The 144,091-nt window shown below is 40.8% G+C and overlaps 1 protein-coding gene and 1 long non-coding RNA gene across 3 annotated transcripts; one reads left to right on the top strand and one right to left on the bottom strand.

The window, feature by feature from the left end:
• Positions 1-22,688: 22,688 nt before the first annotated feature.
• On the bottom strand, positions 22,689-128,805 carry slc27a6 (solute carrier family 27 member 6). 2 transcript variants are annotated; one of them, XM_012854119.3, is made up of 10 exons: positions 128,191-128,805; positions 112,319-112,528; positions 108,839-108,997; positions 85,682-85,806; positions 71,025-71,219; positions 29,598-29,688; positions 29,305-29,503; positions 27,451-27,548; positions 26,011-26,141; positions 22,689-24,386 (listed from the first exon to the last, which is right to left on the bottom strand). In XM_012854119.3, the coding sequence occupies exons 1-10, from the start codon at positions 128,675-128,677 to the stop codon at positions 24,210-24,212; spliced, it is 1,872 nt and encodes a 623-aa protein (XP_012709573.2). In that variant the 5' UTR covers positions 128,678-128,805; the 3' UTR covers positions 22,689-24,209. The 2 variants fall into 2 exon arrangements, with proteins under 2 accessions (XP_012709573.2, XP_021167168.2); XM_021311493.2 differs by lacking the exon at positions 71,025-71,219.
• An 8,070-nt stretch (positions 128,806-136,875) lies between these two features.
• On the top strand, positions 136,876-137,939 carry LOC118558193. The gene is made up of 2 exons (XR_004928208.1): positions 136,876-137,191; positions 137,260-137,939. It is a non-coding gene; the product is annotated as an uncharacterized LOC118558193 (long non-coding RNA).
• Positions 137,940-144,091: the final 6,152 nt, after the last annotated feature.

Below are 144,091 nucleotides of genomic sequence, written 5' to 3'. Positions count from 1 at the left end.
CCCTCGGTCGCCGGCCCTCCTTTGTTCTCTCCCGTCTCCCGCATTCTAAGAGACCTCCCGGCCAAGGACGCTGAGGACGGTCCCACAGCGCGCAGCTGTCTTTTTCGTTGAAAATAAACAAAACAAAGCACCCTCTGTCTGGTTGAATTCTGGGTCCTTCTGCTCCGACGTGACAACACCATGTCACAATACACAGTTGTGACCAATGTTCCCCCTAATTTTTCATGTGTTTGACTCTGAGCATTCACTGAACCTCTGTGAGTGTAGCAGGTATTGGGTCGGTACAATCACTACTAGCAGTTTATAAATTTTGTTGGGAAAAATTAGTGTAGCTCCCATCTGTAATTAACCAAAAGTGAGACGGAGACACTTTACTGTTTGTGTCCTTCTTCATGTATTGAGGACTGACAAAGCAAGAGCTGCATCAATTTGTCTCACGGGGAGCACTGCTACGCTGTGGTGTAACTCTGTACAACACTTCAATTCAACATACTTTCAACCCCTTTTTCACTTCTGTTAGATTATTAGTAAAACAAAAAATTGTGATCACACTTTCGCATGTGTGTCACATGAGCAACATCACATTGTCATGGTTTTCAGATGTTTCGCCCACATGCAGATACGAACGGGACACGACAGTCAGTTTAAGATGTTTATTAAGAGTGTGCAAACAACAAGGACGATGGCGCAAGTAACGAGACGAGGCCTGAACATCGAGGCGGGGAGACTGCAGAGAGAGAGGGGAGAATATTACACGAGGGCAAGAACCAGGAAATAGCCAGAACGTGCGCCGCTTACCTTTAGCAGGATGGACCTAACCGGGGAAGGGTGTGCCAAGGTAGCTCTATGAGCCTACTCTAGTTGGTGGCTAGTGGCTGGAGGACGGCAGGTGTTTGCTGGCGAAGGATCCGGAGCAAACCTATGCGGAGCCGAGTGACAGATGGATTAACCAGAGAGAAGCGGGAACCATCAGAATCAGGAAGGGGGACCTCAAGCCTGGCTGGGTAACTTCCAGGAAGCAAGAGGGGGAGCGCCAGAGCAAAATCTGAGCCTTGTGATTCTGGAGGTGAATTCTTCGGACGGAGTGTCAAGGCAGGTAAGTGCTACAGCACCAAACTGTGACAAAACAGGAGATCCAAAATTAGTCCAAAATCCAAGAGTAAAGACTTACAAACAGGTTTCCGAGAACTTGGACAGATGCCACGTCGTACCACGACTGGTTTAAGGCTCTGGCGTCTTCCATCTGTCCGAGCTCTGCTTAAGAAGCCAGGGGAAGCCGCCTTCAACGTGCTGCAGTGGTGGGTAACGCCCCTTCAGCCAACTAGAACCACCTGAGGAACAGAGTTAGAGCAAGGCAACACAGAGAACCCTGACACACATGTGCACACTGAGGCTACACCACTAAGAGTTTAAATTTTATTTCAATTAAATTATTTTAATTGGCAACCTCTAAGATCTAGGGCAGTGGTCTTCAACCTTTTTTGGGTCAGCGGCTGCCTATTCGTTATCCAGGTCCCTTAATACCCCTCATCAAATAAGATGTAGGGTACTTGCACTTACAATAATTATTATTGCTATATTCATTACTGTTGCTGTTATGATTATTATTGTTGTTTCTGAAGTTATTGAAAATCTTAAAAAAAGCCCAACACTGCATAAAAAACAGATTCATTAGTTTCCCCAGGGAACATCTTTCCTGTTCCATGTTTTGTGCTTTCACATCATATTTTAGTCATAGATCAATTAAAGATAATGACTTCTATTAAGACTTTAAAGTTTATGACAACACCAGTATCAAAAGATAGGTTTACACCGAACGTGAAAGGCACCACAATGTGGCCACTATTGCAAGCCTAACATTCGCACAGCAGGCGACAGCAATAAGGCATTCCTCAAATTACGACAAATTACAAAATGTTGCAGCATGCGTTGCAGGCATCTTGTGGTCATACAAGCAGAGCTGAAACGCTTGAATAGTTTACTTGTATGAGTAGTGAATAAATCTATCCTGAATATCATCCCAACAGTCATAATATGGCAACAACAAAACACTGCTGCGTTGGTATCTGCCGGAGTGACTCTGAATATGATGATCGTGACCTTATGGAGCTTTTTCCATTGACTTAACCGCAAGGATTGCAGAGAAATGTCAGTGTTGGATAGGAGCTTGTAACCAAGAGGACTTTACTGTGGAATCTGACCAAAGACCCATTCCTATATGTGCCAACACTTGATTGTTCAGACCTGAAACCAGAGACTGCAGCATTAGGGCAGGTAAACAATGTTTTTTGGCTTTTTCTCAGTGGAATGAAAAATGAAAAATGTGTTTTATAGGTGACATTGGGCTTGTTTTTCCTCTAAAGTCACCTGTAACTTTTGTGAGTTGACTGAGTTTTTTCTGACAGAACGTCTTTTTCTGGTTAACACTTGTTGTGCAATTATACACTGTTTAAAGTTATTTAATGTTTCATAAATAACTCTCTGTCTGTTAAGTATTGTCTGGTGATGATCAGCTCTTAAGCTGATATCAAGACAATGGTTGAAAGGGATGAATTCGACCACTAGTGATCTTTTAACAGCAAAACCTGCACACACACAGAATAAAAGGAGTGACAACTTCTTTTCAAGTCCAAGAATTTAATAACAGAAATAAAATGAACATCCAGAGAACATCACTATGTAATGTTGTTTACCTGAATTAGCACAATATTTCAATTAATAAATCCTCTCTACTAGGCTAGTGAAACTTAACTAAACTACTAAGCAAAATGAAGATAAAAAGAAGCTAAGCTAAGGAACTATTTACAATTAACAAAAACAAACAAAAGACAAAACAAAAATGGTTGGTCATAATCAGAATACTTCAGTGAATCCTGGTTCACTGCAGATCTGATTAACAAAAACATGGAATGGAGTTAAAACATTTGCCATGTATTTCAATCAATTCACAATGCAAAGCCCAAGTTAAACAAAACATTTTTTGTTGAAATAATATTCTGAGGACCGTTTTGTCCTGTAAAATCATTTAAATCAGAATCGCTTGCCTTTGTTTATGCGATTCTACCTCCGGCCGCTAGGGGTCGCTGCAGCGATCTTCGCTAACCTGGTTAAAATCTATAGTTATCAAAATTACCTTGAAAACCAGCATTAATATAACATATTGATGCGGGAATAAGGCTCATAACACCATCGGAGGATGGCGGGGCAGAACAGTTACGCTTTATGCTTTAAAACAAACTCCTTTTGAAATGTCCGAGACCGGATGTTCGGAAGGCTAATATCCTGTTGGCTAGCGGACGCTTGGCGTTAACAAATGAAAGCTTTTGCTTTAATTTTAGTCATATTGAGTGGCTGGATAACATAAACATTAATGTCCCATCAATGTATGAAACCCTTGTAGAGGTAACCTTTCTGGTAAAACTTTAAAACGCACTCGACAGTGACATGGTACCAAATGCTAGCAATGCTATATTGCTAGCCTTTGTTCAAAACGCCAGGTATACACGGTTTACAAGACATTTCCCAATAAACCTTTTTAACTTCACCCTCAGACCGCTGCCCAAACCTCTGTCCTTTGTTTCGTGTCAGTCCTGCCCAGTTTTGGCCATTCACGGGTGGAGTGTTGAAGGAGGGAAGTTGTTGGCTAGTGCTAGCGGGCTAGCGCTTGGCTCTTGGCAGGCTAGCGTTAGCCTTGCAGCAGCATGTGGCTAACGGCGTGGTCGGGTCGGAGGCCTGTTGTGAGCACTTTCTCTGAACCGGCTGCAGTCCGATTTTTTTCTCAGAATTCCACAGCTTTCCGCCCTGTCCGGGTTAGCTTTCCTGTACAGGCTGAGGAAAAATACACAATGCTGTTTCGCATGCAGGATCTTTGCTCCTGCATCTGATGGTGGAGTTAAGACAACAACTTAGCTCTGTATTTGTGTGTTCATCCGGATTCAGTCAGGTCCTCTGCTGAAGCAGGCAGTCGAATCTAGCAGACCCTGGATCAAGCGTGGCTGGTCCAGGCAATCTCCCTCAGCTGCTGGCTTGTGTGTCGGTGAGGGCCGACCAGGCCCTCATGGTCTGGCTTTCTTTGTCTGTTCTCAGAGGGCTGGGGTGGTTTGCAGAAGAATGCTGAGGAGAAGAGACTGAAGCAGAGGGGCTGTGGCTTTTGTCTGTAAGGAGGTGGTCACAGCTGACCTCCTGCCGAGAAGGGCAGTCCCACTTGACTCCCTCTCATGTTTGCAGCAGGAGCAGAATTCAATCTAAGATCAATTATTTATCATGGTGTTATGGCATAACACACTTTACAGCTAACTACATCAATATGGCAGTGATTTTGTCGTGATGAGGTACTCATCCTGAATGTTTCCATGTATTGTGAAATTGTAAAAATGGCTGCCATGTCTTGACAAATTTAGCAGTTGAACCTGCTAATGTACATGTCATCTTTTCTAAATGCAAAACTTCATGAGCTCTGCAAGCCATTGTTCATGTGTAGGAGGGGCCTTCTTCTCGCCATCAGTATAGCAAAAGCTACTGTATTTGACTTATGTTTGGAATGTAAAACATCAGGAGGTATAACTTCAAAGATTGTAGTTAGAGCGGAAGGGCCAAATTTAACATTAACATACACCAAATTTAACATTAACATACACCAGTGACGTGCAGTCACGGGAGGCAAGTGAGGCCAGGCCTCACTTGTCATCATGGAAAGAAAAAAAATATATAACTGGGCGATCATAAACGGCAAAGAACTGGTTGTAGGTGAGGCCGACAGTTTCTTGGCCTCTAGGCAGGGGGCGCTCAAGGGTCACCGCTCATAATCCCCAAACTGTAGAGTGACAGCAAGTTATGGATGTATAATTAGCGAGTTATGCTAAACAAGGCCCCTTTGAGGGCGTAGACGTCGACGGTGCAGACCCTTTCGAGGGCAAAGGCGTCAACGGTGCAGGGCCCTTCGAGAGCGAAGGCGTCAACGGTGCAGGGCCCTTCGAGAGCGAAGGCGTCGATGGTGCAGGCCCCTTCGAGGGTGAAGGCGTTGACGGTGCAGGCCCCTTCGAGGGCGAAGGCGTCGACGGTGCAGGCCCCTTCGAGGGCGAAGGCGTCGACGGTGCAGGCCCCTCCTGATGACAAAACCTGAACTAGCAGGAGTTTAGCATCAGGGGTTGCCCAACTACAGAGTTCAGAGGGCACCGGGCTACAGGCTTCAGGAGGCCCCGGGCTACAGAGCTCAGAGAGCCAGGGGGAAACTGGTTTCAGGAGGCCCCGGGCTACAGGCTTTAGACGGCACCGAGCTATAGGATTCAGGAGGCGCCTGGATACCTAGGAGGAAAAGAATCTCCCGCACACCTGACTCCAATTGAGAAAAAGATCTCTCAACATCTGCCCACCACTGTTTGTCAGTCGATGGGTCCATGTTTGGGCCAGATCATTCTGTCATGAAACCAGAGACAGAGGGACCCAGTATTCAGGCCAGACAAGCAGATGAGCTTTAGAGGAGTTTATTACCATCATATATCAGAGCTCTGATTACCCCGTATGTTCCTAACAGAGCACTTCGCTCTCAGACTGCAGGTCTGCTGGTGATTCCTAGAGTCTCTAAAAGTAGAATGGGAGGCAGATCCTTTAGCTATCAGGCTCCTCTCCTGTGGGACCAACTCCCAGTTTTGGTCCGTGAGGCAGACACCCTGTCTACTTTTAAGACTAATCTTAAAACTTTCCTTTTTGACAAAACTTATAACTAGAGTGGCTCATGTTACTCTGAGCTACCTTTATAGTTTTACTGCTATAGGCTTAGGCTACTGGAGGATACCAGGATCTAATTTTCTCACTCTATAGAGTTCTACTGTTCTTCAATGATCCATTACGTGTTGTCATTTCTGCTTTAACTTTCTGTTCTCTCTCTTTTATCTTCATAGTAGGTACACCTGGTCTGGCGTTCTGTTAACTGTGACATCATCCAGAGAAGACGGCTCACCCGCTACTACCATCTAATGTAGAACAGATTACTGGATCAATGTGTGCTTCTTTTGTCTCTCTTGTTGTGTCTCTGCTCTGTCCTCTGTAACCCCCAGTCGGTCGAGGCAGATGACCGTTCATACTGAGCCCGGTTCTGCCAGAGGTTTTCCTTCCCGTTAATGGGGAGTTTTTCTTCCCACTGTCGCTTCATGCTTGCTCAGTATGAGGGATTGCAGCAAAGCCATGTACAATGTAGATGACTTTCCCTGTGGCTCTACGCTTCCCCAGGAGTGAATGCTGCTTGTCGGGACTTTGATGCAATCAACTGGTTTCCTTATATAGGACATTTTTGACCAATCTGTATAATCTGACCCAATCTGTATAATATGATTGAACTTGACTTTGGTGGTGATGTTACGTTATGTGCCGAGGTTTCGAGGCGTGTGTCGAGTAATGGAGGGGGCGTTTCCGTAAAGCACGTATCGAGGCTTGCTTCATTTAGGGGAGGAGCCGAAAACGATGACGGCCGAAGCCTCGCTGGCCGGCTGTACCACGTGACTGCTTCAGGAAGTGGTTCAGATTTCGGCGCGGCTTTGACAGCTTTAAAAACCCCACAGGCTCCATTCAAAATGTGGGTTGTTGTAGGCGAGTTGCAGTCAGTTGAGAGAGTGGATAGAGTTTGGATAGTTTGAATTGCAGAGTTTGGATAGTTTGAATAATTTGGATAGCAGAGTTTGGATAGTGGTTTGTTTGAAACAGTTAGTTTGATGTTTGGAGAGTTTAGGAGAGAGATATATATAGATAAGAGATTTAGGAGTGAACAGGATAGGAGTAGGATGGAGCCGGCGAGAAAGAGGAGGATTTCCCCTATGTGGGAACATTTTGATTTGATAAGCCCTAACAAGGTAAGGTGAACTGAACATTTGCACATGCATTAGGTTTTCTTATGAGGAACTGTATTTTTCACTGTTTCTTATTTTCTGTAAAGGTGAGGTGTTTACTGTGCTCCAAGGAGTTGGGGTACAATAATAACACCTCATCCATGCTAAGGCACTACCGCGCCTTGCATGAGAATAGGGAGGAAACTGGAGCTTCACCCAGCCAAGGTATTTCATTACTATATTACACACTATATATATAAACACACTATCACAATTTTTGCATGCTGATGTTTGCTTGTTGTGCAAATAAAGACAGGTAACAGACACTGTATTTATTCCCCTTTTAACCAGCCACCAGAAAACAAGAGCTGGATGAAGCTCTAGTCTCCATGATAGTGAAGGATACCCAGCCTTTCACTATTGTGAATGACGTAGGATTCAGGACATTTGTCCTATCTATCTATCTATCTATCTATCTATCTATCTATCTATCTATCTATCTATCTATCTATCTATCTATCTATCTATCTATCTATCTATCTATCTATCTATCTATCTATCTATCTATCTATCTATCTATCTATCTATCTATCTATCTATATATATATTTCTTCCTTTAGGCTCTGAAGGCCATGGTGGAGGCAAAATATGAGTCTGCTAAGGAGCACGCTAAGGCTAAAGTAGAGAAGCTGGCTGCTGTTAGCCTTACATCAGATATGTGGACATCCATCAACATGGATGCCTACCTGGCAGTGACATGCCATTTTGTAGAGGAGAACGAAAAGCTGAGCTCGGTTTTGTTGGGAGTGCAGGCATTCCCCCAGTCTCACACTGCTGAAAATATTGCTTGTGTGAAAGCCTCCATGATGGAGGAATGGGGAATCTCAGGCAAGGTGACATGCATGGTCACCGACGGTGCTCCTAATATGGTGGCATGCATGAAAGAGCTGAAGCTGTGCCACCACATTTGTGTTGCTCACACCCTCAATCTTGTTGTGAAGAGGGCGCTTGACCAGCACCCTGTGCTCTCTGGCCTCCGGGCCAAAGCAAGGAAGCTGGTTGGCTACTTTAGAAGCAGCACCACTGCTAAGGTATGCTCTTTTCTTTTATTCCAATATATAATGTTAATAGTTTGTCTGTACTCCTACTTAGTGACTTAATGGCCTACTCTTCTGTATCTTTAAAGGAGAAGCTTACACAAGTGCAGCTTCAGCTGGGCATGCAAGCAACCAAGCTGATCCAGGAGGTGGAAACCAGATGGAACAGCACCTACTTGATGCTGCAACGTCTGGTGGAGTTAAGAGAGCCAGTAGGAGGAGACTGTTCAGAATTCAATCTGAGATCAATTATTCATCATGCCGTTATTATAGCATAACACGAGGGTTTCATTCACAGGTACAATAAAAGGAACTTGGATAATATGTTAATTTTTTATAGAATTGACACGACCTCTTAACAATAGTAGCAAATTATTCCATCGTTAAAGGTCTGACTTAGTATTTTCAAGAAGTGGTAGAATTTTTTTTGAAGAGATCTTTATATTTATGAGTAACCTTGACACCCAGGTAAAGCACATAATCTAATTTAACTTTGAAAGGAAATTCTGTAAATTAAATCTTCCTGGCCGTAGAGTTCACACTAAGTAATTCACTCTTGTGTAAATTTAAATAGTACCAAATTGTTCAAAAATAGTAAGAGCATGGAGAAGAGAGCACAAATGATCTGGGACAAACAGCAGGAGGTCATCAGCATATAAAGATTCAATTCAATTTTATTTATATAGTGCCAATTCATGAAACATGTCATCTCAAGGCTTTCCAAGACTTTCCAAAGTCAAATTCAATCAGATTACACATCTTGGGTCAGGTTATACAGATTAGTCACACAAATGTCCTATCTAAGGGAACCCAGTTGATCGCATCAAAGTGTTGACAAGCAGGATTCACTCCTCCTGAAGAAGCGTAGAGCCACAGGGACAGTCTTCTGCATTGTCCATGGCTTTGCAGCAATCCCTCATACTGAGCAAGCATGAAACGATAGTGGAAAGAAAAATTCCCCTTTAACGGGAAAGAAAAACCTCCAGCACAACCAGACTCAGTATGAATGGTCATCTGCCTCGACCGACTGGGGGTTAGAGAAGACAGAGCAGAGACACAAGAAGAGAGACAAAAAAAGCTTAGAAGCACACATTGATCCAGGAATGTGTTCTACATTATATGGTAATAGTGGGTGATCTGTCTTCCCTGGATGATGTCACAGCTAACAGAACGCCAGACCAGGTGTACCTATGTTTTATGAAATCTTTATTCAGGTTTGGAAGAGATCGCCAACACACAAAAAAGGACTCAAACACTTTCTGCTAGAATATGTATGCCCTTTATTATTCCCCACAGGATACAGCAACACAAAACAGCAAGCACTTCTAAAACATTATTTCTGCTAGAATAAATATGTCCTTCATTATTACCCACAGAATATAGCAAAGTAGCAAGTATTAAGAAACACTATTTCTGCTAGAATAACTGTCCTTCATTATTCCCCACAGAATATAACGAACAAATAGCAAGAACTTCACACTTCACGCAAAGTAGCAAGCATCAAAGCCGACAAACTTTCAAACAGGCGTGATGTTCAACAGATTCTCAGAATCAGCTCTTACCCTTGGTATAGGACTGGGAAGCGAGGTCAGTCCAGGTTTAGAGAAAACATACACGCGGCCGGGCATCCACAAACCCACAGCAGACTTCACCGGACTTAGGGCAGTCTCCCCTTTATATACTTACAAACAAAGGGCCAGGTGTAGAGAAAGAATGGCCATTTTCTCTCCCCACAGTCGATCCATTTCCCAAAACATGTTTCCAAAACAGAGACCGTCAGAAATAAAATAACATCACAAACTCAGAGCGCAAATCAGTGTGTGAAGCACAATACAATTCTAGTTTCACATGAAACCAGTCTTTCCCACAACACATTGTCATAAGTTCCCACCACAAGTTAAAACAAGTTATAACAAAATAACACATGTTGTTCTTAGTTTTATGTGAGAAACAAAATAACAGGCAAAACTCAGAGCACGGGCATTTATATGTTGCTCTTAGTTTATGTGAACTCAAAAACAAGAACCAGTTCTTCCCATAATATAAGTGAAACAAGTTATATAAGCGATAAAAACACGCTAAACAAGTTATATAACTGACCAGTTTTTTCCAAATTACATTGTCAAAGAGCATCAATAATTATTTTATATATCAACCTACTATGAAGAAAAAAAGAGAGAACAAAAAGTTAAAAGCTGAAATGATGACAAGCAATGCAAATTGGAGAACAGTAGGAGAACTCGGCAGAGTGAGAAAAATAGACCCTGATGTCCTCCAGTAGCCTATGCCTATAGCAGCATAACTATAGAGATAGCTCAGGGTAACATAAGCCACTCTGACTGTAAGCTTTGTCAAAAAGAAAAGTTTTAAGCTTAATCTTGTAAGTAAACACGGTGTCTGCCTCAAGGACAAAAACCAGGAGTTGGTTCCACAGGAGAAAAGCCTGATAACTAAAGGATCTGCCTCCCATTCTACTTTGAGAAACTGTTGGAACAACCAGTAGACCTGTAGTCTGAGAGTGAAGTGCTCTGTTGGGAATATACAGGGTAATCAGATCTCTCATATATGATGGAGCTTGATTATTAAGAGCTTTATATGTGAGAAGGAAAATCTTAAATTCTATTCTTGATTTGACGATCAGCTCTGTAAATACCCTTAACATTATCTTCTGCTCTTAGCTTGATTGCTAATGGTTGAATTGCTAATGCAAATTGCTATTTTGACTGTGGCTTGATGGATTGAGTAGTCGTCTGGCAATCAGAAGGTTGTGGGTTCGATTCCAGCTTCCCCTTGCCACATGTCGATGTGCCCCTGGGAAAAGCTCTTAACCCCAAGTTGCCTACCGAGCTGCATCTTGGTGTATGAATGTGTGCACGTTAGTGAGAGCGATGGGTGAATGTGACTATAGTGTACAGCGGTGGTCAGCATGACTCGAAAAGCGCTATATAAGTTCAGTCCATTTACTGTGCAATAAGTTGAAAAACCTCACCCCTGTCCCACCCCATGCTGGGGATTTGTCCCCAGCATGGGGTGGATAGGGATTTAACAGGGGTAGCCCAGGAAGATACAAGGGTCTGGATGGATCCTGGGGTCTTACGCCCAAAAAAAACCTTCTGCAGGTTTATAGGAACTGAGTCTTGTGAAGACCACTGCCATTTGGGTTCATTGGTGAATCCTCCTAAATAGCAAAATGCCATCTGGGGTGATCCAGGAGCTTCTGCCTGGGTGAGAGGGACCAGGCAGGACCCTGGGTGTCTGGAGCTCCAGGCTGGAGGGTTGGTAGCACTGACTGGGTGAGAGGGACCAGGCAGGGCCCTGGGTGTCTGGAGCTCCGGGCTGGATGGTTAGTAGGCTGCAATGGCAAGCCCTTAACTACCTGCCATTTAGGAAACATCTGCAATGGCCAGCAGGGTATCATTGTCAATAGGATATGTGCCATATGGGGACACTTTGAAAACATACCAGGGGCACAGAGATCTTTCAGCCTTGCCAGGGGCATGAGGACTTTGCTGTTTGGTTTATTTGTTTATAACCGTGGAGGGGGGGGGGTGCTTAAGAGTTGGTACCATGGTTCGGATGGAAGTGCAGGTTATGGAGGTGTTCCAGCTGGGGGTCCAAGGTGGTGTGCATTTGGTTATTGGTAGCAGGGGTGGGTGGGCTGATGTGGAGGCCTCCATGGAGAGCTCCAGGGTGGGAGTGCTGAGGACCAGGCTGGGGTTATGGAGGACCTTTCTGGGCAGTGGTGGAGAGCTAAAGGGTGGGGTGTTCTGAGTACCAGGCTGGGGTTACGGAGGACAGGGATCATTAAACCTGATCCGTTGCACACAAAACTAGACCTACATAAAATGTGACCTTGTGCCACACTGGACCTCCAGAGAACCAGGGTGGCAGAACCAGGGGCCACATGGAGCTTCTCTACCCAGGAATGGAGCACCATAGGCCCGCATGGAGGTGGGCTGACAACCCCCTTGAACTTCTCCCCAAACTGTAAGGTCAAACTATTTTTCACAAAGGGGGCAGCCTTTTGTTGTCAATCATGTGGTTCTAGTAGTCCAATGGTGGGAACAGCAGAAGCTAAAACTGAAGAATAGAGCAGGACACTGATACTCCAGAGAAAAGGGGGCACATGGAGCTTCTGTGCCCAGGAATGGAGCACCCTAGGCCCACATGAAGCTTGCCTGACCACCCCTTTGGACCTCCATAGAACCAGGAGGGCCCATGAAGCTTCTTTACCTAGGAATGGAGCACCCTAGACCTGCACGGAGGTGGGCTGACACCCCCTATGGACCTCGAGAGGACCAGGAGGGCCGATGGACTGGGACTGGACCCTCACACTGGACCTCCAGAGAACCAGGGGGCCACATGGAGCTTATCTACCCAGGAATGGAGCACCCTAGGCCTGCATGGAGGTGGGCTGAGCACCCCATTGGACCTCCAGAGGACCCCTTTGATCTTTGACCTCCAAAGAACCAGGGGGCCACATGGAGCTTCTGTACCAAGGAATGGAGCACCCTAGGCCCGTATGGAGGTGGGCTCACCACCCCTTTGGACCTCCAAAGGACCAGGAGGGCCCATTGAGTTAGACTGGACCCCCCACACTGGACCTCCAGAGAACCAGGGGCACCCATGGAGCTTCTCTACCCAGGACTAGAGCACCCTAGGCCAGCAGGAACTTCCATGGAGCAGCCCCTGGTTCTCCAGAACCAACATCCATAACTGGGCCTGCCGCCCCTCCCCACACACACCCAAGGGACCACCAGTACTCAAACACTTGGAAAATATTATTAACATCCACATGATACCCCAATGGCACACATTGATCCCTCGTGGCAGGCCGCCCCTCCCCCACACACTCCCAACATTACTCAAACACTTAGAAAATACCATGAAGACCCATTGTCACTTAGGATCATCTAACCTATCATCCCTCGTGGCAGGCCGCCCCTCCCCCACCCAATTGTATGAAACCCTTGTGGAGATAATCTTTCTGTTAAAACCAAAGACAAACACACTCGAATGACATTGGCAATACCATGAAATGAAAGCTAGCGTGAGTTACTTCATCAGCCCTTTGTTCAAACACCACGTGTCCAACGGTTTACAAAACATTTCCCAATAAACCTTTTAGCTTCACCCTCAGCTCGCTGCCCAATCCTGTCCTTTGTCTCGTGTCAGTCCTGTCCAGGTTGGCCATTCATGGAAGGAGCGTTGAAGGAGGGAAGTTGTTGTTTGTTGTTGGCGGGCTAGCGGTGGCTCTGTAGCAGCATGTGGGCTAACCACAGCATGTGGAGGAAATGGAGGCCTGTAGGTCCCCAAGGCAACCTCTGACCCCGGTTGCAGTCACGATTTCAGTTTCAGAAAGCCTCATTCTCACTCAGCTCATGGCCTGTTCCCCCATGCATGGCTCCTGCAGGCTTCCAGTCACATGGCTGCTGAGGAAGGAGGCCCCTCCCCTCTCCTTGAGTGCTGGTCATCTGTTGATGGAGGAGTGTGGGTCTAAGAGTCTTGCTCTTAGAGAGTGTTGCTCTTAGAGACCGTTCAACTTCTGGACCAAAATAACCACAAACACTACTATTCCACAATGTATTATTTATTAAACTAATAATTCCCTGTTACAGCAATTATTCTACTTGATAAAACACTAGGAAACACTATGTGCTACTCAAAAGAACATGCAAAGGAAAATAAATGAAAATAAAACAAGTCAAAAATGGATTAAATGAGAAATTTAATAAATTCACAGTTCAAGAAGTTGGCGCTTTGACATAGCAGCAATGAACGATATGGGCTAAAATAGCTTTGAGATAGCACAACTGAAGTACCAAAACAGACCTGAATCCAGGAGGGGAACACCTCTGCACAACTAGTTGCTAGCAGTCATGCACGGTGACCTTCCTCTCCTCCTATTACCGATGACACGGCCAGTGACAACTAACTGATGTCACTCCACAACAAGCTAGGCTAACCATTTAGAGCTACCCTGCACCCTTCCAAGATGGCGACTATGACGACATATGACCTATGGCCTTGCGAGGTACGTAAGGGGGCGGCCCTTATGACGTATCTAACGCGCCCTGCCTAGTTTGGGCAGACTCAGTACGAGGTGGTCTCACTCCTGAACAAAGGACTTCAAAGAAAAATGCGGGAAACCAAGAGTAGACAAAAGAAGAAAGGACTAAGAAAAGGGGAAGAAAGAAAAGTCGGCTGTTGGGGCAGCCAGTTTATCATCAACAAACCCAAACACAGCAGAATCACTTAATTACATGCACAAATATCAGAAATATTTAGTACAGTTAAACAAACTCCCTTCCGGAGTAGTCAGGCATTAAATTAATTCCTAATAGGTCCTGCCCAGGCACAAAATATCACCTTATGGGTGAAAAATAAAAATAAAAGGGAAAGTCCTTTCTTTACTTGATATTGCCTCAGTAAGGATGTCCGGGCTCGTCCGTGGTTCAAGGCGGAGACTTCGGGCAGTGCGGGTCTGTGAGGGGATTTAGGAAAAAAAAAAAAGGGAAAAACCACAAAGGCTCTGGGCGCTCTCCGACGCTTTGTTTGGCCAAAACAAACAAGCGGAGCTTGTGATGATCGCTGGAAGATAGCTGCTTCCAGTAGGATTGAAAATAAATTTAAATATTTTAATTTGCCGACCTCCTGCGTAGAAATACAGGGAGAAGTTAATTTGGCAAACTCTCGGACCAGCGAGGAATCAAACCACGTGCCTCGTGGGGGAAAGCCCAACATGAGAACAGCTGTGTGTCTTAAGGTTACCATGGTGTTGGTCAGAGCGGCCGTGTTGCATGCTGGGAGCTGGAGTCTGTCACGTCATAAAATGGCATAGCCATGGGATTAATTTGCACTGTTATGCTGATGACACTCAGTTATATTTATCCATGAAAAACACACATGCAAACACACACACACCACCTCTACTGTGCTTTTTCCCTTACTCCGCTGCTTTCTGTTTTACCTGTAGTGTCAGAAAGGTCAGCTCAGAGACCTCAAGCTTTAGCTTTATAAATATAAATAATTTCTCTTAAAATTTTTAGTGATTAAGCCCGTTCTAGTGAAATTTTATTATGGATAGAAACACTTCTCCCATTTTAGCCGTGGTTTAGAAAGGTCAGATCAGATACCTTAAGTTGTAGCTTTGAGGACTGTATGAATAGAAAGAAATTAAGCTTTGAATTTTTAGTGATGAAACTCGTTGCAGTGAAACAATGAAACAAAAGGAATATTCTAGTTACAGCTTTGGACAAAATTACTTTAGATCAAATATTCCTAAGAATATTCCTGATGTCTTATTATTAATAGAAACAATTAAATATTTCTGTATGTTTGTTAATGTATGAAATAAGTCTAGAAAGAAAACCTGCCAAATATTTAATGCTGGTGAAACATGAAAACAAAGACAGACAGCTAAATAATGACCAGCAGCAAATTCCAAGAATGTGTCCATTTTCACTTTCGTAAGGATCTCAAATCCTTAGCGGTCACCAAATTAGATTTTGCTGACAGTTTTTACCACTTTGTTACAGGGTTTAGCAGATCCTGTGTTTAATTTGGCCCAAGTCTAAAATGTATGTTTAATACATTTGCTGCCATCTGCTGTTATAATGATGTATGACAGCTAAAAACAACCAGTTAAAAGTATAGCTCAGTCATTAACTGCTGCTTTGCTTGACTGTCCCAGCTCTGTATGCATGTGACACCGGCTCAGATTACAATGTATCTATATTTATTTTGATTTGTTAGGAGAGAGAGGATAAAATGGAAAGTAACTGATATTCTTAACTAACATTGCTTGTTTTTTGTTGTTTGAAGTTTTTAACATCAGATAGAGTATTGGTCTCTCAAAGTTCTACCTTATGATTCAAAAAAACTAATCCAGGTTGCTTAGGCAGTTCTCAGCATCATTACCTAAATCTGTAATTATCTGTAACAGGTGTAGGTAGAAACATGAGAGCAGTGAATCAAATTTGGATTTTCACCGGTTGAAGTAGTGCGCTGGTCCAAATAAGATTACAGAATTCATGCTTCCAGAGGAATCTGGAGGGGATGGAGCTCAAACAAGGATTGGGAACATTAAATGTTAAACAGTGACTATTGGAAACTGTGTTTGGTTTGGATGGAGGACATTGTTGGGCGGTTGAAGGAGCACTGTATCATCTTAATCTGGTTTCCATGTCCTTCACAAAGAGGCGCAGACTAAGGATTTGGAAAAGCTGACTCGATTACCATGGCAAAGGTCACCGAGGTAGTTAAAAAGAGACCCAACAGTTGGGAATCAGTGGTGGATGAGATTCTGGTATGCTGAAGGCTATGGACAATGTGGGCAGTCATGGTTGACATATTCAGTATTCATATTCAGTATTGCATGGCAGACTGGGACAATGTCGTTTGAGCGAGTTACTAATCTCAATCTTGAAGAAACCTGTAACCCGAGTACACATAGACATTATATATGTAGACGCCTCATTGGGTGGGGTCTGCCTATGCTGTGGATGAGTCAGAACGTCTGCAATGTTGAATGATGGCAAATCTGCTGTTAGACTTTGAGACTTAAACAGTATCAGAGGGACTTTAATCTCAGAATATACTTTATATTCGTAGTATTTTTATTTTTGTAATATTACAAGTTTATTTTCGTATCAGTTTGGCTTCTTTCTCCTGACTTTATTCTCGTAAAGAATAAAAATAATTAAAATGATCTAACCTGGCTCTATTACTCCAGGACTAAAATAGTTCGGCAAAGTGTGACTATTATGCCACATACAATATGGCGGTGACGTCGACGTGTAAACCTGTGCCCAATGAAGCGTCTACATATATATGTCTGTGCCTGTATATACTGTGCACCAATTCAAGGGTGTGCACAGTATGATATTGGTGTTCCATTCATCAAATTGGCGGAGAAGATTGTACTATAATGTAGACGAGTCCTAGTTGACACATCTTTCCCTAATCATTCTGTCCAATCTGTCAGGCTGTTTTCATGGTAACTGCCTTTCTCAGCCCAGTCTCTGTAATCTCATAATCCATAACAGAACCCAAGTTCCTTTTTTCATTAGAAACATTACAAGGTATATTCTGTGTTGCAGGGAAGGAGGCCCCTCAAACATTTAGAACCAGGCTGTACAACTGATGTTTTCCTCTTGCAGGTCTACAAAGGGGAATTTGGTAGGATGGTTGTCTGGCCAACGTGTTTTATGGGTCTGGAGAAGGCTAATAAGTGTGTCCCCTAAGGCGTTTTGTGAGGAGTGATACAGGAGTACAGGGAGCGGGGATACTTTTAAGGGCTATCTGACTTTGACTTTACTTTATTAGGTCCCCAAAGGGAAATTCATTTGCAGCAAGTAATAGTAGTAACGGTACTAACCATCGACAAAAGAGTTTTTCAGTCTGTTGGTTCGACACCTTGGTAGGGCATATCTCCTACCTGAAGGGAGGGGCCTAAACTCTTTGTACAAGGGGTGCGTGGGTCTGCAAACACTTTTCTGGCTTTGGCCAATGATCTGGACTTGAATAAGTCCATAATGTAATACAGTTGTGCTTAGGGCTGGACAATAATTGAATAACAATATATATCGGTCAACTAGACGTATATCGATGATAGAAAAGAAAAGTGTCAATAAAAAGTTCAATAGAATGAAAGTTTTCCTTCCTTATGCATTTTAGCCATGTAGGTTAATATTACAGTCATTACATCTTCCCAACCAATCACAAACACAGACCCAGGAACCAAGCTGCACCCCCTTCAATGAGATCAGAGAGCCTTTTTCTTTTCTAAAAACTTGCAGTTTTGGTAAAAAGTTGGTTGAATAAAGGGTTGAGTTTGAATTCAGTGTTTGTGTGTTCTGTATCTAAAAATAGGTCGCTAAGCAACAGCATAAAATGGCCAAGGCTGCACTTAAAATATATGTTTTGAATTTGTTGATAATTAGCTATATCGATCAATATGATTTCTATATTTTCTCAATATGCTTTTTTTCTATATCATCAAGCCCTTGTTGTGGTCCAATGATTTTTCCGCATTCTTTAACAATGCTCAGCAAGCTGTTACGGTTTTTCAGATTCAGTAAACCAAACCAGCAAAAAAAGGAAAAGGTGAGAATAGGTTCAACTAAACAACTACAAAACATTTTCATAAAAACACAATCAACATTAAAACTCCTCAATTTTCAAAGAATGTGCAACCTCTGGTGGGCTTTTCAGCACAGTGCATCAGCCTAGGACTCAGTTCATTGTCCATCACTGAGCCCAGGTATTGTACTCTGGCACAACCTCCATTGCCTGTCCCTTTACGGAGACAGGAGATAGAAAGGGAGTAGCCTTTCTAAAGTTTATGCATATTTTTTTTGTTTTGGATACATTAATGTGCAAAAAGGAAGACTGGCACCATTTGAGAAAATCCTGCAGGACCGAACTGTGGCCAGTAGGGGCATCACCATTCAACCAGGACTCAGTGACAGAATCATCAGCAAACTGAATATTATGATTGTTGTGCTGGCTTTGGCAAAAGTTTTTATTTAAAATGAACAACAGAGGTGATAATATGCAACCCTGAGGCACAGCAGTAAATGATGGCACAGTACCAGACAGAGAGTCATTTAGTTTGCCTCACTGTGTTCTATTTGTCATGAAGTCGATTAGCCACCAGGTCAAAGCAGTATCCACCTTGCTGGATTTGCGTCTTTCTGCCATAAGTAGGGTTGGATGGAGTTAAGCAACTCATAACTTTATGATGCTGTTAGTAGGAGAAAGTTTCGATCCACTGGACGTGCTCGTCGCCATTTTGCTCCTATGCTGCGCTGCTCTGATGGTGCCATTTTATGGGCAGAGAGGGCTAAGCCCTGAGTGGCAGCTCTTTACATAGATATACATGCACACGCGTCCGACCCGGCTATGGAAAAAAAGAGACTGGAGAACAACACAGAGAGATGGTGTGTGACATCATCCCACAGTCCATCTAAAAAAGATACCTTTAGTTCTTCACAAGACAATATTTTTGTTCTTTCCATCTAAAGTAATGAAATTTCGCTTATTGCTCCTTTAATATTATTGTTGTTGCTTCTACGTTTTTTCTGGACTTCCTCAAAGAAAACCTTTTTTCTCCTCGCCCTTGGCCAGTCAGTAAAAAGCAGTGTGTTCACGTCAAACCATTGCTGGATTCCACTCAGTTTGACCCAGTGTTACCTGATCATGTAATAGAAACAAGTAACCCGGGGCCTCATGTACGGAGCGTGTGTACGCACAGAAAACTTGTGGTGCAATGTTTAACGCCCAACTTTGCTGTACAAAAATGAATGTTGGGTGAAAGTGTATTGTAATCCATGCATAATTTTGACCTACTGAGAAAATATGCTGCAGCAACACAAACTTCTGCAAATTGTGTTAAATCTTAGGGGTTTTTCACAATTTTCAGGAAATCCTATTCTTAAATAATGACTTGGGGGTGGGAGGGGAGTTGTTGAGAAATATGAATGACTACCTTGTGAAATTTACATATCTAAATGTGACTGATTTAATTTAAAGGGATTTAACTTGTAATACAAGAAAAATAACAATGCCAATGTCACTTAGGCACTTCAATGAGGTTTATTGGAGAAATCAATAACCAAGTCATATAACATCCATTCCTTAATTTATGCAACAAAAATTAATAGTTTGACATATAAAGGTTAAAAGGTCTAATTCCCTCGTTTCAACCCTCCAACGCCTGCTTATGCACCTTTATTTCATAATTCAAATATTCCAAAAAAAGTAAACTTTAATATCATGAAAAACTGGGGAGATAATGTAGAATACATTAAAGATAGCCTTAGATTGACTGTTTTTTGTATTTAATCCTGAGCAGTCTGCAAATTGTGTAAATATTCTCTTAGAATTGTGTATCAGATTCCTTTGCAGAATCCTATTTCATTAATAAAAATTCTTAAGCTGGTGAACATTAATGAACTAACCTTATTTGAAAAGTTAAAGTGCTTTAAAGGTTTGATTCAAAAGCAACCTGCTGTGTAGTCATGTTCTTGTTGACACAATCCAAATCTCTTCTATGCTGATTAACCTGCATGGTCTTCACCACGGTCAGCATTTTGTTTTCCTGAAACATCATAAAACTGGCCCCCCAAATATAAGAAAACAATCAATCACAAAATATTGGGTACATTATATATTCACAATGCTTGCTTTGCAACTTAAAATGTTATCCTATTCAAATAATCTAATTATAAATGCAAGTAGAATTGTAAGGGGTCAAACAAATAGCTTAATGAAATTACCTATTTTGTAATCACCTCTAGATGTGATATGATATCAGTGTTTAATAAGGGAGTTCCCAGTGCGAGTCATCACCAAGCATGAAGAACATTGGGCACTCAGAAACAAAGTTCTGCAGGGGTACACATTACCACTGTGAATATATCCTTATCTTGTGATTTTCCTCAGAGCAGATTTTCCTTCTTTTAGCTTCCAAACAAACTCATCAAGAAAAGCAACTTTTAAACTTCTGAGACCAAAAGGGGAGAAATTCAGTCAGTGAGTTGAGTCTTATACAGTGGGATGTTTTTTAGACCTGCAAATATTTTAAAACGCTAAAGTGGTAGGCCAATTGTGGCTAACAAATACTACAAATTATTCAATTGGTTTTGCTCAAAATGTGCATAAACCAAAGCACTCTTGCCTACATACTTTAGACCTCGTGCTGATATGTGGCATTGATTGTGAATAATTAACAGTATTTCCTCACAACCCTGTCCTATCTGACCATTTTTTAATAACCTTTGAGTTCAATTTAACTGAGTTTTCCATCCACAAAAGAGGGTTTAATTATAGTAGATATTTATCAGATAATGCTGTATCAAACTTTAATTTAGAGCTGCATTCCTTAAAGCACAATGTTAGGAAATTGAAGAGAAAATGGCATTCCACACACCATGAGCAATCCTACCTTATCTGGAAAAAGAGTCTACTGTTGTATAACAAGACCCTTCGCAGAGTTAGAGCAGCATATTTTTCATCATTGATTGAGGAGAACAAAAATAATCCTAGATTTCTCTTCAGTACAGTTGCTAAACTTACCCAGAGTCATTGCTCCATTGATCCATCCATTCTCTTAGCTCACAGCAGTAATGACTTTATGGGACTCTTCATAAATAAAATTGATTCCATTAAAAATAAACTAATTGGCATCTTCCCAAACATGATTACCTTGTCCTCAGTAAGTGACGCAGCGTTGGAGGAATCTTTAGAACATGCGCGGTGTTTGAACTGTTTATAAGCAGTAGAGCTTTCTGAGCTGTCTAAAAATTTTAGCTTCATCTAAACCTTCTACTTGTATGTTAGACCCGGTCCCAACCAAGTTATTTAAGGAGGTATTCCCTTTGATCAAAGGCCCTATTTAAGACATGATTAATCTATCCTTAGAAAATGGATTTGTACCACAGGCTTTTAAAATAGCTGTTATTAAACCTTTACTTAAGAAACAGTAAACAGTTAGTAAATTACAGACCTATATCTAATCTTCTTTTCCTATCTAAAATTTTTGAGAAAGTAGTTGCTAATCAACTATGTGAACATTTACAAAGTAAAGAGTTTCAGGCAGGCTTCAGAGCTCATCATAGCACTGAAACCGCTCTGGTGAAGGTCACTAATGATATTCTCATGGCCTCAGATAATGGACTTGTGTCTATACTTGTCCTGTTAGATCTCAATGCTGCATTTGATACAGTTGATCAAGATATTATTCTACAAAGACTGGAACATACTGTAGGGATTAAGGGGAATGCATTTTGCTTGTTTAAATCTGATCTGACAGATTCCAGTTTGTTCATATTAATAATAAATCTTCAAACTCTAGGGTCACTTGTGCAGTATCACAGGGTTCAGTCCTTGGGTCAATTCTCTTTACTACTCTTTACTTTATTTCTCTTTACTATATATATATATATATATATATATATATATATATATATATATATATATATATATATATATATATATATATAAAAACTCCCAGTTTAAGTCCGTGAGGCAGACACTGTGTCTACTTTTAAGACTAAGCTTAAAACTTTCCTTTTTGACAAAGCTTATAGAGTGGCTTAGGTTACCCTGAGCTATCTCTATAGTTATACTGCTATAGGCTTAGGCTACTGGAGGACATCAGGGTCTATTTCTCTCACTCTGTTGAGTTCTCCTACTGCTCTCCAATTTGCATTGCTTATCGTCATTTCAGCTTTTAACTTTTTGTTCTCTCTTTTTTTCTTCATAGAAGGTACACCTGGTCTGGCGTTCTGTTAGCTGTGACATCATCCAGGGAAGACAGATCACCCGCTATTACCATATAATGTAGAACACATTCCTGGATCAATGTGTGCTTATGTGCTTTTTTGTCTCTCTTTTTGTGTCTCTGCTGTGTCTTTCTCTTATCCCCAGTCGGTCGAGGCAGATGACCGTTCATACTGAGCCTGGTTCTGCTGGAGGTTTTCCCTTCCCGTTAAAGGGGAGTTTTTCTTTCCACTGTTACTTCATGCTTGCTCAGTATGAAGGATTGCTGCAAAGCCACGGAAAATGCAGACGACTGTCCCTGTGGCTCTACATTTTTTCAGGAGGCGTGAATGCTGCTTGTCAAGACTTCATGCACTCAACTGGGTTCGTTTAGGAAATCATTTTGACCAATCTGTATAATCTGACTTAATCTGTATAATTTGATTGAATTTGACTTTGGAAAGTGCCTTGAGATTACATGTTTCATGAATTTGCGCTATATAAATAAAATTTAATTAAAAATTTAATGAACATATTGCCAGGGACACAAGACAGAAAAACAGAACGATGTCATAGTTCATTACGAAGAAAAGGTTAGCACAGAGATACACACTTTTGAGGAATGGTCTGATTTGGACTGCCTTTGGTATGGATGCAGATCATAGATGTATATGATCAGCTCTTTAAGAAGCTGATACTAGGAGAGAAGAAAAGGTGTTACAGGCAGTTCTGGAGCATCCAGTTATCTGTTAAAGATGTATTAGGCAGGCTGACCGAACATCAGGATTCATCTCATGCTATTTCCTAGCATACAGAGTTCCTGTTGTTGGAACCATTGGATCCTTGAAAGCTTCAGATGTATTATCACTTATCATCATGGGTAATGCTGCCTAATAGGTCTGTGAAGCTTTCTATGTGTCTTTTAAGCCTGAATGTGCCCTGCAGCCTGTCTCTAACACAATACTCAGCTCATAAGGCCAACTATTCTGCCTTCTGGTACCATACTACAACAGGCAGCTACTTGCAAATCAAATAATTTATGCACTCATTACTGGTCCGCATGTGGACTAAATTCCTTCCAAATGAGACCATTTCTTCTGGAAGTGAGTTTAAACTGATAAAACTTAATAAATTAATTAATTGTGGAGTAAATATGGGAAACAGCTTTTAAACAAGGATTTGTTTTGTGGATTGTCATATCCTAGAACAACTCAGAGATTAGTACAGGAACACATTTTTAAAGTCCCTCGCATATACAAAGCAGTGGGATCATATTTTTGTGGGCACACTTAAGAAGGCCACCTAAAATCTAAAATGTGTTTGTGCTCAGATCCCTCAGAGCCAATCACACTGAGGCTTGGAAGACTGAAGAGGGTTTTAGCAGAAATTCTTCACTCCATTGCAGAGGTGATGGATGTTAAAGAGCAGTCGAGGAGCAAGTCTAAACTTTGAATTCTGCTCCCTCTGCCGGTATCTTCCATTTTCTTCTCAACAGTGAAGGTAACAGCAGGTTTCCTTCACCGTCGGACAGACCCCTTCTCCAGTTTGCTTCCAAGAGGTCTGACACTGCATTAGATGCTGAGATGTAGCTTCCAACACAGCAACATCTTTACACAGCCTTCTTCAAAATCCTCAATCTTGTGTAACTTTAACCACAACCTGAACCCACAAACTCATGAAAACCCTGAAAATGTCTTTATGAAAAGATGCTTTGTGATTGTTTTGTTACATCTCTTTAAATAAACAATTAAACCTCTTCCGGCTATAAACATACTTTGTGAATTTTAAGGCTTAAATTCAAAATTCTATAATTTCACAGGTCTTCACAGTGATACATTCAAATTCAGATTTTTTTTGTCAGAGTAATTCATTAGACATAACTGTCCACAAGTATACAGCTCCTCATGTTCTCCTGTCTGCAATCTCTGTCAGTGATCCAGACATAAAATAACGAACAGAAACACATGGCTTGTTTTCATCTGCTGTGGACACTCAATTAAGTTTCTGTAGGGATTACATATGGCTTCTACAGCTTGCGTTCTCCACAGATGATGCTGTTGTATATCAGCTGTGTTAGAGGAATGTAGCTCTTCTGTTGGTAGTCCAACACATAGAGCGGGTCAGAGATAGTTGATGGGTTGAAGCCACTATGCACAAGTTGGAACTTCTGTTGTTTGAAGGTGCTTGTCATTTCCATCACCTCCTGTAGGTATAAACAAACAGAATGACATTTTATCAGAGCAAACAGTTCAATTTATGAAAAAGTTATAGCTGTGCAGTTTTTATATTTTTTGATTTGATGCAGAATATTCAGTTATACTCATGCATAGGACAGAGACACCATCTAAAATTGCTTGTGTGTTTATGTCCAAATTTGGACATAAATATATTGTAATTTTTTTAAACAATTTTTTTGAAAGTCAAGTAACATACATCAGCAACTAAAGTGAAGGAAATACTGTTTTAAAACATAGTTTTGGTAGGTAGCCTCCTGACTGTTGAAGCCAACACATTCATGTTGAGATCCAAAAGAGTAGATTTTCAAGATGCTAAAGGAAATTTCCAAAAGACATTATCATGAGATCTAAAGCAGGCTGTTGCTACTCTTAATATAAAAGTGCATGTCTGTAAAATCAGAAACTAAAATTTTACTCTTCACAAAAGCTTTGACTTGTTTTCCATAAACCAAATACAGCCTTCCAGGAAAAAACCCTAATACCAAGTGTCACGCATGGTGCTGGTTGGTTAGGGATTTTTTTCCTGCAGGGGGACTTGGAAACACACCAATTAAAGAATCCTCCATCCATCAAGCACCCTCTGAATCCATCAGGGGATGTGTGAGGAAAATTTGAGACCATATAGAAAAACATTTAAGCTGAAGCAGAACTGGACTGCGCATTGATGACCTAAAACATGCCAGTTAACCCAAAGAGAACTAGCAGGGGATAAAAATACAAAGAAATCCCTGGTTAGAGTCTTGATCTCATTGAGATGCAGTGGGGTGACTTGAAATGGGCTGAACATGTAAGAAAACATGTCACAGCGTAAGCTTCAATTTACACCGTGTGTGTTTATGTGTACCTTTGCTTTGAAATGGGTGAGTGTTTGTTTTACATATTTTAAACATGTCACTTCTATGTTTATGAAACTAAATTATTGAAGAAACTTTTACATAAATTAACAGGAGATAAACTTAGTGAACTGAAGTAACATGGAAAGCCTGATAAGTACAAACAGAAAATTATTACTAAGAATCATCAATGCTCAAGGTCATTCTTTGCCTTGCAAACTTTTTTTTACAGTGTTTATTAAAATGTACATTCTAGGGTGCTACTTGCTATCCTCTTGTGTACTGCTATATTCATACAATTTCAAAGCACCAAGCACTTCCACCAAAACAGCACTAGATGGTGAAATTCACCTATTCACCAAACATGGAGGGAACAGCTTGACCAGTGTGCAATGGAAGGCAGTGGATTGTCCAAAAATCCTTAAAGAGCAATCATTTTTAATTAGTATCGTTCCTACTTTCACAGCTATTCTGTTTAGATTAATGTCTGATTATGAAACTATTCTGGCAGTAAGGAATAACTTTGTTATGCACTGTTCTGTCCTGAGTTCATCTAAAGAGGTTTCCCAGCAATAATTACTAAATAGATATTCATTCATAAGGTGCTATCATAGTATCTTCTGTCTTTTCTGAGAAATTATGATCAACTGCTGACAGGCAAACTTTTTCACCACCCTTAGTGGTTCTACACAGTCTGGGTATAAACAGAGAGGATCAAGCAGTGATATAAAATTATGTTTAAATATTTTGTTGTTACCTGAAGCCTTACAAACAGTGGACAGGCATACGTTGGAAGATCCCTATTGGCGTGTTCAAATAGTTTCTTCCCATCAAATCTGAGTCCTGGTCTTAAGATCAAGGCAGCCATTCCTGCTCTGCCCTCATGTCCTGTGAATTAGATTGTCTGTTATCTCTTTCATTTTTCAAGAATGAAAGTAAAAGCTTCATGAGTTGACAGGGAGTTTGATCAAAAATACCACTTTTAACAAATTTACATTTTTACATTATGTTTTTTCTGTCACAACATAGCAAACTACAGATGTTCAGTCACCATTAGTCAAGATTTGGTGCGTAAGTTGATTTTCTACACAATTCAGAGGTAATTGCAGAAGTCAGGAAGAAGAACGGTCTGTAAATACTGCATCAAAGAGACATATTTACATTTACAAGGTTTCAAAATATATGAAATGGTTTGTTTTAACCTTCAGCATACATTAAAAAGATGTAAAAAAAATCTAAACATGTTTAAAGCTTTAAACACCTTAGTTATCACTTAGATATATTTTTTACAATTGCATCTATAAACTACTACTGAATTTCTCCTGGTTGGCACAAAATCCGCTTTATCCATATGTAACAGTTTCACAGTTATGGTTGACAATGCTACAGTTTCTCCCTCCCTTAAAGCGTAAAGTCTAGGTGTCATCCTTGATTGCACTTTATCCGTTGAATCTGATATCAGTAACATCACACAGTTTGCATATTGGCATCTTTGTAACATCAACCGTCTCCGTTCATTTCTGACTCACTACCACAGCCATCCTCATAAATACACTTCTCGATTAGACTATTATAATTTCCTCCTGTCAAGTCATTCATAAACTTCATCTTATCCAAAACACATCCGCTCAGCTCATCACTAGAACTGCCTCCATAGAACACACCACCCCTATCCTTAAACATATTCACTGGTTACCCATAAAATAGTGCACTGTCTATAAGGTTCTCCTCCTCAGCTTCAAAGCTTGGCTCCTCCTTACCTCTCAGATGTTTTCTGTTATTCCATACCTGGCTGAGGTATTCACTTTACCTCATTCCTTTTTCTCCTGCCCGTGTGACCACCATTGGGTCAAGTGCTTTCTCCTGCACAGCCCCTCATCTCTGAAACTCTCCCACAGTACATCTGTGATTGACATTCTTTGACTTCCTTTAAATCTTGTCTCAAAACTCACTTTTTCAAACTTGCTCATTTTGTTTAATGTCATTCTCTATTATTCTGACAATTTTATTTGAATTTCTGTTTTATTGTTTATCTCTTTTTGTTGGGTGACCTTGAGTGACTTGAAAGGCTCCTTCAAATAAATTTAATTCTTCTTCTTCTTATTATTATTATTACTACTTGAAAACTGTTACCTCTTATGGTAAGTATGCTCCTACGGGAAATGAAAGGAAAATAATAGCAGAGATGGAACATTACCTGGTACTTCTACTCCATACACATTGACTTCTTGAATAAAATCCACCAGTCCAAGAATTTCTGTCACCTCTGTAGTTGCAACATTTTCACCCTTCCACCTGGTGTTGGAAGAAATTCAATAAGGTCAATTAAAGTTTGAATAAATGATGGTTCATTCTAGAAACAGCTTTTGCATTCTTTTTTGCCGTCTCTAATGATAATTATTTTTTTTTTGAAATTAACTGATATGGAAACAGTTGTGCTCCAAGAAGAAAAAATTAATAAGGACAAAGTGTTTAGTATTTATCATTGTTGTGAGACATCTGTATGATGTGCCTGAAAAACGGGTCTGGCTAACTTCTTAAACCTAAAGGGTCACTGGAGTCGGACACGACACCAGAACTTCAGAATAACTGGAATGTATGGTTCCTTTGGACCAGACACTATCATCCATCCTACAGTAGATCTGACTGCAGTGGAACAGTGTTAAATAAAGGTGGATGTGCACACCGAATAGGGTGATGATGGGTTCATTCAGCCAGGGGCGGTGCTAGTTATTTGGGTGGCGTAAGCACAAATGCTTTGTTGTAACAATTAGGAGTATAATACAGAACTAGGACTTATCCTAAAATTAGCTTCTTTCAGGTGTTTTCATATGTATTTGTTTAATGCAAAACCCCAAAAGACATAAACAAGTCTGACTTTACAGAGGGAACTGACACAGATGATCATAACAAGTTTTGTTTTCCTCAGGAAGATTCATAGGCAGAAATTTATCAAAAACAAAAATTCTCAGTCTGCCATGCTTCTACATATTATTTTAGATTCACAGACTTTAACGCTGCTGTGAAGATAAATCATTTTTAATTAGGATAGATGGAACCGCCTTATTGCTTGAGAAATGAGCATATCAAAAACATTTTTCATGTTTTTGATGTGCTCCAAGAACGTTAGTCTTGATTCAGTAGTGAATACCTACATCATGTGATGCTTTGCTACATTATTTTTTTTATCTACAACCATAAAACCTCCTTTAGTTTTAGATTCCTTCTGTTTGTCACCTTGTCAGCCACTACTGAGAGGCACCATTGCCCACAGCTGCTGTCAGTGCTCCAATCAGGAGCTATTTTTTTTATCTCTAATTAAACCTCTTTTTGCTCAAAGAGGATTAATTTTGTCTCAGTAGTGAATACACTAACTGCACGTGAAATGGTGCTTTGCTGTGTTTTTTTGTCTACAACAGTAAAAAGCTCCAATGGTTCTTTCTGTTCTATTCTTTTCTGTTTCACTCCCTGTCACCCACTACTGAGGGGCATCCACAGCTCCTCTGATCATGCTGAGTAGGAGAGGTGAACAGGAAGTGGGACAGAGAGGAGATGTCTCCCTGACTGATTAAGAAACCAAAGAAACTACTGAAACAGAAAATGGATTAGGATTCAAATTACAGCACAGACAAGGTCCAAAAACCATGAATGTGTGAGGATAGTGCATTAAAATTTTTTTACGGTCGTTTTCCATTCATCAAATCATGACTATGTTTGTTGCCCCTCATACACACCACACACTGCCCTACGCGCAGTGCGTGGTGTGTAGGGTTATGTAGGTCCGTCACTGCATGCAGCTTAACAGCTCAGGACTTTTTGGTGCTTAAAATGATCCCCACTGAATGTTTGGTGGGTGGTTATCTGATCAACTTGGTCAACTATGAATGAATATGCACATACATTGGGTTTTTAAGGGATAATACATGAGGATGACAAATAAAGGCAAGCAAATATTTTTAAACAAAGCAACCACAAAATGTTTTAATTATATTAAATAATTAATTGTTGTTCCCAGTAAAATTAAATGTGTGTCAAACATCTTAAAGTATACCTGAAGGTGTCTCCCACTCTGTCTTTGAAACAGATAAAGCCATCCTTATCTTCGGCCATAAGGTCACCTGTATTAAAATAAGTGTCCCCCTTCACAAACACGTTCTTCATCAGCTTCTTCTCAGTCAGCTGCTTGCTTCCAGCATAGCCGAAGAAGGGGCTAAGGGTGCTGACCTTGGCCAGCAAAAGACCTGTCTCTCCTGAAAAGAACACAAAGTACAACAGAATAGGATATAAATTTAGGCTGACGTAGTTAGCAAAACTGAAGAAAATGGTTTTGAGTTAAAACCTTACCCTTTTTCACTCGCTGACAGAAACCATGCAGATCTTTCACTGTTTCCTCTTTAGTCATGTCATACTTAACAAGATCATACTTGAACAGGAGCTAAAAAGAACACATAAATAAAGACATTGGGTTAAAGCACAGAAATACAGTATTTTCTAAAAATGGCAAAATAACAATCAGCATAAACCAATGATGACTACATATCTCACTTTAAGACATCCGAGTGCACCCTGGTTCAACACAAACACAAAAAGGTGTTGCACCTGTAAGTGCTATGCTGTATGGGATAATTATGGATTTGTGCTTCCTATGATGATGGCAACACCAAAACTATGGCTGCAAATAATTTAAGTAACTAAATGCCACATACTTGTTAAGGTGACCTAAAACACAGCAATTGTGCCTAAGCAGGAACTGTGTCACCTCTAGCCCTCGATATAAATAGGACTTACTTGCATACAATCTGAAACCTTTGCCAGGGTCCAACATCAGTTCACAGACCACAAAGACATAATATTGCTCCTGGAATGTTTTATAGAGAACGAAAAAGACGTTTGTGAAAGTACAACTGATTTCTCTATTCTCACATTAAGTAATGTCTTTGATTATTTTACGTTGAAACACTAATGCTAATAAACCCCATAGGACATTTGGCAGCAGTGGTGAGGAGCAGTGTCCCTTGGAAAATAGCATATATTTTTTAAAAGAAACCATCTGATTGATCTCCCATGTGATAATGCTCGCTTCATCTAGAAATAGGTACTCCACTGGGATGCACCGCGATCCTTTTGGGGGGGGGGGTGGCTTACTTGAAGGTAAAGTTTACACACAGCGCTTTGGGTGGTCATCATGTCTGGAAAAGCGCTATATAAGTTCAGTCCATTTACCATATTACCATTTACACCAAAGATGCACAACAATATCAGTTTAAACTTTGAACTACTTGAGAAAAACTGTGGTCTGCAACATTAAAACATGCATGGCACTACAACTGCAACTTCTGTCAACTTCTTGTGGCACAGTTCCGTGCTGGCTTCAGGAGAAGTATCATCTGTAAAAATTCACCAACACATCATTTACTGTGTAAACCCTGGCAAATTAACGCTCTCCTTTGTACTATTACTCGTGGCAGATTTTTTTTTTCTAATTTCTCTGAGGGATACACCGTGAGTGCATCACTGCAGTGGTTACACATTTGTCAGACTTCCTCTGAAAGCATCCAGCATCCAGACATACATTAAAACACTTAATACAAGATGCTTTGTTGACATGACTGCAATGCAATGTTGCCAAAGTTTATGAACACAAACCTACAAAAAAAACCTTAAATATTCTAAAACCAGTCCCCTCTGGCCTGACAAGTGGATCACAGCCAGGGCCGGGATCCTTTGGGCACGCCCTCGCAAAGGAGTGAGCCGTAGGAGTGCACCCAGACTACTTGAGTCTCGTTTTGAATGTCTTTGTGAGTGGTTTAGTTCTTCGCACCAAACAAAATTAACAAATAAAAACACGTATATTTGTATGTTCTTGGTTACAGCAAAGGTGTCTTTTTCTTTCCTTAAAACCTGCAATGTTCTCCCTGTGTTTGTCGTTGTTCCATCATATCTGCCAAATCTAAACGGCGCTATAGAAATAAAAGTAAGCTTTTGACAATATATGTGCACTAAGATGGCTTACATTTGAAACCATTCTTTGAGGTAACCACTGTGATGGATATATAAAAAAAAAAAACACATTAAAAAAAAGGTTGATTTTTTTGGGGACGAGGGTGTCAGTTGAATTCTGAAAGGTCATCTTTGAAAAATTATAGCAGAGGTGGTCGTGTGCACGTTACAAAAGGTTTGCAAAACATTAGTCTTGCCTGCTTCAGGCTGGACTGGCAGGTGGTCAGTTTTTTTCAACTTCATAAAAATCCTTCGAGCGTAGCTGCAGCTGGCACAGTACGACGTCAGAGTAGTTCAGCCTGATATTTTCATATTAAGGGGGCCAAGGTCAATTCCAAGATGGTGACCTGAGTGGAGGTTGTGTGAGGAGCTCTGAGTCTATAAGTAGTACCACAATAGAGGCGACTAATCCAAATATTGCTGTCACTGTTGATGAACGCAAAAGTGAAGAGTTAATTTTGTTTTTCTTAAATCATTATTGAAAAAAAGGCTGTTAAAACAATACAGTTTTCAATTTAAGTGATATTCTGTAGCTTTTGTGTCTCTGCTCTTGTCTTCTCTAACCCCCAGTCGGTTGAGGCAGATGATCGTTAACACTGAGCCTGGTTCTGCTGGAGTTTTTACTCCCTGTTAAAGGGGAGTTTTTCAAAGCCATTGACAATGCAGATGACTGTCCACTGTGGCTCTACGCTCTTCATGAGGAGTGAATGCTACTTATCAAGACTCGATGCAATCTGCTGGGTTTTCTTAGATGGGGAACATTTTGTCTGTATGATTTGATTTAATTTGACTTTGTAAAGTGCCTTAAGATTACATGTGTTGTGAATTGGCGTTATAAAAATAAAATTTAATTGAATTCTTTCAACAGTGTCCCAGCCACACTAAAGAACTGGTGGAAGACCACTGAAAGTTACATATGCTCTCCCAGTCACTTCCTGATATGACTGAAGAGGAACTTTATAAGAAAAGCTTTTCGTGTTAAAAGAAATTACTTCAAGAGGTGAGACCAATAACTGTTGACTTCTATCCAACTTCACTAGCTAAACATTAATGCAACCTTGCACCAATATTGCAAAAAGAGGGTCAAGAAATGTTAGAGAATGAGCCTCTCTGCTGCAACTCATCTGAAGGCACTTCAAATGATGACATCCTCAAGGCTGTACTGGAACTATCTGGTCAAGTTGCAGCTTTAGTGCAACAGATATCTAAACACGACAGAGGGCATGTCTAATGTCTGTGATCAGCTGAAGGCAGTGGAAATACATGTACAAAACATTTAAAATAAAAAGCATCAAAGCAGATGGTTAAAATTCAGCAAGGAAGTAATGAGACCAAACGCTACACCAGGTGTTGAAACCTACGATTGTACGGCAAGAAGGAAAAATCCATGGAGAATATCAGAGCAGAAATAATTAAGCTCTTTCCTGCACTTGCACCTGAGGACAAAGAAAAGTTTAACTTTCTTATCAACACTGTATTAAAGGTAGGCGCACTCCGGGACAATTTCAATCAACCTGTCATCAGTTAGCCATGCAATATTTCAGAAACGAGATCTGGAAGCTTTCTCAAGACAATGAAATGTAATGCGTATAGTTAGATGAACCTGAAATTCCAACCAGACAGAGTTACAATTCTTTCTAAAATGTTTGAGGAAATGATGAATACTGGCAGCTGCAGGTTTAGGCAGAAGACCTGAAAGTACAGATGGTGACATGAACCGCGCTAGGACAGGAGGAACAGGCAGGATCAGACAGACTAGTAACTTGCAAGCAGTGGTAGACCAGAACCACGGATATGATGACAGGGGCTGACCAGAACAGGCTGAGGAAACACCATAACAGGTAGAGCAAGCAGCAAATTGACACTGGAAGCACACATCAGCAAAGGCTGAACACAAACAGGGAAATAAAGTCCAGCTGGCTGCACAAACAGGAACTGGTAGAAACACAGCAACAGTGCATATGAGGCAAGACAAGAAGTTCTGGCAGGGAAGAGTTGCTTGAGGCAGGTATATGTAGACAGGAAAACAGGTGAGCAGAGTTGACTCTAATTGCAACAGGTGCAGCTGAGAGCTGATTGGAAAATGACTAGTGGCTGAGAGATGTGGAGCATTGAATACAATCTGTAGAGTAGAATGTCCAAAACAAAACAAAAACCCAAACTCGTAACTCAAAACACTTAAAGATAAGAAGATGTTCTTAAAGAATATCTGATACATGCTGACCGGATGGAAAGAAATCGGTAATGGCCATTTGTAAATGCTGCCAGAAAACAAGGAATAAGAGCCAGTTTCAGGGGCCCTTATGCCTACTTTGCAACATTTAGCATTTTGCTAAATAAATTTAATGAAGATATTCTTGAGTCTAAGGTCACCACCCGATTTGGTCCATAATGCGTATGGACCAAATCTGGCAGCTCAAGCAAAATATGTTTTTCACAATCTCTCACTAAAGCTCAATGTTTCAAAGCAAAATACAAGGAATCTATTATCATAAGTGGAGATTTTAATGATGTTCCAGATGGTATTCTGGACTGACACCCTCCAAGATCTACAGCAACATCAAGTTTTAAACTATCTTTTTAAATTCAAATTATCTTCTTATCGATGTGTGAAAATACATGAACCCTGATGTCTCACAGTATACATGAGCTAGTTCTAGCAGGAGCTATCAGTCACACTAGACCTATGGTTAATGTAAACAAGGATTACAATATCTAACAGAAATCGCTCATTCTCATGCTACATTAACAGATCATAAATTTATATATTTGAAATTAAAAGGGACAAAAGGGCAACTAAGTATTAGAGGCTATAGGAAACTTAATAGTATTTTGTAAGATAAAAACAAGGAAAATGTCTCTGGACTGATTAATACCAACTTTAATTTAAAAAGAGATGCATCCAATATAAAAGTGAGAGTTTTTAAAATTAAAAATTCGGGAAACAGCAAAAGAAAAGAAAAGAAAGCAAGACTCTTAAAAGAATGAATTGTATCCAAATTAAATTGAAGCCCCTAATACCTAAAAAGAATTTATCTAAAAGTAAAAGGAAAATTTTAAACAAACTTAGTAGCTTGATATAATATATGTTAACTTGCTCCTCAGCATTCACAAGATCCAAAGCTAAATGATTGGAAGAAGGTGATAGAGACTTTTTGGCACTTATGCTAAGTGACTGAAAAAGAATTTGGGAGAGATAAGTGAAAGCCAAAATAGATTTATGCCCAACATATATTCTGTATTGCCGAGGGTCTGGTAGGTTTCCAGTATTGAGGGCTGTCCTATTTCTTTCTTTTTAATTTTTTATCGTTGTGAGCATTTATTTTTAAATATTTTGTCCAGCCCAGATATTCATGGTCTAACCATTTTTGATAAAGAAATTAAAATGTCTTAACTGGCAGATGACAGTGTGCCACACTGTGTCTCAGTGATAAACCCCAGATACCATATGCACTAAAACCAACTCTGAAATTTTCAGAAGCTTCAGGTCTTTAACTTAATGTTGTCAAAAGTGATATTCTAGTTTTATATGAAACTAATGAATGCCTTATTTTTCTAATATCTGTAGAATAAAACTATCAGCAGATATATATATATATATATATATATATATATATATATATATAGATAGATAGATAGAGATATATATATATATATATATATATATATATATATATATATATATATATATATATATATATATATATATATATATATATATATATATATATAAAGATTACCCATGTATGACATTAAGGGGTGTACTGGCACTCTTATTTTTTCCTCCTAAAACACTGAGTAGATCCAGACCAGTTTGTCTTCCTCACAGATCTAATCCAGACACTATGGTAAAAACTTAGGCCTTGTTTTCTGTCCCTCCAATGACAAATCCAAAGAAGAAAACGCTCTAGTGGTTCTCAACCTTTTTTGAGATGCACAGTGCACGAGAGGAACGATTTAGCACGGGTTGTGAGGACAACACAGGGGATTGTGGGATGCCATTAGAGGTGTCAAAAGTATTCACATCTATTACTCACGTTATAGTATAGATACTGGGGTTTAATAAGACTTCTGTAGATGTAGAAGTATCAACTGAAACTTTTTACTCATGTAAAAATAGAAAACAGCTTCAAAAGTAACCAATTACTTCAAAAGTAATTTAAGTTAAAAAAAAAGTTGCAGCTAAGGACAAAACTTAGACCTCCAACCATATTTCTAAAGGCCATTGCTATAACAGTATAGTATGATGTTAATATAAAAAAAATGGGATTTGCTGTTTCACCTACATATTTGTCCATTGAAAATAAAGCATTTAGAAAATGCATATAAGTTATTCAATACTGAGCATCAATATGGGTTTCATGAAGCAGAAAATCTAATGTCTGGTTGCCTATAAGCACTGGTACAAAAAGTTGAACTTCAGACATATTATCAATAACCTTTTACTTATTATTGGAATGTGAATGAACATTCAAGTATAGCTACATGAATTGATCAGGGCAACAGATGTAAAATAACAAAACTGGACATGAAAATTAGTGCATTACCCTCTAGCTTCACTTTTCTGTAACAGCCAGCTCAAATAAACATCTGAAATCTGCTTTATGTTGTTTGGTTATGGAAGACAAGAGGTTGTTTGGTTGATCAGGCGGATTTATTTCCTGTGTGATAACAAAAGTCCTGAATCACTGCAAACAGCTCACCATGTTTCTCATACAGCCTGGCAATGATCACTATAGCCAGAACTGTATAACTGACCGTGCAAAGAGAAGGGTGGGGGTGCTATTTCCCCATTACACTGATCCATAATGTAAGTGGAATCCTACAAATTAAAGCATGTTACATATGACCATTGAAACAAACCATTTAGACAATGCAAATATGTTAAAGCCTCAATATTGAGCATCAACCTGGGTTTCATGGAGCAGAAACTCTGATGTGTCGTTGCCTATAAGCATTGGTGCAAAAAGTCAAACGTCACAGATAGATTATCAATAACCTTTCACTTGTTATTACTGGAATGTGAATGAACATCCAAGTATAGCTACAGGAGTTGATGAGAGCAACAGATGTAAGATAACAAAACTGGACATGAAAATTAGTGCATCACCCTCTTATAACAATTACCCTTGTATGACTATCTGTATACAGTAAACAGTGATTAATCTAAGTGGTTAATAAAAATAAATAAATCAATATTCCTAAAAATGCTATGTTCTTGTAGGTTTTGTTCTTAGGTTTTTGTTGGGGCGTTTGACAAACAACTTGGTACAGTTGTTTAACTCCAACCACAATCAAAATCACTCTGTTTTGAGTAGCGCCATATATATGATTTTTTTTGACAAGCTAAAATTAAAACAACCTGAAATAAAATGTAAGAAATGAGACTATTTTCAAAATGAAAGGAGTAAAAAGTATAGATAATTGCATGGATATTACTCCACTAAAGTATAAATGACCAAAATTTCTACTTAAGTAAGGTAACAAAGTATTTGTAATTAATTACTTGACACCTCTGGATGCCATCTGCAGGATCTGGACTTGTGGTTTTTGCAGCACAAGTCCAGAGAAGGGCCAGATGCATTGCCACTGATCCCCACCCACCCATGCACTGTTTGCCCCACTACCTTCAGGTAAATGGTTCAGAAGCATCAAATCCAAAATCTCTGTTAATAAGTTTGTTGTCTGTTACATGTTACGATCACACTACTGGTAATGCCTATTTGCATACTTTTATTTATCAGGGAATGTGAAATTGCACATTTCTGTAGAAGGAGCCTTACATTACAGTAATTCACATCATTTGCAAAGAGACTTGTATCAGATAAAAAAACTCTCTGTAAATACTAAGTCTGTGTGTCTGTGTTTTATGTTATTTATGTACATCTTAAGCTGGTGTCTGTCTCAAAAGAAATTTCACCATCATAACACATGATGACAATAAAGATTTTTTTGATTGATAATATATAATGGGGCAGCCTCCCCTATATATTATCCAGCTCCCTTACCGCCCCCATCAAATAAGATGTAGGCTACTTGCACTGATTATTGTTGTTGTTATGATTATTATTGTTTTTGTATTTATCATCAAAAATCTTTTTTAAAAAGCACATAACTGAATGATTTTTAGTTTCACAGGGGGCATCTTTCGTGCTCCATGTTTTATGCATTAACATTGTCTTTTACTCAAAGACTAATTAAAGATGATGACTGATGTTAAAAGTTATAGCTATCACTTTTTCATCAAAATTATGAATTTCTTCAAAAATAATACATCCACATCTAGGATGGTGCAGAATAACAGTATTAACTGTACTGAAAAATAAAAATGCAGTATATAAATATTTGTTTTATAAATTTTGATGGCTCCAACATATATAATTATTTACCTCTAGTTACTATGCCAACGTCAACACAAAAAGATTCTTCACCACTAAGAATGGTAAGTTGAAATCATGTGAGAAGGACCTCAGGCACTGCCAGAAATGGCTTCTTCTCCGTGTTACATTTCTGAGATTCAAGCAGGCCAAAAAAGAAGCAAAATGAGGGTGAACATTGGTCAAGCCTTTGAGCGTTGGTCCCGACTTGAGGAAGCAAAGGGGCTCAGAAGCCATACGGAAGTTGCCGCTTTCCTAACCTGCCATGATAACAAACCGGGCAAATAGTAGCGGGAGTGCCACCTCCAGGGCAGGAGGAGTTAAACTTGTAGCTTTCTCCTTTAAGACTTCAAACTTCAAGACAACATAATTTTCTAAAGTTGCAGAGAAAATTGCTGCGGTGTCAGTTGACATCATGTCAGTGTAACACCGCCTGATGGTGTTGATGTGATCAGAGGCGGGTCGCTAATAATATTGGTAAATGGCTTGTACTTGTATAGCGCTTTAACTAGTCTGATGACCCGAAAGAGTTTTACACAATCAGTCATTCACCCATACACACACATTCACACCCTGACGGTGGTGAGCGCAGCTTCCTGGGGCAGATGGACAACACCAACAACAAAAAATGTCATAGAAATCACAGGGTTAGAACATAATCAGACGAAATACACAAATACAGTAAGTTAATTATTCAACGTATTTGTATTTGTTTCTTACAGAACAGGAAAATAGGATGTATATTTATTAGGGCTTTCAAAATAACGCGTTAATTTCGATTAATTAATAAAAAAAAAAAATAACGGATTAAAAAAAATAACGCATATTAATCAATGTCGTATAGGGTAGTTCACTGCTATTGTTTTCATCCGGGTTTTTCGCGCCTGCACGCCGGACTGGAAGGCAGAAGGCGAACACAGTGGCAGACGCAAACAGAGCAAACGACAAGTTCTCGACGTATTTTTCTTCTTTAAATAACGTATGACAAGATCGTTTTAAGAGTAAGTTGATGGCATCAGATTGCCAGATACCATCCAGATAGCGAGTCTGTGAATGCTGGCCAAACTATTTAGTCCGGCCCGGTGGCCAAATGCATTATCATTATTCAACGGCTGTATCTCCTCGCTGCATCGACCGATCTGCACTAGGTTGTTTGTGAGTCGTGGGCGAGCGCTGCCCAACGCGTTCGTGTGTATCGCCCGGTGGACGGGCGGGGAAAATGCGTGACAGCTTCTGCAGTGACTTGCGGCCGGCGGTGCGCGAAGGCACTTGGCTGCAGGGCCGATCGACGTCGCTTGCGGCTTTAATTATTTAGGCAGAACAATGACCACTGCAAAATTAAATTGTATTTACCGGAGATGAAGTGTAGACTGCAAATTCTGTCGGGGTATGATGGCTCCCACAGTCGATTGGGATTTGTCTGCCTGGGTTCTTTTTCATTGAAAATATCCATTTCTTTCGTCTTTCTTCGTCCTTCGGTAAACAAAACAAACGTACATCCAACAATTTGGGATGCCTCTATGTGCAACCGGGAGCACAACAAGTCGTAGGCATTGTTTACATTTTGAAAATAAACTAACTAAAAGCAGGCTCTAGTAATTTACCCGTTTTGTCACGGTGTTTGGCGAGAACAGTCCTGCTTTTGCCTACCGCCGTAACCCGGAAGTAGCGCGGACGTCACTTTACTGTTGTAAAGTGTTGATATTGAGGGGAGTGTTCATTTATTTTCATTGTGTCCCCTACGTTACTGTGTGCCACATATGCCACAACAACACATGTTAAAACGTCTGAAGGCATGAAATGTGAATAAAAGAGTTTTTGAACTTTAATGTATCTAATGCTGATTATTCATTGAATCATTTGAATTTAAATATTTAAAATACTTTCACAGCAAAAATTATATGCAATTAATTTAGATTAATTAATTACAGAGTATGTAATTAATTTGATTATTTTTTTAATTGATTGACAGCCCTAATATTTATTCAAATATAATATTTTTACTTTAAACACAGACTCTAATGAAATGTTTTCTTTAGCAATAAAGAAAGGTGTACCTTTTCTTGGTCAGCCAGTACAGATTGAAAATAATTTGATACAGCAGATTAATTATTTATACACATATGGTGTAACATGGCTAATAGGCTGCCATTAATTATCTGTGTACCCTGAATACATCCATAACACAACGTATTATATGCAAAGTCTGGGATGGGAAGATAGGGCCATGTATGGAGTGTTCAGTAACCTGCTGCAGCCATGCTGATGTGCAGTACAGTCACTGGCCTGGCTGACTCTAGTTGCACTGACCTAGGCCCCTCCAAAAAAGGTTGGTTAATTTTGTGGACTGGGTGAATCTTTTATAAACTTTCTTTACTCCGCCCATATTTCTCCTTTCTTTTGAGCATCTTTGCTAATTTTACCCTCTCTTGTTTCTTTATTTACTCCATTTTTCAAGTTGGGAGGGGCCCCTCTATTTTTTTTTCACCGCTTAATTTATCTTCTTTATTATAGACAAAGACAAATAAAACAGACTGACATCTGCACAAACACAAAGAATATTCCACAAAAGAGAATATAGCAAACACCATTACAGAATAACTAAGTTACATTATGGATCTTGCCATATAGGGTCAATCAATACTAGACTAAGATGCAGCAATGTGCATTCTGCCTTATGTTTGTAGTTAGTTTTAGATTATTTACATATCAATGAAACTCAACTAAGGATTTGTAAAAGTTAGAGGGGCCCAGACTTATGCATGGGAAATTTCCCTAACAGGAGCATTAGATGGATTATGAAGGAAAAACTTTTATCATTAGATTTAAACCTGACAATAACATCGTTAGGCCTAATTTTAATAGTGTGCTTCTATTCATTGACAAATTTCTACATGTCCCCCCAAACCCAGAAGAGAGAGGACAACTGAATAACAAATGCATTACAGTCTTAACAACAGAAAAGCTGCAGTTTTCATCCAAATCTCTAACGTCTTTTGTCAGGAGTTAGATCGGTTTGGGGTACACCTCCAAATGTGGGGAATAATCTTACAGTTGGTGTCACAACAATTAAAGAAGTTGGACTCAATCAAATGTAAAATGTGAATAGTCCTCTGTTTTTGTCACATGTACATGTAATGGCACATTGGTCCGTACACTGAGGATCATAAAATGCATGTAGAGCATCTAAAAAACTGGCCTAAAGGCAGGTGTGCTGATTTCTAAGGTGGAGCCAATCACACATCTCCTTAAATAGCTGGATAAAGTTTCACTTAATAGTATATTGGAATTTGAACTATGTGATGCCAGTGTTGACACTGCTGGAGGACATCACCCATGGAAGAATGTGTAAGGAGCGCATTTTCAGAGACCCTACTGACCAGCGGGCACATGATGATGAGTGGCTTATTAGCTGCTTTAGATTGCCCAGGGCAATTACTTTTGTTCTAGACCCAGTGTTACAGATGGCAACTAGGAGGAACAGTGCATTATCTGAGCTGTTTTAAGCTTTAATTCCACTGGAACCAGAGCTTTTCAGTAGGAGCTGACTGAAAAGCCTGCAGTATGGGTAGGCTGCATTCATGTTGTTCAGATAGCCTACATAAAATGTCCCTGAACAATGACTCATTTGCAGTGAGGAGCCAATTTCCAAATGTAATTAGAGCTAAGACCACATTCATATTGCCATAATGCTGTCCAACTCAGGATTGCGCTATACTATCATAATAATTATAATTATTCATATTGTGTTAGGAACCAAATATGAGCAGGCTTGGTGAGAGATGGCTGGGTTCTAGGGAATTTTTTATCCAAAATTGTAACTATCGATTATTTTTTCGTACACCTGGATTTATCAAGGTAACGTACACATCTAAGCAAAGTTTTATACATCTGAAGGTTTTTGGGTGCCGCTAGTTTCAAAAAATCTTGCCACTGCTTTTTAGTATGAAACTTTTAGTACGAAAACTGTGCCTCCGTGTATGCATGAGGCACATGGGCATTGCAGAAAAGAAAATACAAAAGGACTGGAAGAATAAAAAGGTATTAAAATATAATGGATTTTGGAAATATGTAATTCAAATTGGTTTCTATGGAGAGAATGTCTGCTTGTCAGACAAAACAACAGAATAGTTTTAAAAAACATTAAATACTTAAAATACATCACGTAGTGGCGTAGGAGGTATGGGCATTGTGTAGCAACCTGGGACTGCTGTGGACTTCCATGGCAGGTTACAAACTCGCACTCACATCAACACAAACATATTTCTTATGCTTGTTGTGCAATCGCCATCCGGGATAAAGACTGGGTTGAAAGCCACATAAAACATGATACTTTTACAGGCACTCAGGGACTGCCTCTCACAGCAGGTATGCAACCCCATGCCATGCTACAATCACTCTCTTTTGCCAGCTGCCCTAGCAGCATTGGGGAGAACACTCTCCACAGGCTAGATCGAAGCTCAATCTGCAGCCTATTTTCTGCTTAACCAGATAAAGAATCGGTCTGAGAAAAAACAAGCCTTGTGTTTTTTTCTCAGCTGTTGCAGGAAAGCTGAGTATGCTGCAGCCTCCAGAGAATGAACACAGCCACACCAGGAAAGGCCGTTTGGAGGTCTGACACTGGAAAAGCCGCACAGAAAGCCCATGCTGCGACCCCGCTTCACAGCCAGAACACACCTTTTCCCCGGAGCAGTGTACAACTCGCCCAGCCAGGCCTGGCTTCCCAGATGACGGCTGTTACCCCCTTTTGAGCTAGATGCCTGCTCGTTGCAGAGATAACCAGCTTTACCTTGGAGCAGGGATTCCCAAAGTGTGGTGCGCAAGCTGCCATTAGGGGGTGCGCGCTGCAGCTGAGACATCTATTGTTGTTGTAGATTTAACCTCCAACTAAAAATGACGAGGCGAGACGGTTATTTCCATTTTTGCTGAACTTTAGTGAATGACGGTGAAAATAAAAAGGGAAAAACATACAGCGTGAACCAGTGGGCTCGATTCGACCGCACGCACATACAACAGCACGTAAAGTTACGTTGTTCTTTTGTTTACTTCCTGCTCCCAGAGCATCATGGGTAATGAAGTCTACCTCAATGCAACTCCAAATCAAACTAGAATCGTTCAACTTCTGAAGAAGTTGAAGAAGGCGCCCGCCTGGTGGTGGGCGTGACCGTCAAAGGCAAAGCTTCCGAGTTCCTTGGTCGTAGGCTTTCATCGCTTGGGGATTTTAAATCAAACCTTCTGAGTGAAAAGGATTTGTCTTCATCAAAACCTGCCGACCAGGAAAACTTTGCGTCTGCAGAGCTGCAAACTGCGTACTTCGATCTGAGACGCAGCTAATGACCTAATTGGCGACAGCCGACAGTCAAAGTTTGCCATTCATTTTCTACGGTAGTCCTAAACCACTACTGACATAATACACTTCTTGGCCACAAGCGTCATTTTGGGGGCATTGTTTCCACTTCTTTTCGTAGAGCCGTTTTTAATAGAAAGAAGAAAAGGCAAAAACGGTCCAAACAAAAGGTCATAACGTTTACATTTGTAACCTCTGCCTTACATAAACACTAGAATTAAATCTTAATAAATAAAAGTATGGACAATTATTTCAGTAACTCAATTCAGTAAGTGAAATACACTATATACAGGAGTTGGACAATGAAACTGAAACACCTCTCATTTTAATGTGGGAGGTTTCATGGCTAAATTGGACCAGCCTGGTGGCCAATCATCATTAATTGCACATTTAACCAATAAGAGCAGAGTGTGAAGGTCCAATTAGCAGGGTAAGAGCACAGTTTTGCTCAAAATATTGCAATGCACACAACATTATGGGTGACATGGGTGAGTTCAAAGGAGGACAAATTGTTGGCGCACATCTTGCTGGATGTGTCAAAACTTTCTTCAATTGAATAAAAACAAAACTGAAGTAATAATATTTGGACCAATAGAGGAGAGATCAAAAGTTAGCACACAGCTTCAGTCGCTTCAGCTAGAAACCACTGATCAGGCTTGAAACCTTGGTGTAGTGATGGACTCAGACCTGAACCTCCAAAAGCATTTACAGACAGTGACAAGGTCGGCTTTCTATCACCTGAAGAATATTTCCAGGATTAAAGGACTGGTGTCTCAGCAGGATCTGGAAAAACTAATCCATGCGTTTATATTTAGTAGAATTGATTACTGCAACGGTGTTTTCACAGGTTTGTCTAAAAAGTGGATCAGACAGGTGCAGCTGATCCAGAACGCTGCTGCCCGCGTCCTCACTAAGACTAAAAAAAGTAGAGAACATGAACCCAGTTCTAAAGTCCTTACACTGGCTCCCTGTATCTCAGAGAATAGACTTTAAAATACTTCTGTTAGTCTATAAATCCCTAAATGGCTTAGCACCTAAATACATTACAGACTTGTTATCAGTGTATGAACCCTCCAGACCACTAAGGTCTTCTGGCTCCAGCCTACTCTGCATACCTAGAACCAGAACTAAACATGGAGAAGCAGCATTTAGTTCCTATGCTCCACTTATCTGGAACATACTTCCAGAAAACTGTAAAAGTGCGGAAAGCCTGAGTTCTTTTGAATCAAGATTAAAAACACATTTGTTTACAATTGCCTTTGACTGTTCTAGTTAAACTGTTTTACTGTTTTTAATGTTCTTCTTTGTTTCTACATTCTATCTGTACTTGCTTTTATTCTATTTTCTATCTACATTTTATTATTATTATTCCTACTTGCATTTATTTTGCTATATTTTAATCATGTAAAGCACTTTGTATTGTCTCTGTACTGAATTGTGCTATATAAATAAATTTCCCTTGCCTTGCCTTGCATCTGTGACCAAGACAGCAAGTGTTTGTGATGTATCAAGAGCCACGGTGTCCAGGGTAATGTCAGCATATCACCAAGAAGGATGAACCACATTCAACATGATTAACTGTGGACGCACGAGGAAGCTGTCTGAAAGGGATGTTCGGGTGCTAACCCGGATTGTATCCAAAAAACATAAAACCACATAACTCTACTTATAACTAACTTTCTGAAATATAAACTAAAGGTCACCAATCAGTTCTAAAACATCTTTAGATGAACTCTTGTTGAGCCCTGGAGTATGGAGGACCAAGTCTTCCATATTTAAAAATAAATACAGAAATAAATAAATAATTTAATGTTTTCTTAAAACTTCGAACCACATCCAACAGGATTAACTGTGGACACATGAGGAAGCTGTCTGAAAGGGATGTTCGGGTGCTAACCCGGATTGTATCCAAAAAACATAAAACCACATAACTCTACTTATAACTAACTTTATGAAATATAAACTAAAGGTCACCAATCAGTTCTAAAACATCTTTAGATGAACTCTTGTTGAGCCCTGGAGTATGGAGGACCAAGTTTTCCATATTTAAAAATAAATACAGAAATAAATAAAGAATTTAATGTTTTCTTAAAACTTCTGAATACAAAATTAAATAAATTAAACAAATTCTTTTCTCATCATTCATTTATATCAATTGTTCAAGTTATTTAATTGTTACTTGTAAAAAAAAAAAAAAAAAAAAAAAAAAAAAAATTTGAGGCCCCCCCATTACACCAGAGGGCCCAAGCGGCCCCTTAGCACGCCTATAGCTTTGACCGGCCCTGGCTGGCTCTCTGCTGCATGGAAAAATCCCAACAACTACAGCTCAATTTGGGGAGGGTTTGGGGTTGTTGCCGGTCTGAGGTGATTTGCAAAAAATCTATAAATCGTACACCAATGAGGGCTACATTTCCTGAATCCAGACAAAAAGACCTACATTTTGATGTATAATTTGTCTACGTAGAGTGAAAATTGAGCGAGTAGGCTGAAGTTGTTCGGTCTTTTTTACATAACTTTGACTTTGGGGTTGTTGCCGGTCTGAGGTGATTTGCGAAAAATCTATAAATCGTACACCAATGATGGTTACATTTTCCTGAATCCAGACAGAAATACCTACGTTTTGATGTATAATTTGTGCACGTAGATCGAAAATTGAGCGAGTATGCTAAAGTTGTTTGTTGTTTTTTAGACAATTTTGTCACCACGGTAGGTGAAAATGGCGTGATGAAAAAAATCTATAAGTCCTACACCAATGAGGTTTACATTTTCTGAATCCAGACAAAAAGACCTACGTTTTGATGTATAATTTGTCTACGTAGAGTGAAAATTGAGCGAGTAGGCTGAAGTTGTTCGGTCTTTTTCGCATAAGTTTCACTTTGGGGTTGTTGCCAGTCTGAGGTGATTTGAAAGAAATCTAAAAGACCTACACCAATGAGGGTTACATTTCCTGAATCCAGACAGAAATACCTACGTGTTGATGTATATTTTGTGCACGTAGAGTGAAAATTGAGCGAGTAGTTTGGTGTTTTTTGGAGAATTTTGTCACCATGGTAACTAAAAATGGAGTGATGAGAAAACGATAAAAGATATGCACATTCCGTTTTCACTTCTGAATAGTTCAAAGATATATCTACAAACTGGAAGCTAAACGATGTTCGTAGGTGAAAGCATGACGACACAGTAGAGGGTTGAAAAAGACAATTTTTCGGTGGTTTTTTGCGAATTTTGTTCCAACCGTAAGTCGAAATGGCAAAAAGCCCTGATCGCGGCGTCGAGACGAACGTTTCGATATATAGTATGTGGGGGTAGACCCTACGGTTCGGGCTGTATTAACGGTGACGGAATATTAATAAACAATAATAATAATAATAATAATAACTAGAAACGTTCAACTTCTGAAGAAGTTGAAGAAGGCGCCCGCCTGGTGGTGCGCGTAACCGTCAAAGGCAAAGCTTCCGAGTTCCTTGGTCGTAGGCTTTTATCGCTTGGGGATTTTAAATCAAATCTTCTGAGTGTGAAAAGGATTTGTCTTCGTCAAAACCAGCCGACAGGAGAAGGTCTGCATCCAAGCAGCATGGAAAATTGGTGTTATTAAAACATGATTAAATACTTCAATGTAGCATGAAAAAATGAAATATGTGAATAAAAATGATAAAGGCATTACAAACTACTAAAGGAAGTACAAACTCTGTGAAGCAGAAGTTGGTGAGACCTTCCTATAGCTACTTCCGGTTAGCAACATGTTAAGCGTTAGCTGCTAACATGGTTGTGTGCAGTATCACCGGGTGATTGTACTCTGTTAGTTTTGTCCAAATCCTGTACTGGGAAGTTCCTCAAAAAGGGTGCCAATACTTAATGTCACCAAAGCTCACCAAAGGCCATGTGTCAAATCGGCCTCCTTTAGCAACTAAGCCTCCCCAAAAAAAACAGTCGACAGGAGAAGGTCTGCATCCAAGCAGCATGGAAAATTGGTGTTATTAAAACATGATTAAATACTTCAATGTAACATGAAAAAATGAAATATGTGAATAAAAATGTTAAAGGCATTACAAACTACTAAAGGAAGTACAAACTCTGTGAAGCAGAAGTTGGTGAGACCTTCCTAGAGCTACTTCCGGTTAGCAACATGCTAAGCGTTAGCCGCTAACATGGTTGTGTCCATAGACATAATATAAGAGTAGACCCCGCATTGACTGTCGCTGCGCAGGAATTACGGGCGCCACCTTGGGGCGGTCGACTTGATACCTAATCCTGCTGATTCAAGCTGACACACTAATGATGCCTCAGCACTGTGCGGCTCAATTTTGTTTAAATCGAGGGATTATTTATGTCAGGGCTCGAGGGATAACTTTTCACAAGCAAGATGAAAAGACATTGTTTATATTTTTGATCAGAATGTAAGTTTTCTAATACTAGGAGATACAAAGTTGTTGTTAGACATTAGTGAATAAACAGCATATATATATATATATATATATATATATATATATATATATATATATATATATATATATATATATATATATATATATATATAGTGAACCCTCGCTATATTGCGGTTCACCTTTCACGGTCTTGTTGCTTCACGGATTTGCATTGATGAGCCGTTCATTACAGTTCTCATCAGGTGGCGTGTCGGTTTATAAGAATCTTTTTTGAAAAAAAGAGTGACAACTACCGATAAAAATGTCGTCTTCTCCCGAAAAAAAAAACTCACCTGCACCGCGGGCTTTAGAAGAAAAAAACGCTACAGACCGGAGTCACGGATGCAGCGCCTCAGTCAAAAGAGCAGTGAAATACACACGAGTCACTATTTGTCCTACTGTACTTTGTATTTTTTTATAATAATTTTTAATTTTCTCCCGTTCTAATCCAATGACTCGGGTCGCGGTGGGCCACGCTGATCTCCGCAATTTGAAGCCTTCAGTTCGTATTGATTAAAATTATTTCACATCTTATTTGTAAATAATAATTAAAAAAAAAACGTTTATGTAGTACTTTCATTTGTTAAACAAATGCTTGGGCCGGTAAAAAGGTTTTGTTCTATGGTTTCAATATACTATAGTGTATTTAATTGTATATAATAATTGTAAAAAAAATAAAGGTTACTACTTTACAGATTTCGCCCATCACGGGTTCTTTTTGGGAAGTATATGTACATATGTACATGTACAAATGTGTTTGTTTATATAGCAATAAAAAAATTATAAAAAATGTGTGCGTGGCTGTGTTTTGAAACATACATACATCATGTCAGAATATTCTATTACTTTTAACCCCACTAAGATTATTTAAACGCACTGGACCATTTGTTATAATAGCTATAGTTTTAAAGTTTTAAGCTAAACAAATGTGAAAATTAGTTCAACATTAAACGAGTTATAGTTGATTAAAATTGATTCTGCACCTGGTTAACACATTAGACTGAGCGGAGTTGTCGACTGCCCCAAGATGGCGCCCCTAAATCTCGTCAGCGCCTATAGGCGAGAGCGGTCGATGCGGGGTCTACTCTTTATATATGTCTATGGTTGTGTCCAGTATCACCGGGTGATTGTACTCTGTTAGTTTGTTCCAAATCCTGTACTGTGAAGTTCCTCAAAAAGGGTGCCAATACTTAATGTCACCAAAGCTCACCAAAGGCCATGTGTCAGATGCTGACACCCCACTCACAGAAAAAACTCAGTTAAATAGACGGAATGGTTAGTGCTTGGTTTGTGCACATTTGTGCCGTTAAAATTAGCGTTTGTGCTGTTTTGGTTTTGAAGATATTAAAGAATATTTGTTAAGTTCATCTAGAGTTCACCATCCCATCATTTTGCTTTGAATCCAACCAAGCTGGTCAACTTCTTTAGTGCTTCGTTTGTGCAGGTTTGTGCCGTTAAAATTAGCGTTTATGCTGCTTTGGTTTCGCAGATAATATAAGTTTTAATTCCGGCCGGTGACGTCACCACAGGTCGCCGCTGCAAAATGAGTGGTCAACTTCTTTAGTGCTGTGTTTGTGCATCTTTGTGCCGTTAAAATTAACGTTTGTGCTACTATGGTTTCGGAGATATTATGAATTTTAATGTTGTTATACTTTATAGGCTGACCAGTGTGATTTATTTTTTGCAGTTTTTCTGTTATTGATTTTAGTTTGGGTATGTTTTCTGCGTTATATAAGCCTGTATACTTTAATTGCCCTTTTGTTAGGTGCAGACACCCCCAAATCTCCCTATTGTAGAGCAATAAAGGTTTGCTATTCTAATTAATTCAGAGGAGTAATGAACTATGACTACTAAGATCAACTATAACCAAGTTATTGTTTGAAAATGTTATAAACATTATACTCTCAAAGAAGAATAAACCCTTCTGATTAGGAAAAATAGACTTTATGAAAATAGTTGAACATTCTAATAAATGAAATGCCTTTTTTGGCAATGTCACTTGACATTGCTATCTAAAGTAAAGTTCTTTAAATGAGACAAAATAAATCGCAATATCTATTCAGGAATAAAGTACAAAACAATATAACACACATTTTACAATAGCAGCTAAAACAACTTGCATGATAAAAGAAAAATATAAAATTAATAACTGCTTTCTTGAGAAAAGTGTTGAGACCAAAAGGTAGATCTGACCACATCTTTTTACACAAATGAGGAACATCATTAAGGACGCCAGCCATCCTGCACAGAGACTGTTTCAGCCTCTCCCCTCAGTCAGGAAACTAAAAAAAAACAAACAAAAACATGTGTCCCAAGAGATCTTTGCCAATAAGCAGGAATATATAAATTATTTTATAAGAATGCTGTAGGGGGGGGAGGCTCGGTAGATGACACAACTTCATAGTAATGTTACTGATTTATCAGTAGAAATATATTAAAAAGACTTACGTTTTTTCCAGTGACGGCAATAACATATGATTTACCGTAGCACTTTATTTTGAAGCGGCGGGCTGGGATGACGTCATCGGTTGAAATTAAAATTCATAATATCTCCGAAACCAAAGCAGCACAAACGATAATTTTAACGGCACAAACCTGCATAAACGAAGCACTAAAAAAAGTAGCCCAGTTTGATCGGATTCGAAGCAAAATGGCGAGATGGTGAATTCTGGATGACCTTAACAAATATTCTTTAATATCTTCAAAACCAAAACAGCACCAACGCTAATTTTAACGGCACAAACCTGCACAAGCGAAGCACTAACCATTCCGTCTATTTAACGGAGTTTTTTCTGTGGGTGGGGTGTCAGCTTCACGCAGCTCTTCCATCCCTCAGTGCCGTGTAGCCTAGCCACCGCATTTCTACCATAATATAAAACCGACATTAAATAAACGACTCACCGTCACGTAGTTGCAAGGAAAACACCCAATGGAACACCCTTCGTCTGGGTAAATTGGACTTCATTCAACAATATCCTTCAGTAATTTAGGAAAAACGGCAGCACAGCACAGCACAGCACAGCAAGCCACAAGATGGAGGAGTTCACCTCTGACCCGGAACTGAAAGAGTACTGCTTGTCTGCTCTGAATAATACACAGCGCCCCTCGAATTACGGCCGCCATCTTGGGGCGGTCCACCTGCTACCCTAACTTGCTTATTCAAGCTGAACACACTAACCATACCCCGGCACTGTGCGGCGTATTTTTGTTTAAATCGACGGACTATTGACGTCAGGGCTCGAGGGATAACTTTTCATATGTAAGATTAAAGAGATTGTGATGAATTTGAATACGGCCGCCATCTTGGGGCGGTCGACCTGCTACCCTAACCTGCTGATTCAAGCTGAACACACTAACGATACCCCAGCACTGTGCGGCGTATTTTTGACGTCAGGGCTCGAGGGATAACTTTTCATATGTAAGATTAAAGAGATTGTGATGAATTTGATTGTTTTATTGTACTATTTGGTATATTTAAGATATATGCTGGATAAATTAATCTGGCTATTGATTTAAATGAAAAAAAATCGTTTTTTAAAGCCAAAGGGAAATGAAATATTGTATTTGGTATATTTAAGATATATGCTGGATAAATTAATCTGGCTATTGATTTAAATGAAAAAATCGTTTTTTAAAGCCAAAGGGAAATGAAATATTGTATTTGGTATATTTAAGATATATGCTGAATAAATTAATCTGGCTAATGATTTAAATGAAAAAATCGTTTTTTAAAGCCAAAGGGAAATGAAATATTGGGTGAAAATGTAATTCTCTGAAATTGGCACAGCCTGGAGTCGAACCTACGATCTTCTGCTTTGCAGCCCGACACCTAACCCACTCGACCAAAACACCAGTGTCGTGCTCAGCCGAGCATTATTGAGAGGTCAATTGTGTTAAGAAGTGTTTTTTGCGAATTCTGTTCCAACTGTAAGTCAAAACGGCGTCAAGTACAAAAAGCCCTGATCGCGGCGTCGAGACGCACATTTTGATATATAGTTTGTGGGGGTACAGCCTACGGTTCGGGCTGTATTAACGGTACTATAATAATAATAATAATAACTAGAAACGTTCAACTTCTGAAGAAGTTGAAGAAGGCGCCCGCCTGGTGGTGCGCGTAACCGTCAAAGGCAAAGCTTCCGAGTTCCTTGGTCGTAGGCTTTTATCACTTGGGGATTTTAAATCAAATCTTCTGAGTGTGAAAAGGATTTGTCTTCGTCAAAACCAGCCGACAGGAGAAGGTCTGCATCCAAGCAGCATGGAAAATTGGTGTTATTAAAACATGATTAAATACTTCAATGTAGCATGAAAAAATGAAATATGTGAATAAAAATGATAAAGGCATTACAAACTACTAAAGGAAGTACAAACTCTGTGAAGCAGAAGTTGGTGAGACCTTCCTAGAGCTACTTCCGGTTAGCAACATGTTAAGCGTTAGCTGCTAACATGGTTGTGTCCAGTATCACCGGGTGATTGTACTCTGTTAGTTTGGTCCAAATCCTGTACTGGGAAGTTCCTCAAAAAGGGTGCCAATACTTAATGTCACCAAAGCTCACCAAAGGCCATGTGTCAGATCGGCCTCCTTTAGCAACTAAGCCTCCCCAAAAAAAACAGTCGACAGGAGAAGGTCTGCATCCAAGCAGCATGGAAAATTGGTGTTATTAAAACATGATTAAATACTTCAATGTAACATGAAAAAATGAAATATGTGAATAAAAATGTTAAAGGCATTACAAACTACTAAAGGAAGTACAAACTCTGTGAAGCAGAAGTTGGTGAGACCTTCCTAGAGCTACTTCCGGTTAGCAACATGCTAAGCATTAGCCGCTAACATGGTTGTGTCCATAGACATAATATAAGAGTAGACCCCGCATTGACTGTCTCTGCGCAGGAATTACGGGCGCCACCTTGGGGCGGTCGACTTGATACCTAATCCTGCTGATTCAAGCTGACACACTAATGATGCCTCAGCACTGTGCGGCTCATTTTTGTTTAAATCGAGGGATTATTTATGTCAGGGCTCGAGGGATAACTTTTCACAAGCAAGATGAAAAGACATTGTTTATATTTTTGATCAGAATGTAAGTTTTCTAATACTAGGAGATACAAAGTTGTTGTTAGACATTAGTGAATAAACAGCATATATATATATATATATATATATATATATATATATATATATATATATATATATATATATATATATATATATATAGTGAACCCTCGCTATATTGCGGTTCACCTTTCACGGTCTCGCTGCTTCACGGATTTGCATTGATGAGCCGTTCATTACAGTTCTCATCAGGTGGCGTGTCGGTTTATAAGAATCTTTTTTGAAAAAAGAGTGACAACTACCGATAAAAATGTGTTCTTCTCCCAAAAAAAAAACTCACCTGCACCGCGGGCTTTAGAAGAAAAAAACGATACAGAGCGGAGTCACGGATGCAGCGCCTCAGTCAAAAGAGCAGTGAAATACACACGAGTCACTATTTGTCCTACTGTACTTTGTATTTTTTTATAATAATTTTTTATTTTCTCCCGTTCTAATCCAATGACTCGGGTCGCGGTGGGCCACGCTGATCTCAGTCAATATAGTTGAACAATATTTCCCACTTCATGCATAAAGCCAATAAAAAGTGGAATGGTCCTTCAGCCTAATTAAAGGTTTAGCTTAGGTGGACAAAGGAACATTTTAGGAGATCGTTCCTTACAGTGTTGTTATACTTTATAGGCTGACCAGTGTGATTTATTTTTTGCAGTTTTTCTGTTATTGATTTTAGTTTGGGTATGTTTTCTGTGTTATATAAGCCTGTATACTTTAATTGCCCTTTTGTTAGGTGCAGACACCCCCAAATCTCCCTATTGTAGAGCAATAAAGGTTTGCTATTCTAATTAATTCAGAGGAGTAATGAACTATGACTACTAAGATCAACTACAACCAAGTTATTGTTTGAAAATGTTATAAACATTATACTCTCGAAGAAGAATAAACCCTTCTGATTAGGAAAAATAGACTTTATGAAAACAGTTGAACATTCTAATAAATGAAATGCCTTTTTTGGCAATGTCACTTGACATTGCTATCTAAAGTAAAGTTCTTTAAATGAGACAAAATAAATCGCAATATCTATTCAGGAATAAAGTACAAAACAATATAACACACATTTTACAATAGCAGCTAAAACAACTTGCATGATAAAAGAAAAATATAAAATTAATAACTGCATTCTTGAGAAAAGTGTTGAGACCAAAAGGTAGATCTGACCACATCTTTTTACACAAATGAGGAACATCATTAAGGACGCCAGCCATCCTGCACAGAGACTGTTTCAGCCTCTCCCCTCAGTCAGGAAACTAAAAAAAACAAACAAAAACATGTGTCCCAAGAGATCTTTGCCAATAAGCAGGAATATATAAATCATTTTATAAGAATGCTGTAGGGGGGGAGGCTCGGTAGATGACACAACTTCATAGTAATGTTACTGATTTATCAGTAGAAATATATTAAAAAGACTTACGTTTTTTCCAGTGACGGCAATAACATATGATTTACCGTAGCACTTTATTTTGAAGCGGCGGGCTGGGATGACGTCATCGGTTGAAATTAAAATTCATAATATCTCCGAAACCAAAGCAGCACAAACGATAATTTTAACGGCACAAACCTGCACAAACGAAGCACTAAAAAAAGTAGCCCAGTTTGATCGGATTCGAAGCAAAATGGGGAGATGGTGAATTCTGGATGACCTTAACAAATATTCTTTAATATCTTCAAAACCAAAACAGCACAAACGCTAATTTTAACGGCACAAACCTGCACAAGAGAAGCACTAACCATTCCGTCTATTTAACGGAGTTTTTTCTGTGGGTGGGGTGTCAGCTTCATGCAGCTCTTCCATCCCTCAGTGCCGTGTAGCCTAGCCACCGAATTTCTACCATAATATAAAACCGACATTAAATAAACGACTCACCGTCACGTAGTTGCAAGGAAAACACCCAATGGAACACCCTTCGTCTGGGTAAATTGGACTTCATTCAACAATATCCTTCAGTAATTTAGGAAAAACGGCAGCACAGCACAGCACAGCAAGCCACAAGATGGAGTTCACCTCTGACCCGGAACTGAAAGAGTACTGCTTGTCTGCTCTGAATAATACACAGCGCCCCTCGAATTACGGCCGCCATCTTGGGGCGGTCCACCTGCTACCCTAACCTGCTGATTCAAGCTGAACACACTAACCATACCCCGGCACTGTGCGGCGTATTTTTGTTTAAATCGACGGACTATTGACGTCAGGGCTCGAGGGATAACTTTTCATGTGTAAGATTAAAGAGATTGTGATGAATTTGAATACGGCCGCCATCTTGGGGCGGTCGACCTGCTACCCTAACCTGCTGATTCAAGCTGAACACACTAACCATACCCCGGCACTGTGCGGCGTATTTTTGTTTAAATCGACGGACTATTGACGTCAGGGCTCGAGGGATAACTTTTCATATGTAAGATTAAAGAGATTGTGATGAATTTGAATACGGCCGCCATCTTGGGGCGGTCGACCTGCTACCCTAACCTGCTGATTCAAGCTGAACACACTAACGATACCCCAGCACTGTGCGGCGTATTTGTGTTTAAATCGACGGACTATTGACGTCAGGGCTCGAGGGATAACTTTTCGTATGTAAGATTAAAGAGATTGTGATGAATTTGAATACGACCGCCATCTTGGGGCGGTCGACCTGCTACCCTAACCTGCTGATTCAAGCTGAACACACTAACGATACCCCAGCACTGTGCGGCGTATTTTTGTTTAAATCGACGGACTATTGACGTCAGGGCTCGAGGGATAACTTTTCATATGTAAGATTAAAGAGATTGTGATGAATTTGATTGTTTTATTGTACTATTTGGTATATTTAAGATATATGCTGGATAAATTAATCTGGCTATTGATTTAAATGAAAAAAATCGTTTTTTAAAGCCAAAGGGAAATGAAATATTGTATTTGGTATATTTAAGATATATGCTGGATAAATTAATCTGGCTAATGATTTAAATGAAAAAATCGTTTTCTAAAGCCAAAGGGAAATGAAATATTGGGTGAAAATGTAATTCTCTGAAATTGGCACAGCTTGGAGTCGAACCTACGATCTTCTGCTTTGCAGCCCGACACCTAACCCACTCGACCAAAACACCAGTGTCGTGCTCAGCCGAGCATTATTGAGAGGTCAATTGTGTTAAGAAGTGTTTTTTGCGAATTCTGTTCCAACTGTAAGTCAAAACGGCGTCAAGTACAAAAAGCCCTGATCGCGGCGTCGAGACGCACGTTTTGATATATAGTTTGTGGGGGTACAGCCTACGGTTCGGGCTGTATTGACGGTACTATAATAATAATAATAATAATAATAATAATAATAATAATAATAAAGAAACCCTTATTAGGTGCATAGCATAATGCCTCCGCCATGCATTTTCAATGCATAGGCGGGCGCCTAATAATAATAAAGAAACCCTTATTAGGTGCATAACATAACTAGAAACGTTCAACTTCTGAAGAAGTTGAAGAAGGCGCCCGCCTGGTGGTGTGCGTAACCGTTAAAGGCAAACTTCTGAGTGTTGGTTAGGCTGAGCTTTTGTAGGGTGTAAGGTATATCTGTTAAGAGCTTGTAAGAATTATAAATGTGCCTCTCTCTGTATGTGGTGGAAAGGAAATTGTAAGCTGTTCAGATCGGATGCTGCTTATTTCAAATATCTTTGGTTGTTTAAAAATTATCCTTGGTTGTAGGCTTTTATTGCTTGGGGATTTTAAATCAAATGTTTTTAGAGGTTCTTCTTAAGCAGAGGTTTGATACAAGTGTTTGAAAAAAGATTTGTGTGCAGGAAGGCAAAATGTCTGTCTTCTATGTAAACTGTTGTCATTAAAGAAACATCAGAAAACAACACAGGGAAGACACTAAAACCAATTGAATCAGTGTGCTGACACTGTGGAAGGTAAGACAAATACCCCAAGATTTTCCAATATTTTAGTATTTAACCTTTTGCCACGGGTCAAAACTTAAGACAGGGCCTTACCTCCATTAGCACTCAGAGTCTCATTGGATTAGGCACTGGACAGCACCTGTGGTGACTACAGAGCCCAGCCCGGAAAGTCTGCAGCCATTTCAGCACTGGACATTTCTGTACCAGATTCAATGTGTTTATGGGTAACATATAACAAAAAGGTGTGCTCAACATAATATTTAAATATGTTAATGTGACACAAACAAAACCTACACCTTCTGGAAGTTGTAGCAACCAGATACTTAGCAACAACAAGCTTATGTTTCCATTTTCAATGTTTGCTGTCTTTATCTGCATGGGTGGTTCTCCCTTGCATTGCTAGGAATTGTGGGGCCCTAGAATGAAACCATTACAAGCACTGTTCCAAAGTTGGCAACATTTTTAAAAGAAGCCTTTTTCTATCATTGTGCACTTGTGAAATAAACTCCTAGTTTACTTAGAGGCTTGCACTGCTTTTTCTGTTTTGTTACATTTGTTGTTTATTTGGATTTTTTAAGTTGCTTTCCTTGTGGTTTTCCCATAATTTAGCATGTATATTGTAATATATAACTTTTTGCAATGGAGTACTGTCGATCACAGATCAACAGCTTTGGTTATTTTGTCTTTAGCCCCAAAAAGGCACTTCTGACATTGACATAAACATATTTATTAACTGAAAAAACAGAACAAACTTTAAACAGGCAATAGTGGTTTTTCGCTAATTTCGTTGCCATGGTAACTGGAAATGGAGTGAAGTACAAATAGCACACTTCACGGCATCGAGACGCACGTTTTGATATATAGTTTGTGGGGGTAGACCCTACGGTTCGGGCTGTGTTTGGTTTTATGTGCCTTTCCTTGTAAATTAGAAATGTCTTATTCTCCTGAATGCACCATAGCGTTCTGACGCTCGCGAACGCATCACACTGGTCTGAGAACCAGCGCTGAGTAGAGGCACGTTTCTGCTTAAAGGAGAAGTCCGGTCAAAATCAGAAATCAAACTGCTGAAAGTACTTTAAATATAAAACTACTACATACTGTGCAATAAATTATATGTTTTTTTTAGTTAAGAATAATTTTCTTTTAATCATGTTTATGTGGAGGAACCCATCTTAGTACTATTCTGGAACGTCACCTCCCATTTTGTGATGTCACTCAGCGGACCCGCTGTTGAGCAAGTCCCAACGCTCTGTTTGTCACGATGCACTATAGACCAGTTCACGTGTGACGTCATGCGTGACGTCCGCGCTACATCCGGGTCCCGCGGGTAGGCAAAAGCAGAACTGTTCCCGTCTACTAAAACCGGTGTTTAGAGCGTACTTTTAGTTAGTTTATTTTTGGAATCTAAACAATGTCTACGACTTGTTGTGCTCCCGGTTGCACACAGAGGCATTCCAAATCGTCGGATGTACGTTTCTGTCATTTACCAAAGGACGAGGAAAGAAGAAAGAAATTAATAATATCCATGAAAAGGATGCAGGCAGACAATCTCAATGGACTGTGGGAGCCATCATACTACAACAGAATGTGCAGTCTACACTTCATCTTCGGTAAATAGAACTTAATTTTGCACTGGTCATTGTTCTACTTAAATAGCGGCGGAGGGGAGGTGGTGATCGCTAGACGGTGCCGGGAGAAGCAGAGTCAATGTGCTGCAGCAGCAGCACGCCGCATCATTTTAGTTTTCTTTGCGCTATCAGTGTGCAATAATGTTCACCCGACAGCGGCTGCATTACGCCCCTGTTTACGCTGCAACGTCGCCGACACCCCCATCAATTTTAATAAGACAAAAAGAAAAAATTATTTAATCTATTGATGTGGTTGCAAAATTAATTTAATATAGGCCTTTACATATCTTAAAGATTAATCTGCTGTTCTTTAATAGTCTTACTAGTATATCCCAATAGTATATTAATATGTTCTCATTTCAATAATGAAATGGACAACCACTCATGTGACAACTCAGTCTTGGTGTCACTAATCTTACTTAAAGTACAGTATTGGGTCCTCCATGCTCCTTATGTATTAAGATTTACTGCACATTTAAACATTGAAATCTCACTATTGTTAGGGAAATAATTAGTTGTCTGAGAGGATGTAGGTAAGGAGAAGCTGTTATCTACACTTCAGATATATGATGTAAGAAATGTGTTTGGAATGTTAAGATAAATTACATGAAATGGGCTAAAAAGAGTAACTACAGTGCAGTTGTACATTTGTTGAAGTTTGAATTTAAAATTTGAAATGCTGTCAGTGTCAGTGACACTTCTACTTCCAGTGCAAAGTAAATACAATACATTTATTTGCAGTCCCTTGAATGTATAATTTTGCTGTGTTTTATGATGCTGACAGAGTTTCTTAGATTTAAAAGAAGAATAAGGGTGGGGTTTATCTCTGCACATTTCTATATCTTCAAAATAAAATACAGGATATATCTAGACAAAAGACATATTTTGAATATATTTGGTTTAATAGGCACGTATTTACCATCTGTCTCTGTTGCTGGTAAGTTCAAAGCAAACTTTTTCAAAGTGGGAAAAAGTCCCAATTCGACATTGATCAGATCCTGTGATGCTTTAAAGATAAACAAACAGCATATAGTGTGTGTCGTGCTTATAAAATTTGTATAAATGTAGCAAATAATGCTGCCTTTTCTTTTTAGACAGGCAAAACGCATCCTAATGCTCAAATCAAGCATCAAAAAATAGGAGCATGCATATTGTGTAGGACCAATGAAGCTTTGGACCAATAGTGTCCCTACCAAAGTTCAAATCAAACCTACGCCCTTGATTCCATGTTACATTCTTTATAGTAAGGGTTGGTACAGTTTAGCCGGTTGTATAGCAAGGTATGTTTCTGTATCGTGTTTTAAATCCGTGCCCCATGTTCCCTCTTTTAACTTTGAGCACCTGCCCCTCCAACAGTCTCTTCACGTCCTTGCGTGGAGCTATCATCATCTGATAGCGATATGGATTTTTTTAGAAGAGTTTCTTGACAGAAACCGGACTTTTGACGGAATCCAGCCGTACTTATTTCCAGGGCAAACTCTGTCGGGTCCTACAGTTTATATGTATACGCGCGCGTGTGTGTGTGTGTGCGCGCAGCGGAGGAGAAATCAACTTACCGAAAATCCTCACTCTCATGTCATGTTCAGCACTGACACCCAATGGACACCCAATGGAACACCCTTCGTCCGGGTAAATTGGACTTGATTCAACAATATCCTTCAGTAATTTAGGAAAAACGGCAGCACAGCAAGCAATAGCAGCCACAAGACGGAGGAGTTCACCTCTGACCCGGAACTCAAAGAGTACTGCTTGTTGTCTGCTCACACAGCGCCACTCGTGGACAGTATAGGAACTGCAGGAACGAAGTACGTCTTTTTCAGTAATCATTGTTGAATGATGATAATGCATTTTTCTAGCGATGATTTCTGTCACGAGGACATAATGCAGTGTTGTGCTGGCAGCCATCCCAACTAATAAAAATAAGATTTAAGATTAAAATAGTACATTATAGTAGTAAAATAAATACAATTATTGTGGTTTAAGGACAAGTTTGGTACCTGCATTAAGGTTAATTTCAAAAGGTACTTGTCATTTTCAGACTAAAAAACATTCTAAAAAGATGTTCTAATTCAGTGAATATGACTGGATATTTAAACAGAAAATAATAATGAAATTAATTATTCTTTCAACTAGCAGTTTTTGAGTATGACTAAAATTCAAGGCAGTGAAGGAGGGTAACTGATAAGTGATGGCTGATGGTGGAGAGCTTGCAGGCCTGGCTTCGGTGGAGAAGCAGCAAACAACTGTGGCAGGAAATGTGACTTTCATTTCAATGCAATGCAATGCAAAACTGGAGAACAGTAGAAATCAGTAGAGTGAGAAAAACTGGCACTGATATCCTCCAGTAGCCTAAGCCTGATTGTAGGATGTCCCTGAACTCTCGTCACATTACAAAGTTTACAATAATAAGGAGAGCCAGCGAAATGCTTGAGGCAGGATTATACAGGAAAAGGAGGAGATTAAGTATAATATAAAATAAATTAATAAACAATACATAAAATACTTTAATGTTTTCTTAAAACGTCTGAATACAAACTGTCCCAAAACATGTTAAATAAATTCCTTTATCATCATTCATTTATACCAGTTGTTCAAGTTATTTAATTGTTACTTGTAAAAAAATATATATTATTGTAAATTAGAAATGTCCCATGCTCCTGAATGCAGCTTTCTGACGCTCGGGAACGCATCACACTGGTCTGAGAACGCAGCGCGGAGTAGAGGCACGTTACTGCTTAAGACAAAGCTTTGCCGTTTGTAAAACTCATGTCGGCTGGCACGGTTTATTGTTCTGTGTGAATGACAACAGACCACAACAAATGAGGCTGCTAATGAGCCAACAGCCAACACGAGAAGGTCTGCATCGAAGCAGCATGGAAAATTGGTGTTATTAAAACATGATTAAATACTTCAATGTAGCATGAAAAAATAAAATATGTGAATAAAAAAGTTAAAGGCATGAGGTGAACTGTATTGATTTAAATTAAAAAATCGTTTTTTAAAGCCAAAGGGAAATGAAATATTGGGTGAAAATGTAATTCTCTAAAATTGGCACAGCTTGGATTTGAACTTTCGATCTTCTGCTTTGCAGCCCGACACCTAACCCACTCGACCAAAACACCGGTGTCGTGCTCAGCCGAGCTTTATTGAGAGGTCAATTGTGTTAAGAAGTGTTTTTTGCGAATTTTGTTCCAACTGTAAGTCGAAACGGCGTCAAGTACAAAAAGCCCTGATCGCGGCGTCGAGACGCACGTTTTGATATATAGTTTGTGGGGGTACAGCCTACGGTTCGGGCTGTATTAACGGTACTATAATAATAATAATAATAACTAGAAACGTTCAACTTCTGAAGAAGTTGAAGAAGGCGCCCGCCTGGTGGTGCACGTAACCGTCAAAGGCAAAGCTTCCGAGTTCCTTGGTCGTAGGCTTTTATCACTTGGGGATGTTAAATCAAATCTTATGAGTGTGAAAAGGATTTGTCTTCGTCAAAACCAGCCGACAGGGGAAGGTCTGCATCCAAGCAGCATGGAAAATTGGTGTTATTAAAACATGATTAAATACTTCAGTGTAGCATGAAAAAATGAAATATGTGAATAAAAATGTTAAAGGCATTACAAACTACTAAAGGAAGTACAACCACTGTGAAGCAGAAGTTAGTGAGACCTTCCTAGAGCTACTTCCGGTTAGCAACATGCTAAGCGTTAGCCGCTAACAAGGTTGTGTTCAGTATCACCGGGTGATTGTACTCTGTTAGTTTGGTCCAAATCCTGTACTGGGAAGTTCCTCAAAAAGGGTGCCAATACTTAATGTCACCAAAGCTCACCAAAGGCCATGTGTCAGATCGGCCTCCTTTAGCAACTAAGCCTCACCAAATCTGGGCCCAGAACTCAACATTTGACAAAAATGGTGTGTAGTGCCATTTCCCACAGGTGAGTGGTGTTGTATTGGCCGGGGGGTAGTTCTTGCTGTTGCAATTTTTTCATCATTCATTCATTTATATCAGTTGTTCACATTGTTTATTTGTTACTTGTAAAAAAAAAAAAAATATTGGGTACCGCCAGCGGGTTGCGAACCTGCGACCTTTGGTGCACCAGCCCAACACCTAAACCACTGTACCAAAAAAAAGTGCCATGCAGAGGTCTGCATTTTTTTCGAGGTCAACTGTGTCTAGGAAGTGGTTTTGAGTAGTGGTTTTTGGTTAATTTTGTCACCACGGTAACTTTAAATGGCGTCAAGTACAAAAAGCCCGCTTCACGGCGTCGAGACGAACGTTTTGATGCATAGTATGTGGGGGTAGACCCTACGGTTCGGCCTGTATTAACGGTGATGGACCCTTATTAGGTGCATAACATAAGGCCTCCGCCATGCATTTTCAATGCATAGGCGGGCGCCTAATAATAAAGAAACCCTTATTAGGTGCATAGCATAAGGCCTCCGCCATGCATTTTCAATGCATAGGCGGGCGCCTAATAATAATAAAAAAACCCTTATTAGGTGCATAGCATAAGGCCTCCGCCATGCATTTTCAATGCATAGGCGGGCGCCTAATAATAAAGAAACCCTTATTAGGTGCATAGCATAAGGCCTCCGCCATGCATTTTCAATGCATAGGCGGGCGCCTAACTAGAAACGTTCAACTTCTGAAGAAGTTGAAGAAGGCGCCCGCCTGGTGATGCGCGTAACCGTCAAAGGCAAAGCTTCCGAGTTCGTTGGTCGTAGGCTTTTATCACTTGGGGATTTTAAATCAAATCTTCTGAGTGTGAAAAGGATTTGTCTTCGTCAAAACCAGCCGACAGGAGAAGGTCTGCATCCAAGCAGCATGGAAAATTGGTGTTATTAAAACATGATTAAATACTTCAATGTAGCATGAAAAAATAAAATATGTGAATAAAAATGTTAAAGGCATTACAAACTACTAAAGGAAGTACAAACTCTGTGAAGCAGAAGTTGGTGAGACCTTCCTAGAGCTACTTCCGGTTAGCAACATGCTAAGCGTTAGCCGCTAACATGGTTGTGTCCAGTATCACCGGGTGATTGTACTCTGTTAGTTTGGTCCAAATCCTGTACTGGGAAGTTCCTCAAAAAGGGTGCCAATACTTAATGTCACCAAAGCTCACCAAAGGCCATGTGTCAGATCGGCCTCCTTTAGCAACTAAGCCTCACCAAAAAAAAACAGCCGACAGGAGAAGGTCTGCATCCAAGCAGCATGGAAAATTGGTGTTATTAAAACATGATTAAATACTTCAATGTAGCATGAAAAAATGAAATATGTGAATAAAAATGTTAAAGGCATTACAAACTACTAAAGGAAGTACAAACTCTGTGAAGCAGAAGTTGGTGAGACCTTCCTAGAGCTACTTCCGGTTAGCAACATGCTAAGCGTTAGCCGCTAACATGGTTGTGTCCAGTATCACCGGGTGATTGTACTCTGTTAGTTTGGTCCAAATCCTGTACTGGGATGTTCCTCAAAAAGGGTGCCAATACTTAATGTCACCAAACCTTACCAAAGGCCATGTGTCAGATCGGCCTCCTTTAGCAACTAAGCCTCACCAAATCTGGGCCAAGAACTCAACATTTGACAAAAATGGTGTGTAGTGCCATTTCCCACAGGTGAGTGGTGCTGTATTGGCCTGGGGGTAGTTCTTGCTGTTGCAATTTTTTCATCATTCATTCATTTATATCAGTTGTTCAAATTATTTATTTGTTACTTGTAAAAAAAATAAAAAAATATTGGGTACTCCCGAGCGGGTTGCGAACCTGCGACCTTTGGTGCACCAGCCCAACACCTAAACCACTGTACCAAAAAAAAGTGCAATGCTGAGCTCTGCGTTTTTGAGAGGTCAACTGTGTTGAAGAAGTTGTTTTTGGTGAATTTTGTTCCAACCGTAAGCCGAAACGGCGTCAAGTACAAAAAGCCCTGATCGCGGCGTCGAGACCAACGTTTCGATATATAGTATGTGGGGGTAGACCCTACGGTTCGGGCTGTATTAACGGTAACTATAATAATAATAATAAAGAAACCCTTATTAGGTGCATTGCATAAGGCCTCCGCCATGCATTTTCAATGCATAGGTGGGCGCCTAATAATAAAGAAATCCTTATTAGGTGCATAACATAAGGCCTCCGCCATGCATTTTCAATGCATAGGCGGGCGCCTAATAAAGAAATCCTTATTGGGTGCATAACATAAGGCCTCCGCCATGCATTTTCAATGCATAGGCGGGCACCTAATAAAATATTTATTTTATTGAGCAAATACATTTTTTATTTTATTGAGTAATGTTTGGTTTTACTCAGGATTATAATTGTGATTGGGTTGAAACACATGCCAAATGTTTTTCTAAGTTAGTTAAGCTAATTTGATCTCATTCCACATTCTTTAAGATGAACTTTAGTCCTCTAACTTAGATCTGCAGTGAACCAGGAATAACTGAATCATTCTGATAATGCTTTTCAACTATTTTATTCGTCCTTTGTTTCTTATGTGTGTACATAGTTCCTTAGCTTCTTTTTATCTTCATTTTGCTTAGTAGTCTTAGTTACGTTTCACTAGCCTAGTAGAGAGAACTTGTTGAATTAAATATATGGTTAATTCAAATAAACAGCATTCTATAGTGATGTTCTCTGGATGTTCATTAATTTATGTTAATAAATTCTTAAACTTGAAGAGAAGTTGTCACTCCTTCATTCTACATGTGTGCAGGGTTTGCTGTTAAAATAATGCCAGTGTTCAAATCACCCTTTTCACTATTGTCCTGATATCAGCTGTTTGGGCTGATATTCATCAGACAATACCTAACAGACCAAGAGGTATTTATTAAACAATAAATTGCATAAAACAGTACATAATGGTACAACATGCTCATCCATTCATACACCAACACACAGAGACACTCAATCACCCCAAATGGTTGAAGGTTACTGTAACATTACTGTGGTCTGCCTCCTTTTGAAGTTGGATTGATCTGGGTCTAATAGTTATTTATACACTTTGGATACTGGTTCTAGATATCATTTTTGTAGACCAAAACTGTGCTGGCACATGTAGGAAAAGATCTGTTCAATATGGTATGCCTGAAAAGCTGCAATAGGATATGTTAAAAGAAAAGTATATTGTTTCCACATTCCATCCATATAGTCATTTTGTATGTCTTACCCCAATAATAATGCAATAATAATTATGCAATAATTTGATTTTGGCTATAACAGTAGTTATAACATTTGTGATTGTTTATTAACAAGAGATATATTAGGTTTCAGTTTGGGGCTTCAAAAGGCTACATGACTTCTGTCCACACTAGAACAGATATTATTTTGAAAAGCTGAGATGTTCAGCACTATTTACACTTCCTATCCACATGCAAAAAGAGCTTTTCAAGAATCAAGAGTAAAGGATTTTAAACATAGTGGATTACTTATGATAAATGATAAATAAAAAGCACACATAGACCTTGTCTAGTCTTACCGACTGCTCAAGAAATTTTATGCTATATGTGTATCACAGGTAGAAGTCTTAAGTCAGGTAAGAAAAGGCTGCAAAGCTAACAGCTGAGATTATAAGACTGGCTGCAGCCTTACTCTGAAGGAAGTGCACTGAAACGTAATTGAAGCTATTTTTAGGTCAGAATACGGTTCAACCACTGTACAAAGACTGGTGGGGCTGTACTTTGTGTGGAGGGATTGGACACATGCATATAACTAATCCTTTGACTTGTACAGCACTGTCCAAAGCTCTTCTCTGTTTCATTTTATGTCTTGATGATGAATGCAAGTCATAAAGCATCAATACAAAAACAGTTTCTATAATGAAAAAAGTAGAGGAATTTACAATTACTCTTTATTATAAACACCTTAACAGAGTTGCATTCTGTACAACTCTTAAATCCTTCTAATGTAACAATACAGGTCATTTTGTTTTACAACATTGCTTTTATAATTATCTTTCATAACTTATATTGTTCCAGAAGCAGATGCAGTCTGAAAATAGATGAGGTCAGAGATTAAACCTAAACAGATAGGAGCCACTCTTTTGTAACATCTGATTGACAGATCTGCAAGCAAGCATTAGAGCAGCTTATACCTACAAGAGCTTCAGGAAAGCCAATCCTCTGCTTGTTCTTTCCAACTCTGTTAACAGACTTAGAGAGAAATGTTGCCAACAAAGGACATTTAAATGGTTAAACATGTCATCCTCTTAGGGAGTTGTGTGCTTCTGTGTAATTTTAGTATGATAAGGTCCTCACTAATCTGAAATACTGAAACTAAAAAATATTTTTCAACCCAGATTTTTGCAGCATGTCAGCTGCTTAACAGTTTCAGAAACCACTTTCCGCTGTGTTTTTGTGAGTTAGTGTTCTGAACCATAGGATGGCCATATTAGTGATAAAGAGTCCATGCATATTTTTGGCTTAAAATTTACAAGTGATCATTCTAAAATATTAAATATTGAGATGGTTTATTATATTTCATAGATTAAATATGACAAATGAAATAAAAAACAGGCCTGCTTTCTCATGTTCTGACACTGGCTGCCCATGGTATGAGTGTACCTAATTATCTGGCAATGTTTTAATGGGTGGTTTTAATTTTACGACTGATTGACTAAATGCAAAGCTAATAGGTTCTGATTGATCCGTAATCTGCGTGTAAAAAAACAACAAGAAATACCAACCTTGTTTTGGTCCCTTTTGAGCACAAAATGTTTAAAATAGAGATCGCTTAATCTTGTGCCCTCTTGTTACGAAACATCCTCCCATTTCTTGCTAAAGATCCTAAAACTGTGACGGACAAACACACAGTCACACACTCTGTCAGCTGATATCAGAAACTGTGACCAAACATAATGGGGAGCATTGTCATAAAAATATTCAAGACTTTTTGTACACTGAATGAATAAGAAAAGCCATTAAAATAGTTTGAAGTTCACAATCAATTACTTACACTACAGTTTTGATCCACTGTGGTCAGAAACAACTTGAACTTAAACTGCTCAAGACTGTGGAGTTGACAGTGGATTTCTGGAGAACTTCCCCCACACTGTCTCTCCTCACCATCCTCAACAACACTGTGGATCGCTTCCGGCTCCTAGGCACCACCTTCTCTTGGGACTTGAGATAGTCCTAAGACAAACACTGTTCAGAAGAAGGCCCAGTAATGACTGGACTTTCTGCAGCAACTGAAGAAGTCCAACTTTCCCCAGGAGCAACTGGTCATCTTCTCCACTGCCATCAGTCAGTTTGTCCTGTGTTCATTCATAACTATGGTTTGGCTCATTCACAAAACAGGACAGGTCCTGATTGCAACAAAGAATATGGTCTGCAGAGAGGATCATTGTACAGATCCAGGGTCAGGATAAGGGCAGCTAACATCTCTGCAGACGCCACACATCCCGGACACATGTTCTTCCACTCCAAACCTGTCTTACTTTTTAAAGAATGTATATAGCTGTGCAACAGACACGCGACCTGTCCAGCGTGTACCCCGCCTCTCGCTGATGGACAGCTGGAGATAGTCACCAGCATCCCTCGCGACCCCACAAGGGATAGACTTATTAGGGAATGGATGGATGGATATGTGTATATATGTTTACAAGAAAATCTTGTAAATCTTTGTACTAAATGTCTTTATAGAGAGAAAAGCAGAACCAGAGTATAATTCCTTGCTGTATGAACCAGTAAGGTCAGATTTTCTGACAACACCCATCAGAATGTGTGATCTTGTAATTCACTTTTCATGTCAGTGATGATGCATTGTCATTTCAACAGCAAAGCCAAGGGACATCCACCCATCAGTCTTCTGTTTATTTGAGATGAGGTTATTGAGGTAACAAGTCCACTGTCAGGTAGTGGCCAGGTGATTACGGGTATTGGCTATAAAAGGACAGCCCACCCAGCTGTTCTCTACTCAAACATCATTCCTTGATGTCACAAGCTGTGATACCTTCAGCCTGCCTTCTCCTCTGGTGTTGTAAGTGGCATTGTTCTTTTCTCTCTTTCATGATGTGTCTAAACTTATTGTGTAACAGAAGCTCATTTACAAATCCGCACTTAGCGAAGTGGGTGTTTCTGGATCAAACTGTGTGCTTCTTCCTACCTACTGTTAGAAATGAACCCGCTTTTTGCTGACCACATATCTTGCACCGTCACCATCTTTTTCTGCTTTGATGATGCCGCAAGTTCCATTTTTCCCCATGTTCGCCTGTGGCCCATACATCCTATCCACCGGCTCAAGAGATCTCATCTCCGTTGGAAACTCTGTCAGGCAACATTATATTATATAGGCGTTTCCCTGCATTTAAATCAGGTGTGCTGGAGCAGAGACCCATCTAAAACATGCAGAACTATTTGTTTTAAGTGCCATGGTTGAAGACTTCCGATCTGTATTTTTTACTTTGTCTTCCAGGTAATTCAGGGGCTGTATAAAAAAAAAACTGGGTTCAAATTCTGTTACCCACTTGGAGCTCCAGGCATCACAGATTGGCTGAAGCATTCTAAGGGTCACAGAGACAAGCCATCGGTGGAGGAACCTGAACGGTTTATAACTGGGTAAAGCCAGAGAAAGGTGATTCTCAGATAGTTTTTATGTGAAGCTTGCCAAAGCCAGAAGGAGGGGAGCATGATGTGAAGTGACACGAAATGAGTCCCACAAAACACAGAGCTGGAGCATACTGTTTTATTAACTTTCAAAAATCTTAACTTATTAAACACTTATTATAAACTCATAATTTATTGTTGTGCATAAACAGGCCAAGCAGAGATTGATTAGTTTGATGTGGGATCTGTGTTAAAAATGTATGATGTCATCATAGTGGTGGTAATGTGTCCCGCATACTGGTCACCCTAGAGACAATTCATCGGTGGTGGTTTTTAAGTTTTAAGACCCTCCATTTTTTTATTTTATTTTTGTAAATGTTTTTTTTCTTACCTCCATTACGTGGATTTTGTAAGAAATAGATACAATATTTTCCAATTTTCATTGTGAATATCAAACCCATTGCATTAATTACTGATTGAAATGCATTCAGAATTTAATGTATTCTATAATACATTATAGTTTCAACTTAGTTTCAACTTATAATTCAACTTAGAATTACTTTTGCCTTGGTAGTTTTTACTGTTATTTCTTGTTAGTTTTTAATCCTAATACATTTATGTACTCTTTTTAAGAAACTGATGTGAGATTCTGGCCTTTGTCACTTATGTTAAATTTATAACTCCATACCCAAAATATCCTGCCATTAGCAGGACTACTGACTGGACTAAATCTGACTGGATGACTTGACTGCATTCTAAGTAGGTAATCAGCCACTCCTTAATGACTGGAGTTGACTATCCCTATCTAGGGTGTTATTTAATTCAATTAGCTCTGTTTTAAAAACCACCCATATATTTTTTTAACCTGACTCTTGCCAGATAGATTTCATTCCACAGAGCTCCAAACATCCATCTGAGATTGCGCCATTGACTATGCAGTTCCAAGGAGGGGCCATAACAAAAATCCTTGCATATGATTGGATAAATCACTTGTCCGTCATCTTCACCGACGTGCTACAAGCTCTTGCTTGCCCAGTCAGGAGAAGGGTGAAAACATTGTTTCCACTAACAAAAGCCTTCAAAGCTGTTCTCTGGTGTTCTTTTAAATAATTAATATTCGGTAGATTGGACAACACTGATGACCAGCAGCATCAATGTTACCACTTGCTTCCTCGCTGCAAGCTGCCATTGCTGTTTGAATCCAAACAGTCACTTCTCTGATATGTCAGATCTACAAAAAATCCCACCCGGCAATCCTGATTGGCTCAACCATTTTGTGTAGTATTGAAATCCCTCCCAATGGCAATGATTCCAGATGGATGTGTGGAGCAGTGTGGAGCTCTTCAGAACCACATCCATTCTGGCTAGAGTCGGGTTATATCTGTTTTGCTTGATACCTTAGTCATTACTTGTGAAAAACTTGTCTTCTTTTTTGTTGAAAAAGTGCCATCTGTTATACATGCCACTGGTATACCTGTTAATGTAGTTCTATCTGTTGTCACTGCGTGTTCTGCTGTTTTTGAGTGATTTAAAACAGTGTTTTTTATCTTATTTGAATAACATTGTGCATCATACAAAAACTACTAATTGCTTCCTTGACTTTCTTCCTACTAAGTTCTTGAAATATGTTTCTCTCTTGGCTTTTATTAACTTCTGTCTTAGTTCAGGAATTGTGCCAACTGCTTTCAAGCATGATAATGTAAAGACCCTTCAATAAAAACTTCACTTGTAACCCTTAGTTTTAGCTACATTTAGGCTTACTTGTCACATGCCCTTCCTTACCAAGATTTTAGAAAATAATGTTTTTATCCAACTGCAACCATTTTTAAAAGATAATTATATTTTAGAAAAAGTTCTGTGACCAATCACTACATTGGTATATGTGGCACCTAGTCTAAACAGTTTAAACCCTATCTGATAGACAGATCGTTCAGTTATGATTAAGAATGTAATATCTTCCTCCAGTGCTCCTCAGTCTATTTTTGATTGCCCTCTTTTTTCCTTCAGTCAGTACAAAGTGATTATAACTCAGTATCACTTGTCTTTCCACTATTACACAGATGATGTTCATATTTACTTGTCTTTAAAAACAGATAAAAGTCACCTTAACACTCTCTTCCTGAGGGTCTTTCTGCTGTAAAAGAGTGATTAAGTTTTGTTCAGTGAGAATGCCACCACTGGCAGCTGTGCTTTAAATTTTAAATTTTAAATTTAGGGACACGGTAAGAAATCTGGGAGTGATTTTTGACAAGGATTTTAAAATCAAGTTGATTCAGAAGTCAAATGGAGCTCTTACCACCTTTGTCTTTTAGCTAAAGCTATGCCTTTTTTAAACATCTATTGCTCACAAAGGTTGAAAGAAAAGAAACAAATATACTTCAACTCTACTGCTGTTTTTTGGGAAATTTGGCAACAGGTGAATTTGACCAGGATAAGTTTGAAACTGCTGCAGTTTCAAACTGATATTTGAGATTAGTTTGGAAACTTACCCTGTAGAAGAAGTTGGAGCGACCCACAACTCCAATCCTCCCAATGTGGTTCATAAAACACAAATTTCCCTCGGTGGAGCCGTACACTTCACACATCTTTATGTTCCCAAAACGACTAAGGAACTCCCGCCAGACATCTTGACGCAGCCCATTTCCAACTCCCATTCGAACCTTGTGATCTTGATCAAATTCTGTCTGATGGAGGACAAAAGCTGAGGTTACATTAAATAATACATGACAGATGATTGTTGTGATCGCAATTCTGATATAGTCAGAGCAAAGTTTCTTCTTTCTGAGATTTAGTCCCATGTGCAATCTCATCCTGAATAGGAATGGGCTGAATTAGTGGCTTGAGGGCATGAAAACCTTGAAAAAACTGAATTAAAGAACCTACACAAAGTTTTAGAACAAAAACATATAGCATCATCAAACTGAACTTATTTAAAACAAAAAAGTTACAGTTATCCCGACTGCTACTCAAGTAAGACAACATTGGCTATTATTATCCAGTACTCATGGAGACAGGAGTACTTTTTTTCTAACCCACTTTTTCCAGGCAATCCTCTACCTGAGTGATCAGGTAGAGGATTGTTGCCCCCACTCCATCTCTCTCCTGGTAAATGAGGTGAAGAACAATAAACAAACTTTCTACACTAGATGTCCCCAATCCCTGGGATTTAAAACTGCTGCCATGGGTCAGATTGTACCTGACTGCACAGAAAGAATAGAAAATATACATTATTTTTGTTTCATGACTTCCTAAATTGGTGTGAGGAGTCTTTCTTCCCGCTTAACACAGGAAAAACTAAATATATGGTAAATGATTTTAGGAGGAGACTGCACAGGTACAAAGTCAATTTGGTCAAAGAATAGAACATTGAACTTATCATATCTGGGGACTCTCTCTCTCTCTCTGTATATATATATATATATATATATATATATATATATATATATATATATATATATATATATATATATATATATATATATAGCAATTTACCAGCCTGTTTTTACTTTTATTCCTACTTTTATTTTAATGTATTTATTCTTTTAACGATTTAACTTATCTTAATTTTAAGTTTGTCACCAAACACAGAACATACAGTATCATACAATACAGACTACACTGTAGTCTGTATTGCATGAGATATTTCACATTATGGACAAGACAACATACTAAAAAGACTTTTGCATCTATCTCTAAGGTGCTTAAAATCAAGGTGCTTTTACATTTTCTCATCTCACTGTAAAGCAAATCTACTTTCGGGTATTAATACAGTAACCTGAACCCATCGTAGACAGAGCATCCCAGTGAAATGTTTTCTCACTGTTAGCTACATAATAGGCACATTAAAACTGCACATTGCAGAGACCACTGATATACATCACTGGATAGGACATCCCCTATTGGCCTTTATAGACAGTGGCATGTGCACACAGGCACAATTGCTATGCATTGAGCCTTTTTAACAAAACCACGGAATGAGCACACATTTGTCAAACGGCTATAATACTTTTAATTCTTATCTCATTTAAAAAATATATGGCTAAAAAAAAGGAGAGAAATTTGCAGTTGTTATCATACATATAAATATGTACTCTCTCTAAGCATAAATCCATAAGCAGTGTGGGAACTGTGCAAGTATAAAGTTCACAGGTATACCTTCTGTGCTATAAAGATCACCATGCTGTCAATGTATTTTTTTAACAGCTCAAGATGGATTATTGTATCACAGTTTGTTTGTTTCTGGCCATCCATCTATCCATCCTCTTCTGCTTATCCGGGGTCTGGTGGCGGGGATAGCAGCTTCAGTAGGGAGGCCCAGACATCCCTCTCACCAGCCACTAGGACCAGCTCCTCTGGGGGAATCCCAAGGCGTTCCCAGGCCAGCCGTGAAATAGTCCCTCCAGCATGTCCTGGGTCTCCCTCTGGGTCTCCTCCCGGTGGGACGTGGCCAGAAGATCTCACCAGGGAGGTGTCCAGGAGGCATCCTAACCAGATCCCCGAACAACCTCAACTGGCTCCTTTCGACGTGGAGGAGCAGCGGCTCTACTCTGAGTCCTCCCCGGATGACTGAGCTCCTCACCCTATCTCTAAGGGAGAGCCCAGACACACTATGGAGAAAACTCATTTTGGCTGTTTGTATCCAGGATCTCGTTCTTTCGGTCATGACCCAAAGCTCACGACCATAGATGAGGATAGGAACGTAAATCGACCGGTAAATCAAGAGCTTTGCCTTTTGGCTCAGCTCTCTCTTCACCACAACAGACCGGTACACCAAAATGGATACCTTCAACACATTGGCTGCACCTAGAAATTCTGTCCATAAAAGTCTCTCACTGGAAACGAATCTGACTTGCTGCCAGCAATGCGGACCAGGCTGACATCGGTCATACAATAAGGGCAGAGACAGCCCTTATTGAAAGGCCCCGTACTCCATACTCCTAGAGTAACCCCCACAGGACCCCCCGAGGGACACGGTTGAATGTCTTCTCCAGATCCACAAAACACATATAGACTGGTTGGGCAAACTCCCATGCACCCTCCTGGATCCTGCTGAGGGTAAACAGCTGATCCAGTGTTCCACAGCCAGGATGAAAACCACACTGCTCTTTCTGAATCCGAGATTCGACTATCCGATGGACCCTCCTTTCAAGAACCCCGGAATAGACCTTACCAGGGAGGATTAAGAGTGTGATTCCTTTCTAGTTGGAACACACCCTCCGGTCCCCCTTTTTAAATAGGGGGACCACCACCCCAGTATGCCAATCCAGGCGAACTGCCCCCGATGCCCATGCAATGTTGCAGAGTCATGTTAACCAACATAACCCCACAACATCCAGAGCCTTGAGGTACTCAGGGTGAATCTCACCCACCCCCAGGGCCTGGCCACTGAGGAGCTTTTTAACCACCTCGGTGACCTCAGCACCAGAGATGGGAGAACCCAACCCTTGAGCCCAGTCCCTAGGCTCTGCTTCCTCAATAGAAGATGTGTTGGTGGGATTAAGGAGGTCTTCGAAGTATTCGACCTAACGACAGATGACGTTCTGAGTCGAGGTCAGCAGCACACCACCCCCAATATAAGCAGTGTTAGTACTAAACTGCTCCCCCCACCTGAGACACCGGATAGTGGACCAGAATCGCCTCAAAGCCGTATGGAAGTCTTTCTCCATGGCCTCACGTCCGAGTTTTTGCCTCAGCAACCAGCCAAGCCGCCTGCCGCTTGGACTGCTGGTACACATCAGAATCAGATATACTTTAATAATCCCAGAGGGAAATTACTGTTTCAGTACAACAGTTTTCAGTACAACAGCCATAACATACATCACAGAGGGAGACGATTTACTGAGGCCATGCTGCCAAGGACAGCCTTACACGGTGCCCTATCACGCCTTAGTGATAGCGTCATAGGCAGCCGGTAGCCTGATCAAGGCCAAATGGCTACCGACACCCGCTGTATTTGCCGATACATCAAAAATCCACCAAATCCAATAAGTTGAATTCCAAGTATCATGAATCCAAACATGTATATGTCTCCAAGTCCAGGACTGACAAAGTCGAAAGACACACCGTTTTCCATCCAAGAATATAGTGTGTATCCCACGAAAAGAGTCAAATCGGGATAGGAAGGGTCCCCCTTACGCTGCCTACCCGTCAATAGTATTGAGAGACCAGCTTACCAGATCCATGGTTTTCAGAGTTCGGGTGATATGAACAAAGTGCTCAGAAAGACAAAACATAGCAGCAGAAGCAGGAGAGGAGGGAGGGTGGGTGAAGAGCTGGAGAGGAGGGAGGGTGGGTGAAGAGCTGGAGAGGAGAGAAAAACGCGACCGCCCTCAAAGAGAGACAGAACAGACATCAGCTGCTCCCAGAGTCCCACAGGCCAATAAAAGCCTGATAGGACTCCTTCTTCAGCATGAAAGCTTCCCTCACCGCTGGTGTCCACCAGTGTGTTCGAAGGTTGCCGCTGCAACATGCACCGACGACCTTGCGGCCACAGCTCCGACTAGCCGCCTCACTAATAGAGGCACGGAACATGGTCCACTCAGACTCAATGTCCCCCACCACCCTCGGAACGTGTTCAAAGCTCTCCCGGAGGTGGGAGTTAAAGCTCCCGTCTCACAGGGGACTCTGCCAGACGTTCCCAGCAAACCCTCAGAATACGTTTGGGACTACCAGGTCTGACCGGCTTCCTCCCTCACCATCGGAACCATCTCACCACCAGAAAACGGTCGGTGGAGAGCTCAACCCCTCTCTTCACCCGAGTGTCCAAGACATGCGGCTGCAGGTCAGATAAAACAACAATAAAGTTGATCATTGAACTATGCCTAGGGTGTCCTGGTGCCAAAAGCACATATGGACACTCTTATGCCTGAATATGGTGTTTATTATGGACAATCCATGACGAGCACAGAAGTCCAACAAAAGAACGCCACTCGAGTTGAGATCAGGTGGGCCATTCCTCCCAACCACGCCTATCCAGGTCTCATTATCATTGCCCACGTAAGCATTGAAGTCCCCCAGCAGAACAAGAGAGTCCCCAGGAGGGGCACTCTCCAGTACCCCTTCTAAGGACTCCAAAAAGGGTGGGTAATACTGTTCTCTGGGATTGAAGGCGGGACAAAGCAAATCAAAGCGACAGCGCCCGTAACATTCAGGAAGTTATGGTTGGACAGAGTCGGCTTTTGGGACGTGGATAAGACAAAGGAACGTCTAATAAGGATTTACAGACGCAGGAAACAATGACAGATGCCGAGGTTCATCACACTGCTAAGCAGAATCATCTCTGGAAATCGTGTGCCATGGTAAGGAAGCTAGTATTTTTATGAATGTGTAATGATTCTGGCACTGGAGCTGATCCTACAGACAATTAACACACCTGTTAACTATCCACCGCTTTGCAATCAACCTCTTCTGGCTCCACCTGTCTCCAGCTGCATGTAAGCTCCGTCCTAGTCAGTCTCCAGTGCCAGATTGTCTCAAGCCACCTGTTAGAGCATTCCAGCGTTACTTATTCTGCCTGTCTGTGTCTGACCCGATTCTGTCCTCCGTCACCGAGCCTGCCTGTCCCCTTAAACTGTCTGTGCCTGTGGAAATTGGACCTGGATCTGGACCTGGATAATCTCTCTGGAATACCCCCTCTGTACCTCCGCTGGAATATTGGATTCCCCATTACCGGACCCGGACTGCCCCTGGACAAACGCCTCTGGAAAGCCCCGCTCAGCCTGCCCAACTCTCGGCCGTTCAACGTCCTGGTTCTCCTCTCAGTCAGGTTAGTGACTCGGATTGATCTCTCTGTCAAAGCCTATCGTTACCGGTCACTAACCTGTCTCTCTGCCTCCAGGGAGTTCCAGCCCATTAGCGTGAGCTGCGCGCCCAGAGAGCCGACGCCTGCTCACGGTCTTTTAATAAAGTTTGTTAAAACGTCACTGACCTGTCGTGGTAGAATCTTGGGTCCAATTCTGATTCTTGACAGAATGTCTGAAATTTGTCTGAATGGAGTGTGAATCGGGACGTGCAGCCAGACACACTGGAAAAACCGCGGACAGTCAGCTGACTGTAAGGGCATAATGCGGTCTGCTCATGCGCTCTTTGTTATCAGATAACCCAGACAAAAATAAACCAGGCCGAGACCACACCTGGAACTGGTCTGCATTTAGCACGGTCCGGTTATGTCTAGCTCTGTTCAATTCAGTCTGCTTACCGTTTACACTCAAGAGTTATCTCGGTTACCAAGCTCGGACTGTCTCGGCTCGGTTAAAAAAGGGTAGTGTAAACGGGGTATTAGACTTTATAATATCTGCTGTTTACAACAGACTCAATAACTGTCTACAACATGCTAATGGTTTCACGGGTTCTTATCTGATACTCAGGTACACTTGCATATGCCTTAGCCACTTCGAGATGCCGCTGTCCTACTGCATATTATATTATTTCAAGTTCTGTATTTAGGTAGGAGTTTTTTATTTTTTCTATTTTTCATTTATTTCTGGATCTGTTGTAGAATAAGGGAGTGTCTGAGCCCTAATAGTTACTACACTGAAGAGAATATGGAATTATACCAATAGTGAAAACCATCGGTTAAAGCTCAAGTTCTTTAATCAGATGTTCATATTCAATGCACATTTACATAGAAAAAACAGAACAGACATGAGTTTTGAGGAGAGAGATGTGAATAGATAGTTATAGAGGGTGTGCTGTATGTGGGGTTCAAAAATATACACCTTCTGCAATCGCCCACCCTCCTTTATAAAGCAATCAAGCACTCATGTACACATTGACTATGAAAAAAGGGTTCTTCTGTGCTGTACATGGAAAGTTTTCAATTTTCCAATCAGCTGGGAGGGCAGTTGTTAACAGCCTTCCACCCAAAGAGAAAAAACAAAGTGCGAACAAAGAGGGCTTTGAGTTCAGTGTTCAGAGGGGAGCACCAAGGGACACACTGAAAGTGCATGAAAGTCTTTGTGTTCACCATGGGAGGACACAAACCCTAACACAAAGCCACTGTTTGTCCTTCTGCAATTATTGGAAAGCATGTTACTTCATTAGCAGCTGTCACTGTAAAAGACAAAACAAAAAAGTTTGACCGCTGCTTTGACTCTAATTCACTTGCTGTCATTTATTACATGACGATAGGAACCTGATGTCAGATTGTGATGGTGTATTACACACATAGTGTGATGACTCTGCCTGATCCTGTCTGTGAGATTACTGCCGGCAGTGGTGGTAACATCACTATCTGTATTCTCAGCTCTGGCAACAGGTATGAGCAGTTACACCTTCAGCAGCTTTAATTAAGCAGATTTGGTGCACCTGGGGAGACACTATATATTTCAGCCTCTCCCAGTATCTATTGCCAGGTCCTTGAAAACCTTCATGTGAGTAGACCATTCAGCGGTCTTTGTTTGCCTGCGTGTGATTGACCAGTTTTGCCTTTTGGATTTTGCCTGTTTGCCTTGCCTCTGTTGGACTCTCCTGTTGGCTTCTGTTTCTGGACACCAAAAACCTGAACCGTCTTATGACCGAGCCTGTCTGCCTCTGCCCTTTTGGAAACCTCTGCCTTGATGTGTGCCTTATTGTGCCTGGACTACAGATTCCCCCTGTCTCTGCCCCACACCTAATCTACCTGAAATGGACAATTCATTCAGTGACTCATATCACTCAAGCAGAGCACACCGATCAAGACCAGTAAAACATTTCGGCTTCTGAAAAGGTTAGGAACTTTAAATCAGTGCATGTCACATTAGGGGTGGACGATATAGAAAAAAAGCTTATCGATAAAAAAAAGGCATATTGATCGATATCAATAATTATTGAAAATATTTAAAACCATATTTTATGTGTAGCTCTGCCTGGACATTTTATGATATTGCTAAATGATTTAATTTTAATAAAGAACACAAACACAGAATTCCAATTAAATCTTTATTTAACCAACTTTTTTTAACCATAACATAATTTTTGTTAAAGAAAAATAACTTAAGAGACCTGAGTTATGTTATTAAATACTGACAAAGAATAAATTAAAGTGACCAGCAAAATGACCAAAATAAATATACCAAATAAATAAATAAAATAGCCTATTTAGGTGGGAATAGTACACTAGTTACTTCTCGGGTTTCATAATTGAGAGGCTGACGCAGGGCTGAGGTCCGAGGTTGTGGTGTGGGATTGATTGCAGCTCATTTTGCACTGATTCCCTGCACTAGTTGCACAATTTAAGGAGCGCTGTTAGAGAAAAACTTGTTTGAAGCCAGGTTTTTCAGCTGCAGACAACAGCAGCATATCCCTCACTATGAAGCATGTTACTGCATGCGTGATGTCCTTACGCCGCTTGGACGCTCTGTCATTTTATCACAAAGAAGGGAGCCCAGTTTAGCTGCTGTACCTGCTTTGTTTTGGAAGAAGTTCCATAAGATTCCTAAGAAGATGACGCGAAGCTGCGCGGGGCCGACACAGCTCACGCTGCTGCGGGAGTGAGCGGCTGAGCGGCTTACGTGATGAAACAAGTTGGTTGCGTTACCAGACTTTGTTTTTACCGGTTCCTTGCAAGTTTTACAAATCACTGTGGTTTATTTCTGTCAGACTGGCGAACTAGTAAAACCCTGTTTTGGGACCGTTTCCTCCTCAGCTCCTTGCTGCGACATATTCACGTGCTCTATATTGTGGTTTGAGAGGGCGGCGCTTTGTGACGGCGTGCCTGGGTCCGCCGTCACAAAGCGCATGGGTGAAAGAGTATGGGTCCGGTCTGCTCCCTCTCCCAAGAACATCTCAAGTCTCCGCTAGGTGCGGAGCCCATCCCCCCACATCCTGCCCTCCTCCGCTGCGCTGGCAGGCGCCTTGGCTCTCTGGCGCATTGGTGGGCCTCGGGTTTGGGCCGGGTTCCCGGGTGTGTGCCGGCCCATTCCCGGTGGCTGCTTCGCGGGGCCTGGCCCCCCGTGTGGCGGCCCTCTGGCCCTCAGGACCCATGGCCGGGACCACTTTAGCGGGGCTGGCTGCCGGCGTAGCCCACGGGCTCGTCCCTGCGGCTCTTGGGGGCGTCGGCATTGCGGTGACTGGGGGATTTCTCGGGGTCGTCTCTCCTCTTTCCTTGGGGGGGGGTTGCAGATATCCTGTGTCGGCCCCTCCTGGGCGCCCTGCTTTGGGGGGTTATGGGTCCCCTGACTCCTGCCTCTGTGCTCGGGGAAGGCGGGCCGTTGGTTTTCCACAACCACTATCGAGCTATTTCCTTCTGGATAATTTTCACCAAAAATAGTGCACTCTCACAAGCACCCACAGGTGCAGGGTTCCAGGTATTAAGTGTTCACTTATATACAAAAAGCCTGTAATTTATTTATTTATTTATGTTCTTTCACTTTCTTTTTTCAGGTTTCACTTTACACATGTCAGCTTAAATAATAGTACATATGATTTAGCAATGGCATCTAGGTGTTACTCGATTGTATCTGTTGCTTTATGTCTGTTGGTTGTGCTGTTCTTTTTGCATCTCTCTATCCAGGTGATGGAGCAGACGGAGAACGTTTTATCATTCTCTCCCTTTTATCTCTTCTTTCTTTCACCTCTTCTCTTTCTTTTTTTTCTCTTCTTGTTCTTTCTTTATTATCCCATTGTAGTGTCCATATAATTCGAAATTCTCCCTGCAGGAATCACAATAAAGCTAATAACATGCATAAATCAAGCGGAGCACTATGGCGAAAGCTGTTTGCTCCACTTGTGAAAGCAAAATCTGTCGAGCTCTATCTGGCATTGAGACATCAATTCCTATTGCCACATTGCTAGACAGGACACTGGGGGAAAAAAAAGAAAAAAAAGAAAAAGAAAAAAGTTTGCCGTGTCTCCATTTGCTAGAGGCCTTTTTTGTAAAACAGCCCAATGACGTATGGGCATAGTTGTGAGGAAAACTGCATTACTACCCCGGTCCAATGGGGGGCAGCAAGAAGACAGAATAGGTCAAACAGACAAAGGCAGAATGAGAAGATGTAACCATTTCCTGCCACTCATCCGGAATCCGTAGCAACTGGACAGAACTTTTGCTGATGGCATGCCACCTCAGCCCCTCTTAGACCGGTCGGACCCTAGTCTGTCCCCTGGTATCCCCTGGGGTCAATTCTACTCCACTCCTGTTGGTATGAATAAATTTAAATAAAGCACAGCATCTCTCTGCGTGCACAGAGACCACAGTGGTGCAGCGAAGCACGCGGTGGGGCAGACAGAGGGATCAGGCAGACTGATCTGTCTGCGTCTGCTCCAAAGTTTGCCTGACTGAGTTAAAATTTATGAGTAGGTGTTTGCCTCAGCCATGGTAATAATGGCCATGATTTTTCAGTGCAATTCCGCAGACTTTTGATGGCAGCAAAAAATTTTTTATAGGTAATAGGATATACGCGCTGTGCATATTTTGCTTTCTCTACTTCTGCCGCGAAAGAAAAGCAGAGCCAACCTTGTTCCGGTCTGAATTAAGTTATTAAATAAGTGCGTGCATATGCATGTAGAAAACTGAAGTGTCCCTTACTTTTAGTCTTTTTAACCCTCACGTGGGGTTCTGTCATTATTTAGGTTTTTCTTTGTTTTGTTTTGGACTTTTCTTAATCTGCCTTAACCTCTAAGCCGTCATCCAATTAGCTTAGTCTCCCTTCAGCCACCACTCTACTCTAGATCAGCTCCACCTGTTGCCACTAATTAGTTAACTTGGTTCACCTGTTCACCTGTCTACATATACCTGCTTCAGCCAACTCATCCCTTCAAGAATGTCTTATCTCATCTGATTTAATGTGATGTGCCCTGCCTCTACCAGTTCCTATGTACTCAGCCAGCTGGAGTCTTCTAAAAAGTTGCCTGTGTCTCCCTGTTTCCCCGTGAGTTCCAGCCGCTTGCTCTGCCCGTTCTGGTGGTTCCCCGGTCCACATCGCCTGTTCTAGTCTGTCACTACCTGCATCCTCTGGTCTCCTGCTCATCCCTGCCTGCCTGCACCTTCAGCCAAAATTAATCTGTTAAGTCTGGTTCTGCTTGCCTTCCTCACCTACCACGACTCATCCCCTGCAATAAAACTTTGAAATTGTAACTCTATTGAATATCGGGTTCACCAGCATCATCCATTGCAGTACGTTCTGGCCAAGACATGTACCCGTCACCAACACAGAGTTTACGTTCGGAAAGAGCCACAATATGGGACACGATTACTCAGCTCAGCACTGACAGCTGCATTGATTATTCACCCGAGAACTTCATGGAGGTGTTCGGGACTCCCCAGAACAGGGTCGACATCTACAGAAGGAAGCTTCAACTCCTTCAGCTGGCATTTCCTTTTCGGTATCCGTTTCTGTTGGGTCCACCTCTTCATCTGTTGTGGCTCTCCCCCACCGATTCTTCTGACTATAGCTGCTTTAGAAACATTTTATTTCCATCCATCATCACCCGCTCTTCTGAAGTCTGTCATCAGAGGTTAGTCTGATTCCAGTTATCAAGCCACAGAACCAGCCCACGTTAGTGATTACACTTCTGAGCCTGTTCACATCAGAGAAGATACTTCTGAACCTGCCCATGTCAGTGAGGACGCTTCTGAGCCTGTCCCCATCAGGCTCAGAAGAGTATGCTTCAGTGACTGTCCACATAAGAATGTATTCCTCTGTTCCTGTATCCAAGGGTCCGACGAACGCTTCTGTTCCTGTCTCCATGGTTTCACTGGACACCTATGGTCCTATTTCTGTCTCTGAGGCTCCGGCTAATGCCTCTGGTTCTGTTCCTGTCTCCGATGTTCCGGCTGACGCCTCAGGTCCTGTCTTCACTCATGAGTTCTGCGAGGAGGGGATCCAGGTGTATCTGCCTTCAATCTTCGCTCCAGAGTCCTTACGAGGTCAGAGTCCAGGTAGATCCACCTCCAGTCTTCGCTCCAGAGTCCTGCGAGGAGGGGTCCAGGTGGATCCATCTCAGGTCTACATTCCAGAGTTGTGTGAGGTTGGAATCCAGGTGGATCTGCCTCCAGCCTTTGCTCCAGAGTCCTGGGTGCATCAGTGTCCATTAAAGAGAAGATCCAAGTAGATCAGTCCCTAGTGTCTATTCCTGAGATGATCTACCTGCCAGATGATCTGGCCTGCCAGCAGTCGCTGAGGTTCACAGAGACCTCACCCAACGACCTCAGCACCCAGGGCCTCATCAAGACGCAAACCACCCAGGGCCTCGTCTGCCTGCTGCACAAGTCTGTCTGTTTCCTTGTGAGTTCTGGTGGTTCCCTGGTCCACGTTGCCTGTTCTGGTCAGTCACTACCTGCATTCTCTGGTCTCCTGCTCGCCCCTGCCTGCCTGCACCTTCAGCCATTATTCATCTATTAAGTCTGGTTCTGCTTGCTGCTTCACCTACCATGACTCATCCCCTGCAATAAACCTTTTAAATTGCAATTGAATTGAATATCGGGTTCACCATTACAGGTTCATGGTTTGTAAATAGTAAATTAGTTCACACTCCACCAATTTAGGTTTAGATGGAAAGTCAGTCTTAGGAAAATGGGAAAATGAAAGAACTCTGTTTCATCATTGGTACTGTGCAATACAGAACTGTACCAAAAAAGTAAGGTACTTCTTGATTCTGAGATCGACCAACTCGGAAATGCATGCATTAGTGACCATATTTTCAAAAAATGTGGCATTAAGATCGTGATTACGCCGTTAAAGGTTTTTTTAAGGACTAAAAATTGTCCCTCTGCAACTGCTAGGCTGAAAATCCACAATTTGGGTCACGTGGTACAATGACGTAGTTTGTTGATGTAGCTCAGGCTACGCTACAGAGAGTACAATGGAGTACACAACGACAAGTTCAAATGCGGAGTCACAAAGTGATGAACACGAAAGACAGCACAAGCGTCTGTTACGATTCAGGTAAGTCTGACAAAAACATTTTAGGAGAAAGGGGTAGCTGGTGTATAATTGTAATCGGGGCTTATAATCGCGGTTCTGGCTGACAGTTCGGATGTAAACACGGAAACAACCCGTCAAAGCCCGATTGCCTGGTATCGTTTATGATGTCTGAAATCCGCCAACACAGCACATAAAAGAAAAAGATGTACATTCAGCTCAAACCACAGGTTCTCAGCATTATGTTTTCTCAGAATCTGGACGTGAGCGCTCTGAGAGCGGACGCGCATTGATCTGTTGCGCCGTGACGCTCATATTCTCCGGGGGGCATGGGGGTTCAGAACCGAAAGGGTTGTGGGTCTGTCCCCACCACGGCTTTAAACGCCTCAGGGTTCTGCGGCGTAGCAGGGCGCTGGTGAGAGGTAGTGTGGATAACACGTCGCATCACAGCCGGCTCCTGTGATGACAGCGAGATTTCACCGCTCCCACTGCTTGAGGAGGAGAGAAGGAGACATCAGCAGAGAGCTCGGTGGGCTCTGATTGAGCGCAGAGAGCTTCTCTGGGCTCAGGCCGCTCAAGTGGAGAAGCTCCACCTGACGTAACGCCACCAGAGACTTCAGTGTGGGTAAAACGTTTTTTACCAGCTGGCTGCCGCTGCACCGACTTTTCTCTGCTCTCACGGTGTGAGGAGTGGGGAAGAGGAGCTGCAGCGTCAGTGAGCTTCTCCGGACTCAGGCTGCTCAGGGATTGTCGCGGTTTAAAGGCTACTGGCTATTTGGCGATTTCATTCAGCGAGGATTTTCTCACCTACGGGACTTTTCGGGTTCGGAAATGTGTATAAGGAGACATTATCCTTGTTGGTATTTGACCAACCATAAGCCACACAATTTTTAGCCATGTTTAATCCGTCTATTTGTGTTTGAGAAAGCGAGTTTGCAACCAGGAAGTAACTTGTTGCAATGTCAACAGATCAATGCTTGTCAACGAATGACGTCATCGGTCACATGACACCCGGCGCAACATTTTTTATGAGCGTTGCGCTAAAAAGCCTAAAAAAATCCACTTTGTCATCAAATTTTTTATTTTTTTTACTCGGGTCATAGTTACGGAGCCCCTAAAGGGACATGGAGGAAAAAAAAACTATTGATCTCGCAATAGTTTTGTGAGATCTCGCAATAATTATTGCGAGATCTCGCAAAAGGTTTTCCTACGTCATATATATATATATATAAATATAGAATAATAAGGTCGGATGCCTTCACGGAGTAGATGCAAGTTTGGAGAAACTAAGTCACAAAAACTTGGACGTGTAGACCTGTATCTCTCTGTCTTAGAAAAATAACATTATAATATAAATGATATCTTTTAATCTTACTTGTGAAAAGTTAGCCCTCGAGCCCTGATGTCAATAGTCCGTCGATTTAAACAAAAATACGCCGCCCAGTGCTAAGGTATCATTAGTGTGTTCAGCTTGAATCAGCAGGTTAGGGTAGCAGGTCGACTGCCCCAAGATGGCGGCCATAATTCCTACGCCGCGACAGTCAGTGCGGGTTCTACTCTTATATTATGTCTATGGTTTTATCCTTTTTACTTTGCACCTCCGCTGTTGTGTGTCTGTTTTACGTCCGGTTCACTGAAGTAGGAAAACTTTTTCTTTTAATCTTTTAAAATGTCTCTCACTAATGTCAAGTCCATGTCTGTAGCCAAGTATGGATTTAATGTCTTTATATGTCAGGCCAGTACTAAAATAGAAATCAATAAACTTCTCCCATGGATGACGTGTTTGCGCCTCCATTGTTTTGTGTCTGTTTACAACTTCTTTTTCTATTTAATGGCGGTTGGCAAACAACTATGTGGTGACTAACCAGTAATGAGTGTGGATCAGGTCATTTGTTTTACTTCTTTACTTCTACTTTACTTGTTCGCTGACGTAGGAAAACCTTTTGCGAGATCTCGCAATAGTTATTGCGAGATCTCGCAATAGTTTTTTTTCCCTCCATGTCCCTTTAGGGGCTCCATGCATAGTAATATATGAACTTTCTAATATATAGCAACTTGTATGATCTCATAATCAAGAAGTACTTTAAATTAAAACAGAAGGTTTTCAAATTTAATATGTGGTATATGCAGATATTCCCCAAAACCTTACTAAACGCTTTCTATTCACTTTTCAGCCACAACAAACAAATCCAGTGGATCAGCAAGTCCTAAGGTTGAGTAAAATTGGACATAAACCTTTCAGGGTTAGATGGTCACACCCTCAGGTCTCAACTTATGAATGCAATAATGAATGCAAAATAGATTACCTTTGGCTGGTTGCAGAGGTACCTGCAGAGTTCACCAATATACTGGAATATGGTAACTTCATATTTTTTGCAGTCGGTCCAGAACTGGGAGGCAGAGAATTTCTTCTTCAGGACACAGGTAGCTCCTGTTAAAAACAAACAAACAAAAACATGCCATTAGTTATGGTTACAATTTAAAACTTTCTGTTACCCGATGCAATAAATGTCTACCTTCAATTTATCCAGTATATAAACAGAAAGCTTAAAGGTAAATAAGCTAAATGTTCCAAACAAACGACCAGGTAAAGTTAGGTCTATCATGGGGCACAGCAGAATGCTGAAAAGTCCAAAATCAAATAAAACATTTACACAGGGAAACTTGGACAAACATGTTTTCATGCACTGTGGTAACCTTGGGTATTCGTTGTCCTCGACCTTTTCCCTCATTTTTAAACATGCTGTGTGTCTTCACATTTTCTTTTCTTTGAGAGAGCATTTATTTGGTGTCTTGTCACTTAGTAAATCAGATTATTTAAAAGAAAAAGTCAAAACTCAAATCAATTCTCATTAGCAATTTCACTACACTCACTATTGGGAAGACGGGAGCTGAGGCTGCTTTGGTAATAATTTTTTTATTACTGAATTATTTTAATGCTTTCATACTTAAGAGGAAAAAATTATAACTCTCTGCTGCTGTTGACCGTATAGCATTGCGCTGAATTATAAGAGTGATCTCAAACAGCCATGGAGCAGAATGTGGACAGAATCACTTCGCTCCCCATAACTCCCTGAAAACATGCCTTTGTCCTGTCTGTCTCTGTGTTACCCTGTCTGTCTCTGTGTTTCATCTTAAAATTCCCTCGAGCCGGATCTGCATGTGTGGGTGGGGAAAGCTGCAGCTCATATGTATACCCAGTGTCCGAAATTAACTTCCTGATTCACCGGCCAGGCATATTTTTTTACCGGCCAAAATACTAATCCTCACCAGACCTCTCAATTTTTACCAAAAATTGAGAGTGAGATTATGGTAATTTTTATTTATTTTTTGGGGGGGAGGGGGGGGGGATGTTGGTCTCATTTGCGAATGAGGCAGAGTTTCAAGCCTATACGGTCCAACATTTTTCCCTCAGCTGCCACACTTAAAGCACGCAGGGGTTCATGCTGCATCTTTACACATGATCCAGCTGCTGGATAAACAGTCGGGAAAATGCTTAAATGAAGACTGTAAAGGGCTCCTTTAGAGGGGAGAGAAGGAAAAATGGGTCTGAGCTAAAGCCCCTGATATTACAAGTTCCTTAAAATAACCCTTAAAAGTACGCACCTAAATTATATGTAACGTAACTTTGCGCACCTGAATTCAAGCCCAAGGACCACGCCCAACGAAGCACTACTGGTTCTGTCGTTAAAAACAAAAGAGCATGACACACAGCTACTGACTCTACTATTGATTTCATTTGGGACATTTTGGTACAAGTGGAAGGACGTTAAACGTAGTGATTCACATTTTGAAGGCCGGTTGCTGATGAAGCGGTGAAGCACAGAGACACAGCGCACGTAGTTAAAAAAATGCAGAATAAATAAGAACGAAACTTATAAACAGACTAATTGGCGTTTTAGAATGCATCTGGTTAGCAGATCTGTTTTCTGATCCAGCGTGCAGCTATGATTGGTTCTGAATGAAGGATTTATCTGGGAGCCGCGAGTAAATGTTTGTACCAAATAAATTAAAAATAACAAAATCCATCTGGGCTGCGGATGACCTGTTCACAGCTCTGTCCATCCAGAGCTCAGTCTAAACTCCGCCTTCTGCGGAGCAGGAGGCATGGGGGATGCCTCCTGCGGAAATCCCCAAAATATTGGCATGTTTTGTCATGCCAATATTTCAGTATGTAGGGCTTGTCAGTGTAAACCATAAGCAGAGAATGAAAAGCAAAACAAACGCTCTTTTAGCCCTGATTGTGAAGTCTGAAGTGGAATTAGAGCCTAAAACAACACTGGCGGCGCACGGTTCTATTCGGTTTCTTCCAACGCCGGGGCCAGTTAAGGGGTTCGCTGGGCAATCTATTCTGAACTGGCTAATATGCCACTCATCATCATGAGCGATGTTTCAGGATCTCTGAAAAAACGCTCCTTCTGCATTCTTCCACTGGTGATGTCCTCAGTGTCAATGCTGCCATCATTCCACAATTATGCGCAACTTCACTACTTATGGACATATGGGATTGTCACCACCTTAGGAATCATAGCACCTGATTTGTTAGGAATTAATCTGCTGATCCGGAACATTTTTCTTTTTCAGTGAAAATGAAAGAGACACTTAGAAGAGTCCCATGTTTTTTATCGTTCTCAGCGCACAGACCGATGCTCATTTACATCTAAATGTGACGAAAACAGAGGACTTTCCATCTGACTGAGGTTGTTTTCATCATTTTGAGATGTGTTACGACAGGGGTTTTCAAATTCATTGAATGTGAGCCTCCCCTTGGAATAGGTAAAGATAACCACCCCCCCCCCCCCCCCCCCCCAACCATACTGCAGTAAATGCATCTTTCTTTTTTGTTCCTGGAATGCTGTGTTTCAAAAACAACTGATAGCCCAACACGTTTTTTATTGTATTTCTTTTAATAAAGTACATTCATAAAAAAGGCCTATTCATAATATTGAATATATTCATCCAAATATTTCCATTTTACATGCCACTTTTACTGAAACATCACGAACAGAGGGCTTAGTTTTAAAATTCAGCTGTCATTGCCTGAATTTAACAGACGTCGACACTTTCCATATTCCGATTAACTTTTTAGGCTAATTATACTCAATTTAAATATTGCTATTTTAACAACCAAGCATTTTATTAGATCTTATCTGTTATCTGATGTATTTCTAATGTTTGGCACTTTGTTTTACCCTTTGTTAAAGTGCTCTTTAAATAATGATGACAATGATGACAGTGACGGCCCTGTTGTGAGCAAGTGGCCGGTAATTGTTTTTCATGAAGGTCCTTGATTGTGGGAGGTGCTTCCAATTACGTGGCCAGCTGATGGTGTTTTAAGGAGCGCCGTTCCACCCATGAAGGGTTGTCAACGTGGTGTCAATGTGTCACTGAAGTGCCAGGTGTGTCCGAGGCTCAGCGCACCAGTGGACCTAGAGGCTGCTGAATCTCCAGTGTACAGCGGAGGACTAGGGTTGATACAGGGGACCAGCCAAGGCCAGAACCCAACCGGGAGAGAGAAAACCAGGCGGAGGGAGCACATTTTGGGGCTGCTGCATGTTATCCCGCCATTTAATAAATGCCTCTGAAGGGCTAAAAGAGCGTTTGTTTGCCATGTCCTCCCTGGTTGTGTTGCGGCCATTTGAGCCGGGTCGTAAAACTTTGCATCACCTCCCAGAAGCTGGAAAGAAAAGAGACAAAAAAAATTTCACACCTCACTTAGTATCTAAATATTTTTAGACTAAAATATTAAACGTTTTATTTGTTTTTCTTCAATCCCACGGTGATGTTTAGTAATTTCTGCCAAAGGCTGCAGCATTTTGATTTAATTTATCTGCATTTGCAAGCCATACTCTGATTGGATGGAGAAAAAAACCTGTCTGTGATTGGCTGGTGGAGTGGACAGTTTTTGAAGTTGCGAGCGCAGAAAAAGCCGAGAGAGCGCACAGCTGGTGATGAGCGTGGAATGAGCAGGTGCACGCGAGCAAAGTAGCGCGCGAGCAGAGATGGAATTGAGCGCGAGGACAGTGGGTTTAGAAGAGTTTTTCAGAGTTGAGCGCGCGCTAGACTGGTTTTGAGCATTGAGAGTTGTCTCACTGCGCACTTGGATTGGTTCCTGTGCGCTCAAACAGAAGGCACGAATATCACTACATAGTTTCACAGAGTTGAGCGGCACCACTCTCTTCTTCTGTCTTCTCGCGCCTCCCCTGTGACTCTTTGGAGCCCCCCAGGGGCGGCGCGCCTCACCTATTGAAAACCACTGTGTTACGTAATTGTAAGAGGATAAATGCGATTCTATTTCTTTGTGCGGGTTTCACCCATAACAGCTCATACTCATTAAATTTTTTTAACGCCTATTGAAGAAGTTTGCGTGGCTGCCGCACATTTTCACTGCAGGTAAAAGATTTGTGTGGATTAGTGCACACTTTCACACATTATTAATTTTTGTACATGAAAAATTGGATGTTAAAAATTGCACCGCAAGTTTTTTGTGCATACGCACACTTTGTATATGAGGCCCCAGGACATGGTCATCACTTTCTTTGCATGCTATTAAGTGTTAGGTTTGGAGCTAAGAATCAATAAAAATTAATGGAAGTTAATGCAAAGTTTGCAATAACTATGTAAAATACGTGTGTCTGTGCATGCGCTAAGGAGAAGAAAATAAAAATAGACAGAGGTAAAACTTTTTGTTTTTTCACAACTGCTTTAACTTCTTTATATAAGAAGGTGCAGGTGCCTCTCTTACCTCATCATATAACCATTTTTGTCATGGTTTTAGGTTTTTGTGTTTATTTTTTTTTACTCTTTTTGGATAAATTAGTTTCCTCTCCCCTTAGTCAACAGCCATCTGTCACCTTCCTACCAGTCGATCAGCTCTACCTGCTGCCACAAATTAGTGCTCTGCCCACCTGTCATTCTCTCTAGTTATACCAGCCTCACTCAACCACTCCTTGCCAGAACGTCTCGTCTTGCTTCATGTGCTCTGTGGCTGTTCCTCTACCAGTTTCAGTGACCCCAGCCAGCTGAACTCTTCTGCTTTGTGTTCAGCCCTCACTGTTGTATGCTGCCATGTCTCCATGCTGCACAAGTCTGCCCTGTCTTCCCATGAGTTGCAGCCGCTTGCTCTGCCCTATCTGGCGGTTTCTCAGTCCACATCATCTGTTCTGGTCTGCCTTCATCACTGGTTAAAGTCTGTCACTGACTGCCACTCCTGGTCTGTCTGGTTTTGCCTGCCTCATCATCCACTACTAATCTGTCCAGTCTGGTTCTGTCTGCCTGCCTTTTCATCCATTTCAATAAACCTTTTAAAATTTAGCTCTGTTGTCTGGCTGTATATCGAGTTCTCAGAACAGGGCCTAACAATCTTATGTATGTTTAATTCAAGCAATTTTTTTATCTTTTCAGACTTTGGTAGTAAAATACAAGACATCTTTCTTCTGCAGATAGGTGTATTATTCTTATCTATACTTCTGTTAGTTTTACACAACTGGCATTTTTTTGTTTAACCTATTTATATCTGTATGTGTCTATGGATCCTTATCACCAAAGCAAATTCCTTGTACATGTAAAATACTACTTGGCAATAAAGCTTATTCTGATTGCCTAATATAGTGAGAGTACAAGTTAAATCTGTATAAAGATCACTACAGTTTAATAACTACAACTGCCAGGACACTGGCCTTCACAGTGTTTATCTAGACAGTTTGTACAGGAAGTTGGCATCTACCAGCTGTACCATGAACTTTACCAATATTTGTAAAGGTTGTGTTTAAGTATTCACTGGTATTTTTCCAAAGCATCAAAATAAAAGAGGTGAGGGAGTGATTAATCTAATCCTTTATCCATTTTCTAACATGTCAATCCCTTGTGGGTTCGCAAGTGGTGCTGGTGCCTATCTCGTGCTGTCAGTGGGCGATAGGCGTGGTATACCCTGGACAGGTCGCCAGTCTATCACAGGGCAACAAAGAGACAAACAGGACAAACAACCATTATTACAAACACTCACACCTAAGGAGAATTTAGAGATGCCAATTAACCTAACGTCTTGTTTTTTGGACTGTAAGAGTAGAGATCCCACACATGCACAGGGAGAACATGCAAACTCCATGCAAGGGTACGACTTGATCCCAGAACCTTATTGCTGCGTGGCAACAGTGCTACCCATTGCGCCGCTGTGCATCCCTGGACTACACTTTTTTTGCACTGAATAAATCAGACTGAATGTCCTATGTCCAAATTGCGCCGCTGTGCATCCCTGGACTACACTTTTTTTGCACTGAATAAATCAGACTGAATGTCCTATGTCCAAATTAGACTTCTTTGGCTTGAAAAGTGGCTTGAGTTTAATTTTTCTATACTTCCATATAAATGAGTTATATCAAAGCTGAACGTAAATTTTAAGAGTTTAATCACTACTTTACTCATTAGAAGCTACAGGATATCAAAACACAGCCACACATATGTGCAGCTCAAAGTATATCACAAGCCTTCACACACTGCTTTTGAATAATATTCATGGTATGGGATGTATAATATAAAGGGGAAATGTTTACAACATTTCAATAAAAAATATTGCTACTTTAACTCTTACATGCAGTAAAAATGTACAACAAGCCAAAGAAGAGATCCAGAAAAAAAAAGACCACTCGGGGTCAATTAATTTTAACCAAATGATATGTTGGATTGATGAGCAAGATTAGTTAGTATTTTTTTTTACCTCAGTAACTGACTGTGTTTATAATTCTGTGTGTATGAAGGTAATGTAGTCGCATTTATAATATATCCAGAATCATCAGTTCATTAATTTTAATTTAATCATCATGTGTCTCTTAGTAATTAATGATAGGAAATGTGCAGGTAAGTAATTAATATGTTGAACAACAGAGTCACTCTGCAAGGATCATTAATACGATAGACATACTGGCCAACGCTTTGTTTTTAATTTATGCTCTTCGTCATATGTCCAAAAAGAATGAGATTAGCCCAGCAAAAATTTCCATCTGTGAAGGCTGATAAAAAGATGTACTGTAATGCAGTGGTTCCCAAACCTGGTCCTCAAGTATCCCTGTTCTGCATAGTTTAGATGTGTCTCTCTTGCAGCACACCTGATTCAATTGATTGCATGACCAAAGGCTGCAGAAGCCTCTTAATCACTCATTTATATAAGTCAAGTGTTTGGCAGCAAGGTGACATCTAAAATAGGCAGGATAGGGGCACTTGAGGACTGTATACATTACTGAAGTTGGGAACCACTGCAGTAACTATTACTGCAAAAAAGCAAATAATATTGGAATATTTAATTTGCTTAAAACCGAATATGGTGTGATTGGAGACAGATGCTGGGCAGTAGAGCTGTCAGCAGGGATTGTTTTAAAGCTGTCCTACATGAAATAACCCAATGACTGCTTTTTCCTCCTGCTTATGTTAATCCTTGGGTAATAAAATTGACAATACACAGTTTCAAGATCACATGAAACATTTAAACCTGCAAGTAAGAAACTATTATTCTTTTGTTTTTGATCGACTCCTTAGCATTGTTTCTGAATCTCACTAGAGGTTCTAGTCTGCCTGCAGCTAATATCGTTCCATGTAGGCACAAGAGGTGAGTCTGCTGAGAAAACCTATATATGTTTATAGTAGAATGTTTATCTGAGCTGAAATTTAGAGTGGTAATGAGGTACAGACTATGACCATCCATCTGCTAAAACAGCAGCTGGTTACTATGGATGGACTTAGGATGCAAGAGGGTAAAGAGACGATGGGTGTGTCTCAATTCAGGGCCTGCATCCTTTGAAGGACTTGGTTGATGTGGGCCGGGTGCTTCGTCAGCAGTGTTGGGTAAGTTACTTTAAAAATGTAATCCGTTACAGTTACAAGTTACTTTGTTTAAAATGTAATTGTAGTGTAACTTTTTCGATTACTTTTTTTAAACTTTTTGTTCACTCTCTTTTTTTCTTCACAGTAGGTACACCTGGTCTGGCGTTCTGTTAGCTGTGACATCATCAAGAGAAGACAGATTGCCTGCTATTACCATCTAATGTGGAACAGATTACTGGATCAATGTGTGCTTCTGTGATTTTTTTTGTCTGTATTGTTGTGTCTCTGCTCTGTCTTCTCTAACCCCCAGTCGGTCGAGGCAGATGACCGTGCATACTGAGCACGGGTCTGCTGGAGGTTTTCCTTCCCGTTAATGAGAAGTTTTTCTTTCCGCTGTCGCTTCATGCTTGCTTAGTATGAGGGATTGCTGCAAAGCCATGGACAATGCAGACGACTCTCCCTGTGGCTCTACGCTTCTCCAAGAGTGAATGCTGCTTGTCAGGACTTTGATGCAATCAACTGGGTTCCCCTATATAGAATTTTTCTGACCAATCTGTATAATCTGACACAATCTGTATAATATGATTGAATTTGACTTTTTTTTTATGGCATGTTTCATGAAATGGCGCCATATAAATAAAATTGAATATATATATATATATATATATATATATATATATATATATATATATATATATATATATATATATATATATATATATTTGTCTGATCTAAAACGCTGTAGCAAGAGTTCTGATGAAAGTCAACAAGAGGGATCATATTTCTCCTATTTTAGCTTCCCTTCATTGGCTACCTGTTGTTGTGCCATATTATGCCATGATGATAGTAACACAGATTGAATCCTGAACAGTGGATGATTCAACAAAAAAGGTCCACTCCTGCTGCAAAGGATAAGGGGGGGGGGGGGGAGAAGCCTTTGTCTCCCCTGCTCTTGCTCGTCCCTTCTTCACTCCAGGTGGTCCTGCTGAGAACCCGCCTTACAGATAAAAACCTTCCTCCCACAGACAAAGCTCTCTCTTCGCCTCTCTCCTTCTCTCTGCTCTCGACTTCTCCACACGCTCCTCTAGGAGATGACCAGCTTCCAAGGAGGGGGGGGGGGTCTCCTTTCTTTGCAGCCATGTGACGGAAGGCCCTGCAGGAGCCATACATTGGCCTGAAAGAATGCCTGGACCATGAGGCCTCACCGACACACCAGCCAGCAGCTGAGGGAGATTCCCGGAGCAGCCACGCTTGATCCAGGGTCTGCTAGACTCGACTGCCAGTACTCTCATTGCCTGGGGAACATGTCCAGGCAAACACAAAGCTAAATTGCTGTCTTAACCCCACAATCAGAGGCAGGGGCAAAGATCCTGTATGCGAAACAGCTCTGTGTATTTTTTCCCTCAGCCTGTACAAGAAACGAACCCCGATGTATGCCGAGATGAAAAACCCCTGCTCAAATGGATATCGGTCCCGACCACACATGCGTGTTTTCTGCTAGGCCGCAGAAACCCCAAGCCATCCCTCCACACGCTGTGGGTTAGCTCATGATGCTACAGAGCTCAGCCAAGAAGAAACCAACAACTTCCCTTCTTCAACGCTCCTTCCTGGAATGGCCAGAAGTGGACAGAACTGACACGAGACGACCAACAGATTGGGCAGTGAACTGAGGGTGAAGTAAAAGGTTTATTGGGAAATGTTTGTAAACCATGGTGTTTAGAACAAATGGGCTAACCGGTAGCTCGCACTAGCCAAACATGCTATTAGCCTTGCTAACATCCGGTTTCGGACCTTCCAAAAGGAGTCAGTTTTAAAGCGTAAAGCGTAACTCTTCTGCTCCGCCATCCTCCGATGATGTTATCTGCGTTATTCCCGCATCAATATGATATAATAATGCCGGTTTTCAAGGCAAGTTTGGCAACTTTATGTTGTAACCTTTTAGCCACCGAGTTGCTGCAGCGACCCCATACGCCCGGAGGGAGAATCGCATTAACAAACTCGGTCGTAAGGGTTTAAGTGATTTTACAGAACAAACCGGTCCTCAGAATATTATTTCAACAAATAATGTTTTGTTTAACTTGGGCTTTGCATTGTGAATGGATTGAAATACATGGCAAATGTTATAACTCCATTCCATGTTTTTGTTAATCAGATCTGCAGTGAACCAGGATTCACTGAAGTATTCTGATTATGACCAACCACTTTTGTCTTCAATTTTGCTTAGTAATTTAGTTAAGTTTCACTAGCCTAGTAGAGAGGATTTATTGATCGAAATATAGTGTTAATTCAGATAAACGGCATTACATAGTGATGTTCTCTGGATGTTCATTTTATTTCTGTTATTAAATTCTTGAACTTGAAAAGTTGTCACTCCTTTATTCTATGTGTGTGCAGGTTTTGCTGTTAAAAGATCGCTAGTGCTCGAATTCATCCCTTTCAACCATTGTCCTGATATCAGCTTAAGAGCTGATCATCACCAGACAATACTTAACAGACAGAGAGTTATTTATGAAACATTAAATAACTTTAAACAGTGTATAATTGCACAACACTGTTAAATCAAGAATATAATTTAAAATTCTCCTAACGTATAAAACACTTTATAATCAAGCTCCATCATACATCAAAGACATGATTACCCCATATGTTCCTAACAGAGCACTTCGCTATCAGACTGCAGGTCTACTGGTGGTTCCTAGAGTCTCTAAAAGTAGAATGGGAGGCAGATCCTTTAGTTATCAGGCTCCTCTCATGTGGAACCAACTCCCAGTTTGGGCCCATGAGGCATATATTCTGTTTACTTTTAAGACTAGGCTTAAAACTTTCCTTTTTGACAAAGATTAGTTAGAGTAGCTTAGGTTATCTCTGCATTTATGCTGCTACAGGTTTAGTTTGCTGGAGGACATCAGGGTCTATTTTCCTCACACTGCTGAGTTATCCTACTATTCTCCGATTTGCATTGTTTGTTACTTCAACTCAGTCTGCTGGGTGTCCTTAGATAGGAAACTTTTTGATCAATCTGTGTGATTTGATTAAATTTGACTTTGTAAAGTGCCTTAAGATAACATGTGTTGTATATTAGTGGTATATAAATAAAATAAAATGTTATTAAATTAAACTTTCTGCCTTATCTGTCACCATAACAGCATTTTGAAAAAACATGTTTTAAAGTCATAAAATTCTTTCTGGGCCCATATAGGTCTTAAAGTGGGTCTTTTGATGATAAAGGAACACAGTGACAGTGATTTAAAACAATGTTAATATTATTCATAACAATCTACAGTGTCTTTTTGTGCTCCTAAGCCTCTAATTAAATTGCTTGCTGAAGTGAAACTGCGGATCCTGTAAAGGGTCACATAGCTGGGCAGTTACTTTGTAGTCAGTGGGAACTGTCTGCTGTCCCCCATTAGACAGCAGTCCCAGAAGAATTCCTCCTCATGAGAAACTGATACACCAAGTGAAGAGCACACATTAACTATTATTTTAGAATTATTAGTTTAAATTTCCTTCCGGTGGGACGTGCCCGGAATACCTCACCAGGGAGGCGTCCAGGAGGCATCCTGAAATATTAATTTCAAGAAACTATAAATAAATTGTCAGGATTCTGCAGGCTGTGCCTTACAGTTTCCTGTCAGCATTGCCTGCTCTCTTTTCTTTCCCTCTCACAGGTGATCATAGTTGACAGGTGGGCGTGGTGCGCACCTGTCAACTACGGGTTGAACCAGATCACCGTTAAGAGCAAGTACCCGCTTCCTCTGTTGTCCTCGGCACTTGAACCGCTCTAAGATGCAGTAGTCTTTACTAAATTGGTTCTCCGTAATGCGTACCATCTAGTTCAAATCTGTCGGGGGGATGAGTGGAAGACGCCATTCAAGACCCTCTGGGGCATTTTGAGTACTTGGTGATGCCTTTCGGGCTGTGTAATGCTCTGTCAGTTTTCCAAGCCTTAGTGAACGACGTCCTACGGGACTTTCTCAATGTTTTTGTTTACCTTGATGACATCCTTATTTACTCCCGAGACCTCGCCCAGCACCAACATCTCGTCCGTTAAGTCCTCCAACGCCTCCTAGAGAACCGCTTGTTTGTTAAAGCCGAGAAATGTGAATTTCACCAAGCCTCAGTTACTTTCCTCGGTCTTATTTTAGAGGGCGGGCAGGTCAGGTCAGACCCCGATAAGATTGAGGATGTGCTAGATTGGCCAGTACCAGAGTGTTATGCCAGAAAGCTGTTTGAGTATGATTATTATTATTAATTATAACTTGGTATTATAATTTTAATAATAGGTCATTCAAACTCAAGTAGTAGCTATAACAAAATATGGTTCAAATGGTGGTGATTCCAAGGCTATAAGCTTGTAATGACTAAATACCACTAATGTCATTTATTAATTAGCTGTTATGAACTCATTATGCCGAAAGAAGATTATCTGATCGGTTTCTGACCAGTGAGATTTATCCAGCAAGCTATGAGAATCCCAATATAACTGCAATTAGGGTTTAAATCGTTACTCCTTTATCACCATCCAATGATTGTGTCTCTGTATTAATGTCAGGTGTTAACTCCAAAAGAGATAATTCTGTATCTTGAGGAATCATGCAACTCTGGATTGAAATTAACACAAACAATTACTATTCCACAGGTTGTCATTTATTGAACCAAAGAAATTCCCTTTTACAGTAATTATTCTAATTCAACAACCTTGGGAACTCTACTCACTACTAAAACAAACATGCGAGAATATATGAAAATAAACAAGTCAAAAATGGATTAAAATGAGAGATAGCAAATCTTAGTTCAACTCACAGTTGTTTAAAAACATCACATTTAAGACGTCAGCATTCGACGTAGCAGCATTGAAAGACAAAATTAGCTCTGAGAAGCTGGATGGCCGCTTCAATGTTCTTCAACAAGCTAGCTAACAGCTTAGCTACGCTGCACCTTCCCAAGATTGCGACTATGACGACACGCAACCTACGACCTTGCGTGATACGTAAGGGGGAGGTCTTAATGATGTAATCAGCGCTTACACTAATATGGGATGTGCCTTGATTAGGTAGGCGGTCTGAAGGAAAGTTCCAACAAAGAAATTTAATTCTAAATTAGAGATAAGAGGATAGAAAAAGAAGAGAAAGGGAAAAGATGGAAAAATTGACCGGAGTCACTTATGAACCACAAATCAATACAGCCTAAATCACTTACAAAATGCAAGCACATACATCAGAAATATTCAGCAGTTAAAACAAAGCTCCGTCTTGGAGTAATTAAGGATTAAACTAAATCCTAACTAGGTTTCGGCCCAGGCACGAAAATAATATCCCCTTATGGGTGAAAAGAGAAATAAAAAAGGGGAAATCTTTCTTTACTCTTACGTTGCCTCGGCGGGTGTCCTGGGGTGCTTCGAGTCCACGAATCTGGTTCAGCGTCGGCAGGCCGGTGCGCCCAGACAGCGGGGAACGGGAGAAAATCCCTTCGTCTTTCTCTGGGCTTTTCAGATGCTTTGTTTGGCCAAAACGAAAGCGTGGTCTCTTTTACGATCACTGGGAGATAACGGCTCTCAGTCTTCAATCGAAGTGGGCTCAGAAAGTACTTTTAAAGTCGACCTCCTGCATCAGCAGTGCAGGGATGAAGTTGCTTCGATAAATCTCGGACCAGCGAGAAAATGGAGGACGTGGTGCGTGGGGGTTGAATCCCACAGGATGAAACAGCTGTGGTGTCTTCTCGGGATGGCAGTGCACCAAAAGATAGGTTAAACGCAGTGTGCAGCTGGGTTATATACCTTCCCAGTTATCTGGTTGTCAGGGTCACTGGCCATTTTGACCGTGTTGCATGATGGGAGTTGGTGGCCATTTTGACCACATTGCATCATGGGAACTGCAGTCTGTCACGTCCTGTACTGGCATAAGCTGTCACGTCCTGAACTGGCGTAACAAGAGTCTAGGAAGCAGCTTCAACGCTTCCTCGGTTTCGCTAACTTTTATAGCCGTTTTATCAGGGGGTATAGTCAGATCGCTGCTCCCCTACACACACTCACTTCTCCTAAGTCCCACTTCACCTGGAACCCCGAAGCCAGTGCCACTTTTCCGGAGTTAAAGTCTCGGTTCTCTCAGGCTCCCATCCTTGTTCACCCAGACTCTAGTAAACAGTTAATTCTAGAGATAGACGGTTCTGACACAGGGGTAGGGGCGGCTCTATCTCAGCGCCCTGACTCCGACCAGAAACTCCACCCCTGTGCGTTTTTTTCTTGACGGTTGTCTCCAGCCAAACGTAACTATGATGTAGGTGATGAATGAACTCCTAGCCATCAAGCTAGCTCTCGAGGAGCTCTCGTGGAGTGGCGACATTGGCTGGAGGGGTCCGAGCAGCCTATAATGATCTGGACTGACCACAAGAACTTGGCATACCTACAGTCCGCCAGATGCCTCAATCCCGACAGGCTCGTTGGTCCCTTTTCTTCTCCCGGTTCAACCTGTCCATCACCTACCATCCCGTTTCTAGGAACCAGAAACCAGACGCTCTGTCCCGCCTGTATGCTCCACAAGACTCGGATAAGGAACCCGCTCCTATCTTACCACTTACCTGCACCTTTGGTGCTCTACACTGGGAGCTGGAAGACCTTATTGCTCAAGCTCTGCAAGAAGAACCTGACCCTGGAACCGGACCCCCTGGTCTAACCTATGTTCCACGCTCTGTTCGTCCCGATGTTCTCCGTTGGTGCCATGCCTCCAAGTTCTCCGCCCATCCGGGCATTTCAAGAACCCAGTCCCCTGTGCTGTACAGTTTCCTGTCAGCACTGCCTGCTCTTCTCTCTTTCCCTCTAACAGGTGATCGTAGTTGACAGGTGGGCGTGGTGCGCACCTGCAGCTCGTTCGGCAGTTCTGGCCTGGAGCTTAAAAGTGGGTTGCAGTCAGCTGAAGGACACCAAAGTGTTAAGCCGTTGTGGTACACTTTTGTGGCCACTGTCTCTTGACAGTTTCTTGTTCCAGCGCTACTCATGTTTCCTATTTCCAGCACTAACTCGTGTCTCCTGTTTTCTCACAGATCGCCTTGTGCTCTCGATTACTCTCCAGACACTCTTTCGAGTGCTGAAGCTTCAAGTCAAGTTCCTGGATCCACATCACTCAGAGTTCACAAGAGTTCACTTCCCTGGATTCGCTCTGGTTCCTTCGGCTGTTCTCTGCTCCCTGCTTCCCGCTGCAATGCCGCTCGGGCTCGCCGCCTCCGTTCCACCTGCCAGCTCACCTGTCACTCGGTCACCTAGTTCCACCTAGAGAAGAGTTCCACTGAACCCGTTCTTACGCTCCACTCCCCCCGGCGATAAGCGCACCTACCTTACGGTTATATTCCCACATCTGCCTTGCTTAACCTGTTTTTTTTTTCTCCCACAGTGTTTCGATCCTGGTGTCTCGATCACTGTCGGCCGTTCACTCTGTGAGCCATATTCTCAGTGTAACTCCAAACCTGAAATAAACATCTTTAAACTGCTCTTGCCTCCCGATTGTGTTCTTGTGTTCTGCATGTGGGCCAAACACCTAAAAACCATGACATAAATATTTGAAGTATATTTGTGCTCCAGAAAAACGTGAAAGAGGCATAGAATTTCAAAAGCATCAGAAAATATAAGCCGACATAACATTTTTAAGTTTGATCGGTCACAACCGATCAGATCACACTTTTCCAGCATAAATAAGTTCATAACAGCTAATTAATAAATGCATTGTTAGTGTTAGTCATTACAGGCTTGTAGCCCTTGGATCACAACCATTTGAATTACATTTGTTATAGCTACCATTTGAGTTTGAATTATCTATTATTAAAATTATAATAGTGAATTATAATTAATAATATTACTCATTATCAAACTGGTTTCTGACATAACAGTTTTATCTACTTTAATTTCAGCTGTCATGACAGCTTTCTGTTCTATCTCTCCTCGAGGTCGGTCGGTTTTTCTTCAGCTCTCCAGAGCTCCTTATCTGCTATTAACCTTCCCCTTCTCTCCTGCTATTTGCATCGTTTTGTGTCTTTTGTGCCATTTCTTCATAGCAACCGAAAGCTCTAAGGAAATTATGGATCTCGTCAGCTGGTCTCTCAACGCCATTCATCAATTTTTTTAAACTGGAAAGCAAAGGACCGGGGAGCGTGCCTGTCCCGGCAGAACTTTTTTTGCGGGATACATCTTGGACCCGTGGGAGAAATGGTCCACGGTGGGCCTTTCAATTCTTTCTGTTGAGGACATAGAAGATGTCTACTTATTCGGATTTACGATACTTGGATTCCTCTTTTTTGGTCTCGGAGGATATTTAATGTATCAACACCTTCAGAAGCTGCTGGCGGTCAACATGGCCTTGATGAGACTGCCCGCGGCAGTCGACGTGATCACTAAGGCGTTGAATGAACAAAACGGACGGCTTGATAAGCTGACCGCGGTTGTGGTACAGAGGTGAGATTGGATAAAACCTGGAAGTGTGAACGTTTACTAGCCCATCGAATGGAATATTGGAATTGGATCCAGGAGACAGCGACGAAAAGACTCTAAAGCTGAAGGAAAAGTTGGTTTCAGCTTGTTCTCATAACAAATTCTGTTTTTCAAATCAGACTTTCCACTATCAAATTCTCCCTGAGCTGTTTTGGCAACATCGCACAAATCCCCTGCTCCCCCCTCACCTTCCCTGCTGACATCTGTGGAGGTTTCTCTGAACTGTTGGCTGCCGGATAAGACCAAGGACAAATGGCCTCTGAAGAGCCCCACGGAAATATAAACTTTCACTCAGACACACATACTGATGCTCACAAATACAGAGGAACTGCACCCGACCAGCATTCAAATGTTTACCTTTCTGCATATATGTGTCTCGTAATTATTTGTGCTTCTTGTGCAAATGAGGTTTTGTGTCGGATGCTTCACATTATACGTGGAAACATAAATTGTGAAGCACCTGTCTTTTTTATCTCCCTCCACTCCCCCAATGTAAATCTTTCTTTAACAGATTCTCAAGGGCAGCGCCTGTGGACTCCGTGTAAAGCGGGGTCTGAGGCAGTTTGGAGGAACGCACCTAACGGCTGCGCTGAAATAGCAGCGGCTGACTGGCTGCGTTCTTTGGCAACGCAAGGCCTCAGTCAATCGTTCCCCAAAAATGTTTGTCAAGTGGATGTGATGGACGGTTGTACTGAAACTGAATTTTCGATTGCAATGCAAATTGCAGTTGACAAATAAAATTGATTGATTGATTATTAATTGGTTGCGCTACCAATAATTTCTTATGGGATGTTTTCTTCTTAGATTAAAAATAAGATTTACATTAAGAATAATTTTATGGTTACGGCTTAAGAAATGTCTGGTGGAAAAAATAAATAAAAACTGTTATTTCGAAGCAGGTAGCTATGACGCCACTTTTTAGTAATTTCACATTGGTTTTAAACCAAACTGCCAGCAATTTGAGAAAACAATGAGCAGATCCATAATAAAAATCGGTTTATTTGTATTTGATGTTTTATGTTTTAATGATGAATGCTGGAGATAGGCACCAGCACCCCGCGACCCCATGAGGGATAAAGCGGATCAGAAAATGGATGGATGGATGGATGGATGTTTTCATGATGTAAACCATTTTGAACTGCCTTGCTGCTGAAATGAGCTACACAAATAAACTTGACGTAACTTTTAACAAAATTGGTTGACGGCCTAGATATTTTATGAACAGACCTAGTCTCATGAAAAAAGACATTTACATGTCTGTAAAAAGGTGCATTAAGCCCCAAACTTTCACTAGATCATAATGTGCTTATATATGCACCTGGCTTTATTCCACTATGACATGCACAGTTATCAAATTCCCTTAAAAAATACGGGAGAGGAAGTACTTCCGTCTATGCTAAACAACAAAAAATAGTAAGCAAAGCGGTATCATACAAGTTTGTTTTTCTTCAGAGCACCCAGGCTGGACTTGCACAATGTTCTACTTATGGTTGAAACATTACTGAATAGGCAGCAATCTTGAGCTCTTTTATTTTTTTGAACAGAAAGTTTGTATCGGGAGTCCAGACAGTTTTGCATTCCAGTGTATTCCCGCTACTCACCAAAGCAGAAATACGTCATGTTTATGTCGGGCACACATGCGCACTCGGGTCAGTTTGCCACTTTCGGAGTAACTTGAGCCTGACAAGTATTTATATGCACATTGATCGTATTATCAGTCATCTTAAACCACCCCTCTCATTCGAATTACAATTTAATTCCGATTGAGCTTAATCCGATCATCATATTCCAATTGGTTTATTTAATGACGCTTTTTTATTCTGTTCGGCCCTTTGTCCTTGTGGTTTGTCCGATCGTGAAAAGCCGGAATGACTGTTCTGTCCAGAGCCATCGATCTGCCTCATTCATTAGTCGAACAGGGGTACAATAGGGGACCTGGCATATTTCAGAGCAGCTGTGGAGCCAAGAAGCAGGAGCACCAATTAATGTGTGGTGGACAGTAACAGGTGGAAATAGAGCAGTATAACCCAAGCTGAATTTAGCAGTAAAACCTGAATGTTGACCCAGAATGGGCTGCTTTTTAAATAACAGCTAATCACTTATATTTAACCAGCAAGGCATGAAGTGGTGGTTTACTCAAATGAGCATAAGCAGGGTCCTGATGAGGAACAGCGCGCAGTAGGACTTTCACCTGAGCTACAGTTGGCTGATCCATCACCTAAACAGAGGAGGAAATGACCACATACATTTCTATTACAATTATACAATGTAGATAACATAAACTTTACCATCCCTTATAGAGGGAAATTTGTTTCAGCTGTCTGGCGGATTAAATGCACGGCTCTGGTAACTTGAGATGTTATGAAATCCAAGATGTTGAAATTTTAAAAAAGCATCTCATATCAGGATTCTGTTGGAAGTTTCATTGCTGAAACGCAAGATTCATAAGAAATGCATAGGACGCTAGTGTGGAAAGGAGGCACGGCGTCAGAGGTCTGCCCTCTGTCTGCTTTGCAGAGGCTTCCCAAGTCCAGGTTCTTCAATTCCACCAGATACCACTCGAAGAGAGGCAGAGGGAGTCTACGGATGTGAGAGGCCATCGGTGTGGGGGAGTCGTGGCTCATTCCAGGGCAAACTGGAACTTTCCTCAAACCATATCCAAGAAGATGGTGGAAGACAAAGGTGTAGGAAGGAAGTCCATATATGGCCTGCAGTGTGACAAGACACCAGCTACTTTCTCCTCGCCTTAGACACTCTGGTTCTTTTCTTCGCTGTGAAATTTGTGTCTCTTGGATTATTTCTTTTGGTAAGTGTCCTTCCATCCTTTAAGAAAGTTTTTGGTTCTTGACTGTGAAACAAGATAAAGGCACGTGCTGAGGTTTTAAGGTGAATTAGTTTTAACTTCTTCCCGGAGTCACACCGTAGGTCCCTGTAGGGAACAAAGAGGGTGTCTTTTGTAAAGAAATACAGAACACAAAGGGAGACGATCCAGAAACTCCAGGAAAAACTGCTCTTCCTAAAAACAAAAAAGACTCAGAAGCCCGTCTTACTAAAGTTATAGTGATTCTGGCTCTGTTCTCAATAGATTCCCCCAACCACCACACTCATCAAAAAACTGTTCTCATTTCCAAAAGTCTTATGTCTAGAGCAACCATGTAAGTTTTATATTTAATTTTGTTTTTAATCATTTTATTTGTTTTATGTTTTTTTTAGGGCTGGGCAACGATTAAAATTTTTAATCGCGATTAATCGCATAATTTGCCCGATTAATCACGATTAATCGCATTGTATGCACAAACTCCAAGAATGAATTCAAAAGTAGTGTAAAGAGCACTTTTATTTTAATGTTCTGCTGCCATATGAACAAAAGTGTTGTAACATTTGTAGTACTTATTTTATACTGGATATTTTCAACCCATCTATTGAATTTAGTGCACTAGTTGATCTTTTCTTCATAAGAGAACAGCAAGCACTGCAGCCAAAATATGGCCTTTTTTGACCTGCTGTATATTAGCCAGTCCCTAAGCTTGATGTATCATGAAACTGTTGACCTTTTGGGTTTTGTGGTTTTTATTATTACAATTAAATAATAATAATAATAATAATAATAATAATAATAATAATAATAATAATAATAATAATAATAATAATAACAATAATGTTATGTTCAGTGTTTTTTCGCTAATCCACCTCTTATATATTTCAATCCTTATGTAATTTTGTCTGTGTTGTGTGCACCTGCCTGTTGCTTTAATCCTAAAAAAAGGATTAGCTAATGTTATCTTATCTTAAATAACACTTTTTAATATATGTATTGGGTTCTTTCAAGGTCTTAATTACATGTTATGTGTGGGCTCCAGTAACATATGATAGATAATATCTACTTTGAAAGTTAACATGAACTGCTGCTGAAGATGAACACTGATCTACCTGGATGTTCCATGGAGGACTGAAACGCCTCAGTCAGAGACGTCTGTGGGTCTGTCGGGGCAATGACAGAAGTTTCGTCCCCTCTCTCCGTTTCTGTGGCTCGACGTTTTCATGTTTTTTCACGTGCTTAGATAAATTTGTTGTGTTTCCACTGAAATGAACCGGCTTTTTACAAAACATACAGCTTGATTTCATTTACGGTATTAAAATAAAGCCAAACGGTGCTACTTCACCTGTTCATGTTTTTTCGCTGCTGCGGTCTCTCTCAGCTGTTTGTGTGTTAAGTTTGTGTGAGAGCTGAGTGGGCGGGCCAGGCTGAGCCTGCGTGCTGATTGGCTGGCGCCGCTGAGTCATGTACGAGAGGGGAGGGGGAGCGGGAGAGTGCTGCCGTGACACAGCGCGCTGCAGTCAGCGCGAGTGCTGACTGACACTGACTAAAAGCATGTGAGCAACATGCGTTAATGCGCGATAAAATAAATATCGCCGTTAATAGTCTAATGAATAAACGCGAAATTATTGCGTTAACTTACCCAGCCCTAGTTTTTCTCTTTTCTTTTTTTTTTTTTAAATCCCAACCACTCTAGCAAACTTGATTGGGAGAATTATTCTCAGCTAGCATATTTAAAATCTTCAGAGTAGGATAAGTGGGTGTCAATTCTGCTGGGGCCTTTCAGATTTATCTGATTAACTATTGCACACACTGGTTAGATTTGCTGGTTAAATTTGCTAGCTTGTTATTGAATCTGGCACCATGATAGCTACCCGTGGAGCTAGCTATTGCAAATTCTCCTGGATGTTTTGCAAACAAGGTGCTCTATCCCTGTCTAGACCCGCTCATGATACCTGTGAACTCGAACAGATCCCTTCTTGAACTGCGGATAATATACCATCTAAGACTATGGCTGGAGGGGGGCGGCTGGAGAGTCATGGGCCCATACTGACATGCACACATACACAAATATTGTGATAAATAAAAAAAATAAATCTGTGACTCACCGCATTCACTGTGGCTTTACACCCTGGGACACCTAAGCTTAATGCGCACGTACACGCTGCTCACTTGGGGTACTGGACTTGGATGCCCCCGCCCCACCCGAAAACTCTCCCACCAGAAATATGTCTGCTTATGATGTTGTCTGTTGGCTTATTGTGTGTGGAGGTTTTCATTCTTGCATTGATTGAATTGTCAGAGAGACAGCGTGACTAATGCACTCTTTTTTCCTCATATAATACTGTAATCTTTTCTCCACCCTGGGAGAAGTCGATGCTTGGCTAGGCTGCAACCGCAGTCTCCCGTCTACCCATGTACGTCAATTCTTGATGGGCTGTATTCAAACAAAATTTCCCCCTTGGGGAACAAATAAAGAAATTCAGTTCAATTAATTTCAAACTTTATTCACCGATGGAATATTAATATTTATGTTTTTTGGTCCGCTCTTCCCGACCAAATAGAGCTTAAAAGTCCTTTAAATTAGTGCTGCATGTCTGATAGTATTAGCCGCTACAATCTTCCGTATAACTTACGGCTACGGCCCTAGTAAACACAACTACAGTTTTATGGTTTTAACATAATGTTTGTTTATTTAGCTCCACTATTGGTTGATAATGCTATGAGCGTAAGTGCATCAATAACAGGGAAGATTAATGTCGATTTAATGGTGTTTGTGAAACTTTAGGGTTACCCCTCAAGCTAATGTTGTCTGCTACAGTGTCTAGCTTTCCAAGTTATCAATTCGAGTCCAAGTATTTCCTGGAGAAATAATTGCATTAATAAAATCAAGTGTCCTAAAGGTTATTGATTTTACAGAGCAAATCATTCTTTAAAATGTTATTTTCTCAAATGCTGTTTTGTTTAACTCAGGAATTACATTGTGAATGGGTTGAAACATACCAAATGTTCTAAATTATTAATTTGATCTCATTTCACATTCTGTAAGATGAATTTTAGTTCTCTAACATGGATCTGCAGCGAACCAGGATTCACTGAATCATTCTGATGATGATTTTCAACTATTGTATTTGTCCTTTTGTTTCTTTTGTGTGTACATAGTACCTTAGCTTCTTTTTTATCTTTTTTTTTTTTTTTTTTTTCCCCAGTGTCCTGTCTAGCAATGTGGCAATAAAAATTTATATATTAATGCCAAATAGAGCTCGACAGATTTTACTTTCACAAGTGGAGCAAACAGCTTTCGCCATAATGCTCCGCTTGATTTGTGCGTGTAAATAGCTTTATTGTGATTCCTGCAGGGAGAATTTCAAATTATATGGACACTACAATGGGAAAGTAGGAGAGTAAAAGAAAAACAAGAAGAGAAAAAAAAGAGAAAGAAGAGGTGAAAGAAGAGATAAAAGGAAGAGAATGATAAAACGTCCTCTGTCTGCTCCATCACCTGGAAAGAGACACAAAAAGAACAGCACAACCAACAGACATAAAGCAACAGATACAATCGTGTAACACCTTGATACCATTGCTAAATCATATGTATTATTATTTAAGCTGACATGTGTAATGTGATACCTAAAAAAAAAGTAAAAGAAAGTAAATAAATTATAGCCTTTCTGTATATAAGTGAACATTTAATACCTGGGACCCAGCACCTGTGGGAGATTGTGAGAGTGCACTAGTTTAGGTGAAAATTATCCAGAAGGAAATAGCTTGATAGTGATTGTGGAGAACCGAAGACCCACCTTCCCCGAGCACAGAGGCAGGGGTCAGGGGACCCATAACCCCGGACTCCCAAAGGGGCCCCCAAAGCAGTGCGCCCGAGAGGGGCCTTCACAGGAAATCTGCAACCCCCCCCCCCCCCCCCAAGGGGGGGTTGCAGATTTATGTTTCTTAGTAGTTTATTTAAGTTTCACTAGCCTAGTAGAGAGGATCTGTTTATTGAAATATACTGTTAATTCCTATAAACAGCACTCTATAGTGGTGTTCCTTGGATGTTCATTTTATTTTTGTTAATAAATTCTTGAACTTGAAGAGAAGTTGTCACTCATTTATTCCATATGTGTGCAGTTTGCTGTTAAAAGAACGCCAGTGATCAAATCATCCCTTTCAACTATTCTCCTAATATCAGCTGTTTTGGCTGATATTTACCTAACAGACAGAATTATTTATTAAACATTGAATAACTTAAAACAGTGCGTAAGATCACAACACTATCACACTCAGATACTGATACTTGTTTGTTGAGTTATATATCACAGAATAAAACTGAATCTTCAGTTGTGTCTAAAGGCCTACCAAGCTCTATGGTTCCTCCAATACCAATGAGGGATGCTGCACTGTGGTAGAGTGGCAGAGGAATGTAAATCACATCGGCTTCAGTTGCTCCAAAAGCCCAGAACCCTCCTGCTGCCTTCAGACTCTGAAGGTGAGTGATAACTGCAGCCTTTGGTAGACCTGAAAAGACAACATTTTTAAAAAGGCATTAATGATTAAATTTATCTGGGAAAGTTTCCTCTATAATAAGTTTTCTATTAAAGTCACAATAGCTATTAGCAATGTATTGTCAACAAGTGGTAAATCTTTGGGGCTTGAAAGAGTGACATAACAACCACACTGCATTGTGGGATAACTGGGCATTGGGAAACCGGCTTCTTGTTTGTTTAGACTGCCTTCATCCAGAACGGTGTACTTATTTTTTGTTAATTTGTTTTTAAAATGTTAATTTGTTTTTAAAATTTTAACATGGTGGAAATGTTCTTTGTCCTTAACGGTCACAATCGTTCATGCGATTGCTTCAATAAAAATAATGATGTGCTGAGATTTTTCAGTTTTCCGACATGGAATCAAAGCCAAGAACTTTGGATTTCTGCACTGACAAATAGATGCCAAATGGACTCTGGATAGCAGCTGTTAGATGACTAAACCTCGCTCTCAAAGCCATAGCCTAATATGCATGCGTGGTGAGCGCATTTTCAGACTGGTAAGTTTATATCAAAGTTTGTTATGCTGTTTCACATGGGAGATTTTAAGATAAGATGTGCAAAACCAGTTTGTTCCGCCTTATTTAAATGCGTAGATTGCCTATACTACTAGGAGATTGGGAGCTGCTGTAAAAGCAAGAAGTTCTAAGCAATGTTTTTTCATAATGAAATGCCAGTCAGAAAACGGCATCACATAATCTCTCCAGACACCCAGCATGTTTTTGATGAATGGAGAACTTCTTTTTATTATATTAATTATTATAAAAGAATAGAGAAAATGACATTTGCAGAAGTTCTGTAAATACTGTTCAACTAAACACAAGACAAAACCTTTATTTATTTAATTTAAAAAAACACTATAGCCTACAAATCAGCTTTACTCCTGTTAATCCTTATTCCCCCGGATAGTAAAGCCACAGTGGCTCTACGGTTTTATAGGAGGGGTGAATGATGTCTGCATTGTCGATGGCTTTGTAGCAATCCCTCACGCTGAGCATACATGAAGTGACGGTGGAGAGGAAAACTCACTTTTAACAGGAAGGAAAAACTCCAGCAGAATCAGGCTCATTGAACCATGTGCCACACACCAGCACACAATTTTCCTTTATAGATCACAGCTGTACCTGAACATTTGCGAACCATGTTCTGCCTTATGTTCTGCCCTCTACATACCCTGATGCAACCATAAATAGTCCATGTAAAGCACCTCATGAATGGTAATGTGTATTTAAATGAGTCTGTAGTTATAGTGTAATGTAATGCATGGAGTCTAAAGCAGCATATTGGCTAGTAATCATCATTGGTCAGAAAATCTTGTAATTGCTGAAACCGCATTCTTTCACAATTCTCCTAATTGCAAGGTCTTTCAGCAGTGCCAATGCATCTACTGTGCAGCAATATGCACCAGTGTATTTGACTGTTTACAGCAATTAAAGTAACTGCCTCATACCTTCTCACGATTTATGTGTTAATCTGTGGTACACGACATGCTGGTGATCATCAGGAAGAGGAATGTGATGGTAGAAAACCTCAATGAAATATGTGGACTTTGATTTAAGATTGAAGTTTGGTTATATGCATTTTTATTGTTAATTTGAAAGGTCCTTATGTATAGTTATGTGTCACCAGCGCGAGCATGAATAACACTGCGGCAATGAAGGTTTATGATGAAGTCGATCTATTATTAGTTTTATTTGCAGTAAAATAGTAAGTTTGAGAGGAATCATCATGCAGTCTGGCTACAATTCACCACTTTCCCATCTGCATCGCCAATTTCTTGTCTCCAAAATGAGCATACGCCTGGGTCAGAGTTGCCATGAGGACTGCACATTTTCCCCATGAAGTTTTTGTTTATAGATCCCAACTTTGCGTAAAAAGTGAAAAACACAAATATCAGAACCCATTTTGTGCGTAATGAGACTGCGTTATAAATGAGGCCCCTAGGACTAACGGAGATGCTGCACAGTGTGCATACTGTGAAATTTACAATTTAATAAGGACTGTAAATTAAATAATTCTATACTTTTACTGATGTGTTAAAGTCTTATTGAAATTGTTTACTTGAAACCATAGTAAATAAAGTTTTGTAAAAAATAAATAAAAATCACATAAATTATTATTATTATTATTTATTTTTTATTTTTTTCCAGTGTCCTGTCTAGCAATGTGGCAATGTCTTAATGCCAAACATAGCTCGACAGATTTTGCTTTCACAAGTGGAGCAAACAGCTTTCACCATAATGCTCCACTTGATTTGTGCATGTAAATAGCTTAATTGTGATTCCTGCAGGGAGAATTTCAAATTATATGGACACTACAATGGGAAAGTAGGAAAGTAAAGGAAGAACAAGAAGAGAAAAAAAAGAAAGAGAAGAGGTGAAAGAAAGAAGAGATAAAAGGGAGAGAATAATATTATTATTATTATAAGAGATCGCCTATAATGGGGAGCACTTTGCTTTTTATGTCACAAGACACACATATCTAAATACATATCCAATATACATACAATCTAAATACTAACCATCCATCCATTTTCCAAACCGCTTAATCCCTCATGGGGTCGCGGGGGTTGCTGGTGCCTATCTCCAGCATTCACTGGGCGAGAGGCGGGGTACACCCTGGACAGGTCGCCAGTCTGTCGCAGGGCAACACAGAGAGACAAACAGGACAAACAACCATTCACACCTAAGGACAATTTGGAGAAGCCAATTAATCTAACAGTCATGTTTTTGGTCTGTGGGAGGAAGCTGGAGTACCTGGAAAGAACCCACGCATGCACAGGGAGAACATGCAAACTCCATGCAGAAAGACCCAGGGGTGTACTTGAACCCAGGACCTTCTTGCTGCAAGGCAACAGCGCTACCCACTGCGCCACTGTGCAGCCCTCTAAATACTAAATACTAATTGGATCGGGACCGGGGGTGGTTGAGTGGATGAATGGATGTTCACAGGTGAGACAGTCCAACTTGCTCCATGCCTCCACAGGAAGAGGATAGCATAGTTCTTTTCTCTGTTGTTTTGGTTACCTAAATTACCTTCAGGTTAAAGATCAGCCTTTTCGATATATAAGTTCTTAGCAACAACGAAAATGAGAACTTCTATATTATAGCATCATGGTAAGTCCTAGACAATAAAGAAAACTGTTAAAAACAGGCACCATTTACTTGACAGAATAATCTCAATCTGACAGGAGTTTTTTGTGTAAAACACAGACCACATTTGCATTAATGGTGCGCACTGAGATTTAAACACTGTAAAAAACAGCTTGGTTTGCAATAGGAAGCAAGAGACTTGCCAGTTGTTCCAGAGGTGAAGATATAAAGGTTTGGTTTTTTTAAGGAGTTAGTAGCTCGCAGTACAGCTGGAACAGGCTGATGGGATGCTGCATCAATCTTGTCTTGTAGAGTGTGCACTTGTGGATGCTCACAATGGCTCTTCATAGTCCACACTTGAATGCTGCTCTTCAGAAGGCTGGGTAGGATGCCATCTAGACACTCCAATAAATCTGTCACACAAACACAGTAAAGATGACTTAAAAAAGTATTCTCAGGTTTTACTCACCTAGTTTACTTTTAAGGTTCCAAGGTCTTTGCTGTTTTACTTTCCCCCTTAAGTAAAATAACTAACTTCTCTGTTCTTGCAGAATATGTATTGACCTTCAGTCACTAAGCCTCTGCTCCTCACTTTGGTCCCTCACCCAGCGTTTTGTGCATTCTCCTAATGAGTCACACTCGTTTCAGAGCTTTCAATTGTTTGTACCTCCCATGCAGTTTTGTTTTCATTGCATTGTTGGTTGCTGTCAGATGCTCCTCAGTTCCAGTTTCTTGAAGTTGTAAATTTGTTGTTTCCTAATAAACCATGATCTCAACATGCAAATATTATCTTCCTGTCTGGTTTGGGTGCAATTCCACCACAACAAGTGACACAGGAAGTAAATACAATACAGTGAACAAAAGAAACAAGACAAAACAAATAAAGACAAGAAAACCAAAATCACACAAAATTATCATAGAATACAAAACTAAAATGACAGTATTCTTTAGTTTTCATATCACCCTAAGCAATGTTGAATGCCACTTCTTGCTGTCAATATTAGTTACTGTGATAACTGGAAAAATGTTTAAAGAAGCAAAAAGCTTCTCTCCCTTTTCTGTCCTCTTTCTCTTTCACCTTTTTTCTATTCTATCTTCTTGTTTCAGTGTCCATTTAATATGAAATATTCCCTGCATAGATTATAACAAAGCTTCTTGCATATATCATTCAAGCGGAGCACTATGGCAGTAAGTAAAATCTGTTGGGCTCTTTTTGGCATTAAGATAACAATTCTTATTGCCTCGTTGCCAGACAGGACACAAAAAAATAAAAAATAAATAAATAAATAAAGAAGCAACAACTCATCATTTAAGATAGAAAGAAAGAAATAGTGATGGGAAGAAGTACAGGTGTCTTTTTTAGATGAAATATGGTATGTCGTCAAACTCCATCTTTCTGTGTTATTCTCCAGTCTCTTGTTTACAAAGGTGGGCCAGCCACGCGTGCATGTACGTGCATGTGAACAGCTGCCAGCCAGGGCTTAGCCCAGACATGGGCAAACTACGGCCCATGATTAAAACGTTGAACGTTTTAATCCAGCCCGCGGAACTTGTCCAAATTATTGAAATTTTTTTTTTTTTTTTTTTTACAAAAAAACTAATCTCTCGCATACGGGAGGCAGAAGCCTCCCGTATGCGTTTTCAGCGCTTGACTATCATTAAGGAGGAGCCACCCATTAAATTCTGTTATTAAATTACATTTCATATTATTATCGTCGGTAAACCTCGTTCGTTTCACCATATCCCTGTAATACCGCGTTTCCCCACTACATAGCGCTCATTGACCTTTTTAGCCTGTGGGATATTACTCTCTTCTTCTCTTTAGCTTTGTGCTGTGAGCCCCTCTGTAAAAATGAGCTTATCAAAGCAAAGAAAAAATTAGCTTATCAAAGCAAAGAAAAGTGGACAGTGAGTGCCGAGTGTTTAATGCAGAGTGGACAACTAAATATTTTTTTACCGAAGTCCGATCAAAGGCTGTGTGTCTGATATGCCAAGAAACTGTCACGGTTTACAAAGAGTACAATATCAGCCGCCACTTTGCTACAAAGCATGCTAACTACGCCAGCAAGCAGTCAACGCAAGAGCGAACAGCCACGGCCCAGAGGTTGGCGGCTAATTTACAGGCTCAGCAACATCTTTTTCACCGACAAACTGCGATTCAAGAGTCATCCACCAAAGCAAGCTTTTTGCTGTCATTCAAAGTTGCCAAAGCTAGCAAGCCTTTCTCCGAAGGCGAGTTTTTAAAAGAATGCATGGTACAGGCGGCAGGTATTTTGTGTCCTGAGAGCCAAGGCAAGTTTGAAAAGATCGGTTTATCACGCAGGACTGTGACTCGCCATGTGGAACTGATTGAGGAAGATATAGCCAGCCAAATAAACAAAAAGGCTGAGTCCTTTAAGCTATATTCACTAGCACTGAATGAAAGCAATGATGTGAAAGACACTGCTCAACTCTTAATTTTTATCCGTGGGATTAATGACAATTTTGAAATAACGGAAGAGTTTTTGGCCATGGAGTCTCTGAAAGGAACAACGCGTGTAGAGGATCTGTACAACCATGTGTCTGCTGCCATTGAAAGACGTAAGCTACTTTGGAGTAAACTGGCCAATGTCACAACGGATGGATCACCAAATTTGACTAGAAGACATTTTGGGCTGCTGAAAAGAATCCAGGATAAAGTGAAAGAGGAAAACCCTGACCAGGATGTTATCTTCCTACAGTGCATCATCCATCAGGAATCACTGTGTAAGTCTATATTGCAGCTTGATCACGTCATGAAACCAGTGGTAAAACTAGTCAACTTTATACGCGCAAAGGGACTTCTCCATTGTCAGTTCATCGCGTTCCTGGAAGAAACTAATGCGGATCATTACGACTTGCTGTACCACTCTTGTGTCTGCTGGTTAAGTTTGGGCAAAGTGTTTCAACGAGTGTGCGACCTGCAAGACGAGATCAGCGAGTTTTTGGAGTTAGTTGGGAAATCCACCGAATTTCCTGAGCTAAGCGACAAGAACTGGCTTTGTGATTTTGCGTTTCCTGTGGACATATTTTCGTACTTGAATGAGCTGAATGTTAAGCTACAGGGGAAAGATCAGTTTGTGCACGACATGTACAAACATGTACAAGCCTTCAAATCTAAGCTTTGTTCTCCAGACAAATTGCAAACAATTCTTTTGTTCATTTCTCCACACTTGCCACACAGAAAGACGCGACGCGAAACGCAAAGAAACACAGCCAATTAATTGACGACCTGCACGGAGAATTTAGCCGTTGGTTCTCTGATTTTGACAACATTGAAACGTCACTTCAGCTGGTGTCCTGTCCCCTGTCACAAGACCCCGAAAAGGCACCACAAGAGGTGATCTGACTGATCGATCTTCAGTCAGACTCCCTCTTAAAGGAGAAGTTCAACTCTCTAAAACTGAATGACTTTTATGCTGCACTCAACGAAGCCATGTTCCCAAACGTCCGGAAGACGGCACAGAAGATGCTAACTTTGTTTGGCTCGACCTACGTCTGTGAACAGACATTCAGCGGCATGAACATCAACAAATCCAGTCACAGATCCAGGTTACCTGACCAGCATCTCGGAGCTTTCCTGAGAATTGCCACAATCAAACTCACTCCAGACTTTGATGCATTGGCCAAAAAGGGAGATTAACAACACTGTTCCCACTGAAACTGTGAGTTTCTCTGCTGTTATTCTGTGATAATCAAATGTAAATAATTCAAGTAAATCAAATGTATACTGTGAATTTCTCTACTGTGTTTATTCTTAATCAAATGAAATGAATGCATTTGAAAAAAAAACTGTACAATGAGCCTTGCTGCCTACTCATGATATGTTACATGTTTGTAGGCCAAATCCTCTCATGTAATGGCTTTTACATGTAATTTATATTATTTCACACAAATACTCCATCCATCTGTTCCCGGTCTGGCCCCCCTGTCAAATCTTAGAATCCAATGTGGCCCTCCTGGCAAAAAGTTTGCCCACCCCGGGCTTAGCCCCTTTCTGCCCATAGCAGAGAGCACATCCAGCAGATCGAAGCGTTCTCATATATATATATATATATATATATATATATATATATATATATATATATATATATATATATATGTGTGTGTATGTGTGTGTGTGTGTATACATATGCACTTTTACTCTTGCTGTTTAGAGCTCAACAGTCTGATGGCAATGGGGAAAAAGCTGTTGCAGAACCTGGTGGACCTGCAGCGGATGCTGTGGAACCTTTTCTTAGTAGGCAGCAGGGAGAACAGTCCATGGTGGGGGTGTGAGGGGTCTCTGATGATGTTATGGCCCCGGGACATGCAGCAATGGGATGAAATGTCTTTAATGGAGGGGAAAGGAGCCCCGATGGTTCCTTCTGATGTCCTCACAACTCTCCTCACGTTCCTGCAGTCAGAGGCGCTGCAGCCTCCGCACCACACAGAGAGACAGCTGGTCACAATGCTCTCTATGGTGCTTCTGTAGAAGGTCATGAAGATGGGCGGGGACAGGTGGGCTCTCCTCATCCTCCACAAGAAGTACAAGCGCTTCTGTGCCCTCTTCACCATTGACGTGGTGTTCACAGACCCGGTGGGGTTTTCTGTGATGTGCACCCTGAGGAATTTGGTGCTGTTGACCACCTCCACAGCTGAGCTGTTGATGAGCAGTGGAGCATGGCAAGGACGATTCTTCCTGAAGTCGACGATGATCTCCTTCGTCTTCTATACGTTCAGGATCCAGCTGTTGTCTCTGCACAGGCCCACCAGCTGCTCCACCTCCTCTCTGTAGTCCTGGTCGTTGTCGTCTCTGATCAGGTCCACCACTGTCGTGGCGTCTGCAAACTTCACGATGTGATTGGTGGTGAACCTGGGGACGCAGTTGTGTGTCATCAGAGTGAACAGCAGGGGCTCAGGACGCAGCCCTGAGGGGAGCCTGTGCTGAGGGTGATGACATCAGAAGTGTTCTGTCCGACCCGGACGACTGAGGTCTGTTGATGAGGAAATCTAGCAGCCAGTTGCGAAGGGGTGTGCTGAAGCCCAGATGTTCCAGTTTTTTCATCAGATGCTGTGGGATGAGGGTGTTGAACGCTGAACTGAAGTCCAGGAGCATGCTCAAAGGGGCGGGGCGTGGGTGGGCTTGGAACCCGTTAATAACTGCTTGCAGTTTTAGTTACATGTTGTTTTCAACCAAATGCTGGTTTTCGTTTGCTCTGCCATCGTCTAATTTAATGTTGTTTGTGTAACTTTAGGATTAACTCACCAAGCTAATGACCGGCCGTCCGCTGCAGCGCCGTCTGGCTTCCTAAATTACCAATTTGAGTCTGAATTATTCCTGGAGAAATAATCACATTAATAATGATCATTCTTTAAAGGGCTATTTCCTCGAATAATGTTTTATATAACTCAGATTTGCATTGTTTGGACACACAAAATGTTGTTCTAAATTAGTTAAGATAATTTAACCTCATTCTATATCCTTTTAAGATATATTGTAGTTCTAGCCACAAACAAGGCTAGGGCTAAAACCTAAAGGTTTAGTTTTAGCCCCGCTAGCTCTGGCACTTTGCTTGGCTGACCTAATCCTCATGATTACTAAAATATCACCTTTCAAATGAACACTTTCTGGCCTCTCCTTTTATGAGTTCTTAGCAAAGCATCCGAAATTGACTGACGAATTCAGATAACTTCTAAAGCTTTTATGACACTTTCAAATCAAATGGCCATCTGGCAACCAGCATGTAACAGATTATGAACTGGATTGAGGATGTGTTGATTTTCAGCAGGGGGGAATAACCCTCCCAGTTTTGGAAAAGAAGCTTTGTTTAAGTCTGTTAGTTTTTGATTTAATGTTCTTTAATCATTTCCCTGATGGAAGTGGGACAAACAGTTCATTGACCAGGTGGGTTAGATCAGTGGCAATACGTCTGGCCATTTTCTGCACTCATGCAGCGTAGACTGAGTCTAGGTTCTGTAGACAGCATCCCCTGTGCTGTCCTCACCAGCCGTGCTAAATCCTTCCTCTCCTGCACTGTGCAGCTTCCATACCACACTGTTAGGCTGAGACACAAAATGCCCTATAGAAGTTTTTGAACAACTTAGTGGTAAGTCCAGTCTGTTTCAATTTTATGAGAAATAAAATGTATGCTGTTCACACACTCCACCGCCTACCCATGTATGCAGAGAGAAGTGTGTTCAGTCTTCCTGAACCTCCTGTAGTCTACTATGACCCCCTGACAAGAGAAGGTTTGTTTCAGAACAGTCGTTCCAACTGTGTTGCATGCTGGGAGCTGCAATTTGTCGCGACACGATGGCATAACAAAGTAAAAAAATGTGTTAAATGTGGAAAAATGTTATGACATTATTGACAAGGTATTATTTGGTATTGTTTGTTATATTTAAGATTCTTGCATTTGTAAGATTAAATTTCTTTGGGCTTTCTTTGATAAAAATGAGAAGTTCATTTTCCGTCTATTTAACCACTTAGGATTCCCTACACTGAAAATCAGTTGGTGTTTCATATTCTGGGGAAAGAAAATTTAATCCAGTAATGTAGGGTTGTAGTGAGGACAGTGTTCTGAGCAACATCCTGCTTTTTTGGTTGAGCAATATTCTGTCATCCTGTCACATGGTGGTGGTGGGGTGAATCCTATTAACTAAACCAACAGGAGTCTTTCACTAAAACATGGAGGAAAGCCAAAGGTGGTTTAATGAATGTTCACATTAAATCATAATTATGTAATACAAAATTAGTCTTTAAAGTATGCTAAAAGGCAAATATTCTAAAATTTTGGCCACAATAATTAACGTGTTATATCTCTTATTTAATTCCACAAGGCTCACAACTACATTTGACTAATGATTTTGTCTGTAGAGTAGTAAAAGTATAGGTTTAAATTTTAAAGTTTTAAATGTTTTGGCACATTGATTTAAATTTAAAATAAATGTAAAACAGCTAAAAAAGTTTTGCTTTATGCAACCATGAAACACTAAGCAGCATTGTTGCAGTTAGCATCTTAAGGCTTAGCACAACTACATGATTGAATCCCACATTCCTCCTTGCTCCCACCATGCAGTGGGACATTGTCATTTCATTCAATCCAAGAGATTGAGGTTTCTCATGTGTTTCTGGGATGTTGCTATAGAACCAGTAGGGTTATAACAGATACATGAAAGGGTGTCATGTTTTTGCTATGGATAGGTTTAATCAATTTTTGTACTTTGTACAAATAAAACGAAACAAGATCTGAAAATCTACAGGTAGGGACAATGCAAGGAAATTAGGTTTCCTGGATATTTGAAAAAGACACAATGCCATTTTATATTTTATCAATACTACTGGGGAATGCCGTCAGCAATCAGCTATAACTATGGCCTTAAGCCCCTAAGGCTATATAATGTACTGCCCATTATATAAGTTAAATATATTCCACAACTGTTACACGTTTTATTCTTAGTCACAAAAGAAATAATGATTTGGTGGTACCAAAATATCCATATCCAAGGTCAGTAGCCATTTACACCTTTAAAGGCAAGCCAGGGCAAGTCAAATTTGTTTGTATCTCACATTTCAGTACAACGACAGGGCAAAGTGTTTTAGATGACTAAAATATAGGAAAATAAAAACAGAATAAAAGCAAGTTAGAATAAAATCTAGAAAAAATTTAAAGAAAATAAAACATGGGAAAATGGAAAAGGCAAATATTAATGATTTTAAAAACAGTTGGACTACAAACTTAAACTAATGATGTTTCAGTTACCCGTGTAACTAGAATAGTCAAAAGCAATCCTAAACAAAAGTGTTTTTAATCTTGATTTAAAAGAACTCAGGCTTTCAGGACTTTTACAGTTTTCTGGTAGTTTGTTACAGATAAATTGAGCATAGGAACTAAATGCTTCTTCTCCATATTTGGTTCTCGTTCTGGGTATGCAGAGTAGCCTTGAGCCAGAAGACCTTAGTGGTCTGGAGGGTTGATATACTGATAAAAGGTCTGTAATGTATTTGGGTGCTAAGCGATTCAGGGATTTATAGACCAACAGGAGTCTAAAGGGGCAATAGTAAGAAATAGACTGTAAAATTAATCAAAATCATTCTGATTTGTCACCTGGTATAGAAGTCACATTCCCTATAAACAATTGGTCCTCTCCATCAACAATGACTTAGATAGGAACATTTTGACCAATCTGTCTGTATGATTTGATTGAATTTGACTTTGTAAAGTGCCTTGAGATGACGTGTTGTGAATTGGTGCTACATAAATGCAAAAATGAATTTAATTTAATTTTCCATTATAGATTACAGCTATATCTGAACATTTGCTTACCTGGTTCCACCTCATGTTCAGCCCTCTGCACGCCCAGATTCAATCGTCAATGCAAAGAACCTCATGAATGTTAATGTATATTTAAAATGTGTCAGTTAATCATATTATTCATCATGTTGATGTGGCAACCTAACCTGACCCTAGCCAGATTGATATTACTCCGCCTAGCTCCGCCTAGCTTCACTCACATCCATCTGGGACCTCTCCCATAGAGAGTGATTTCTCCAACCAATTTTATTGTCCAGCCATTTAGGACGCAGGGCTGGAGTTTCATAGATGTAACGTAGTGGAGAAGCAACCATGAAAAAAAACCAATGGCGGCTCGCATCGAGGAAGCAAGCGTTAACATTGATGATGCTATTTCTTCCGTGTTGTCCAATCTACCTAATATTGTTTCATTAAAAGAACATCAGAGAACAGCTCTGAAAGCTTTTGTTGGTGGAAACAATGTTTTCGCCCTTCTCCCGACCGGATTTGGCAAGTTTTGTTTTCCGGGGCACGCCCGTGGGGGAGCGGTTAGCGCGAATGTTAGGAGGCCTTTAGTCCTCGACGCGGTCGGCCCGGGATCGACTCCGACCCGTGGTGCTTTGCCGCCTGTCTTCCCCCCTCTTCCTGTCAGCTCACTGTCAATAAAACGCGTGCCACTAGAGCAGCAAACACATTTAAAAAAAAAAAAAAACGTGACGCTCTCATCAGCATCACGGGTTGGCTTCGGGGTGTGAGTGGTTCAAATAGCACGTTGATAAAGATGACAGACGAGTGGCTTATCCAATCATATGCAAGGATTTTTGACAAGGCCCAGCCTTCTGAAACGCCATTCCCATGGATCTGTCCCAGATGGATGAGTGGAGCTAGGCGGAGCAAATCTGGCTAGGGTCAGGTTAGTGGCAACCATAGAGAAAAAGCAAAGAAATTTTGGGAAAATTTCACAGTGCCATTTATTAAATTTGTAAATCAGAGGTAAAAGCACATACATTGCCCACATATGAAACCAGATTGCTGTTTTAAACGATGTGAGCCGTATTCCGTGTTGAAATTCCTCTGATGCTGCGCGCTCAATAAGTGAAGGGAGCGAGAGCAGGAGGAATGAGAGGTTTCCCCCAAAATAATAAAGATCCCCACCCGCATACATAAAAAAAACAAAAAATAATCAGTGCAAAAAGCATTTTAGGAAGCCAACGGACGCAGCACTGTATGGGTATGAGCGGTAAGCACACTGCACTCTGAGGGCTGGAGAGCAGCCTTTCAGCACCTACAGGGAGGTGGAGCAACATACCCCTATATGTATCAAAATGCAATGTTCACCGTCTAAAGCGGCATCTCGGCCAGTCATCATCCTGGGTTGGCCAAGAAATATTTGATCCCTGAAACTGTGTTTCCGTCTAATTCGCCCATCTACAAGGTCTTCATGCAGTGCCAATACTTCTACCGGGCAGCTTTTTGCAAGTAATTGCCTCACACCTTGTCACCATAATCTGTAAATCTGTGGAACACGTCACCCTGGTGATCATCGAGGAGAGGAATGTGATGGTAGAAAACACAAATGAATGTGGTGCACACTTTTATTTAAGATTTAAGATGGCTTATGGGATTTTTTTATTTTATTGGAAGGTCCTTTTGTATAGGTATGGCTCAGCAGCGCAAGCATTAATAAAAGCAGTTTTAAATGCTTATGAAAGTCGATATATGATTAAAGTGTGATATGAAGGAAAATTGAATGTCAGAGGAATTGTGATGTAGTTTGGCTGCAATTTACCACACCACCATCTGTATCAGCAATTTCCCTTGTCTCCAAAACGAGTGTAAGCATTGCTTAGAGTGGCTCAGAGTTGCTGTCATAGACATTATAGACCTATATGCCTCATTATGTGCTGGAGCGCTTCCTGCTGCTGCCATCTTGGATGAGTCTCTCCTACTCCAGGTTGGCATATGAGCCCACGGGAATAGACGCAGAGGGAGCAACTTTGCCTGTATTTTCCGTAGCTTACGGTTGCAATAACCGGTTATAATTACTCAAAATAGATAATGTGGTGAAGATCACCATTTTGGGCCAAGATAGGTCCTGAAGATGTGTTTTTACGCTGTGAGAACATTGTAGAAACCTAAGCCATGGAACATAATTTCATGCTTATTAATTTGTTATTTCTGGGCTGAGGGAGAGATGAGTGGCTGAGATCTTGCAAGAGCTGTGCGTAAGTAAAAATGGTGGTATACTCACAATATCAATTTGATCTACCTAGATAAGAACAAGCTAATGATTTAAAGTAAAACATTGTAACATTTAAATATTAACAACTGAATCATATTTCCCAATAAAACACACCAGAAGAGGAGACCTTAACCAGCCTTGTGAGCTACCTGAACGAGTGTTTTGACAGCATCGTAATGGGGAAGCCAAAAATTTCCACAAACTCAAACAACGCTCTCAACGCTCAAAACGCCATCAAAACGCTCTCGTTCAAGCTCAACAATTGCCGCTTCCACTATATCTCCAGATAGGAGCTACAAAAACTCGAGAGACTAGAATCCATAGACAAGAAGCTAACTAGTCTGGATGCCTGTCTTCCCTTGGTAGAAGTCCTACACAAGGTATTTAAAGCTCTGAGAAAGTAACTGGAATACAGCCAGGAACAGCTAGCTTCCGTCACAGCCGTGAATAAATCACTGAGGGAGGAAGTCAGGAACCTCATGATTCGATGGGATGATACAACTGTTCAGTGACAATAGGAAGATGAAAGAGTCCACTCTGTATATTCAGGCCCAAAAACATGAGAGATAACCTTGTCTTTACAGGAATCACTGATCAACAAGATGAGGACACTGAGAAAACAATCCATCAGTTCCTCCGGCACCAGTTGAAGCTCACAGCTCATCGGGTAAAACACATCACCTTCCATCACGTTCACCAGCTCGGAGGTAAGCAGCCCGATAAAAAAAAGAGCCTTGGCCAATTATAGCTAAATTTGAGCATTATAAGAAAAAAGAGCAGGTCAGAAGTCGGGTAGAGAGCTGAGAGGAACAAATTTCAGCGTCAATGACCAGTTTCCAAAGGAAATCCTTGATCAAAGGCGAGTATAATTCCCAATCAGGAAGACATATTGCAGGGGGCACCAGGGCTACAGTGGCTGTAGACGTGCTTTATATAAAAGGTCAGCTGTTCGGGGATCAGAAGGTCACACCATGGCTTTATTAGCAGCACAACAGTTGAATTTAAGGCAGATGACACTTGTTAAAAGAAAATAGAGCTGGACACGGTGATAAATTAAATGCATGCACAGTGCAGCTGGAAGTTAGCACCGTATGTGGGTTAGTCACAGCTGGGTTTCTGAGTCTATGTTATAGGTCATAATCCTTTTTCCTTCACCCCTTCTCACTCTACACCTTCTTAATTTTCTGTCTTTCTTTATATTAGTCCTCTGCTTCTTTGTGTAAATCAGACAACAACAAGCACTTTATATGATGTCCACTGGGTCTATGTACACTCAACAAAAATATAAATGCAACACTTTTGGTTTTGCTCCCATTTCTTATGAGACAAACTCAAAGACCTAAAACTTTTTCCACATACACAATATCACCATTTCCCTCAAATATTGTACACAAACCAGTCTAAATCTGTGATAGTGAGCAGTTGTCTTTTGCTGACATAATCTATCCCACCTCACGGGTGTGCCATATCAAGATGCTGATTAGACACCATGATTAGTGCACAGGTGTGCCTTAGACTGTCCACAATAAAAGGCCACTCTGAATGGTGCAGTTTTGTTTTATTGGGGGCGGGGGGGGGGGGGGGGGGGGGGGGGGGGGGTCTTTGGACTCAGAAAACCAGTCAGTATCTGGTGTGACCACCATTTTCCTCATGCAGTGCAACACATCTCTTTCGCATAGAGTTGATCAGGTTGTCAATTGTGGCCTGTGGAATGTTGGTCCGCTCCTCTTCAATGGCTGTGCGAAGTTGCTGGATATTGCCAGGAACTGGAACACGCTGTCGTATACGCCAATCCAGAGCATCCCAAACATGCTTAATGGGTGACATGTCCGGTGAGTATGCCGGCCATGCAAAAACTGGGACATTTTCAGCTTCCAAGAATTGTGTACAGATCCTTGCCACATGAGGCCGTTCATTATTCTGCTGCAACATGAGGTGATGTTCTTGGATGTATGGCACAACAATGGGCCTTAGAATCTCATCACGGTATCTCTGTGCATTCAAAATTGCATCAGTAAAATGCAGCTGTGTTCTTCGTCCATAACAGACACCTGCCCATACCATAACCCCACCGCCACCATGGGCCACTTGATCAACAACACTGACATCAAAAAACCGCTCACCCACACGACGCCACACATGCTGTCTGCCATCTGCTCTGAACAGTATAAACCGGGATTCATCCGTGATGAGAACACCTCTCCAACATGCCAGACGCCAGCGAATGCGAGCATTTGCCCACTCAAGTCGTTTACGACAACGAACTGGTCAGTTGGAGAACCCGATGAGGACAACGAGCATGCAGATGAGCTTCCCTGAGAGAGCTTCTGACAGTTTGTGCAGAAATTCTTTGGTTATGTAAACCGATTGTTTCAGCAGCTGTTCGAGTGGCTGGTCTCAGACGATCTTGGAGGTGAACATGCTGGATGTAGAGGTCCTGGGCTGGTGTGGTTACACGTGGTCGGATGTACTGCCAAATTCTCTGAAATGCCTTTGGAGACGGCTTATGGTAGAGAAATGAACATTCAATACACAAGCAACAGCTCTGGTTGACATTCCTGCTGATGGGGGTATATAATAACAGAAATATCTGTTTTTAACTAAAAGTTATGTATTGTCAGTATATATGGCCCGAATGTTGATGACCACTCAAACTATTTTCACAGACTTTCACAAACTATTCCCTGCGCTTCATCACCTGGACTGCTCTCTATTTATAGGTGGGGACTTAAACTTTGGTCTAAATGAAGAAATAGACGGGAATACAACAGGGACTCAGCACGTTGGCAATCATTAAATGTAGTCAAATATATGAGTCTTTGCGGTGCATGGTTATCTCTTCATCTTAACAGCAAAGAAAATATTTCTACTCTTGTTTGGACTATTTCTTAAGCAGAAGCTCACTGCTGTCTGACATTTTAGACTCTGATACCAGTGTTTGCCCTACCATTCAACAAGGGGGGTGCCCTGCCCCGGCAACAAAATTGCGCCCTCATCTGCATTCCGCACCCAGGTAAACTCACACTCCCGCCAGGAGAGAGACACTCAGAGTTACAACATATTTTACCTGCCTTGGTAACCACATCTGCATTTTGTAAACGGGCCCAATTTCTGAGGATAGCTGCTCTAAAAAGTCCCAGAGAGTTGGGCGCGCTGAGCTTCTACTGGCCGTGAAGGCGTGGGTGCAGTCTGTATGATGGGGGAGCATGGGGCATACATTAAAGAGAAACGCTTATAAATGACCAAGAGTTATCCCGACAGAATTAGTATCGCTTGTGTTGAGAGCGCGGGATTCAATGGGATAAATGCCTCCTTTTTCAATTGTAACAACATAAAAACGACGCATTTGTTTACTTTACATGGTGCCCCATTACTTCAATATTCAAAGCAGTGTTTGCCCTAGAAATTCTGTCTTTTTTTGTTGGGGGGGGGGGGGGTTCCTTACACTTAATTTCCCATTAATACAGCTTTATACAACCAACCATCTTATGTCTCTCTTAACCTTTCTCTTATTTATCCATGTTTCAGTCTCTCTTTTAATGGGGCCCGTGAGAGACTCATCCAGTGTCGAATGTCAAAACGTCATCTCCAATAGACAACGCCAGTCCATGGGGTGTCTACCTTTATAGTCTCTATGGTTGCCGTGAGGACCACGCATTCTCCGTCAAGTATTTTTTATAGATCCCAACTTTTGCGTGGAAAGTGACGTATGTGCGTTTTAGAACCAATTTTGTGTGTATGCAAGCTTTATAAATGAGACCCCAGGTGTCATTATTACTTATTTCTCCTTTAACCTTTATGCTGACCGTGAAGAAATTTCCTCACAGCCTGCTCCATTGTCTTAATTAATAATTGAATCATTCACTAACAACATTGATATTTTGAATGAAGAGAAAATGTATTGACAGGTCCAAGTTTTCCTTCACATCTAATAAGACAGACTAGCTAATTAAGTTTTGCTCAATGGAAGACATGGAAAATGGAAGCATCACTACCCTGAAAAAGTCTGAATTTACTGCTAACAGTCTAAAATGCTGCTTTAAGCCAGATATTTAATTTATCTATCTTACTATCTGATGGTATAAAGCATATACTGACTCACTTGCAAATGACCAAAAAGGATCAATTCAATTATCTATAAATACGGAAAAAAAAACAACTAAAAGAGTAAATCTATAAACAGTAAATCTTTTCTATTTAAGTTATGTAAATGTCTGTGATGGATAGTGAGTAATAATTAGTGGAGGAAAAGTTGCTTTCTGTTAACTTTACTACTTTTGAAAAGACAGGAAATAGACAAGAACATGTCAGTGAAACATCTATATTAATTGTGTTAAACCACAAGTAATTGAGAAGCAAATAGATTTACAAATGACATCTTCATAGAAGAAAAGCAAATTCAAGGACATTGTGCGTAGTTAAGTCTGGTCACTTCTGATACAACAAAAATACATCATTGTGGCAATGAAGAAAATCAGATTCAACATGCAGAAAACTCATTAAGGAGAAAAACAAATTGGACACAGGAATAATACTATTGACCCCAGAAATTGTGGTTTAAGGACTTATGGTCCAGGGTTTGGGCACATTCTAACATTTCCCTTTATTGTCCTAATAATTGCAGGCTGATTTATATTCAGGCCTTAAATGAGCATTTTGGCTCTGATCCATTTAGTCTTTTTTTTTATATATAAACTGAATAAGCTGAATAATGAATGACATGTGATAATTATACAGTTTTGCAAGATTTGAAAGGTGATGAGGATAATTTACAACGGAACACTAGCCTAATACTGTTGAGGCAGAAGAAATCCACTAAATAAGGCTTCCTGTCGTAATTAGTTGTTATATAAAGAAAATGAGTAAAAGAGAACTTCATGTAGTCCAGTATAACGTCATCAGCATTTCGCATATGTTTTTCTTTTCTACCGATTGCCTGATTGTTTAGTGCAGGGGTGTCAAACTAATTTCTATATGGGGCCACTTTGGCATCATGAAGTCATTAAAAGGGCCGCTTTCATGTGTAGAGACGATACTTTTCATTTCATAATTTAATTCCAGTTCACACAGTAGTATAAAAAATGCACAGTAACATAAATATAGCACCCTTAGGCCCAGTTTATACAGTTTATCTGCAAAAAAAAGTTGATATTGGGGTGAGTTACACTTACAGGAGGCACAGTTTTAGCCACTTTATAAGGATATACGCCTTTTTTTTGGCTCTCAAGGGCCGAATAATTTACCTTGACGGGCCGGATTTGGCCCGCGGGCCTTGAGTTTGACACCTGTGGTTTAGTGGATGATTCAACTACTTGCTGGTGCTCAAACTCAAACATGCAACGACCAAAACAAGACTGGGTGGAATAACCTGCTTGTTCATCTGCATTATCAACCAACACGGCGCATGTGCACTCAAGAAGCTGTACTAAAGATTATAAAAAACGTAAGGCAAAGCATTGTGTTTTAGTAAGAAAAACAGCACGGACTGTTACAATCTGATACAAATGAGTGTGAAGGAGAAAGATAGTAGGAGATTTACCTGATCCGATAATAAGAGTTTTAGCCCCACAGCAATCAAAGCAATGCAGCAGGGACTTGGATTTGATGTTAAAGTTGAGAAATGCAACCGAGCAGCCAACCTTTGCCAATCCGAACCATGCGCTGAGAAAATCGGGTTCGTTACTCATGAGCAAGGCAACACAGTCTCCCTTCTTCAAGTGAACGTTGTGGAGAAAAACGTTGGCCAGCCTGTTGCTGCGCAGCTCCATGTCCCTGTATGTGTAAACTGTCCCATCATAAATAACAAACGGCTTGTTGGGGATGCGCTGCGCCTGCTCGATGAACCGGTCCAACACCGTATGCACACTGGCTGTCAATTTGAAGAGCTCCAGCTTCACACCGTACCTGATCACCTTCATCAGAAAGAAGAGATCCCGCCAGAAGTACGGGAACCAAAGTTTCTGCACAACACGGGCGGCCAGGAGACCAGCTGCCAGCGCTGACAGCCAGGATAAAGATGCGCTCATGATTGTGGAAGAAAGCTACGAAAAGACCCGGGATACGTCTGATGACAGTCGGTTGGTGGCTGCTCACTACACGCCCTGCCGATACGGTCCATTTCATAAACACGCTGCCGTGATGTAAGGTGGCTCCACAGCCGTGTGACGTCAGGAAGACGACAAAGAATCATGTCACAATAAAAGCAAGGGGAAAGTTAAACGATTGCTAAAAACCAATAGGGCTGAAAATAAGACCTGGGAATTTAAAATAAAGGAGGACATTCTGGACCCTTTATTTGTCATGTGCTTCTCCTCAAGACCAAAAGCTGTCTGATCAGTATTCCACAACATTTACAGAGGACGTTTAATCACGGAGGGCCTCAGAGACCCAGTAACTCTCCAACAAATCAAGTTGTACAATCATATCATGAGTCACTCGGCAAATACAGGTAAAACATTTAAGCTGGGAGCTGCGCATGCGAGCTGGCACTAAAGCAGCGTAGGGTCCTCCCATCTGTTACTACCTGTCTGTCAGACAACCCTGCTGCCCTAGATGAAAAGAGGCCTTGGGCGCTGGTGGGATTGTTCATCCAGGGCGCCAAACAGGCTAGGACCGCCCATGTGTATAGGCCACCATGCAATATAACTTATTTATGTTTTGATATTAATTTACTTTTGTTGGGATTTTTCATTTTTAAGCTTCACAGACCCGAAAAACCTTGTCAAAAAACAAACAAAACAAAGAACATAGGAGTTTTATTGTGAAAAACGTAATGCGGTCTCCCGTATGGGTACTAGGGAAATTGTGTTGACACACTCGGGAAGTGAAATCATGTGATACGCGTTGTTGAGGCGTAACCACTGAGCTATAGTATACACTGGAGTGCTAATAGCCCGCTGTTAGAACGAGTCGCTTTGAAGCACTGAGCTATATTATACACTGGAGTGTTAATCCCCCGTTGTTTGAACGAGTCGCTTTGAAGCCACCAGCCGCCATATTGGTACTCCCTATTTCCCCCCAGTAACTAGGGAATATATGCGCTGCAGCATCGAATAACAAAGATTTTCTCATGTTCAGGGGTGGGCGGGCCTTAAGACTTTTAAAATGTCAAATGCCATATACTTTTATGTTATGTTCTAAAACTATCAAGTACTGAAAAAGTCATGTGCTAAAATATTTTGCATTTTATTCATTTAAATATATATATTTAACATTTATAAATATATAAATAACAATATACAAAAACATTTACATATGTGTATACATACACATATACACATACTTATATATACTCATATATATATTTAATATGAATAACATGTAAAATATTTTAGCACCTAATTTCCTAGTAGTTGATAGTGTTAGTACATCCACTGACTGTAGAATTACCTGTGAAACGTTTTCACACAGCCAGAAAACTGCTTGTTGTTGCAAGCAAATCCTATGGGATTCTGTGAGAGTAGGGAGTAGCAAGATGGTGGCCAGTGACTTCAGTTTTTCGGCAAATCAGCACTCCAGTGTATTATATAGCTCAGTGCGTTGAAGCCACCAGCCACCATATTTTCTTATGTCCGGGGGGGGGGGCTTAAAACTTTTAAAATGTCAAATGGCTTATACTTTTATGTTATGTTCTAAAACTATCAAGTACTGAGAAAGTCATGTGCTGAAATATTTAGCATTTTATTTATTTAGTAGTAGGGAGTAGCAAGATGGCGGCCAGTGACTTCAGTTTTTTGGCAAAATCAGCACTCCAATGTATAACATAGCTCAGTGGGCGTAACCATAGACATCATAATATGTAGACGCGTCGTTGGGCGCAGATTCGCACGTCAACGTCACCGCCATATTGTATGTGGCAGAAAAAGTTAACTTCTGTTGTAGTGAACGTGGATCAGAGAAGATGCCTCATTCCTGTGCTGCGTGGAAATGTATTCGGGCTGATTTCACTACTTGTATCTGCCTTTGTTAAAAACCATTGTTTTTCAAGGTTTTTAGCTTGCATACAGAACAGACTATTGTATTTAGACATAGATGTGCATATATAGATTTTCAAGTATTATAAATAAGATTATATATAACTATAGGTCAAGATTATGGCTGTCTATACATATCTATATCTTTCTAAAAAAGAAAAAAAAAAAAAAAAAAAAAAAAAAATATATATATATATATATATATATATATATATATATATATTCAATTTTAAAAAAATGTATTTATATAACGCCAATTCATGAAACATGTCATCTCGAGGCCTTTTACAAAGTCAGAATCAGTCAGATTATACAGATTGGTCAAAAATTTCCTATATGAGGGAACCAGCAGTGTTGTATAAAGTACTGAAATCTCGGAGTCAAGTAAAAGTATAAGTACCTCTCAATAATATGACTTTGGTAAAAGTCCAAGTCACTGACTAAAATGTTACTTGAGTAAAAGTCTTGAAGTATCTGAAATGTCTTGTACTTAAGTATGAAAATTACTGTAAAAATAGATGTACTCAAGTAATGTGATAAAATTATAAGTAAAAAGTAAAACAAAGCAAACACAGTTTGAATTACATTTTTTAGATGTTGGTAAACCTTGAAAGTCAAATTCCCTTAAAATAATATAAACAACCAAGTGCAGGAGAAATGTAGACCAAGTTTAGGCAGAAAATACAACCTTTTTGTAAGCTTTCAGATTTCCTTCTTCAAGTAAGGTCCGTGCTATGCACTTTAAAATTGTACACGACCAAGTGCAGCCAAAGGGGGTGTATACTAAGAACATGGTTAAGTGATGAAGTGATATCTAACCTACAGGAAGTGGTAAACTCGCTGATAGATACACCTGCGGTTGCAGGTATCATTTAGTTCAGAAAAGTAGGACTCCCAGCTCTACGAATAGATGCTCTACCTATACCACAAGGTTAATTTAACCTGCTTTACTACAGAACCAGCTTCTTATCCTGTTGGTGGTGATCAGGGGCAATTCTAGGATCTGACCTTTAGGGGTGCTCAGCCCCCAGTGTTGACTGTGATTCCTGGCATGAACAACAGGCTTTCCATTTTTAGTCCAGATGTAAGATTCTTAGAGTTGACACACTTTTGAGCTAAAACTCATCAAACAAGCAATAATATATGTCCATCCAAAAGCAGTGACAAACAGACTGAAACGTTTTCACTCGATAACATCTTGTGCATTTGTAAAACCTGCATGATGGCAATAGTTAGACTAGCTAAATTGATAAAAGTGAGGAATAATTTCCCTAAAGACACAAAACTAGGGTTAGGGCACTGATGCACAAGGGTTGCTGTTACTACATTTAATAGTAATTGTCTAATAGAAATTACACCTGCTATTTATGCCTGAACTGCCTGAAATGGTCGACAAAAAATGAAAGCAATAATAACAATGAAATATTGGTAAAAGGGGAACCCTCACCTTTTCTTTTTCAGGTAGCTGTGTGGCTAAGATTATGAATTTTTAATAACCTGCAGTCTTTGCTTTTCCATCTTTCCAGCAGTCTTCAGAACTCCTGCCTGGCACAGAATATTTGGTTTTATAAAAGAGTTTAGGTTTTTGTTGATAAAATGTGTTATACTTCAGAATTAAATGCTATTTTGAGGTATTAATGTTGGTTACTTACATTTCTTAAGTTCAACAAATCAAAACTCTCTCTCCTGCTTCTGTTCAGAACTGCACTCAGCAGCCTTGCAGAGAATATTTAGTTTCTTAACTGGGACTAGTTTCGTAGCCTAGTATTAATTGTGGTAACCACAGTATCTCAGTATGAATCAAAACTGAAATCTCCGCTCCAAGCACGCACGCACACGCAATAGATAACAGCCAATCAGGAAGAGGGAAGGCACGATTTAAGGCGGCACAACCAATGAGAGTGGAGTTAAAGGGGGGTGTCACCTTGTCAATCAAAGACCAGGCGCGTTAGTGATTGGCTGCGTGCAGCGCCAGGCCCCGCCCCCGCTGGCCCACAGCAGCTCTTCAGGTGAACCTGTGCATGTACGCACATCTGGCACGTCTCCCTCTCTCTCTCTCTCTCTCTCTCTCTCTCTTTTTGTAATGAGTAACTAAACCAGACATTGAAAATGTATCGGAGTAAAAGTATGCAATTAAGTTCAGAAATATAGTGAAGTAAAAGTAAAAGTTATCAAAAAAAATTACATTCGATAAAAGTATACAGTACTCCAAAATATACTTAAGTACAGTAGTGAAGTATTTTTACTTCGTTCCTATACAACACTGGGAACCAGTTAATTGCATCAATGTCCCACAAGCAGCATTCACTCCTGAAGAAGCGTAGAGCTACAGGGAGAGTCGTCTGCATTGTCCATGGCTTTGCAGCAATCCCTCATACTGAGCAAGCATGAAGCGACAGTGGAAAGGAAGCAGAGCTGTAGTTTAACACACCTCTCTGCAGCTTCTGTACTGTTACCCACCCATTATCCTATTGAGATGGTGTCTTTCCCACGGCCAAAACTTAACAGATCAAAAACTGATCTAAAAGGGACAAATCATAAAAATCTAATACAAATCCATACGGATCACTTTGAACCAAAAAATAAAAGAATTAAATGTGGTCTATTAAATATAAGGTCTCTCCCTCCGAAGACTTTGTTAGTTAATTAATTGATTTCTGATAATCAGATTGATTTGTTTTGTCTCACAGAAACCTGGCTACAAGAGGACTACGTTAGTATAAATGAGTCAACCCCCTCCAGTTATTCAAATTTCCACATTCCCAGATCTGTGGGAAGAGGAGGAGGAGTGGCAACTATCTTTCAGTCTGATTTATTAATTAGTCCCAGGCCAACTAATAATTACAGTTCTTTTGAACATTTAACCCTCAGTTTCCCTCATCCAAACTGCAAAGCAATAAAACCTCTTCTGTTTGTTGTTTTGTATCGTCCACCAGGCCCTTACACTCAGTTTTTGGATGAGTTGTCAGATTTCTTATCAGATTTGGTGTTAAATACTGATAAGGTTATTATAGTGGGTGATTTTAACATCCATGTTGACACTGAATGTGATAACCTTAGTGTAGCCTTTAAAACTATTCTAGATTCAATTAGTTTTGCTCAAAATGTGCATGAACCGACGCACTCTCGGCTCCATACTTTAGACCTTGTGCTGACATATGGCATTGATTGTGAAGAATTAACAGTATTCTCTCACAACCCTGTCCTGTCTGATCATTTTTTAATAACATTTGAGTTTAATCTAACTGAGTTCTCCACCCCCAAAAGAGGGTTCCATTATAGTAGATCTTTATCGGATAATGCTGTATCAAAACTTAAAGAGTCTGTCCCCTTTTTAATATCCTCAGTATTGCAGAAATGCCCTGTAGATGGCAGCATTGCTGTTTCTTCCCATTCACAAATCGATACCTTTGCTAACAATGTGACTTCCTCATTGCGTTCTGCATTAGACAATGTAGCTCCCTTGAAAAAGAAGGTGATTATTCACAGGAAGCTGGCTCCTTGGTTTAATTCAGAGCTGCGTTCCTTGAAGCACAATGTTAGGAAATTGGAGAGAAAATGGCGCTCTACACACCAAGAGGAATCCTACTTAATCTGGAGGGACAGACTATTGTTGTATAACAAGACCCTCCGCAGAGTTAGAGCAGCATATTTTTCATCATTAATTGAAGAGAATAAAAATAATCCTAGATTTCTCTTTAGTACAGTTGCCAAACTTACCCAGAGCCACAGCTCTGTTGATCCATCCATTCCCTTAGCTCTTAGCAGTAATGATTTTATGGGATTCTTCATAAATAAAATTGATTCCATTAAAAATAAAATAATTGGCATCCTTCCAAACATTATTACCTCGTCCTCAGTAAGTGAGGCAGCATTGGAGGAATCTTTAGAATCTGTGCAGTGTTTGAACTGTTTAGAAGCAGTAGAGCTTTCTGAGCTATCTAAAATTTTAGCTTCATCTAAACCTTCTACCTGTATGTTAGACCCAATCCCAACCAAGTTGTTTAAGGACATATTCCCTTTGATCAGTGGCCCTATTTTAGACATGATTAATCTATCCTTAGTAAATGGATATGTACCACAGGTTTTGAAAGTAGCTGTTATTAAACCTTTACTTAAGAAACCTTCTCTTGATCAGGATGAGTTAGTAAACTACAAACCTACATCTAATCTTCTTTTCTTATTTAAAATTCTTGAGAAAGTAGTTGCTAATCAACTTTGTGAACATTTACAAAGTAATGACCTACTTGAGGAGTTTCAGTCAGGCTTCAGAGCTCATCATAGCACTGAAACAGCTCTGGTGAAGGTCACTAATGATATTCTCATGGCCTCAGATAATGGACTTGTGTCTATACTTGTCCTGTTAGATGTCAGTGCTGCGTTTGATACAGTTGATCACAATATTTTCCTACAAAGACTTGAACATACTGTAGGGATTAAGGGGAAAGCATTAGGCTGGTTTAAATATTATCTGTCAGACAGATTCCAATTTGTTCATGTTAATAATAAATCTTCCTCAAACTCTAGGGTCACCTGAGGAGTACCACAGGGTTCAGTCCTTGGACCAATTCTCTTTACTATATATATGCTTCCGATAGGCAAAATTATCAGACAGCATGGGATTAATTTCCACTGTTATGCTGATGATACTCAGCTATATTTATCCATAAATCCTGATGAATCCAATCAATTACTTCGACTGCAGTCATGTCTTGATGACATCAAAAGCTGGATGACTTGAAATTTCCTGCATCTAAATTCTGACAAGACCGAAGTTGTAATCTTTGGACCAGAGTCCTCAAAAAATAAACTTCTTAACCAATCACTTAATCTGGATGGCATTATCTTGGCCTCTGGTAATAAAGTAAAAAATCTTTGTGTTATTTTTGACCAAGACATGTAATTTAAATCCCATATTAAACAGGTTTCCAGAGTTTCCTTTTTTCACCTCAGGAATATCGCCAAAATTAGAAACATTCTGTCCAGGAGTGATGCTGAAAAACTAGTCCATGCATTTGTTTCTTCAAGGCTGGACTATTGTAATTCTTTACTATCAGGAAGTCCACAAAATGCAGTTCAAAGCCTTCAGCTGATCCAAAATGCTGCAGCAAGAGTTCTGATGAAAATCAACAAGAGGGATCATATTTCTCCAATTTTAGCTTAGATACTGTGAAGCATGGTGATTGTCTAGGATAAACTGTCCTTGTTATGTCTCAAGCCAAGGCCACTGTGCAGTATTAGGGGGAGCTGAAAAGCGAGACAGGCAGAGACAGGGCAGACGCAGACTGCAGCGGGACCGTGGGGTGCGATTACTTTCCATCTATGTGATCTCTGCTCTGTATCTCAATAAAAGTGCTGGAACTTCATCACACTGTCTTTTCATATAGTAATGATGGAAACTCAGTTATCTTTGCTTAGAATTCCATCCACAGCTGGTCAGTAACTCTGGGGGTCCTGGCGGGTGACACTAATTATGATCTTATGAAAAACCCTCGGCTTTCGGTTCAATCTTCCCTCAAGGTAAAAAATCAGTTCTTCCCTGTCCTAGCACTCACTGATTCAGGCTGAGAACAAAATTTGATAAGTCCTGACTTTATTGAGCAATACAACATACCAGTTGTAGATCTGCCATCCCCGGTCTGTGTTACGGCCCTGGATGGCCATTCCCTCACAAGCATAACTGAAAGGACTGAGCTTATCTCATTTCAGGTCTGTGGAAATCATCTTGAATAGGTTAGCCTAAAGATTTCCCGGTAGTTTTGGGATATCCTTGGTTGCAGAAACAATCCCCAAATTAATTGGTCCAGCTCAAGGACAGAATCCTGGAGTTCATCCTGTCTGAACCAATGTTTACAATCAGCTGTCTCCTCCCAGCCTCCCTGCTCTCCACAGTCTGTTTCAGTCCCCGATCTTTCCAATGTTTCCCGCGAATACCATGACCTCCAACAGGTATTTAGTAAGGAACGAGCCTTTTCCCTTCCTCCTCACCGTCCCTACGATTGTGCCATTAATCTTCTCCCTGGTGCTCCTCTATCCTCGGGGCGTCTGTTCAACCTTTCCAGACTGGAGCGAGAGGCTATGGAAAACTATATTAATGACTCTTTTCAAGCAGGAATCATCTGACCATCCTCTTCACCTCTTAGAGCAGGATTCTTCTTTGTTGCGACTGTAGCAGCATAAATGGTACGCTGCCACTTTAAGGTCTATTTCGGCTGCTGCATATAAGCAGGTATCCACCTGCCACAAAGTTGCTTGCGTCATGACGTCGTATCATTTTGGTTCCTGTGTCTGCTGAACTGTGCTGGGTGAGCGTGGCTGTTTCTTTGTTTGTTAGCTTTAATCTTAGTTATTAATGTAGTTTGGTCTGCTCTGTTTAGCTTCTTTCGTTGTTCCTCCAAAACCTGGACTGATCTGTTTGTGTTTGCTTGGTGCTGGGAAGGTAAGGGCTAGCGTGGCTAGATAACATCCACCCCATATAAATAAAGCCTTCACACAGCATTTTGTTACAGCTGCGCTGCATAGGCGGAATTGTGACTCCGTTTATTTGGCAGCCCGGTAATGAAACAGGTAAGCGGCTATCATAAATACTAGTTTTCATCAGCAGTTGTATTGATGATCTGCTCTATTTTTTTTAGCTTCCTGATGAGTCTTTGACCACCATAATACTGGATTTGACACTCGCTGCTGTTTTGCCTATAAAGAACTGTTTCGCCTAAAGAAATTCTTAAAAGGACCTATCTGGACTTTCCCCCTGCTGCCGGGAGCATTGATGACACTACCATCCGGAAAAAGTGCAATATTGTAGTGCTATTGTACCACTGTTTTACTCATATCGTTTCATTTTTGCCTTTCTTTTAGGGACTGACGCTTCTGTGGTGGCGGTGGTGATCCCTGGTGGCGGTGTCTTGTTTTGTGTGTTTTGTTGGAGCACCTTCTTTTTTTTGTTTGCCGTGTTTTTGTAGTGTCCAGGGTGATCCCTTTTCTTCACTGGACGTTGCCCCTTTTCTCACCACTCTTCCCCCCCCCCCACTGGTAAGCCTCAGTTTCCTTTTGAAATTTAAAATATTTTATAATCAATTTAAATAAAAATGCATTCACTGTTTTAACCATTCAATTGCAGATTATTGTGATTCTTTTTAAACAAAAGATGTATAGTGTTTAATAAACTTTTGTAAAACTATTTGAATCCTGTCTCATTTCCAGTAGAACTTACCTGTGTCCTTACTATTTTATTTTCCTGGAGTTATTCCAGGTGGCGTTGTCGGTATCCCATATTAACTTTAACATCTTACATTTGGGTTTCATAAAAAAAAAAGGAAATCCATCCACCCCCCAGGTTGCCACACAAAGAAAGATAAGACCCTTCGTCCCTGTATTGATTACAGAGGTTTAAACCAGATAACCATCAAAAACAAATACTCTCTCCCACTCATCTCCTCCGCTTTTGAACCTGTTCAACAAGCTACCATATTTTCCAAACTGGATCTACGCAACACCTATCACCTGGTTCGCATTCGTAAGGGAGATGAATGGAAGACCACCTTTAAGACGCACATCGGCCACTTTGAGTATGTGGTTATGCCCTTCGGTTTGACTAACGCCCCGGCGGTCTTTCAGAACCTGGTCAATGATGTTCTGAGGGATTTTCTCAATGTATTTGTTTTTGTGTACTTGGATGACATTTTCATTTTTTTCAAACAGCCTGGAGGAACATCACAAGCACGTCTGCAAGGTGCTTCAGAGACTGCTGGAAAACAGACTGTACGTCAAGGCTGAGGAATGCGAATTTCATGTCCAATCCACAGTCTTTTTGGGGTTTGTGTTTGAGGGTGGACAGATGAAGACAGACCCAGGAAAGATTCAGGCCATCGAAGATTGGCTCCCGGAAGAAACTTCAGCGCTTCCTGGGGTTTGCTAACTTTTATCGCAGTTTCATCAGGAACTTCAGCCTCATTGCTGCTCCCCTCTCTGCCCTCACGTCAACTAAGAGACCCTTCGTCTGGACCCCGGAAGCTGAAAGAGCCTTCTCAGAACCTTAAGAAAAGGTTTGTGAATGCACCCATCCTCATCCATCCCAATCCCCAGGCCCAGTTAATTTTGGAGGTTGATGCATCGGACTCGGGCGTTGGAGAAGTCCTGTCGCAACGGGCTGAATCAGACCATAAATTGCATCCCTGTGCATTTTTTTCCAAGAGGTTCACCCCCACCCCCCCTGAAATAAATTACAATATCGGTGACTGGGAACTGTTGGCCATTAAACTCGCCCTGGAACAGTGGAGACATTGGCTAGAGGGCACAGACCTCCCTTTTGTCATTTGGACTGACCACAAAAACCTAGCTTACCTCCAGGTAAGCCGGGTCCAACCCTAGACAATATCGGTCGGCCTTATTCTTCTCTCGTTTTAATTTAGTTATTACTTATCGGCCAGGTTCCAAGAATATAAAACCTGATGCCCTGTCCTGACAACATGCCTCCGATGATTTAGTTGATGCCCCTGAGCCTATTCTTCCCACTTCCTGCTCTATAGGAGGCCTCTCCTGGGACCTAGAAGGAGCCGTTCAAAGGGCCCTGCTTAGTGAACCTGATCCTGGGGGGGGTCCCTCCAACCGTCTTTACGTTCCCTCTTCCACTCGGTCTGCTGCCATACATTGGCCGCATTACTCAAAGTTCTCCTGCCACCCAGGGGTCAGTCGTACTATTGGGCTTTTGCGACGTGACTTCTGGTGGCTGTCTCTGAACAAAGATGTGGCAGAGTACGTAACAGCTTACCCGACATGTGTTCGTAGTAAGAACAATCATAAACCTCCCTCTGGGCTTCTCCAACCTCTCTCTGTCCCTGGTCCCATATAGCCTTGGATTTTGTTACAGGCCTCCCGGTCCGTGTACCTTCAGGCAATAAGTTTTTTTTTCCCGGAAAACCAAAACGAAAAACGGAAACTACTTCCGTTTTTCGATTTAATATCAAAAATGGAAAAACGGATAAACAAAGTCATTTTTCCTTTCTTGTCAACACAATTTAAAAACGAAAAACCAGAAATACTTAATGAAAAAAAACGGCCAGTTTTTGGATTTCGCCAATTCCTTTTTCCATTTTCTTCTTTAGATTGAAAGACGAAGACGATTTCACGGATGGACCGGAAGTGCATGAAAATATTTAAAAATAAAAGCCTAGATAAACGCATAACATAATGCAAGCCTGAAGAAAAGAAAAACAATAAAGCGTAGAGATGTTTTTTGAATAAAAAGATGACCTTTTTACCTTATGATATGATAGTTTATTGTGGGGATGTGAGCTTTATTACGTTATTGTGTGTTTTATTGGTGGAACATGAAACACAAAGGCTAATCAGATGCTGTAAACCAAAAATATAGAAGCAAAGTTTATTTGATGAAGATTTTTCTCATCAAGCAAAACCCACCTTCGAAGATTTATTTATTGATTTAATTAATTTATCTTCACCCATACAGTGCCTCATATATTTTCTATTTGTCATACAAAAGATGCTAATTAAAAAGTTAAACTGTTCCCTGTCTGGACTAGAAAAGCGTCTAGTTTGTAGCATCTATAGCGGCTTCCACGGAAGTTCCTCAGTTGTTCCTCTCTCCTCGATGGAAATTTTTGATTACATTTTTATTAAACAACTGTTGCAGTCGCACTTATTAAATAGCCTATGTCATGATTTGTCTTGGATGAACCCGAACACAGCTCACACACACACAGAGCTAGTTTCAAGAGTTTATTGAAGCAGCAATAAGTGGATGATGAAATCCAGAGACATTTACCAGACGGAGGTTGCAGGGGTACAGGAACTGGCAGACGGGAACAGACAGGAACAGGACCAGGACATGAGCAGGAACAGGACAGGCATGATGTTCAGAGGACCGGAGACGAAGCGGTGACTATGGACAAACAGAGGTGAGTTCTTATAGAGGTGTGAGCAGGTGGAATGAGTCAAAGGTTGATTGCAGCCTGAAAGGTGTTCCCAATAAGGGCTGCACTGGGGAAGGAGCAAGAAATGTTCAGAATGCAGCCTTCAGGCTGCATCATGACATTAACCCCCCCCCCCCCCCACCCCTCTCAAGGTTGGCTTCCAGACGACCAATAGCCTCCTTGCCTGGGCGGGTGGAGGGGGGTATCCGGATGGCGGGCAAAAACAAAACAAAAGCTGGAACCCATTGGCCGCAGGAACCTCACGGGCGCAGAAACTCAGGAGCGCAGGATCCCTTGTCGGCGCAGGAACCAAGTGGACGTGGGGAAGGCGTCGGAACCCATAAGCGCAGGACCCTCTGTAAGCGCAGAACCCTTGAGAGCGGCAGAACCTTTGATAGTGCCGGAACCAGACGAACCAGAGGCGGGCGTCGCAATAGCGATCCCGGCGAGACGTACCAGGGGCGAGGCGTCTTAGTACAGCGACCCAGGCAAGACGAACCAGAAGCGAGGCAGCGCAGAACAGCGACCCAGGCGAGACCAACCAGAGGCGGGCGTCGCAACAGCGACCCTTGGGAGACGAGCCAGAGGCGGGGCATCGCGAACAGCGATCCCGGGGAGACGAAGCGTCGCAGCACTGCGACCCAGGCGAGACGAACCAGAAGCGAGGCGTCGCAGAACAGCGACCCAGGCGAGAGGAATCCAGAGTCCTGCCAGCTCCTGCACCAAGCTCTGTGTGTGACTGAGTTCATCCTTTGACCGGTTCGTTCTGTCATGATTTGTCTTGGATGAACCCCGATCACAGCACACACACACACACAGAGCTAGTTTCCAGAGTTTATTGAAGCAGCAAGAAGTGGATGATGAAAGCCAGAGTCATTTACCAGACGGAAGTTGCAGGGGTACAGAAACTGGCAGACGGGAACAGACAGGAACAGGACCAGGACACGAACAAGAACAGGACAGGCATGATGTTCAGAGGACTGGAGACGAACCGGTGACTATGGACAAACTGAGGTGAGTTCTCATAGAGGTGTGAGCAGGTGGAATGAGTCAGAGGTTTGATTGCAGCCTGACAGGTGTTCCCAATCAGGGCTGCATGGGGGAAGGAGCAAGAAATGTTCAGAATGCAGCCTTCAGGCTGCATCACGACAGCCTATAGGTGGAGATTCTTATTTATAAGAAAACTGAGATCCAATCTAATGAATAGCTAGATAAGCTGCATTGCCTGTCTTTTCTAAGTCTGTTTTAGAAAGTGCAATTCTTTGCTCATTTGCTGAACAAACGATCCAGAAAGCTGGTCCTGTGCTGAGGATCCTCTACCGGAACCGCTGAGCTTACTGTCCAGAAAAGAATGCTGCATAAACTGCCGAAGATGATGGATAACTTCACTCCTCTCCAAAACACAGTGAAGAATCAACAGAGCAAGGGACTTCTTCGTGTTCTTTAAGATGATAGCTCCAGAAGATCCTTCCTGCCAGCAGCTCACGTTCTTCTATTTTCCGAGTAGAAATTGGGTCGTTTTTCTTTAGCAGATGAGCCTGTAAACAGCCGGTTTAACTATTTTTTTTTCATGATGTTATACTACTGATAGGGATGCTGCTGTTTCAAAAAACAAATTTTAATCATTCAGCTGATTAAAAATAAGTTCATCTGTAAGTTGCATGTGTGTACATTCACTATGGAGAAGATACAGGCTGGGGTGAATGAGAAAAGACATTCTCCGATTTTAACAGTTTTGATTTGTCAGATTAATTATTTTCATTTCTGAACGTGACGTCACTCAGAAACAGGCGCCGGTGCTTCATCGAAGTGCCGCAGCACTTAAAGCATGCAGTGGGTACGTCATTACGCAAACAGGTCCATCTCAAAATATTAGCATATTGTGATAAAGTTCATTATTTCCCATAATGTAATAATACAACTTGAACATTGATATATTTTAGATTCATTGCACACTAACTGAAATATTTCAGGTCTTTTATTGTCTTAATACGGATGATTTTGGCATACAGCTCATGAAAACCTACACTAGTCTGTAATTGCTGCCTGAATCTGAGTCTCTGCACAAATCATGACAGCCCGGCTTGGTACTACCAAATGAGTATGAATGGAGATGCCAGAGAAAAATCTGAGCGGCAGGGATTCGGACGACTGGTCCTCGGAGCCAACACAGGTGAGGAAACCCAAACACGGCAAACTGGAGAAGACAGGAGGCAGGATTAATCCAAAAACAGGGTTTCCAAAAACTCACAGGTACGAAGTTCAGGAGACAGATCAGTGGCCTAGGCATACCACAACAAGACCTCCACATCCAGCTCTCTGTGCACTCCTTTTAAGCCAGAGATGAGGGTTTCCAAATGAGCCGCAGGTGAGGGCCACGCCCACCCGTCAATTGCAGCCACCTGTAATGTTCAGAATGCAGCCTTCAGGCTGCTATATATATATATATATATATATATATATATATATATATATATATATATATATATATATATATATATATATATATATATATATATATATATATATATATATATATATATATATATTTATTTATTTATTTATTTATTTATTTATTTATTTATTTATATATATTGTCAGGACTCTGCAGGCACTGTCGTACAGTTTCCCTCCTCTTCTCTCTCTCTCTTTCTCACAGGTGGCTGGAGTTGACAGGTGGGCGTGGTACACACCTGCAGCTCGTTCCGCAGCATGGGCCGTGCTATAACAGCTGCGCTCTGACAGCTAGAGGATGCCAGAGTGTTAACCTTGTTTAGTACACTTAGAGGCCTCTATCTGTGATGACTTACCTTTCTCCAGCATTAATCTTTGTCTCCTGTGCCTCCCAGGTCGCTTCTCGTCCTGGAAAACTTCCCCAGCATTCCCTTGTGCTTGGACGTCTCAAGTTAGATCCTCTGGTTCTGACCAATCCAGATCCTGCTCCGAACAAACCCTCGTGCTCACTTGGTGGTACCAAGCCGGGCTGAGAAACCTTGTCGGATCCCTCTGGTTCCTCCAGCTGTCTCCGGATTCCTCCTCTGCTTCTGCTTGGGCCCCTCCTCACAGACACCCATCAACCTGCCCACCAGTCACTCAGTCATCTACTATCATCTCAGCAAGTCTCTCACCAAGTCCGTCTCTTCACTCCACTCCTCCCGGCTTGGTATATAATCGAGATCAAAGACCTGATCTCCCAAGCCCTGGCTTCAGACCCAGACCCTGGAAATGGTCCTCCCAACCGTCGCTACGTTCCTTCGTCTGCCTATGCTCATGTAATCAAATGGGCTCACTCGGAGAAGTTTTCAGCCCATCCCGGGTTTTTTCGTACGAGTTCACTTCTCTCAAGACACTTCTGGTGGCCCCACATGTCCCAAGATATAAAAGACTTTGTCCTCTCCTGCCCAGTCTGTGCCCAGAACAAACCCTCATACCAACGACCGGCATACCAACGACCTCATACCAACGACCTAAATCAGTTATTTTGGCTGCACTAATACAAGTGGGCTGTCAGAAACATTTTATGGTTTTAATTCAC

This window comes from Fundulus heteroclitus, unplaced genomic scaffold (genome assembly GCF_011125445.2).
Source record: "Fundulus heteroclitus isolate FHET01 unplaced genomic scaffold, MU-UCD_Fhet_4.1 scaffold_107, whole genome shotgun sequence".
In the NCBI taxonomy this organism is placed as follows: domain Eukaryota; kingdom Metazoa; phylum Chordata; class Actinopteri; order Cyprinodontiformes; family Fundulidae; genus Fundulus; species Fundulus heteroclitus.
Note: the sequence above shows the minus strand (reverse complement) of the source record. Positions and strands in the feature narration are given on the sequence as shown.

Bases quoted from the DNA above. Each gene is read 5' to 3' on its own strand.
- slc27a6 (XM_012854119.3), bottom strand. From the start codon at position 128,677: ATGAGCGCATCTTTATCCTGGCTGTCAGCGCTGGCAGCTGGTCTCCTG. The intron at 108,998-112,318 runs GCAAGTCTCTTG...TTGTCTTTTCAG, and splicing joins CTTCACCTCTGGAACAACTG to GTCTACCAAAGGCTGCAGTT. The intron at 24,387-26,010 runs GTAACAACAAAA...TTATACCTACAG, and splicing joins CACTGTTTGTAAGGCTTCAG to GAGGTGATGGAAATGACAAG.